Source organism: Cricetulus griseus (assembly GCF_003668045.3).
Source record: "Cricetulus griseus strain 17A/GY chromosome 1 unlocalized genomic scaffold, alternate assembly CriGri-PICRH-1.0 chr1_0, whole genome shotgun sequence".
Classification (NCBI taxonomy): Eukaryota; Metazoa; Chordata; class Mammalia; order Rodentia; family Cricetidae; genus Cricetulus; species Cricetulus griseus.
The window spans coordinates 238,067,037-238,211,215 of record NW_023276806.1 but is presented as its reverse complement, the minus strand read 5'-3'; the positions used below and the strand labels follow the sequence as shown (position 1 = coordinate 238,211,215).

The 144,179-nt window shown below is 38.5% G+C and overlaps 1 long non-coding RNA gene and 1 pseudogene across 4 annotated transcripts; both read left to right on the top strand.

The window, feature by feature from the left end:
• The first annotated feature begins 35,698 nt into the window (after nt 1–35,698).
• On the top strand, nt 35,699–125,630 carry LOC118239553. Of its 4 annotated transcripts, XR_004771997.1 has the most exons (4): nt 35,699–35,760; nt 44,110–44,210; nt 123,710–123,743; nt 125,213–125,630. It is a non-coding gene; the product is annotated as an uncharacterized LOC118239553 (long non-coding RNA). The 4 variants fall into 4 exon arrangements; XR_004771996.1 differs by having other exon boundaries at nt 123,710–125,630; XR_004771995.1 differs by lacking the exons at nt 123,710–123,743; nt 125,213–125,630 and adding an exon at nt 48,309–53,046.
• On the top strand, nt 54,226–59,212 carry LOC100771898 (annotated as a pseudogene).
• Nucleotides 125,631–144,179: the final 18,549 nt, after the last annotated feature.

The following is a 144,179-nucleotide window of genomic DNA, read 5'->3' as shown; positions in this document are numbered from 1 at the left end:
TAACCCTTTGTTCCCCCTTTCTTTTCTCTGGTCCCTTCCAAGCCACTCCCCTCACCTTTCAACCTTTCAAGTTGATGGATGCTTTTTCTTTGATTATTGCTGTTATGTAGATATGTATAAATATTTAAATATAACTTGCTAAGTCTGTTTTGTTATTTACAGGTGCTGTGAAGTGGGAAATGGAAAAACAGGGAGGAAATCTCCAACTGGAGAGAAGGGAGGGAGGTCAATTACACTGGAGAAGGAGAGTCAAGAGACAAATAACACCAATCTTGTTTGATAACACCTCAAGGAATCATATTATTTTATATTTACCCAAAATAATACACAATAAATGTAAGTGTATATACATGTATGTGTATATATACACTTACCACATACATATGCACATATTTCTTATAGGATGTCAAGCCATTTGGGATGACAATGATCTTCACAAGAGCCAGAGACTTAAAAATAAAGGTCTAATACTAGGCACAAGAAACCTCCTTTGGGCCAGTCGGTGGTGGCACAGGCCTTTAATCCCAGCACTCAGGAGGCAGAGGCAGGTGGATCTCTTTGTGTTGTCTACAGGGCAAGTTCCAAGACAGGCTTCAAAACAATACAGAGAAACCCTGTCTCAAAAAAAAAAAAAGAAAGAAAGAAAGAAAGAAGGAAAAAAAGAAACCTCCTTTGGAATGTTTGGTCAGTGTAGTTCAAGTGACTTTGGAAACAAAATTGACCATGGATGTAATGGATGTATTGCTTGGCTGCCCCTCAGGGGTTGAGGGTGTGATCCTCTTGTATACACCATACACAAGATACAGGACTCAGATGGCGTGAGTTAGTTTGACCTGAAAGACTCTTCCTTGGAGTCTTAGTTTCCGTGCTTCTAGAAAATACCATGCAAGCTGCCAAGAGAAGGAAGTAATTAAATAGTCTTACCCAGCTCTAACACTTATGAACCACAACATTGACTACAAATTTCAATAAGTGGCACTCACATGTTAGTAGTACTATTGGACTTAAGGCCCACTCGACAAGGGGAAATCATTTCTGGTGCTGAAAATATAAGCAGTTTCCCAGGGAGACTGAGGCCATGAACATTTGGAAAGTGTCTATTACCACCACTTTGCCAGACAGACATAATTTTTTACTACATTCTAAACCTTGTCCTTCACTTATAGAGAAGTGCAGCTTCTACTGTATCAAAGAAGGCACTCTTTACAGATAAAGGCAACATCACAGAAAACCACAACCAGACACAAACATCAAGATTAATGGATCATGGAGGCCAGCCCCAAGGATGCATCTATATCACAGTTCAGGGAACATCATACAAGAGGGGGCAGAAAGATTATTAAGAGTCAAATATCAGGAAGTCTGCAGTGAAATAGTCTGTCTTAGAACTGGTTGAATAAACACATTTGGAACAATAACAGTATTAATGAACAGATGAATGTGGAATGGGAAAAAATGTGGTCCCACTTACTGCTCATCTGGTGCAGGGTGGTCAGCGATGACACTCTATACCCGCAACAAAAAATCATTTTTTGAGTGTTTAAGGTGATGAAAATGTGTAGGATGGGTTAGATGGGGGAGAGCCTCATCTTAGCAAACCACTGGAAAGTCAGTTATAATTGTTGTGGTATTAGAAAGGAGGAAGTGATCTATTCTGGTAGTGATAAGAGTGATCGGTGGAGGGCAGATCAATGAATTGCGTAGGGAAGCAAAAAAATGATAAGACTTAGAAATTGACAAATGAGACTTTGGCAGTAAAATGGATGAGATAGTTTATATAACCTTTTGCTATCTGTCCTCTGAATTATTATAGCAATAGTGGCATCAATACAGTGAGGAAAATCAGAAGGAGCTTAGCAGGGGAATATATCGAGTGTTAAATCCTGCTGAAACACCCAGTTATAGGTATTCAATATTGAGTTTGAAATATTCATTGGGCATCAGAGGAAGGTTAGTGTGAATAAAAATAGATTCTCACATCAGATGTATAAAAATGGCTTTGAAAGTTATGGAAAAGAAAACGTAGATGAAATTTCCAGAGACAGTATATAGTAGGGAGCAGAAGAAAAGCACTTCCTGACTTAGGGTGCTGGAGGAAGAATGGAAACCAGAAAAGGAACTATAGAAGTTAAGGAAAGATGGATGGAGAAAATTTATATTCTGTATAGTATCAAACATACCATATAATGTAAGAAGAGACAACTTCACCAAGAAGCATTGAGAGTTATTGAGATAACCTTGTCTCATGGTTCCTTTATTTTTTTTATAACTGATACATCTTTTCCGATTATGATTTGCAGTAGTAGTAAGTGGACTTTATCAGGTTGTCATTTCCCAAAATAGAAGCAGAAGCAGTTCCCACTGCAGAAGTTTTCAAATCAAGAGGAGTTTACATTTCCTCCTTTTGAATCTACAGTCTTTCCCATACTATGTTGTATGCTTGCTATGCAGGAACTTCTAAGAAATCCATTCATTTGTTTTTCATGTCTCATAGATGGTGGAGTTACTGTCCTATAAGCAATGTAATTTGTAAACGTTTGAGTTGTGACAGGATTCTTAATGTAGTTATCTAAGTAAACATTGTATCTTTATACCACATTTACTGTAAAATATGTTTTGTTCACTCTTGACATTGATCGTATGACTAATGGGAAATTGTAGCTCATGGCTAATGCAAGTGTCATAAGAGACTGTTGGGAAACAACATATTGTTATTCAAATACAAAAGGCAATTGCAACTAAATGTGTATCACTTTCATAGCATCCTAAAGCCCAGGCCAACCAAAAAGTAGATCATGCCATCACAAGCTTGTGACTATATTTTAAATATTAGCTTCCAAGTCTATAGTATGATTTCCTCTTTCTTAGGGCTAGACATGAATCATAGGAAATGAAGAAGACAGACTGAAAGATAATTATGCTGGCTCCTTGTGATAGCTCATTGTTTTTACCTGTCAAATTTATTTTCTATACCTATAACATTAAGACAATAATATTTGCCTCCATAATTTTTGTGGGAATTAAGTATGATAACATATATTATTGATGCTTATAAAAAGTCTGGCAAATGTAACAACTCAACAGCTACGAGCTGATCTTATTATTGTTGTTGACCCTTAAGTCACAAAATAAACATTTGTAGAAACCTACAGTTTGAAAAAAGATGTGGACTGACCACAGAGATCTTGGCTTTTCTCTGTATTTCTCCCTCTCTCTCTCTCTCTCTCTCTCTCTCTCTCTCTCTCTCTCTGCTTCTCTCTGTCTCTCTCTCTCTCTCTTTCTCTCTCTGTTGCTGGTGCTACTCTTGTTATTTCTTGTCTAGGTCCACAGTGATCTAAAACTCTCCCTCAAATCCCTTCTTCACAGCATTTGTTTATGGCCTCATTTGAAAATAATAAGGAATAGCAATAATTGAACAAAGGCTACCCCTCTATTCCTCAGGGAGGTAGTTGTAATTATACAGCACAGAAGGTAAAAATTAAAATTTGTAGGCTATTTTATTATGTTGCACCAAATATTCATCACAGTATTAGTAAAAGCGTCCTAAGCTTTAGGAGACCTGCAAAATGTAGCAGTGGGGGCAGTGCTAGTGAGGAGACAGAGTTGTTACGATGCAGGAAAATGCCCGTGGTTCAGTAAATCCACAGGGAACCAGTGCTGAGTTAGACTTGTGGGAATCAATAGATCATGTTCTTCATCTTACAAGAACAGTGATACCCAAACAACTCAGATTTATACACATCATAAATAGCAGTATTGGATATTGGCTGCTCCCCCCACCCCCCTCCCTTCCTCTTGTTTCCTTCTGGAGTTAAACTTCTTATGTTGGAATTTATGAGACAGTAAAAAGTTAGTGAAGGGGAATCAACTGAGGCCAACTGCTAGGTGGGGAAAATCAAGTTCTCATGTTGAGACTTCCCATCTTCACATTGTTTAATAAATATTAGAAGGCTGATATTAGGAAGTGTTTACAATGGCAATTCATTTTCATGGCTGTGGCTCATTGACCGAAGCAAAGAAATTAATAGCTTTATTTCATTTTATAGTATAAGCAGCACATTGTGTATCATACCCAGGCTGCTGAGGTGATGGATGTGTTCATGGCGTCTTATGGCTTCTGATAACAAGTACATATATCACACAACAAGAAGTAAAACAGATCTGTCATGTGTTGTGCACATCTCATTCAATTTTCATTATGGTGATTTTTATTCACACACACTGCACAAGATGTACATACTTGACTGCTTGCCTGCAATCTTATATATTTCAAACTCCACATATTGCTGTTTCGAAAGTCTGCTTGGTTTTCTTCTTCTTACCTCTTGAAATTGATCTGATAGGAATGGCACAATATTTCAAACAACCTCATTGCCAGTGAGGCATTAGAAGCATATTCAAAGGCCTCTTTATGTTGATGAGATCTTAGTTATACAGACTAACTCAGTATCAGTAGTAGCCTTGGCATGTTTCAGAGCTCTAGTGACCAATATTGACTTTATTGTTATATGCAGATGGAATGATTTTTATTTATTATTATAGGCAGGGCAGAGCAGTCTGATAGAAGCAATTCCTCAAGTGAGGATCCCTCTTTACCAGGTGTCTTCAACCTGTGTCAAATTGGTAAAACAAGAAACAAACAAACAACCTCCCCCACTATAACAACTAAAAGCCAGCATGGATCTAAATGCTTAGAATATCTACGTGTGTTGGAACATACCCAAAATTCTACCACTTGGAAACTCCGGGAATCTCTATATGGTGAACTCCAGGATGAATCTGTCACAGGTTTCAGCTGTAACTTTCAAAGAACTTCCAGTTCTCATGAAAGTTCTGATAAGGGTACAAAAACATTTTTTGTTTTTAAAGTCAAGATGTATGAATAGGGGTCCTAAGTCTATTTCCATAGGAGGGCAACATAGTATCAAGAAGAAAACACGAGAAGTTGGAGATGGTTTCCTGTGCTCTAACCTTATAATTACACCACTTCCTGCAAAGGGGAGGATGGTATTTGAAACCACACTAATAAATCTAAGGGTTAATAACCTGTAAGTCAGAACAGCGTGCACAATAATCACCACAGTTGATCCATTTGTCTCTCTTTGCACATAATATTGATCCCCCCAAGAATGCAAGTCAGATAGCACTTTATAAAATCCCTTCCTCTTAAACTCCTGTTTCCTAATATATTCCTGTTGCCACTCATCTCTAAGTAATTTCCTGATGGATAACTATTGCTTTTATAATTTAAAATAGTCTTGAAAAGTAGTCGCTACAGTCTGGCAAAACTCGTTATTACTGGTAATTGCCTGCATAATGAATTGCAAGCACTAGATGATTCCAGCTGAGATCAAAAGTGATCATTAACTCACCTATCAGCAAAACAAGGATTTCTGGGGCTGCTGTCTTAGAGCGAGCTCTCCTCTTTCCCACTTTTTAAAAGGCTCTGCTTTCTTCTGTCAGGTTCACAGGTACCAGCTTTCACACATTTAATGCTTATCTTGTCTAAGGGACATTTGAGGGCTTTGAAAACCCATCTTTATTAATTCAGAAAATGAGGAACAGAGGGAATTGTTTGTATATGTGACTTAAAAATTAAAGCAAAAAGGCAGCTGAGTGGCATATGGGACATTTTAGAGAGACAGCTTCTTTTTCAAATTGATGGTAGGATAATTTCACATGCCAACACAGGATCTACTGACTTGCTGTTCTGTTTTTTTGTTTGTTTGTTTGGTTTTCCCCAAACAACTTTCTCTACACTTGGAGAATAAAGATTAGAAGTTAGAACTTTGAACAACTAACAAACCAGTACATTTCCCTTTGTTCATCCTGGTTCACTTTTTTCCTTTACATAAAGAGATATGCAGGGTTAGTAGCTAATGCTTCAGTCCCAGCACTCAGGAGGCAGAGGCAGAAGGACCACTACAAGTTCAAGGCCACTGTGAGCTCTACAGTGAGTGCTAGTCCCTAGTGTGACATCTCATCTGAGAACCCCCAAATATCCAAAACAATCAGGAAGGAGATTGAATATGAAAAGTGAAGGGGTTGAGAAATGCCTTCTTCAAGTGCCTCTTCTAGGGAGGAACTTTTGGAAAATATGACAGTGTGCAAACTGGTTGAGAGAAGAGTGGAAGTGACAGGGTCTCCTCTTGACGAAACTGTAGCCAGGCTTTTCTGAACCTTTTGCTTAACTATATGATGACTTTAGGCTTCTGTATGGATCTCTGCATTACCCATTTTTTTTCAAGAATCCTCATAAGTTCAGTTGGAATTCTACCCACAATATTGATTGGCCTATTCATTTGAGGTGCTGTCTGTTATCTCTGGCCCCATGAAGTGGGGAAGGGTCTCAGGAGACTCCTCTTGCTGAGGATTATTTGCAGTTGATGTCTTGTGGGGTAGGGAGATTAGTTTTCTATGATGATGTGGCCACTGGTAGGTTGATCATATTCTAGTGGCTGGCCCCACATCTGCTAGTTTATAGGAAGCAAAATTGGACTCAATGAGTTATTAAAAAATAGCAAAACACAACAAGACACAAATTTGGGAAGGGTTGGGAGTGGGTATGGGAGGGGTTATGGGAAGAAGCGGGGAGTGAATGTGATAAAATACATTGTATGGATTTATACAATTCTCAAAGAATTAATAAAAAACCTATATAAGAAAAGAATTCTGAGCCGGGCATTGGTGGCTCATGCCTTTAATCATAGCACTCTGGAGACAGAGGCAGGTGGATCTCTGTGAGTTTGAGACCAGCCTGGTCTACAAGAGCTAGTTCCAGGACAGCCTCCAAAGCCACAGAGAAACCCTGTCTCAAAAAACCAAAAAAAAAAAAAAAAAAAAAAAAAAGAGCTGGGTGGTGGTGATGCTCATCTTTAATTCCAGCACTTGGGAAGCAGAGGCAGATGGATCTCTGTGAGTTCAAGGCCAGCCTGGTATACAGAGTAAGCTCCAGGACAGTTAGGATTGCACAAGAGAAACCCTTTCTGGAAAACCAAGGGAAAAAGAGAACTCTGCTAAGTTGGATGAGTCAGAAGCCTTCTTTGATCCTGATGTTTCCTCTTCATAGTTCTAGGACATGCATGCCGCTTTTTGTCTGTAAATTTCTACTGCTTACCTTCACCACAAATCTCCATTATAAACAGCCCTACAACTTGAGGTACTTTCTTGAATAAAGTCTTCCTGACACTCATTAGAAAATAAATGGATATTTTATCCATTGTGGATATTTTTATCTGATGGGGATTTGACATCATACTACCAGATTGCTCACTCACCTTTGAAGACTGTCCTCACTCTTGGCTGGGTAATGGGAGACCAGTAGAGTCAGACTCTTGGGCCATTGCTCTAGACAAATACATGCTGGTTAGGACAGAGTTTGATTCTGAGCCATATTACTGTCATAGACTTCTTTTGAAAGGAATTTCAATGGTCTTGACTGGAATATTTCCAGATGACTTTTAAACATAGAGATATGAATTGTCACTATGAATGTTGAGGTAGTCCATTGCTTGTCACATGGATCTATCAAAATTGCTTCTGGTTGTATAACTTTACACTGAATTATCTTGAATAACAAACCTTATTTAGATTAAATTTACTTATTTTTATCTGATACTCTTTCTAATTAAAAAGTTCTTCCCTTTTTATAGACTCCATTTCTTTATGGAGGCAAGCAGCAGACTTCAGTGTGAGTATTATGAAGTATCTGAACCAGTTTCAAACCTATAATAACATCTCCGTGCTGTCACGTAGAACTGATCTACTTACCTGCCATTTTACAGAAAGCAGTTTCATTTCTGTGTCTTAGCCATAATTTTATAGTTTCTTTACATATTCCCTTTCAATATTTGGTACTTTGTTATGTGTCTTATTATTTGAATGCCTATTTATTGCCTTGGTGATGAAAACCAGAAAATAACAGCACAATTTATCTATGTGAGGAAATATGTTTTGCTCATCTATGCTTTGTATACATAATTTGCCATGTGAATATATTGAATGAGTTCTCTACTATTAACTCAAAATATATTTAATTCAAATCTAGGGGTGATATTAAGTCTAGAAATTTGCAGGTATTAATGACTAAATTATACACCTCAGTCTGGTAATGGAAGCATAAGAAAGATTTAATTTCTGGGGCTGCAGTTAAGAGCTAAGAGTGTGTAACTGCTTTGGCCCCTGACTTGGGCCCAACTTCTGCCTGCCCACTCTGGGAACTCCTGCCCTGGGGTCTGCAGGCAGGTCAACTAGGCCCCTGAGGACCAAACTCAGAGTCTGCTGACATTTCTGCACTAGTCCTGATCTCACCTACCTGTAGAGCAAGTTCCTCAGACCTGCCTGCACCCACCTTGAGACCCATCAGAGTATTGGAGCCAATTGCACCCACTGGAAGAGAACCTTGGACCCATACACACCAGGAAAGGAAGAGACACCACCTGAACCAATTGAAAGAAGAGATGAGAAGATGACAATACAAGAACACATCTAACAACAGGAAAACCAAGTCTAGGGACTCTACACCAGCAAGACCTGAACATCCCAACACAGATGAAGCAGAAGAGAGCAACCTTAAAAACAACTTTATGGAGATGATAGAGACCCTAAGAGAGGGAATGAGAAAATCCTTCAGAGAAATGGAAGAAAAGACAAACCAAAAGATGCAAGAAATCAAGGAAAGCCAAAAAAGCCAAGAAAATACAATTAAATAGCTGAAGGAAACAGTTCAGGACCTGAAAACTGAAATAGAGACAATAAAGAAAACACAAACTGAGGGAATGCTGGAAGTGGAAAAGCTGAGTAAACAATCAGGAACCACAGATGCAAGCATAACCAAAAGAATACAAGAGATGGAAGATAGAATTTCAGATGATGAAGATAAACTAGAGGAAATAAATTCATCAAGAAAGAAAATCTTAAGTCCAACAAATCCTTAACACAAAATATCCAGGAAATGTATGGGACACCATGAAAAGACCAAACCTAAGGATAATCGGTATAGAAGAAGGTGAAGAAACCCAACTCAAAGGTGCAGAAAATATATTAAACAAAATGATAGAAGAAAACTTTCCCAACCTAAAGAAAGACATGCCAATGAAAGTAAAAGAATCCTACAGAAAACCAAATAAAGTGGACCACAAAAGAAAATCTCCTCTTCACATAATAATTAAAACACCAAATGTGCAGAATAAAGAAAGAATATTAAGATCAGCAAAGAAAAAGGCCAAGTAACATATAAAGGCAAACCTATCAGAATTACACAGGACTTCTCCATAGAAATATTGAAAGCCAGAAGGACCTGGATAGATATTCTACCAACTCTAAGAGAACACAGATGCCAGCCCAGACTACTATACCCAGCAAAGCTTTCAATCACTATAAATGGGGGAAACAAGATATTCCATGACAAAACCAGATTTAAACAATTCAGCCCTACAGAAAGTACTGGAAAGAAAATTCCAATCTAAGGAAATTAACTACACTCACAAAAACATAGGCAATAAATAATCCCCCTCTATGAAAACTCAAAAGAAAAAGCAGGGTAAATCCACAAACAATACCACTACCAACAACAAATCAAAAACAAACAAAATTAAGCATTCAATGGTCCTTAAATTCCCTAAATATTGATGGTCTTAACTCACCTATTAAAAAAAACACAGGCTAACAGAGTGGATACAAAGACAGAATCCATTCTTCTGCTGCATACAAGAAACACACCTGGAATTCAAATATAGAAATTACCTCAGAGTAAAGGGCTGGGATAAGATATTCCAATCAAATGAACCCAAGAAATGAGCTGGGGTAGCTATCCTAGTATCTAACAAATTAGACTTTAAACTCAAATCAATCAAAAGAGGTGAAGATGGTCATTTCATATTCATTACAGGAAAAAACTATCAAGAAGAGGTCTCATTTCTAAACCTCTATTCCCCAAATACAAAGGCACCAACATTCATAAAAGAAACACTATTAAAACTCAAATCACAAATAAGACCTCACACAGTTATAGTGGGAGACTTCAACACCCCACTCTTACCACTGGAAAGGACCACCAGTCAGAAACTTAACCAAGAGGCAAATGAGCTAACAGAAGTTATCACCCAATTGGGATTAACGGACATCTATAGAACTTTCATCCAAACACAAAATAATATACCTTCTTTTCAGCATCACATGGAACCTTCTCTAAAATTGACCACATACTCGGCAATATAGCAAACCTTAACAAGTACAAAAAAGTTGAAATAATCCCCTGTGACTTATCAGACAACCATGCCTTAAAGTTAGAAACAAAAAAACAACACAAATTGCAAAAAACCTACCAAGTCATGGAAATTGAACAACAAGCAATTGCACCATTCCTTGGTTAAGGAAGAAATAAAGAAATTAAAGACTTCCTAGTAGTCAATGAAAATGAAGACACAACATACCCAAACTTATGGGACACTTCGAAAGTAGTACTAAGAGGAAAATTCATAGCTCTATGTGCTCACATGAAGAAACTAGAGAATAGCCACACCAGAGAGTTGACATCACAGCTGAAAGCTCTAGAACAAATGGAAGCAAATTCATCACGGAGGGGTAGACACCAGGAAATAATCAAACTGAGGGCAGAAATCAATAAATTCAAAACAAAGAAAACAATTCAAAGAATCAATGTAATAAAGAGTTGGTTCTTCAAGAAAATCAACAAGATAGACAAACCTTTATCCAAACTAACCAAAAGGCAGAGAAATGAACAGGCAAATTAACAAAATCAGAAATGAAAAGGGGGACATAACAGTGGACACTGAGTAAATCCAGAGAATCTTAAGGTCATACTTTGAAAACCTATATTCCACAAAATTCAAAAATCTAAAGGAAATTTGAAAAGAAATGGACAATTTTCTGGACAGATATCACTTACCAAAATTGAATCAAGAACAGATAAGCAACTTAAACAGACCTATAACCTCTAAGGTAAAGAAGCAGTCATCAAAAGTCTCCCAACCAAACAAAGCCCAGGGCCAGATGGCTTCAGTGCAGAATTCTACCAGAAATTCAAAGAAGAGCTCATGCCAATACTCCTCAAATTGTTCCACACAATAGAAACAGAAGGTTCATTGCCAAACTCTTTTTACGAGGCTACAATTACCTTGGTACACAAGCCAGACAAAGACACAACTAAGAAAGAGAACTATAGCCCAATATCCTTCCTGAACATTGATGCAAAAATACTAGCAAACCAAATCCAAGAACATATCATAAAAACCATGATCAAGTAGGCTTCATCTCCGGGATGCAGGGTTGGTTCAACATTCAAAAATCTATCAATGTAATCCAACATATAAACCAACTGAAGCAGAAAAACCACATGATCATCTCACTAGATCCTGAAAAAGCCTTTGACAAAATTCAACACCCCTTCTTGATAAAGGTCCTGGAAAGATCAGGAATAACAGGAACATACCTGAACATAATAACAACAACATACAGTGAGCCAATAGCCAACATCAAACTGAATGGAGAGAAACTCAAAGTTATTCCTCTAAAATCGGGAACAAGACAAGGATGTCCAGTCTCTCCATATCTCTTCAATATTGTACTTGAAGGTCTAGCTAGAGCAATAAGACAACAAAAGGAGATCAGATGGATACAATTTGGAAAAGAAGAAGTCAAACTTTCTCTATTTGCAGATAATATGATAGTCTATAGAAGTGAACCGAAAAACTCCACAAGGGAACTCCTACAGCTGATAAAAACCTTCAGCAAAGTGGCAGGATACAAGATTAACTCAAAAAAATTTGTGGCCCTACTATTTATGGATGATAAATGTGCTAAGAAAGAAATCAGAGAAACATCACCCTTTACAATTGCCACAAACAACATACAATACTGGGCTTTGGTGGTGCATGTCTTGTGAGGAGCCGCACTCACATTCGCCATTACAACATGGCGCTGACATATGCTGCCGGATCAAGTAAACAACGTTGGTATGCATGTGCCCAGTGCTTTTCCACTGCTTAGCCCCGCCTATTCCATGGCGTCATATAGGGTGACGAGTCATCCACCTATTCCAGCTGTACACGCATCGCTCAGAGTTTATGAGCCTTTATTAGGGGACGGGATTCTTGGCTCGGGGTCTCCATTTTGTAAGCTGATGCTCTTCCTCTCAAGAGGCATTAAAGCTTTACTGCAGAAGGATCCGAGTGTCCTGTGTCGTTCTTGCCGGCAAGACAATCTCTCGGGACATCTGGTGCCAAAACCCGGGAACTTGTTAACATCGCCGGCACCGCGGAGACCCCTCGGACGGGGCGGATTCAGAACTGCAGGGTGGTAAGTTCAGAGAGGTATGCTTTATTCTGACACCTTCTTTTTTGACTTTGTTCTTAATTTGTCACCACCATGGGATGGGTCAGTAAAAGCCTTAATTCTAGTCTTCATTCTTCTTTTGTTCACATTGGTCTTATATTGTGCTCACCATGGCTGGTGTTCCAGTTCGCGACCAAGCTTACCCCAGGTAGCCGCCAGCATAATGGGCTCTTCACAATCTATAGTCACAGCCTTACAAATGGTTCTAAAACAGAGAGACCTAAAAATTGCTCCCCGCACACTCCAAAATTTTGTGAAAAAGCACATGGAAGGGGATCTTTGTCTAGGTACTAAGGCCATATGGAAATTAATTAAAAACTGTCTAGAGGATGAGGCTTGCCATCCCTTGGTAGCAGAGAGTCAAAAATCGCTTAAAGAGGTACAGGATAATATATCAGAAACCAAACGAGATGAGAGATTAGGAGCTCAAAAAAGGAAGGACATGTCTAAGAAAAAAGGCCCTCCCCAAGATACAAAAATGGGGGGAGAGAAAATAGGGAATAACCGGTCACACCCCGGTCAAATTTAAGAAAAATAAAGACTCAAAACCTAGTCTCTACCCTACGGTGAAACTAGAGGCCTTGGAGCTGAGCAACTCAGACTCTGAGATTTTAGATCGGCTGCCAAAAGTGAAAGCAAATATGAGGCCACCACCTGTTAATCCAGCGGGTGTACTTCCATCAGCACCCCCATTACAAAAATTTGGTACCGACTCCTTTTTACCATTAGAGGAGCGGAGAAAATTACAGATGGCTTTTCCAGTCTTTGACAGGGGAAAAGGCCGCACATGTTATTCAACACTGCTTGGAGGCCTGGGGTGCCTGGGGAAAGCCTCATATCCTAAAGTTGCTCAAGTAATTTATGTATGCTTGTTTTAAAATGTTCTGTTTCCTGGTAACCATTTTGCTAAAGTTATATCCTAAAGTTGTTAAAGGTCAGAGAAAAGGTTGTTACAAGTCAGAAAATGTTCTGTTTCCAGGTAGCCAGCCACATGCAACCTGGTCACATGACTAACTGGTCGCCATTTTGCTAAAGTTAAAAAAAGGATACTTAAACCGCCATCTTGACTAAAGGTGACCACATGGAAATTAGAGGTACCATCTTAGAAACAAGTTTTTCAGTTAAGATTTAAAATGTTAATGCTTCTATATATTACAGAAAGACCTTAAGGGAATTTAAATTTCTTTTTAAAACCAGTTTTAAAATGTTTGATTTTATTAATGTTTGTACTTAGAGAGCTTCAATTTAGAATTTTTAAGCAAAGCCTAACAATGTAAAGTTCTTGTTTTATAAAAGATGCTATGTTTTTAAAAATTAAGTTTAGGATGTTGATAGCACACACCTTTAAGCTCAGGGTATTGATGGCACACACCTTTAATCCCAACACTCGAGAGTAAGAGACAGATGGATCTTTATGAGTTCAAGGTCTGACAGATCAAATTCCAGGACAGGCTCCAAAGTCACAGAAAAACCCTGCCTCAGAAAGAAGTTAAGCTACTATTTAAGATCTATATAGTTTTAAGTTCAGCTGTATTCTAGCCACCTATGTGCTTCTTAAAAACAGATAATGGGCTGGCTTATACCTCTCAAAAGTTCCGACACTTCTGCAGACAGATGGAGGTTACTCATCTGACTGGCCTACCTTATAACCCTCAAGGACAAGGCATTATGGAACATGCCCATCACACACTTAAGTCTTATTTAATCAAACAAAAGGAGGGGATGGGAGCATCCTTACCCTCGGTGCCAAGAGTTGCAATATCCATGGCACTTTTTACCCTTAATTTTCTAAACATTGATGCTCAGGGCCATACTGCGGCCAAGCGCCACACCTCAGAACCCGAAAGGCCAAAGGAAATGGTAAAATGGAAAGATATCTTAACTGGTCTTTGGAGAGGCCCAGATCCTATTCTCATAAGATCCAGGGGAGCTATATGTGTTTTTCCACAGGATGAAGAGAATCCCCTATGGATCCCGGAAAGACTCACCCGAAGAGCCCCTTCGGACCTTCAAAAGTCGAAACTCCACCCTCTCCCCGGGAGTTGAGAGCCGCTATTATCCAGATTAACTCCATGCACCTTGACCTGTCCTTGACGGAGGGATTGTCATCATGGATCACTTCAGCTGTCTCTTATTTTAAGGAATGGGTGGGGGTGGGACTTTTTGGCACAATTCTCTACAGTGATATGGTGTTTATGCTTGGGACTGTGTGTAGACTCAAAACCCAAACAAAAAAGGTAAGGTAATGGTTGCACAGACACTTGCTGCCCTAGAGAATGGAATCTTCCCCGGCCTTTGGCTAAGCATGTTGAGGCAATAGGTCGCTGACTGCTCAGCTCTTACACCTCCAGAGGCTTGACCTCATTGCACGGAATAAAGTGAGCAAGGTTCGGCAGGTCAAAAGAGTTGTAAGGCTAAGCACTGCACAGAAAGGGCCTGCGGCTTTTCTTGTGGCTCTTCTGGGAGATATGTCATCTTGCATGAAGGTTATATGTCATAATGCCCTTCCCCCAGAAAAAGACATAAGGACGGGTCTGGGCCTGCTCTGGACACAAAGTCTGGAGTCCTGCTCAAGACAAGGTCTGCATCCAGTTTTGGGGAGTTGACCTCTATCTCCACTCTGCATTTGGCTGGCCTATAGCCTCTGTGTTTCTATATAATTATATAGGGGGAGATGTGAGGAGCCGCACTCACATTCGCCATTACAAGATGGTGCTGACATCCTCTGCCGGATCAAGTAAACAACGTTGGTATGCATGTGCCCAGTGCTTTCCCACTGCTTAGCCCCGCCTATTCCATGGCGTCATATAGGGTGACGAGTCATCCACCCATCCCAGCTGTACACGCATCACTCAGAGTTTATGAGCCTTTATTAGGGGACGGGATTCTTGGCTCGGGGTCTCCATTTTGTAAGCTGATGCTCTTCCTCTCAAGAGGCATTAAAGCTTTACTGCAGAAGGATCCAAGTGTCCTGTGTCATTCTTGCCGGCAAGACAATCGCGCGGGAGAATGTCTTTAATCCTAGCACTCAGGAGGCAGAGGCAGATGGATCTCTGTGAGTTCAAGGCCAGCCTGGTCTCCAGAGTGAGTACCAGGATAGGCTCCAAAGCTACACAGAGAAACCCTGTCTCGAAAAACAAACAAAAACAAAACAAAACAAAACAAAACAAAAAAAAGACCTCAACATAAACCCAGCCACATGGAACTTATTAGAAGAGAAAGTAGGAAATACCCTTGAATGAATTGGTACAGAAGACTGCTTCCTGAACATAACACCAGTAGCACAGACTCTGAGATTGACAATTAATAAATGGGACATTCTGAAAGTGAGAAGCTTCTGTAAGGCAAAGGACACACTCAGCAAGACAAAACGATAGCCCACAGATTGGGAAAAGATATTAACCATCCCCACATCTGACAGAGGGCTGATCTCCAAAATTTACCATGAATTCAAGAAGCTAGTCTCCCAAACACCAAATATTCCAATTAAAAAGTGGGGTACAGAACTAAATAGACAATTCTCAATAGAGGAATCTAAAATGGCTTAAAGACACATAAGAAAGTGTTCAACATCCTTAGCCATCAGGGAAATGCAAATCAAAACAACTTTGAGATACCACCTCACACCTGTCAGAATGGCTAAAATCAAAAACACCAATGACAGTTTATGCTGGAGAGGATGTGGAGAAAGGGGAACTTTTCTCCAGTGCTTGTGGGAGTGCCAACTTGGACAGCCACTTTGGAAATCTGTATGGCGATTTCTCAGGAAAATGGTAATCAGTCTACCACAAGATCCATTAATTCCACTCTTAGGCATATACCCAAAAAAGCACATTCATACAACAAGGACATCAGTTCAACGATGTTCATTGTAGCACTATTTGTAATAGACAGAACCTGGAAACAACCTAGGTGCCCCTCAACTGAAGAATGGATAGAGAAAATGTGGTACAGTTACACAATGGAGTACTACTCAGTGGGGAAGAAAACAAAACAATGGAATCTTGAAATTCTCAAATGGATGGAACTGTAAGAAACCATTTTGAGTGAGGAAACCCAGTCACGAAAAGACAACATGGTATGTACTCGCTCAAATGTGGATTTTAGACACAGAGTAAAGGATTACCAGCCTATAATCCAAACTGCTAGAGAAGCTAGTAAACAAGGAGGACCCTAAGAGAGACATACATGGTCCCGTGGAGAGGGGAAAGGGTCAAGATACCCTGAGCAAATTGGGAGCACGGTGGGGGCAAGGAGGGGAAGGGAACTAGGAGAATGAGAAGGGGAGAATAGGAGGGGTGAGGAAGACATGATTCGGTAGGGAGGTTGAGTTGAGGGAAGAACAGTAGAGAGCAAGATAAGAGATAATATAATAGAGCGAGACATTACAGGTTTAAAGAGAAATCAGGTACTAGGGAAATGTCTGGAGAGCTACCAAGATGACACCAACTAACAATCTAACCAACAGAAGATACTTTAAATTCCCTGCCCTGATAATGAGATTGATGACTGACTGTATGCCATCCTATAGCCTTCATCCTGCAGCTGGTGGAAGTAGAAGCAGACACCCACTGCTAATCCTTGAACTGAACTGGAATTGAAAGACCCCTGTCCCTTAGCCCTTTCTTTCTCAAGTTTGTCTCCTCTTCCTCCTGTCGGCGGCTTCCCCGATCCCCACCCCCGGTGGCCTTTCCCCGCCCGGCCCGAGAACAAGCACCGGGTGGGGCCGGCCCGAGAATGAGCACCAGGTGGGCCAGCCCGAGAACGAGCACCGGGTGGGCTGGCACGAGGGCGAGCACCAGGTGGGTCAGCACGAGAACAAACACCGAGTGAGCCGGCCTGGAGCTCTGCCCCTGAGCCCCCGCCCCGCCCGAAGAGAAACACTCCGTCCCAAGGTCTCCGCCCCCAAGGTCAGCCATCAGGAAAGGGGGGGGAATTGAGTCTGCTGTACCAGACACCAGACCTTGAGAATATGCTGATCTGGAATGGCTCTGTGTCTTATTTGAACCATCCAATAGAAATGATTCTGTATTTCGCCTCATTTGAAAGACTCTGTGTTTCACCTCATTTGAATAACTCTGTACTTTGCCTCATTTGAATAACCCTGTATAGCGCCTCATATACATTGACCAATGGGAATAGCTCTGTATAATGCCTCATTAGAATTATCCAATCGAATCCCTGCTCCTAGCTTGCGCCTTTTTCCCTATATAAGGACCCCTTTCCCTTGGCTCGGGGCGCTTAGCCACACAGAAGCTAAGTCGCCCCGGGTACCTGCGTCTCCAATAAAGCCTCTTGTTTTTTGCATCCAGTTCGTGGCCTCGCTGATTCCTGGGTGTGTGGGTCTCCCTCTACGAAAGTATCCCTTCGGGGTCTTTCAGAATCCAGTTGTAGAGAAGGAGGACTGATGAGCAAATAGGTCCAGATCACGCTGGTGAAACCCACAGAAACAGCTGATCTGAACAAGGCAGAGCTCTTGGTGCCCAGACTAATAGCTGGGAAACCAACATGGAACTGATCCAGACCCCCTGAATGTGGGTGTGAGTGAGGAGACCTTGGAAATCTATGAGATCTCTTGTAGTGGATCAGTACTTATCCCTAGTATAGGAATGGACTTTGGGAGCCTATCCCACATGGAGGGATACTCCCTGAGCCTAGACAAAAGGGGGTTGGCCTAGGACCTATCCCAAAGAATAAGACTGACTTTGAAGACCCCTATGGAAGGCCCCACCCTCCTTTGGGAGGAGAAAGTGTATGGGAGAGGTAGGGTGTTAGTTGGGGGGCAGGGGAGGAGGGGAGGGAAAGGGACCTGGGATTGACATTTATAATAATTTTCTTTCTAATTAATATAAAAAGGAGTTAAGAGTAATTGTTCCTGTTGCTGAGCAACTGGGTTCAGTTCCCAGAACCCACATGGTGGCTCACAGCTGTTTGTAATTCCCATTCTAGGGGATCCAACACCCTTTTCTGGCATCTGTTGACACAAGGTATGTATGCGGCAATGGACATATACATAAAAAAATGTTATATTTTAGAAAGAAAAACTCAGTTTCACAATTCAGTGGATTTCCCCAGATCTGGGGTGTTATTTCCCCATTTTTCTACTGTATAAGCATAATCCAGGTGCTTTCTAGTGACCCTTAACTTGCTAGCCATTCTATAAAAATTCTTGTTTTATATTCTTGATGTTACAGAAACTATCAATGAAAACACATGGAGTGCAATTGGAAATAGTCATCCCCTAAACTGAATCCCATAAGGGAATGTGTGAAAGAATTTATGCGAATATCACTATAGAATTTGAACTGGTTTTATTCGAAAATACACAGGAATGGGAAAATGTATATAGATTGCTGAAACTCATAGGCTATACATTATCCAAGAAAAAGCCCCCCCTCCCCTCAGGTGTGTGCTCTTTGTTGCCAAAGTGCTTACATAAAAAAACATGTCAGTTTTATGACTGTAAGTATAAATTAGGGAATCTACATAAGAAGTTCTCATTGATTTATAGATGAGAAACAACTTCCATAAATTATGTAGACATTCGCCCCCCCTTTGTTGAGGATTGTTCTAAACAGATTTAGACAGATAAATTTTATACAAGTCCACAGAGAAAGGAAACTACAGCCTAATTGAGTGATTACTCCCAGTGGCTGGTGCTAGGCAAGTTAATGAGATGTGCTCATTTGGCTGAGACTATGTTGCATCTCCTCATTTGTGTGCTACCCTCCAGAATGCATTCTCCCTGCCCTCCAGTTTCCCGGAGCCTTAACAGAGTCAGAAAACTACCCTGGAGAAGCCTAGCCAGCAGTTGCCAGTCCTGAATAAGGCTGTGAGTCTTTTGTCATGACAGCTGAGAACTCTGCGCCTCCTGCGTCCAACTTTGTCAAGTAATCAGCCATACTGTATCAGGGGCCACCAATAAAGCAATACTGCTGTCTCTGTGCCTTTGATATTTGAGATAATTTCACATAAAGGATTTCAGCCCTTGCATTATTCTTGAGTCCAAAGAATAGGCTAAACTCATATATTTTTTTAAGCCTTTCACACTCCCCTCAAATACTTTTGGAAATTGTAAAACTTACTTAGATACCCACATGAAAATATGACACATCATAATTACTTAGCTTTTACTATATAAAATGAATCGGTATTTAATAACAAATATCTTTCTTCAGGCTGCCGATCTTTTTCCAAACGCTATATTCATAATTTGTATTCTCAATGTTTCCATTGAAGTGTTTATTTGTATACTTGATAATTTCTTCAAATTTGCCAAGTAAAGTTGGATTTATCATCTCCCCTCTACTCTAAAACTGACCTCATGAGCCACCATTTTCTCTCTCATTTTATAGCAACTCTTTCCCCAAAGCATGTAGTACCTCCTTGGCACATTTTTCTCTCTTACTCTACCTGCAACCATTACATAACAATATCATCAGAAATATGTGGAATATTTTTTGCATACTGTGAAAAGTCTCACTGTTTCGTTTAATAAAGAACAGACCAGCCAATAGCTATGCAGGATTTCTAGGCCCAGAGGATTCAGGGAAGAAGGAGAAGGGCAGAGTAGCCACGAGATGTGGAAGAAGCATGTGGGAGATGAGGTAACAAGCCAGGCACCACATAGCAGCACATAAATTAATAAAAGTGGGGTAATTTAAGTTATAAGAGCTAGTTAGAAACTAAGCTATTGGCTGAACTTTCATAATTAATAAGAAGTTTCTATATCATGATTTTGGAACTGGCAAGTGGGTCAGAAAAATCCGTCTACACTGGAGCCTGACCTGGTAATACCATTTCCACCAGCAAACCTCTTGGCAAAGTTTCAGTAATTTTTATATTCCATGGCAATTTCATACAATATATTTAAATCTTGTCCTCCCACTCTCTCTTCAAGATTCTCCAAGAAACTCTCCTCTTCCTCTCACTTCATGTCTTCTGTTTCTTCTTTTTATTTTAAAAAAACACTGTTTGCAATTAGTGATGCCCATATTTGCATGAGTTGCTGTTTATTCATTTGAGTATTGGAAACATGGCTGAAGAAAACCAATTCTCCCTCTTTCAACATCCAGAACCTTCCTAAAACATCTCAGTTAGAAGTGAAGTTTGATAGGCCCCTTCCCTATCCACGTTAGAATGTTGACTGACTTAATCTTGTTCAGGTAACTTCAGTTTTTACAAATTCATGAGGGCAACAATTTTGTCATGTGTGAAGAAACTATTTGTAGCAGTCTGACTCGAGGTCCATTTCTTACAGTATTTCTGACCCCCTTTCTACTATATTCCATGAATCTTGGTGGGCAGTCGTGGTGAATATGAACCAGATGAGCTAAAGTTGAGTCATGTCCACTTACGTATTCTGTGCACTTTGGCCAGTTGTGAGTCTCTATATTTACTATCCACTGCATAGTGGCACTTCTCTGATAAGGAATGAGACATATGTAGTATTTAGAAGGCAGTGCAATACTATGTTTGTTTTTCCCTAGGCCCCATGACCTCCCTAAGCAAGGGTTTTTGTCTAGGTCTATAGTTCCAGACATGTATTCTCCTTTTTTTGTAACAGATCTTAATTTCAATTAGAAAGGTGTTGGCTATCCCCATACATTCATGCTACTAAATAGGCATGCCTTGCCAGGACAGTAGTTATTACAACTTGTAGAATGCACAACTGGGTAAGACTTTTAATGACTTTTCTCTCCCAACAAGTTTTCAAAGTACCTCCTGGTGCTACAAAAACTACCCAGTAGGGAAGACACTTTCCAGTCAGTACTATCTTGGAATCGCTATATCCAATGATCAAGATCAAAATGTCTACAGTAAATAGGGTCTTATACTTAGTCCTCTTTTGCCTGAACCATTTTAACAATTGAAAAACAAGTCCCAATCAGATATTTGCTTTAATTTTCTTTAATATGCAACTGTTCTGAACTCAGAAGTTAGAAAGTCCTGTTTCATGATGCTGTAGATGTACTCATTTCCTAGTGACACAAAGCCCTGAGTTTGATAGTAAGTATGCATAAACCAGGCATGGTGACACTCCCTTGTAATCCTGGCATTGGAGAAGTAGAGCCATGAGGATCGGATGATCAAGAACATCTTTGTCTGTACAGCAACTTTTAAGGCAAGCCTAGGATATATGAGACACTGTGTGGAAAATGTTGTTTAACTCCTCACACTATTCCTGGTACAAGTTAGTACCCTTACTATGCACTACATGACTCTATATTCAGGGTATTTACCCCCTTCTGCCATGTGACCTCATTTTTCTGAGCCTTTCTCCACATTCATACTTTCCAGCAAGATACCCATGTTTTAGTTGTAGATTCCCTCTGTCTCCAAGTTCTCTACTCAGAATGGTTCTCTAGTCTTGAGCTATTGTCCACTGTCCTCTTCTACAATACCCAGTATCCAATTAGTTAATTCTCTCCCTTTTCAAACCTTTGTTCAAATCTCATCTTTCCATGAGACTATCTTGACAAATGTTTACAAATGTGATTTGTCTCACACATTACTTTTTTACTCCAAATCCGTCTCCTTCTGCTTTATGCTTCTTCTGAAAATACCTATCATGTCAAACTTACAGAACTCATTTCCTTATTATTTACTATAGTTTTCTTATTTTCTCTCTGTTGGAAAGCAACACAAAAGTAAGATTTTTTTGGTTAAGATATTCCAAGCACTTAGTGTAATATTTGGCATGTATTCAAAAATATTTATTGACTGGTTGAATAATATTTTATGTCTTATAAAGCTAGTTGTATGTTCAAAAGGCTATATATTCAACCCCAAGAATACATTTTTAATAACAAAATTCCTTGTAGTGTGGGCAGACTCCTAGAAGATATCTTGACGCTTCACCATGCTGAAAAAATTGCATTTCTAAGATTTTAGAATTAAAATCTGGGTCAGTATTGGTATTAACAAAGCTATTAATGCTTTAGACAGAATACTGTATGTATTATGTCATAATACAAATACACATACAATGAAGAATATATGCTTATTAGTAAAATTCTACAAACCCATTTTAACTTACAGTTGAAATCAGCTTTATAGTCTTGGATCAGCCTTGATTGCTTACTCATTCATCTTAAGCAAGTGATGGAGCCTTTATCTGCCTCCGTAAAAACCCTGTAGTTTTCCCACAGTTTCCTACATTACTGCAATCAGCTTATTGTAACTATGAGGAAAAATCACACTGGATCACATACTTATTATGTACAAAATAGTTATGTCCAAATTCATAAGCTGAATTCTATAATTTGGGCATATAAATTCTTGCATGAGAAGGTGAAGTATGTATTAGATGAGCCATTAGTGATGGTGAATGATGGATTACTGATTTAAATGAAACTACATATACTGATATACAATGTACCATTTTGAATTATATGTGCATTTTGGAATGGAATGGATAAATCAAGTAAGAAACATATATTATCTCATATTTAACACAGTAAGAATATTTAAAACTGCTCTCAAGACTTTTAAAGAATGTAACCCATTTTAATTAGCTGATATTCTTATGCTGTAACAAGTATGCATTGTAATGATTATTGATGTGTAACTGAATTTTTGCATCATTTTGTTCACATGTCTATTGTTATTTCAACCCATACTCCTGGTATTTCTACCCTCTGCTATTACCCTTCTCCTCTTTGCTCTTACACTTCTACTTTCTGCTATTATGCAGAATTGTCTTTCTGTGTCTGCTTTTTACAGTTAGCATAATGTGTAAATGTCAGGATTCCTTTTTCTTCTTTTTTGGATTTCTTCTTTCTAAAGACTGAATTTCAATCCATCAGGAATCTATACATTTACTTTATTGATTATTTTGATTGATGCATACCTAGGATAATATTTGATCTTGTCTTCTATAAATGAAGTTTTAAACAATGTGTGTGCCACTAGCTATTTTTGTATGCAGATTTCATTTCCTATGACTGTATACATAGTAATGGAATTTCTGTCTCTTAAAATTGTGATTAATCATGTTTTAGATATGATATCACACAGGGTACTAGGAAATAAAATGATCCTTATAAATTGCTTGGGTCTATGAATGGTGCATAGAAAGTGCTCAGAGTTTGTTGACTCAAACAGAACAGAACAAATGAGAGTCACATGAAGATGAATTTCTTTAATCAAACATACCAGTGTATTGAAAAAATACCAATGTAGGGTGTTTTTCTACTAACCTATATTGCAATCTATGTACCACTTAATCTTTAATTATTTAAAGCTGTAATTATTTGCCCAACAAAGAAAGAAGAAAATACAGTAATGTTGATTCCTCCTACAGCTGTACTATAGTTATTATTTTCTTTACAACACAAACATTTGTTGTACAAAAGTTACAACAAAATGCATGGTGAAGGAAGAAAGAAAATATGAAGGAACCAAATTATATCCTTTTTAGAGTAAAGTAGCTCCAATGAACTACAGCACCCCAACACCACAGGATAGCCAATTAACCTGCTCAATCAAAAATTTCCATTGTTAAAGGATATGGACTATATTCCGCAGTTAAAAGTATTTTTCGTCTTCTTTTCTTCAATTTCACATTTCTTTTTATGTTGCCTTGGGTTTTCAATTTCTCTATGTTTCCTCCTCGAAAAGAGTAAAATTAAATATGAAAAAAATGAAGAAAGAAACCCAGAACAACATTTGAGGTTAAAAAGTAATTTGTACAAAGGAACTAAAGGACTCAGAGAGGCTCATGTATCATTCCATCAAAGTGTTGAAGGTTCTGTTTGAAATCAACCTTTGCATTAAAGTTTCCCTGGGCTTTAGTGTGTATGCACTGGGGGATAGGTGGAGATGAAGGAAGGGAGGACACTATATGACAAATACCTTTGTTGTTGTTTGTTGCTTATGACTGAGAAGATGTTCCCGCTGGCTTCTTAGTTGCTGATCAGATCTATGTGGTTGTTATTTTGCTTCCTGCGACTATTTCATATACTTTATTAAGTTCCATATATATATTTTAGACCCTTTACTTACAACATATATTTTGCCTAGATGCTTACATAAAGATGATACCTGTAAAAAAAAAAGAAAAAAAATACAGGGATGAATGGATGAAAGGCTAAATTTTACTGTAGCTAGCTCATGACAGCAATGAGAAAAGGAAACATGGTATTTCACTTTATGAGGCAACATAAAATCCTAGTCACATTGTGGGTGGAGATTTACTGTTCAGGAATAGATATATTCTTGTGTGAGCACAGTGTTGCACAGTAGAGTAGGCTCATCAATGCTCAAGTTTTAAAGACCCATTGTTCAGATGTACATTTCCTTTATTCAGTCCTTCATAAATGTAACTGCTTTGCGTTAAGTCTCAAACTCCTATGATAGCACACCACAGGAAGATATTGCAGTCTAGGTGTATTTATTTCTGTGGAATTATCAAGAAAAGTGATTTCTGGGATGAGAAGTAGTGAACACATTCAATATTATCTAGTTTTAAAAGGTCAGGTATCTTAGAAGTGATTTGCCCAAGTACTGAATGTTGTGGCTGTTTTCCCTCATTAATGTAAAGAGGAGCCCATGTGTGGAAGCTTCCTGATGAACAGTAGGTGAGGGTTTTCACCATTGAAATCCAGCAACCACACGTAAGGGGAACATGTAACTTATCATAAGTCTGGTTACAGCCTCCGTGATACAGGAGACAAATACAGGAGTTTTTCTGGCTTGGCACACTCCTTTCTTTCCTTTTCTATTTTGTTGGAGGTAAAAAGTTTATTATAGACATACACACAAACACACAAACATTCATACACATACATGCATAAGTACATACCTAGACATGCACACAGGTATGCATGCATGCACACACACACACACACACACACACACACACACACACACACACACACACACACACACACACACACCACAGCAGGGTCGGGGTTCTGCAACATAATCAAATATCCGTAGAATAAGCTTTATGGGTTCTCATCCCCAGGAAACCTTCTAGACTACCAGGTTAATTCTGAGATTCCCTACACATTTTTTCATTCATAACATCTGTTCTTATCACAATTTCAAACTTGTACAATATATATCCCGTTCATCTGCCCTCACACCCTTCCCCATTCCGCTCACATCTCTAGCAGCCCCTTTCTTTTGTAAAAGTCTCTTACTTACTAGTTTGGGTTTTATTTAGTGTTCCACAGAATTTAATTAAGGCTTCCCATGTGATGCTGAGTTCACAGTAACCATGAGAGCCTGGTGAACTCACTAATGGGTACTTGTGCTACTCCAAGGAAGTCAGTGGTCAGTGGTAAAAGGGGAGGGAAATGGAGCAGAGAGCTGCATGCCCAGGAAACTCAGTTGCTCAGCTAGAAAGCAAGTGAATAAAACAGGAGTTGAAAATGGTTGATTGGATTTAATCCTTCGTGCATGAGTGAGACTCAGAATAAATCTCTCCAGCATTATCTTAATGTACCTTTCTCTGATGTATGCTAGGTGGCTTTATGGATCATGGTGTCTTTGGAACAGGAGCAGCTACTCTAGTAGCAGCCTCCAGTGGCAATTCCTATGTCCTGCTGAAATGCCAGATGTTAGCTTGTTGTTTTTGGTATGAGTTCTATGAAGTTTCAGGGATTGCTAGGGAAATGGAAATTTGATTAGTCTTTTTTTCCCTGCCTGGGGAGAATGCCATTTTAGAAGGAAGGAGAGAAATAATATACTCTTTTATATCTTGCCATTTTACTTCTTATACTATTATGCATGTATATAATAATAATAATAATAATAATAATAATAATAATAATTTCCTATTTTGATCAGAAGTTATTTTAACTGTGATTGATTAGATGGCTCATTTGTAGTTAGATGAATAAGAGTTGATGGAGCCATCTGTTCTTGGTTATCTTATGGGCTGATTGTTCATTATTCCCTGATTTTGGAATTTACTTTTGAGTAGATCAGCTTTGTACATCTGATTGTGAGAAGAATGCTCTTTTCTTAGGTGTCAAATACTTCCCAGTTTTGCAAGAAAATTAAACTCCTCCACTTATTCAACAACGTCTATATATTTTTAAGATAATTTTGGTCAATAATGTTGACATAAAAGTGTTTTAACTTCACTATTATATGCTAATTATTCAAATATTTTCTCACTTCCAAGTAGAAATAATAAAACAGCTCAAATTAATCTTATGAGGACTTTAATCAAGTAACAGCACATTTTATTCTCTTGCATCATCTAGTTTAGAAAATGTATAGCTATAAACTTTATTTTCCACCAATTTTTTAAAAAAATCTCTTCCTAGTTTTCCTATCAAGGAATGCCTTTCTCAGAGACTTGGGAGGCATCTCTTTGAAATGAAGACAGATGGCATCCTATTTTCCAGGTTATGTGGGGGATGAGTCTTAACTTCTAGTCACAAAACCAGATGTCTAATCACACTGGCCAGCTCCTCTCACCTGTCCTTCCCTTCTAACTCATTCTGTCATTTAACAGATCCCCCTACCATTGATATTGGCAGAGCTGAAGCCAGTCTTTGTGCCTTATCACTATAAAACCCAACACTAAGGTTTAGTATTGGAGAAAAATCTCCCTTACTTGTTTCTTGGTTGCAATCATTCTTTGACATATGATGGGTTTGGAATCACGCTAAAAGAAGCCATAGAGAATTGCAGCCATCAGCAGATTCAATGTAAATAATGAAGTAGGCCACAGTGCCATGTTTTCAGATAGAACTTGAAAATTTAGATGATGGTCATATTCTCTCTCTGAATTTGCAGCCTGGGCCTTTAGGAGATGTTCCACTGGACTAATCTAGGCCAAATGATCTTTTAAGAAACTTAAAAAATGAGAATTGTTGGGGTAAAATTATTTGGTCTACAAAGTGATAGCAAATATGAGATTGTGGATAATGGATATAATCATACCACTGCACATTCAATAAACTGCTGGTTTATTTATTTCTAGGGGTAAAATGAAAAATAAAGTTATGCATGCACCAAATCTCTTTGTTATGATATTGAGCTTTCTTTGGACTTCTTTTCTGCCTTCCAAACAGCAAAGATAATTTGACAAGTTATTCCAATGATTCTTGTGCATCACCTTAGCTTAGAAAATAAAGTTGGCCGAAAGTGCAAATATAGCATTCTGCTTTAATGCAAAGACGGGAAATAACACAAGCAATTATCTGACAAATGGCAGCTGTTTAAACGGCAGGGTACTAAACTAGTATCTTAGCAGGGGTGTGATTATCTATAGGCCATTAAAAGTTTGTTTCTTTATTATTTCATTTTTATTGTCTTAGGTTTGAGAAAGGGAAAGATAAACTCTCCAGCTGAAGACTTTATTACTTTTACTACAGGAGAGTCACTCTGTTCCTAAAAGGCATTTTGGAACTTGATTAAATTTTTAAAAGATTCATGTTCGTATTTAGAGACCAATATTTGAATGAGTAACAAATAGTAGTGAAATTTGCAAAAGAAAAAACATTTGTGGCAACATTATACTTATTAAAATTAGTCTCACAATTTATACAAGTTAATGAGTTATTGGAAATTTTAATATTCATTTGAAATTTGGATGTATTTAGTACTTAAGACCAGAGCATTTGTCATGCATATTATATTGCTTTTATTGTTGCAATGACAGAGTATATAACAGAAACAACTCAGTGAAAGAAGGTTTACTTTGGTTTATGTTTTGAAAGTGTGTCGTTGACAGGAGGTATGAGGACAGGAAATGGGCAGGGCAAGTATGAGGTGGATGTTTATGGTGTGTCAGCAGTCAGGATGCAGGTAGGTTGGACTGGAATGAGTTGTGAACTATAAACATTGGACCCTCACTGAAGTTACCCATTTCCTAGCTATGTCCCACGTCTGCAACATTTCACTCCTTCTCAGTCAGCCTGGCAGCAAGTTTTTAAACACAAGAGTTTGTGGGACAGTTTCCACTCACAAAACAACACATAAGATCCCGTGTCTTCATCTAAAGTGGTTAGGCAGATGGGGCTAATTGTTATGGAATCAAATAGTAGATGGAGTTACTTTTATTGCTTCTATTTACTCCTTTATTTCATTTCAAGTACTGCCTCTCTATTTCTTTTCAGGTATTCAGAATCTTGCTAATTGTAATCCAATCTCCCCTGGAGAGAAAATGGCAATTATCTTCAGATTCATGAATATCAATTGATGCAATTGCCTCATTATTTTTTGACACAACACCTACACTAATAGATCAGAAAAAAAACAGGTACACTTAGCATCTACACTTCATCAAGGCACTATTACAGAGTACCACTTGTGCATCTGTGGGTTGGACATAAATATAAACCAGATAGCAATGTCCTTAGGTTGACTTATAATCAGATGTCTGTGTTCATAAAATCTCTATAAAGGAACCATTGACAACAGAAGGAAAAAAAGTCTTCCATTTACACAAGGACAACTATGCTATTGCTCATTTAATATGCCTTAAGTGAACACATATTTATACATCCACTAATCTTTAAAAATGTGATGGTAATTTTAGGAGAGAGAGCCTACTGTACACAGTAACAGCAAGATGCATTGAAAATGTTGTCTGTCTGGAAAGTTCTGCCTAATCCTACTACTTTTATCCTGGATGGAAGTAGGCACTTATATTTGTGGTCTCAAATCTATGAGGGTGGGAGCAGGCAGGGCATAGAGCCTTTGAGGAGGACCTAAGAGTTTATTTGAAAACAGATTTCAGATAAATTGCCTGCCTGATGTAGTTGTCATAGAGACTAGGACAACTTTAGATAATTTAAGAAAACTGTGGCTTAGAGAAAAAAAGAACCGTTGTCTCTTCTGGGTGCCAGGTAATACTTTGCTGACTATTTTTAATCCTAAGTGTTGCAGTTTTAGAACAATGTGGATCAACCGAAGAGACATAAATGGGGAGAGCAAGAATAAGATGACATGCCAGAGAAGACCATTAGGAAGGACTAAATTTGATGAAGTGTGTGTGTGTGTGTGTGTGTGTGTGTGTGTGTGTGTGTGTGTGTGTGTGTGCGCGCGCGTGCGTGCGTGCGTGCGTGCGTGCGTGTGGTGCATGGCAGTGCTTAGAGGAGTCATATGGAAGAATTTTGTTGGAAGAACTGTATTTCCAAGAAGAGCTGTCTGCATTTAATTTCCATTCAAGAAGCAGAATTAGAACCAGAGTGTTCTCTAAGTGGAAGTTTGACCAGTAAACTTGAAGAAGCACCTGACCACCTGCTTTAGGGTGGAATGCATTTTCTTGTTCTGGAGTTCTCTGCACATGTCGCATTTCCAAGTGCAGCTGAGATTATGTGATGCCTGTTCTCACCCTCTTCTGTGCTGTGTCCTTCTGCACCGTCTACATGAAGTCAAGGGCAACAGCTTCTTTTAAAGAGTTAGTATTCTATTAACAGTGGCATTGAAAGCATGTTTTATATTAAACTAGCTTAATTATCAAGGTTTTTATTTGTAGCGATATGGTTACAATTTCTTTTGTCTTTGTTTAGGTTTCTCTTTAACCTATATGACTGTGGTTGTTATTGTCAACAAATGTCTAGTAAGATAATTCCAACTATATAAAGAATTTCCAATAAGTCAAGGAATTTAACAAGCCTCTTCCCCACTCAGGTGATGGTGCTTTGCTGTTTTCATCTTAACATGTTTTTACAGTAGTATTTTTTCACGATTTTGCTGGAATCGGGCAACTTTTCATGTAGATAACAGCACTGACATGCAGAGAAAACCCATATGTCCTTTCAGATTTTTCCATGAAAAAATAATTCTTCATTGAAATAACGATGAAGTAGGTGGTACCTCACTTAAGTGGAGTCACACAGCATTACTTCTTTTGTGATTGGCTTATTGTACTAAGCATAGCATCCTCCAGGTTCGTACTTTACACTGATAAGAGCCATTGAAATCATTCAAATGTACAGAAATAGAGACTAGAGGGAAGGAGGGAAGCGAGATCTTGCTCAGCAGGTATGATGCTTGTTTTTAACCTTCAGTATTATTGAATTGAAAAATGGTAGGGGATTAGTGAAGCAGTCTTTTTCTTCGGGGCCACCAACCAGCTCCCAAATCATGATATGGAAACTTAGTATTAGTTATGAATACTCAGCTTTAGCTTATGCTTGTCCCACTAGTTCTTGTATCTTAACCTGTTTCTCTTTATCTACATTTTGCCTTGGGGCTTTTTTCCCACTCCTTTGTATGTCTGGTTGCCTGGTGGCTGCCTGGCTTCTTGTCCTAGGCATGACTTCTCTTCCTCCCTCCTTCTCTCCTCCTTCTCCCTTGTGCCTAGATTTTTTTCCTCCTACTTATTCTTTCTGCCCACTGGCCCTGTATATCCCTTTTCTGCCTAGCTATTGGCCTTTTGACATTTTATTAGACCGATAAGGTGTCTTAGGCAGGCAAGGTGAAACCAGTGCAACATATCTTTACATAATTAAACAAAGGCAGCAGAAACTAATGTAACACACCTCCTTATAATTGAAGTCATATTCCACAGAATCAACAAGTGTAACACATCTCTGTCTAGCTAAAATAATATTCCTCAACAGATTAGCAACATACTTTTCTGTGTGTTTATCAGGACATTTTCAGAGATATCTAAACAGGTGGGCAAAGCTTGCCTTGAGTGTGGAAGCCATGCAATAGGTTGGGATCTGGGTAGACTAAACAAATAAGACCCACTCTGCTTACCACATAGTTTTATGTTCTTTCTTTTCATTTCTTTTAAATTCTTCTTCTTCTTTTAGACAGGGTATCATGTATCCCTGGCTGGTTTGGATTTTGCTATGTATAGCCAAGAATTACCTTGACTTTCTGATCTTCCAATATTCTCGAGCCCCTTAACTCTGGGGCTACAGGTATTCACCACCATGTCCTGTTTGTGTGGGACTGGGCATCAAACCCAGGGCTTCATACATACGAGGTGAGAATGTTTTTTACTGAGCTACATGCTTAATCCCTGCCACACGCTCTTTTAAGACTTGGTGATCTGCCTTACCACAGGCCTCAGCAATGGAGCTAGGTAATCACAGACTAAAATCTGTGAAAGCCCGAGACTTAATAATTGTTTAAGTTGTTTTCTATTTGTTAGAGAGTGATGAATAGCTGATTCATACAATGTGTGTAAAGTGTTAGTTCTTGGAGATGAAACAGGGGTGATAATCTGTTCTACAGCAGAGCATGCACAGTTAACAATACAGTTCTGTGCACACATTTTTTTATTTAGATAATACTTTATTAGTTTTTGTAATCAAACCCACGTAGATAAGACCTTACATATTTAATACAGTGTGTTACTCCTGTACAAATGGAAAAAATTAAGTTCAACATTTCTAGACCAATATGGCTGTTAATTTTTGTGCAATGCCAACTCAACATGGTAAACTGGGATACTTTTTTCCAAAGTTGACAGCACAGCTAAAGTTTCCAAAAATTCAAATTATATATATATATATATATATATATATATATATATATATAATAGCAGTATGTTATGCATCAATAGCAGCAACAGCTTTTCCAGGTTCTGCAGTCATTTGAACAAAATTGTAGAGACATCCAGCACACTCCATTTAAAAACAACAACAAAAAAACAACAAAGTAAAAAAACAAAATCCCAGTTTCCAGCTCACCTGTGCACACATTTTGAATGTTTTTTTTAAACTCAAAATCACCACCAGAACAAAACAAAAAGCCCAATGACATATAAAAGGATATAAGGAAAGTTTTGGAAGCAATAGATGCATTTAAAGGCTTGGTTGTGATGATGGTGTTATATTTGGACAGATTGTGTGTCTGAACTATCCAAATTGCATATATTAAACATGTACTGCTTTCCTGTATGTTACCATGCTTCAATAAAGCTATTAAAATGAGTCAAAAACATTAACAAAACAATGGAAAGGCAATGAAATGTAAGATTTAAAAAATTGTGAACACTGTTTGAAAATTAGTAGGAAAACATCTAATTCTGCCTATCATTTCTTTCAAATGTATTTCATGATGCTGTCATCTAGACTTGAGTGAATAAAATTTATTCTGAAGCTGTCTTTGGCTTTTAGCTCCTTTGCTTTTGCATCCCAAAGACAGCAACTGCTTCCCGTGTAAAGCCAATCTCTGTTTGCTCGATTTTTTCAGCTGTCATCTCACAGAAGTACAATGTTGTCAGGTTCTAGCATTGCCCATTAGAAAGCCCCCCATTGTTGTGTGTTTTAGCACTTGCCTACATTCACCTACTCAGGAAGCTCAGAAATCAGGGCTGGGAATTGGCTAGCTCGTGTTCTGCAATAAGTGGTCTCAATGCAACAAATACATTTCTGCTGTGTTCCTGAGAAGGGAGAAGACCATTGCATAGATTGTTGTGTGAGATTTCTCTTACAGCTTTTATCACCACAGTTCCCAGCTTACCTGCTGCTTTGTGCCAATGTTCGTTTCCTTTAGTATGTTATCACTAACTTGAAAATAAAGATATGGCTTCCTCATTAAACTGCTCTGCTGGGCCTCACTGCTATGGTCCTAAAAGGTTTCCAGATCATTTACAAACATGCATCCAATTCCTTTTAGTTACAGCCCAAGCATATTATTGCATACATCTTAAAGCATATTTAAGCATAACATCACTTATAGTTGAAAAACAGAGATGCAAAATAATTTTGAACCAGGGACTTACAGTTTTGCAGTTATTTAGATTCACCACTTTACTGCTTTCCTGATGATGTACTTTAAAAGTGCAGTTTATTAAAAAGTAGCCTAGTGTGTTTGTTTGTGAAGGGGGCATAGAGCACTAATTTCTCAGGGAGTTCCACACCTACGTAGTTTGTAATCCAACTAGAAAGGCAGGATCATTTCAAAGATGCTGAAATCGTAACCAGATAGAATTACTCACGGTTCTGCCAATGTACCCCATGCAGATTGACTCACTGAGATCTGAACTCTCCACTTGCTAGGAAACATCTATGACCAAAGCATATGATGTTCACAACCAGTGGATCATCTGTGATTAAGTCTCCATGCTTCTTTCTGCTCTAGCAGTACCATTTGCCTTCCAGAGGTGATGTGTTTATCTCCAAACTTATTTGTGGCATCTTTATATATTTTATGAAATTTAGTATTTTATGTAACTTAATATGATAGACATAGTGACATTGAATGGTAAGAACACTGCTTTATTTTTTACCCTTTTTAATATGTTTATATGCATACATCTGTATAATTATCATTAAGCATCATATGCATACATGGTGCCTAAAAGGAGGAGTTCTATTTCCTCAAATTGAAGTTAGGAAGGTATTACAATATACATCTCAAGTTAGACTGGATCCTGAGAAGAGAATGAGACAATAGTGACATTGAAGCCATCATATCCAGCTTGTCTGTGTGTTCTGAATCTGTCAATTAATATTTACCCATGTACCAAGCAGAAAGTGGTATCCATCCAACTTGTTAGTGTCAGAGATCTGAAATTGCTGGTGCATGACTCTGAGACCATCAAAAATGAGAAGGGGACTATGTTGGAGCATGTGAAGGGGATTACCCTACAGATCCAAAACAGCAGGATCTCCATGACACAAGACAACAACAGGATATCCAATAGGAACCCCAGTGAGAGCTGTGTAGCAGAAACCAGAGGCCTTGACCCAGACCAATGACTCATGGCAATGAACATTTGCAAGTAAAGATGTAAGGACTAAAGAGTAACTGTGTGTCACACTGGACTGCACTACAGCTTCCATGAGAACTTTCTTTCTTTCTTTCTTTCTTTCTTTCTTTCTTTCTTTCTTCCTTCCTTCCTTCCTTCCTTCCTTCCTTCTTTCTTTCTTTTTTTTTTTTTTTTGCTTTGGGGTGGGGAGTTGCAATGGGACAGAGTAGATACAAGAGAACAGGGAGATGAGTGATGAGTAGAATAGGAATGTATGATGTGAAATCCACAGAGAATCGTTAAAAGAAAAAAAATTAAGTATCCCACATGGAAAAAATATGTGCCATTGAACACTGCTATTATGGAGACCAAGTTGAAGAGTTCTAGAAGGAACAAAGACAAGGGAGAAATCCTGTTGCATTATATATGTGGGCAAGCTACCACAGATGATAGGAATGACCTTAAACTTAAGTTAGGGTTTGTATTTATTTACAGCTGAAGGAGTCAGTGTTTTCACTGTATTTCAATATACAGAGTATGTATTTCAATGCACAGTGACCTCACTCATTACTGAAAGAAAGGTATTTTCAGACTTCAGCAGACATACACAAATAAAAGCCTTTGCTTTACATAGATGTACTGGAAAAAGCATATTGTTTGGAAAATTAGAGAAACTAAAAATATTTTTTGGTGGCTGAAGAGTTGACTCAGCATTTAAAAGCATACACTGTTTTCTTCGAGATCCCAGGTTCAGTTCCCAGCACCCATGCTGAGCAGCTCAATACTCCATATATATAAATTTCTCTTTGTATATATAATTTTACATTTATTATATACTTTTGTTTAATATTACATATATTATCTCTCTCTGACTAGATATAATTTATTCTTTAAAATGAAAGGAATTTGGGCATTTGCAACAATGAAAATGAATGTAGAGGATATTATCCTAACCAAGATAAGCTGTGTACATAAAGGCAAGAACTGCAGGCTCTCACCTATACGTGAAGAATCGGCAGAAGTCAAATGTATGGATGCAAAGAACAGAAGGGTCATCAGACCCTATGCTTGGATGGGCACTGTGGAGATGTTCAAAGAGTACATTTCAGTAAGGTAGAAGACTAACATTTGGAGACTCAGTACAGGGTGTGATGACTCTAGTTAGTGATAGTTATTGTTTATTTTAAACTTATATAATAATTGTCAATTAAAACTAGCTTCAGAAAAGGAACAGGGAATTGTGCTTGCAATAAGTTACTGACAAGACTTCTTAGTTTTCATAGTATTTTCATAACAGTGGTCTTGTGTGAAATAGAGGGACTTTAACAGCTTATCAAACACAAATGTCTTGGGTCCTTTCAAATTTAAAGTGATGTCTCTTTGGTGGTAGGCAGTTCACCCTAAATGTAGTGTAGAATTATTTGGAGACCGGAAATTTTAACTTTCCTCTCATGCTCTCTCTCATGCTCTCTCTCTCTACCTCTTTCTCTGTCTCTGTCTTTCTCTGTTTTGATGGGGAAAGTACTTCTGTGTATGTTTATCTTATTGATTGTTGAATAAAATAGTGTTTGGCCAATGGCAGCAACTTAGACAGGACTAGGAGTCAAAGAGGATTCTGGGAAATGTAGTAGAGAAGTTGTGATCCAGGCTGGAAGTGTCATAACAAGGAGACTCATATTTGAGTGAAGAGAAACAGGAAGTGTCCCTCTTTTCCCATTCCTCCTCCAGCAGCGCAATGTGATCCACCAGCAAGGAGGGATGCCAATAAGGCTTCCGATAAGGTAAGTCTTATAAAGTATATAGCTGAAAGATGATTAAGACTGAGCTAACAGATGAGAATCCTAGTCATTGGCCAAGCAGCATTGTACCTAATATGTCTCTGTATTATTTTGTCCATCCACGAGGCAGGCAGAACTTGGGTGGCTGGCAGAGACTGCCCACGTGGCAATGATGCTCCGGCGGCTTTTGGTGGAAAGGTTTATTGTAACACTGTTTCTCTGTCTGTCTCTCTCTCTCTTTCCCTCCCTCCCTCCTTTATCCTCTTTCATTTTTTTCACCACTTGGTCACCATAGGTGCTTAGGTGGTTATACCTCCTTTGCTTCAGGATCCCTCAATAAAACACTGTGCCACAGGGCACAATGGCTATTAACTGAATTCCCTGAAAATTAAAATGAAAAGTTTTGTTTCATTAAATAGAAATATTTCAAATATTTTTTGTTAAAATTCATTGTTCTAGGTAAATTTATTAAGCAGAGATTCTACTAAATCAGAGGCTAATTATGAGACTAACATTTCTTCTGGAGAAGGCTAGTTAAAAATGGTCCACACAGAGGAAGCCATTGTCCATTGCTTTAGCTTGGGAAAAATACTGCATACTGGGCTTGACTGAAAGCAGCAGCATTGTAGCTGTTCTTGATTGCTGAAGGAAATAAAGATGCATGTTTTAGTAAAAGGTTGTAATTCAAACAGCTCTAGTGCTCAGCATATTCATTTAACTCACAAAACTTTCTGAACAACCAATGTTCTAGTTTGTCTTGTTGACCTCTGAATTAACTTACTTTACATTTGTTTTATGGTTTACCTTATGGTATTTTAAAATACTGAACCTGTTTGATCTCTATAAATATGGGCTTTTACAACATGAAATTCTATCATTTTTATTTTATTTTAATTAGAAAGAAGATTATTTTACATGTTAATCCCAGTTACCTCTCCTCCTCCCATGCCCCCCAACTAATACCCTACCTACCCTATACCGTTTCTGCTCCCCAGGGAGGATGAGGCCTTTCGTAAGGGGTCTTCAAAGTCTGTCATATCCTTTGGGATAGGGCCTAGGCTAACCCCCTTGTGTCTAGGCTCAGGGAGTATCCCTCCATGAGGGATGGGCTCACAGAGTCCATTCCTATGCTAGGGATAAATACTGATCCACTACAAGGGGCCCCATAGATTTCCAAAGTCTCACATTCAGGGTGTCTGGATCAGTCCCATGCTAATTTCCCAGCTATCAATCTGAGGACCAAGAGCTCTCCCTTGGTCAGGTCAGCTGTTTCTGTGGGTTTCTTCATCTTTGTATGGACCCCTTTGCTCATCAGTCCTCCTTCTGTGCAACTAGATTTCAGTTCAGTTCAAGGTTTAGCTGTGGGTGTCTGCTTTTACTTCCACCAGCTGCTGGATGAAGGCTATACGATGGCATATGAATAAGTCATCAATCTCATTATCAGAAGAGGGCATTTAAGGTAGCCTCTTCTCTGTTGCTTAGATTTTATTTGGTGTCATCTTTGTAGTTCTCCAGACATTTCCCTAGTGCCTGATTAGGGGAGAAGAGGAGGTGTGAGGAAGACATGATGGGGCAGGGAGGTTGAGTTTGAGGAAGAACAGAAGAGAGCAAGATAAGAGCTAATATAATAGAGGAAGACATTATAGGTTTAAATTATATCCTTTAGTGGGTCATGGATGCTGTAGTGTAGCTATTTCCTCTGACTTGAAATATTCCCTTCTAGAGGCAATGGGATGGCTCAAGAAATTCAAAAGAAACTTAGGACAGCAAGCTACAGTTTTTTGGAAGGCTGTCTTTGAGGTGATGCAAGCAGTAAACAGTGGGATCTTTGCTTTCACAAACCCTCACCTATGCTAGGGTGGAGCTTTTGGTAATGTAGTAGCTGCTAAAGTCACTCATGCTCCCTCAGTGACCCAAACAAACTCACAGACTCACCAGGGTAAACATTGGTACAGTCATTTATATGTGGTCTTGGTGCCCTATCTTGCTAAATAGATAGTTGGTCCTTGTCTCTCAATAAAAAGTTAGGTAACAAATACTTTATCACCAAAAGCCATTAAGAGATAGGGACTTACAGAATTTTCTTCCATTAGCTGCTTCCATCTACTGAAGGTTTAGACTTTTCAGTTAGTACTATACATTTGGTCTGCTCAGAGCTCTGCTCTCATGCTGGCTTGGGGGATGGGCAATAAAAAAGGCCTTTTCTTAGAGCACATGTTATGTTTTCAATTAGCCCATTTTTTATAAGATGCCAAGATGTTTTTACCTGGGATCTGAAACCTGTTCTCCAATAGCTTTTATGTTCTGGGGGATTCCAGAACCACAAGAACCAATTGAACAGTGCTACTTTTGACAAACCCTTACCAAAAGTAACCTTCTTGGGTTACTTTTACAAACTTGGCATATCTGTCAGGTGTCTCTTTTTTGCCTATATCCATTTGGGATTAGTAGATTCATAGTGATGATGTTGTCTGGATTGCACTGCCCCAAGGGAATTCTGTAATTCATGTCTGTCACTACAGTGTATAACAACTTTTGCCAGTGTTCACTAGGATGAAGATCTTCCCTCCCCATGCAAAACCATTCTACTGACGCATTCTTAGTTTCTTGGACATCTTAGCCCAGCTCAATAAAAATTTGGTCATTTTTCCTTGTCAAGTTTTCAGTGTGGAGGTTGTAATGTTTACACGATTCTCATAGTAAACGCTGGCCTCTGCCTGCATGATACAGAGAAAACATTCAGATTGCCTAGATCAATAATGTAACTGGATTTTATATTAAAAATTCTTGATTATATTTTGATCACTGTTTTGTTTAGTGTAATTTACTTTTTTATTACTCTTCTCAGTTGAAATAACGAAAGATGAAAGTTAAAAGGAAAAAGAATATTAAAGAGGAAATGATATTGCACTGAAAGAAATAGTAAAATGTAATCAAAACATGTTAATTAAAAGTGATTTAATAAAGCAAATTTTAGTTATTTGACTTATATTGGACAGATTCACCATGTGGCCAATATTTTTGAGGCCAAGTAATAGGTCAAGTATGATAAAAAAATTCATGTTTATTTAATACTTCACCTATAACTGTATGAATAGCTAACCCAAAGTTCAAGCTGTTCTCTGTGCTTTCTTACCTCTTAGAAAATAAAACAAATGTCTCCAGCATCTATTCTTTCTGTGTTGTTCCTTGGCTTAGCATGGAAAAATGAGTTGCATTTAAAACACAAACAAACAAACAAACAAACAAACAAAAAACCACAGTGTGGAAAGCCAAGGACATACACAGAAAGTTTGTGCTGCTTAAATTTTCCTTAGCAATCAATTCCCCCTTCTACCCCATCTAAGTTAAAATGAACTGTCATTGGTGTTTTTGATTTTGGCCATTCTGATAGAGTAAGAGAAAGGGGAACACTTCTCCACTGCTGGTGGGAGTGCCAACTTGTGTAGCCACTTTGGAAATCAGTTTGGTGACTCCTCAAAAAAATGGGAATCAGTCTACCACAAGATCCAGCAATTCCACTCTTAGGCATATACCCAAAAGAAGCACATTCATACAACAAGGATATCTGTTCAACGATGTTCATAGCAGCATTATTTGTAATAGCCAGAAACTGGAAGCAACCTTGATGCCCCTCAACAGAAGAATAGAGAAAATGTGGTACATTTACACAATAGAGTACTACACAGTGGAAAAAAACAATGGAATCTTGCAATTTGCAGGAAAATGGATGGGACTAGAAGAAACCATTCTGAGCGAAGTGACTAAATCACAAAAAGACAAACATGTACTCACTCACATGCAGATTTTAGACATAGAGTAAGGATTACCAGCCTACAATCCACACTGCCAAAGAATCTAATAAACAAGGAGGACCCTAAGAGTGATAAACATGGTCCCCTGGAGAAGGGGGGAGGGTCAAGATTTGCTGAGCAAATTGGGAGCACGGGAAGAGGGAGGAGGGAGCTAGGAGAATGAGAAGGGGAGAAGAAGAGGGATGCAGAGGACATAAGGGAGCAGAAAGTTTGAGTCAGGGGAAGAATAGATGATAACATGAATGGAGATATCATAATAGAGGGAGACATTTTTGGTTTACAGAGAAATCAGGCACTAGGGAAATGTCTGGACATCTACAAAGATGACACCAGCTAACAATCTAAGCAAAGGAGGAGAGGCTACCTTAAATGCCCTCTCCTGATTACGAGATTGATGACTGACTTATATGCTATCCTATAGCCTTCATCCAGCAGCTGGTGGAAGTAGAAGGAGATACCCACAACTAATCACCGAACTGAACTGGAACCAAGATGCAGAGAAGGACGAGTGAAGAGCACAGGGGTCCAGACCAGGCTGGTGAAAACCACAGAAACAGCTGAACTGAACATCGGAGAACTCTTGCTCCCCAGACTGATACCTGGGATACTAGCATGGGACTGATCCAGACCCCAGGAACATGGGTTTCCATGAGGAAACCTCAGAAACCTACGGGACCTCCTGTAGTAGTTCAGTAATTATCCCTAGCATAGGTGTGGACTTTGGGAGCCCATTCCACATAGAGGAATACTCCCTGAGCCAAGACACACAGGGGTGGGCCTAGGCCCTATCCCAAAGGATACAATAGACACTGATGACACCCTATGGAAGGCCTCACCATCAAGGGGGAGCAGAAAGGATATGTGATACATAGGATTTTAGTTGGGAGGGGTGGTAGAGGAAGCCGGGTGGGAGAAGGGAACTGGGATTGTCATGTAAAACAATCCTGTTTCTAATACAAATAAAAAAAGTTAAAATGATTTATTGTTTTTATGTGTGAGGCTATTTTGTCTGTGTGCCACCATGTGCATGCAGTGCATATGATTGCCATTAGAGGGCGACAGATCTTCTGAGACTAGAGTTAATAGATGGTTGTGAGCCACCATTTGGGTATTGAGAATTGGAATTTTTTTTTTTTTAGATTTTTTAAATTTAAATTAGAAAAAAGCTTGTTTTACAGGTTAATCCCAATTTCTTCTTCCTCTCCTCCTCCTCTGCCCCCTACTAATCTCCATCCCATCTCCGTTCTGCTCCCCCAGGAGGATGAGGCCTTCTAATGGGGGCTCTAGAAAGTCTGTCATATCATTTGGAGCAGGGCCTACACCCTCCCCAGTGTGTCTAGGCTGGGAGAATGTCCCTCTATGTGGAATGAGCTCCCAAAGTCCATTTGTGTACTAGGGATAAATACTGATCTACTAGCAGAGGCTCAAGATTGCCAAGGCCTCCAAATTGACATCCCATGTTCAGGGTGTCTGGAACAGTTCTATGCTGGTTTCTGAGCTGTCAATCTGAGGCCCATGAGCAACCCCTTGTTCAGGTCAGCTGTTTCGATGGGTTTCTCCAACCTGGTCTTGACCCATTTGCTCATCACTTCTCCCTCTCTGCAACTGGATTCCAGGAGTTCAGTTCGGTGTTTAGCTGTGGGTGTCTGCTTCTGCTTCCTTCAGCTACTGGATGAATGCTCTAGAATATAAGGTAGTCATCAATCTCAGAGTCCTCTGGAAGATCCACTAGTGCTCTCAGCTGTGAGCCATTTGTCAAGACACTTGTCACACATATTTTGAGGTATTCAGATAATTTTTGGTATCTTTATTAATTTTAAATGAATAATAAAAGTTATTTAGTTTTATGGTTATCTTGAAATATGTGGCTAAATTTGACTAATGAACATTTCTATTGTTTCATATCCTTACTGTTGCTTTGGAGAAGAGAAGCCTTGAAATTTCTACTTGTGGGTCAGTGAAACAGCTCAGAGGGTGAAGGTGCTTGTTGCCAAGACTGACAAACTGACTTTGACTCCTAGATCCCACAGATAGAAAGAATCGAATCTCCTCCCCCAATTTTTCTTTGATGTTCATACATTTGCCAAAGCACATATGCACCTGCCCTTCTCAACATACATACACATAAGTAAAATAAATAAATAAAATGTAAGATGTTTTTTAAACTTGAACTTGCTTGTCCTTTGGCAAATGACAATTAGACATAGTCAAGATGATTGAGCTGGGTGGGGATTTGCCTTATTGACATAGTTCTTATGTAGGAATCCAAGGCTCTGGGCTTGATCCCTAGTAGTACAAAGAAAACTGACAATGTCTGCTTCCTTAAATCAATCGATTCCCTTTCTCTTACTGTATCTCCTAGAAATGTTTCCTCCATTGTATTCATTATTGTGGGTTATTCTATTTTTTCTTTACTGTAATGATAACTTTTTCTAAAGAAGGCAATTACATGTGCTCTCCACTGCCTTGCTCAGCTTTCTACTAGGTAATGAGAGCAAAGTCAGATGGCAATTACTTTAATAGAGATGTCTCTGCTCAGTAATAGAGTGGGGAGGCAGTTCTCTAGAGCTTGGATAGAATACCACAGTATGTTCTGAAAAGGTGTCCAGATAAAACATTTAGAATCCAAGTCTCATTGAAGATAATAACTCAGGAAAAGAAATGTAGCAGTGGGGGTGCTTTTCCTGTAAGGACACTTATCTAGAAGAGAATGGGACCAAAACACCAGAATCTCCGTAGAGGACCAAGATCAGAGTTTTTACATGTTGTCCCTGAAAGAAAGCATCTCCGGGCCCATGTTTTTATTCCCAGAGGCAGATAGGAATTAGCTTTGACAGGAGATCTTTTGAATTGTTGGTAAAAATTAAAACTATAAATTGTTTCATTGATTCTATCATATACTTCCTGTTTGCATTTAACATTTTCATATCATACCAGTACCAATCCAGCCCATGATGTCACACATTGGAATACTAGAGTTTAAAATGTCTGAGCGGAAGCTAAAACATCTCTTTTGGAATACATATTTATCCTCATCTCAGAGAATTCATACAAGTAAATTTGCCGGAAAATGAGCAGCTCTCCAGCAGCAGCTGATGGCCCTTAGAAGAATCAGGGCCTGCCACGTGTGACAGTCACTAGTAATAGATCCTTGCAGCCCTTCATGAGAAATGGAATGGGTGCTACAGAAAAGACATTTGTGACAGTGAACATTTTTGGAAATGTCTTTGGGGAACAGGAAATGAAAATCTACACAAAAAACAAAAGGCTTAACAGATCTGAATATGAACCAGACAGGCAAGCCTTATGTGGTCCAAGTTTCTCAATTTGTATGAGGGAATGGATTTTTATTTTCGCCTTAATGATGGAATTATGAGATTGTTATGTTTCTTACTGTGCATTTTTACCTTTTTAAAGTCACATTGCAAGACAAGGGATATGCACTTTAGGAAGCCAGCTCTTCTCTATATATCATTTATTTATACATTTTCTTACATTCTTATTAAATACTAGAAATATGGAGAACAGTCTTGTGATATGTTGTTCAGGATTTCTGAGAAGTGTCTTTTTTTTCCCAGTCAGTAAAACATTCCAGACTAAGCATCGACTATCTTAGACCCATGTTGGATACTGGGCCCCCATCCCATAACTCACACTTGTCTCCTTTCTGTTAGAAGCACACACACTTTAGAAGTCTTTTGAGTAATACCGGTCAACACCATCAGTTAAAGCATAAAACTAAAGAGGCAATTTAATGTGTCTCTTCCTGTGGGTGTCAATTTCCTTTATTTGAAATGCCAGTCCTAGAGGGATCAGGCTTTTGCCCAAAAATGTGATTTGGTAACATATTAGCTAATGGGCAGGCACAGCAGAGAGAATGATGGAGGCCACCTATCATACCCCTGGTGTTTTAGTGGCAGCATTTTGTGTAAGAACCATAAAGTTAAAGAGACATTGTTATGATTTACTTTCATTCCTGACTCCTTTATACTTGTAAGTAGTACAAAGAATGAGAAAACCCTAAGAATTTCTTGTTGTCAAGGGCATTTTTACAAGCTATAGTCTACAGAAAAAATTCTTTCTTGTTTCTATGAAGGCAAAATCCTCTTTGTAACTTTTTTTAAGTTGATGGACATGGTTTGTGTTCATACTTACCCTTGTGATAAATATTCCAAAATCACAGTGTGAAGCAAATGTATTCTTGCAATTTAAAAAAAAATTGTCTTAGACATTGACAGCTGAAAGTGACAATCTTTGATGGTTGCCAGATCTCCATGTCTTTTCATGAATGACGGAAAATAAATGCAAATTTTCTTCATCTTAATTTGACAATGTCACCTTGTCAAAGAATTCTTTCTTAGATATTTGAAAAACTACATTACAAATGTAGCAGAATTTAAAAAAAAATATCTCAGGGACTTTTCAAAGATTTAGGCTTCAAAGCTACACCACCCACATGAAGGTATGTTAAATGGCTGGGTAAATGAGCAACAGTGAAGCTATTCTCCTCTAACATTGTGCACTCTGCATACTTCAGTGAAGCAACAGCCAATCAAGACCTTGGTGCAGACACTTTGTGAAGATGAACACGGCAAGCCAGAGTTCTTCAACACTGATGCTGTTGATGTTTTAGACCAGGTATCTTATTTGTGTGTGTGTGTGTGTGTGGGGTATCTCATACAATGCAGGGCATTGAATCTCCACATGGTTGATTCAGCCTCTTGTAGTAATCAGAATATTTCTCAGTATCCAAATGTTCCTAGCAGGGGAGAGGACGAGACAAAGCGATATCTTAAAACATCAAGCTTGTCCTGGGATATCTTTTGTGGTAATGCATTTTTTCCTCTTTTGTTTTTCTGTATTTTGTGAAAGAAAGAGGAGGGTTTTGCTGTTGTTTGTTTTGCTTGTTTTGTTTTCAGAAGGTAAGGTGAGAAAGCCTGCTTTCTTCTGAGACTCATGCTTTATGGGAAGATCAGAGAAGACATGAGAGGCCTGTGCTAAGGACTTGGATTCTGGAGCTAGACTGGAGATCTGAGGCTCAGTTATCTAAGAAGTTGAGTGACCTTTTCAAAGCTTTTACCCTTCTCATGTCTGCGTTTTCTCCGAATAACACGGGACTAGAGGAGGTAATATGTATGGGTGCTTAGGACTACACTCATTGACTAGAAATGATAAATCAATATTAAAAGATGAAAAGAAAACATTTATAAGAAAAATGGAGACCTAAGTTGATTAGAAATTCTGTAACCTCCTTAGTGTAATTAAGCCACATATATTTAACAACTCCTGCCATGTCCGAGACACACCACACATAAAGTTTGATATACTGTAGGTGAAACTGTGACCTTTTAAGTGGAGAAATTTGCTACAGTTTCTTGATACAAAATATTTGGCCCATGAATAGACATCAGCTCTATCTTCATTGTTAGAGACAAATTTGTTGAAATTGTGTCTTTACTCAACATGGCTGCCATCACCTGGATATTTATCTTCATCTCACCTCAGAGCTCATAAATTTTCATTGAATTTCTTGTTCATTAGAATGATGTGGTCAGGATTTCCAAACTGTTAGAGCACAAGCAAGACTGACTGGAATACCACAAGAACCATTTTTATGATTCTTGGTGGGGCAAAAAGCAAGAAGAAACACAAAGAAATAACTGCCTGAAGCTCAAATCCTCTGAGCCTATTTAAGTTTTTTTTTTTTTTAATTCAGAACTAGAAACACATAGGGAAATTTAGCTATAACCCAAAGCACTGTCTAACTGAAGCAATATATTTTTATAGTTTAAATTAAAAAAGAAATGGGCAGGAGGCATGCTTTTGTTATTTCCTATTATTGTGAGTCCAGGTACTTGGGGTTCACAGAAACTACTGCTAGGCCTTCTTATACACATAAGTTCATGCTGAGTTCTTGTCGGTAGAAAGAAGTTAGTGTTGGGCTGGGAGATGGCTCAGTAGTTAGAGCACTGGGTGCTCCCCAAGAGGACCTGGGCTTGATTCCCAGCATCCACATGGTGGCTAACAACTTTCTATAACTTCCATTCCAGAGCATTGGATAACACCTTCTAGTCTCATGTCACCATGTATGGAGATAGATGCAGGCAAAACACCCATACAAATAAAATACAATAATGTTAAAGTGAAAAAGAAGTTAGTTATTAAATATTCCATCTTATACAAGATATATAGCAAATCTCACTTGGACGTTATCATTTTTATAGTAACAGTCTGTATCTTCTGCTTTAAGACCCTAGTGCTTAATATAAGATTTAATTGCATAGAGCAAATACAAACTGTCTGAAATAGCTCATGAGTTTCAGTATGACTTGAGTGAAGTTGTGTGTAGTATGACCTGGGCCAAATTCATCAAGATCTTTACAATGACCCATTTTGGGACTCTCTTCTAGGAACATGGATTCTATCCAGGATTGGACACACTGAAATGCATTTCTTTTTTCTTGTCATTTACATGCCAATCCCAGTTCCCTCTCCCTCTCCTCCACCCCTGTACCCCACCAACCCCCATCCCATCCCCTTTCTGCTCCCTAGGGAGGGTGAGACCTTCCATGGGTGATCTTCAAAGTCTGTCATATCATTTGGAGCAGGGCCTACACCTTCCCCAGTGTGTCTAGGCTGGGAGAATATCCCTCTATGTGGAATGAGCTCCCAAAGTCCATTTGTGTACTAGGGATAAATACTGATCTACTACCAGAGGCCCCATAGATTGCCAAGGCCTCCAAATTGACATCCCATGTTCAGGGTGTCTGGAACAGTTCTATGCTGGTTTCTGAGCTGTCAGTCTGAGGTCCATGAGCAACCCCTTGTTCAGGTCAGCTGTTTCGGTGGGTTTCTCCAACCCGGTCTTGACCCATTTGCTCATCACTCTTCCCTCTCTGCAACTGGATTCCAGGAGTTCAGTTCAGTGTTTAGCTGTGGGTGTCTGCTTCTGCTTCTGTCAGCTACTGGATGAAGGCACTAGGATGGCATATAAGGTAGTCATCATTCTCATTACAGGAGAAGGGCTTTTAAGGTAGCCTCTCCACTATTGCTTATATTGTTAGTTGGGGTTAACCTTGTAGATCTTTGAACATTTCTCTAGTGCCAGATTTCTCTTTAAACCATGCAATTTGTCTATTCTACAGGTATCTATGGAGGGATGGCCTCTAGTTTCAATTATTCTAAAACTTATTCTTTGTGGTTTTGGAATTTATATAGAGAACTTGGAAGCAGTGGTGCAGGACTGTTAGTCTTGTACCAGCAGAGCGATGTTATGCAGAGTTCAGTGTATCAATCAGTCACACACACATTCGCTACAAACTGTACTTCAGAAAATGGGCCCCTTCTTCCACCTGCATTTATAATTTGGTTTCTCTAACCTAAAGTAAATATCCAAGTTACCATTTCTTATTATCTTTGAGTTACTAGGAAATGGGCTGAGTCATTTTTAGCACAGTTTTCTTCCGCAAATGCATAAGAATACGTACACTTCCTCAGAGGTTGTGCATTTACTGAGAAAACTGGTGAATTCTTCTCATTGTGAGCCCATTCTGGTTATGCTGATAGATTCTTAAAAGATGGATAATTTCACTGCAGCTGTGTCAGGCAAATATAGGTTTTGCTTAGCTTGGGACCCTGGTGTGTGGGTCTGGCCCCAGATCTGATGTTGCTTACTTTTCTGTGTCCTATATTTCTCTATTAGAACATTTAGCACAACAGAGAGGGTTTGATTCTGCTGTTAATTATTATAAAATTTTTCTCAACTACACTTTATAGCTTTAATTCCCCAGGTTCCTAATTTATTGCCAAAGGCTTATTCTCCTTCAGTGCAGGCTCAGAAAATGCCATCCCTATTGCCAGTGACCGGATAGGGCTTTGGCTTTCTCTTTGAAATTTCTCCTGGCTTTGTGTCCCCTTGTCTTTGCCTGGTGGTAAGAAGTTGTTAGAGATAGCCCTGGCTTTTTGGCAGGGAAAGAACAGCTTCCAGGCTAAGTGATACCTGAAAAAAATCTACCCACTGCGCTGAAGTAATTTCTTTCTGATGCTCCGAGAGTGCCAGATCATTCTAAACCTTTGTGGCTATAGCAGCCCTGGGTTTAATTGCTTTGTGTGTTCTCCAAATGACATTAAAGGAAACAGGATGAAGCCAAATGGAGAAAGCCAGGGTTTGATCTCCTATTTAGCAAGGAGACTTGAATGACAGTCTAGGTTTTCCCATTCTTTTTCTTTTTACAGCAATTTTATTCTTGTCCCTATGTTCAATTTTTCTTTTCATTTTTTTTTCAAGTTTAAAATCTCTCATATGTTTCCTGAAGGAGGCAACCCAGTCTATTTCTTTTACATAAAAGAAAACGTAGACATGTGTGTGTTTGATCTCGAGTAACTGCATTGCAGTGGATGCTGAAACAGACTGGTGTTTTGATCTTAATTCACACCTCTTGCAAAGGACAGGGAGGTATTTTACTGAAATAAATGTATGAAATGAGAGTAAATTAACAAGCATCACATCAGCTCGAGATGCAGCAAAATGGGCACTTAGTTTGCAATGTGCTCATCTTTATAATTGAGAAACACTATTCAAACACAAAGGAGTGTGCTGATTGGGAAACCATCAGAAATTAAAGAGATCAATTTGATTTCCACTCTATTATTATGCCCATCATTTTACATTACACTGGGAATAACTTGATTTCATACTTCAATTGAGGAACATGTATTTGGGACTTCTATTTTTAGTGGTAAAGACTAGGAAGACCCTGGTGATGCATGCCTATGATCTCAGTTCTTGGGAAACTGAAGTAGGAGGCTCAGGAGCACAAAGCCAGCCCTGGGGAACAGAGAAAGACCCTGTCTCTAAAGACAACCAACTAACTGACCAACCAACCAATCAACCAACTAATCAAACAAATAAGTAACTGAAAAATTAAAGGTGAGACAAGTTTTAACTAGTCATGGTCTTCAGAATTATATATTTGGGAGACAATTTGTTGAACTTAACTTTTCTCTAATGAAGTTTCACTATCTTATTTATGCTTATTGAATTGATGTCTTCAGAGAATAAGAGAAAGAAATTTAATTATTCACTTTCCATTTACCTTTGGTTTTACCACTTTGTCAGGAGGGGAATGAAATACCACTGTCTGAATATGATTCAAAAACAAAACATATATTCTCAAAGCATGATGTAGTTTTCACTTGAAACACTGAGAGAGAATCAAGCTGTTTTCTAGAGAGAACAATTGAATGCTTTAAAATGTTTCAGGGGCATAGGATTTAAGCTCAGTTGGCAAAGGGATGATTTTCAACATAGAAGACAATGGAATGGGGGTGTGCACTGTAGTCCCAGCACTCCAGAGGTGGAGACAAGAGGATCAGAAGCCCAAGGTCATTCTTGAGCTGCACTGTGAGGGTGAGTCTAGCCTGGCATAAAGAGATTCTGTGTTTTAATAAACATCCAGACTTGGTGGTTTGAAGTGAATTTTTTTAATAGAAATGATTATTTTGGACTCATTTAGCACAATATTCTTTTAATGACAAATTGTGAACCTGCTCATCTGGACCCATTTGACAGCTGTCTATAAAAATCATCTTAAGTGAAGTTCAGACTTGTTTAAAAGGAGAACTGGATGACATTAGACTGCAAACCTACTCTCAATAACATCTGGTAAGCAAATGTCTTTGAGTGGCACTTTGAAGACCATTCAGTGAAGCCGGATGATAATTAAGCTAATATCTTGAATTCACAGCACAAATTTCAATATATCTTAAAGTTCCCAAGATGTGTTATTTCTAGACTGCTCATAGGCACCTGATATTTGTCATGATGATCTTGATGCCTTTGAAGATATTATAAAGTTGTTTTTGCTGCGTGATCCGAAGTTTTAAATGTATCCATGGAGTATTGGGACCACCACCAGAATAAATTTGGGACCACCACCAGAATAAATTTTGTAATATATACATAAATCTGGAAAGCAATCTCAAATCAATTAGCAGTTACCTCTTCATCAGATTTCAGCAGTAACTAATCAATTTTCTGTGTCCATAAACACCATAAACACAGCTGTACATTTTGTCTAAATATGAATATATATATATATATATATATATATTATATATAAAATTTCTTGTGACTTCTTTCTTACACTCATTGTAAGATACTTTCAAGGCTTATCCACATTGTAAAATGTGTTAGAGCTTTCTTCATGTGTGGCTGTATAACAAGCCCCTAAATGGCTAAGCTAGATTCACTTTTTTTTTGTTCATTCTATGATCAGTATGGATTTGACTATTTCCATCCATTCTTGGCTATTTGGATTATGCTGTTATTATGTGCCAGTTTTTGACTGGACATTTTTATTTCTCTTGAATATATGCTTGAGAATGGGGTTCAGATTATAAGAGCCTGGTTCTTATTTTGAGGGGTTACCAAACTATTTTCTAAAGTGGATAGATTTAACTTGTTTCAAATTTTATTGTACCTCTACTTTCAAAAGTGATTTAGGTCAATTTCTTCTAAGTGCTGGAGTTGGCAATGTGATTCCTATGTGTCTTTAAAATGATCACACTGCTTTGGCTCACAGAATGGTGCAAACAATTACCATAATTGCAAGTTTTCCTTATCATAGAGTTACAAAACAGTTGAGTAGTGCATGCACATGTGTGCGTGTGCGTGTGTGTGTGTGTGTGTGTGTGTGTGTGTGTGTGTGTGTGTGTGTAATGTATGGTGTGTTACATAAGCACATGTTTATACACTTTATGTCAAGACCAGAGTAAAATATCTGTCTATCTTATTGCCTTGAATCAGAGTCTCTCATTTAACCAGATGTCCACTTTTTAAGATAGTCAGGCTGGGGGTATCTACCTGTTTCCTTCCATCAATACTGGGGTTATAGGCACAGCCAGCCTTTTTACATGGATGTTGGAGATTTGAACCCAGGGATTGATCCTTGCATAGCTATTGCCTACTGATCCATCTCTTTATACTCCTTCCCTATTATATGGCTTTTAATGCAAGGTGATGCTATAAGTACTTGGAATCTTGTTAGACCTTTTGCTCTATGTGCTCAACTACCCTGAAGTGCTGGAGGTTAATCTTGTCCCAGCAAGGACTTAGGGCTGCAAACAGATCTTGAACATTCCCTATAAAAGAAACAGTTGAATGAGATGATGGGACAGACTTAATTGAGTTTCTAGGGGAGGCTTTAACCTCTCCAAAGAGCAGATGGAAGGTGGGGGGAATTGGGGGAGTAATAGAAGAGGAGGGAGGGGGAACTGGGATTGGAATGTAAAACAGACATTAACAAAAATAAAAGTAAAGAAGAATTAAAAAAGAAGCAGTTGAAGATGCTATCCAGGGATATTTTTATAGTTTGCTTTGTCTATATGCCTTATGAGAAGATAAAATAAAGCTTGAGAATTATTAAAAGTGTGTAAAATACTTAGAAAGTTAGAGCTGAAGCTGGAGTAACATGGAAAGAAACTTCCTCTGGGCTGAATAACATCTGTAGAGATGAAGGGCGCTCACAGAAACAATGAACTGTGTTACACTCTGAGGTATTGCAGTGACTGCTGGCTTTGAACAGTCTAAACAACTCTGAAATACTTATTCTGGATAGACCACTGTGGTGGTCCCTATGGTTTCCTGCAGAGGGCTGTAGGTACTGACTGTTAATGAGGGCATGAGAGACTTCCTACTTTCCAGTCATGGAGGAGCAGTTTTCTGAACAGCATGAGGCTCCAGAGACTCAGGACCAGCTGTCTTAAGCAGCTTGTAAGAAAGAGTCACCTGGGGCTATTGCTGACATGAGAAGCCACTGATGAGAAGAGCCAGTGTCTATGGAGGACTTTCTCCAAGAATAGTCTGCAAAGCCATTGCCCTCAGCATCTTCTCCTGGGACAAGAATTTTAAGTAACAATTTGGAGAGCACTTAGTCTCTTGATGGTATTGTCCAGCCTCTGCCAGTTGAGCAAATCACTTCAAGAAGAAAGTTGCTATCTGTTCCTTGTAATTCCCATAGTAACAACACTGGGCTTTTATTTTTAAATAATTTTTCTGTATCAAAACCAAGCAGTTAGTGACTTATTTAGAGAACATGCATGGAATCTGTCTGTTCCTCCTCAAGAATAGAATAGATAAAAGTTGTGCCTGTCTAAATTGGTGCACAAGTGCTTATGAGCTAAAGTAGTAGACAGTAAGGATACCACTAAATCCTGAGTTGCTCAAGATTGTCCCTCCCTCCTCAGTAGACTCAGCCAGCCTCAATGTCGGCAATATGAGAAGAATATAAGAAGGACTGAGATAAAAAGCTTCCACAAAAGTTTAGTTATGACAATGTATTTGTCTACTTTGGAAAGTAAACTGTTGATACTGCTATAGGATGGATAAAACTAAACAAAATGAAACTAGATGCATCATGCAGGATCTTAGAGTTTTGATCTCATCTCCAATACTTTTGGTCTACACAACTTTAAGAAGGTGACTCATTCTTTCTGATCCTTTCATTATGGAATGTAAGTACTAGCTACTTTTAAAGACTGAAAACTCAGGCTTTCTGTTAGGATTAGTGAAGTGGTAAAAAGAAACACCACACAGGATCAAATGACATTAGCATTTTTCTTTGCTATAATGAAGTCTGAGAGTTATGATTCTACCTGAGATTGCAGAAAAGGATTGTTTTCTCAGCCTATTAAAGCAGTAAAAGGTAGAAAAGACGTGTTATTGTAAAGGGAATCCTGGCATAATCACCTTATGATACCAGGGGACTCAGGATCCCTCTTGGAGTATTTAGTCTCATTAATGAAAAGTAGAATGGACTCAAATGGAAGCTCAAGCAGAATTTGATAGTAAAACCTCAGAACAGGCAAGCTCTATTTCACACAGCTGCCAAGAGTAGAGGAAGAAAAGGAGAAGCAAACAAGGGGAAAAAAACAACCCATGCCATTTAGATAAACAGATATAAAGGTTAGCCACATGCTGGAGAGAGGAGCTGTAGGAAGACAGTGAGAAGCCCAAAGTACTAGGGAATTTAAAAGCATATGTAGGCCCTGGCAAACAACAACAGAAAACAAAGAAACATAAAGAAATAGGAGTAGAACTCAGGGGAGTCTCATGGTAGTTCCTGGGGACTGGACTAGGGGTTCTGGGAACGAAAAGCATATTTTTTAAAAGTCACTCACCTTTTCTAGGGGTGTTCCTGTATCTGGGTCCATGAAATGCCCACAATAAATTAATTCTTAAGAAGGAGATATAGTTATTTACTGTAACAATTACCATACTCCAGGAATCCAGTTGTAGAGAGGGAGGAAGGATGAGCAAAGGAGCCAAGACCGTGCTGGAAAAACCTACAGAACCTACAGTTGACCTGATCTAGTGAGAGCACGGAGACCCTAGTCATGAAGCTGGGGAACCAGCATTGGACCCAAAGAAAGCCCTCTGAATGTGGGTGCCAGTTAGGAGGCAGTCTGGAAAGTCTACGGGAACTCTAACAGTGGAGCCAGTGTTTATCCCTAGTGCACAAATGGACTTTGGGAGCCCATTCCCTATGGAGGGATACTATTGTAGGCCAGACACACGGAGGAGGGCCTAAGCCCTCCCCCAAATGATGAGACAGATTTTGATGATTCCCTGTGCTGGGCCTCACTATCCTTGGGGAGTGGGTGGGTTGGGGATGTGGGTGGGGGGCATTGGAGGATGGGAGGGTGAGGGAATGGGTGGATTGGTATGTTAAATGAGATTGTTTCTAAAATAAAAAGAAAACAACAACAACAAAACACAGTTACACTTGGAATCTCTGAGACACTTTCACATATGAAACTTCTTAGTCTGTGAAGAAAATGAGTTGGTAGCAGAGCCAGCTGTGAAGATTCTGGATAGGTTCTTTCTTGTTTGTTTGTTTGTGCACACAATACAAAAAACAAGGAGTAAATACACTCAGAAAAGAGTCTTCCTGCCTCTTCTCATTTTACTTACATCTCAGTTCCCTTACTGGAGCTATTTCCTCTCTCATCCAATCTATGTATTCTTTGTGGGGAAGAGGGTCAAGCGCAGAGAGGCCATAGGTTGGTGTTGGGTGTTCTCTTGTGTCATTGTCCACCTTTTCTTTTGAGGTAAGGTCTTCAATTGAAACAGTGGTCACTGATGGACTACACAGGCTGGCTAGCAAGCCCTGGGGACCTGTCTATCCCTTATCCCCTGCCCCAACCTGCATTAGGGTTATAGACCTGAATGACCATGCCTGACTTTTAAAAATGGGTATTAGCGCCCTGAACGCAGGACCTCACACTTGCATAGCCAGCACTGTATGAACTGAGCCTCGGGGCCTCTGACATATTAGTTTAGATTTAAAAAATTTTGCTACTCTGACCGAAAATATTGATGTTAAGAACACAGTTTTCATGAGGCCCTATGACCAAGGGCAAGCAAAAGTAAATGATGGGAAGCACATTTTTACAGGGTGACAGAATCAGGATGAAGACAGGACAAAACAGTAGAGAACATGGCTAGAACATGGCTAGAGAATAGATGCATTTGGATTCAAGACTCTCTCTCTCTCTCTCTCTCTCTCTCTCTCTCTCTCTCTCTTTCTGTGTGTGTGTGTGTGTGTGTGTGTGTGTGTGTGTGTGTGTGTGTGTGTGTGTGTTACACTACAAACAAACTCTCTCAGAAATCAGGAGAGGATTTTCTGTGGTCCAGAATAGAGGATAATGTAATAATTTAACTGAAGATAGTTTAGCTGAACATACTAGATCAATAAGGAAAAGGTGCTTTCAGGGTCTGGGCTTCAATTAAAATGAGATGATAACATGAATGAGCAATGTCTTAGCTCCTCCCATTACTGCTGTGACAAAATACTTGGCCAGAGCCACTTAAGAAAGAGCCTACCTTTGCATTACAGTTTGAGGGTGCAGGAGCTTGGGACTGCTGTTCATTCACACAGCGTGTATAACCAGGAGGCAGTAAATCATGAAGGGTCTTGCTCAGCTAGCTTTCTTCTCTTTAGGCAGTTGGGGACTCCTGACTGTGGCATGGTGCAGCCTTGTTTTAAAGATGGGTATTCCCACCTAAATCTTATTTAGGGTATCCCTTATAGACATGCATAGAGGTGTGTCTGCAAGGAGATTGTATACACTATTACATCTGCAATCAATAGTAGACAATTCAAGGGTTAAATAAAACAAACAAACAAAACCTCAAGATCTATATATATTCCTGAACTACCTGAGGGGTATTAGAACATAGCTGATGTTTTCCTCAACTGCACAATAATGTACTCCAGGATCCCTTTGGATTACATAGATACTGAACCTACTAAAACCAGGCAGTCACTGTCAGAGTGGGGAAAATGACAGAAATGGAGAAATTTGCGTCAAGAAAGGGATAAAAATACTTCCCCCTTCTATACCCATAGTTGACAAACTAGAGGATTCTAGATCTGATAGCATAGGAAAACTCATGGGGACACAGGGGAATGGTTTGTTACTGTATTCCTAAATGGGTGTTGGCACTTGAATGTGAAATGGTGCAGAGGCTCATGTTATGGTACACTTGGATCTCCAGGTAAGGTAGGACTGCTTCGGCAGGGTGTAGAACATTTAAGAGAAAATCTATTGGAGGACATGGTTCACTGGGGGAGGGTCTTGAGTCTTACAGCCTTGATCCATTTCCAATCTTCTCTCTGCTTCCTGCTCTTAGTGTTTGTGGTAGTAACCTTACTCTTCTACTGCTTTGCCTTTTCGTGCATGATGGACTGTATGCATCCCCTCAAACTGAAGCCTGAACAATCGCTTCCTCTCTGAGGTGTTCTTTGTTGGGTATTTCGTTACAGCAAAAAAGAACGCAAATTAATACAAAGGGTAGGCAAAGGTTAGATTAGTTCCCACCTTCAGACCTTGGGTTTCATCCACATAATGTTGCCAGCCAGAATATAATGAAACAGCTTGGCACCTTTTATTTTCAAGTCATTTATGCTTAGTCATACACATAAAGTACATTTCAAAAGCCGGGCTGAATTGCTGCCTGAACCGCTGTTGGGACAGGAAGTGTGCCGCAGGGTGCCTAGTTTGATTGAACCCAAAAGCAGATCTCTCAGCCGCCCACACCCAGGCAGAGGCAAGACAGAAGCCAAGATGGCAGATCTAGCTGAGCTCAGAACAGTACTTTTGACGTATGCAAGCATTGAAAAGAAGGTGATTTTTTTTTTTTTTTTTTTTTTTTTTTTTGTCTCCAGATGACTTTGTCACTGGAGTTTGAATGTTCTGGAGAAAGACAGTACAACCCAAAGACTGGGACTTTTAAGTGATATGGTGGATCAGACCAAAGATGGGTTAATATCCTTCTTAGAATTTGTAGCGTTTGAATCGGAAAGCACTCCAGCCAGCCCTATCACAGCAAACCTGGCTCTGGCAAGCATTGCCCTTTTCTTCCATTCCCTCTGATGTGCTAATAATCTTTAAATTACATTTATAAAATTAGCTCTCAAATTAAAGTTAAACACCGCATACTAACACAGGGTTTTCCCTTTTCCCATTTTCCTATGGACCAACTCTGTCTTCCTTCTATCCAGAGGCAGCCCTTTCCCCTCCCCTCCCCACTTTCTTGTTTCCTTCCCTGTCTCCCCTTTCCTCTATCTCCTGTCTTTGTCCTTTATCCTTGCCCTCTGTCCCTCTGGGGCAAATAAATCACCTTTGTGCTGAGAACTTGGTCTTGGGGTTTCTTGGGCTGACTCTGAGGTTCTCCACAGAATTGATGCTGTGTTCCCTGGATGCCTTGTTTATGGTGGCCTTCCAGCTGGTTGACAAAGCTGGCCAAGGAGAGGTTACTTTTGAGGATGCTAAGCAAGATTTTGTATAGACTGCAGTTCATGAACATAGTCTATTTCACTGGGATTCAGAATTTGTATAACTACATTTTAGGAAAGAAAGAAAAAGACACCTTGCATTTGCAGAGGTCACTCAGTCTTTGCTGGGAATACAGTCAGAACCTGTGAAACAGCAATGCCCAGACTGGAAGAGTCACAGCCGTGGACTTTGGAGACATTATAGTCACCGTCTACCCGCATATCCTGACTTCTTTTGTTGAAGAATGTCTCAAGCCTCTGAGTCCCATGTAGTTAGTTTTTCCCAATTTAATGCATTTAATTTGCTACTTAAAATACAGAAATAATTAGAAACATCTAAAGCACCCTCCTTGGCTGGCAAGCAGGAGAGATGTGGAGATGACTAAGGAGTAGGTGGTTCTACCCTTGGAAGTCGACATCTTGTTTCAGTTAGCAGATTTATATAAGCCAGGGGAACATAGGACTGTAGCAGAAATCGAGCACATTGTTTCTGTTGAAGAAGGAGTTCTGCCCTTCAACTTGTCTGAGGCCCAGAGGCAGTAGACAGCCTCGGGTGATGCAGATTGGTCATTTCTACAGCTTTCAGACTCAGCCCACAGGTTTGGTCTGAGTTCTGTTGCAAGAGCTGTTGGAGCCCTTGCTATATAGGGCTTGGAAAGACTGGAATCTTGTAAAGATTTGATCTTGTAAAGAATCGAACACAGAATCAACAATCAATTGGCTCCTTTGTGGGAAAGCACTTGAATAAAAACAGCTTTGACCTTCTTCAGAAAATGCTCCACTAAGAAGACTTCTTTGTACTATGCAGAGGTTTGCTGCCACAGTTACTGGGAGTCACCCCGGAGAAGGCAGTAAAACATACAGTGGATGGTATTGTGAGTGACAACTGTGTGCATGAAAGATGGCTTAGTCCACTTGCAGCAGGGATTTTTGCAAGAGGTTCTCAGGAGATTTTTGCAAATCCTTTAGAGATTGCCATGACTTCCTTGCAAGTGGCTGGAGACATCACCAAGTGGGCCCAGGCCAGTGCTCTGTGGTGTGAGTTCTGGGTTTCTTTGGCATCCACAAAGGGTACCAAAGCCTGCTTTCTGTAGGACACTCATTTCTTGGCCATCTCCTTCCTGTGCTATGACTATGTGAAGGCTTCCTTTGCAAATGAAGATGGACAGATCAGCCCAGGAAGCCTGATCACAGCTGGTGCTACCGCTGGTATGTCTGCAACATCTTTAGTGATCCCTGCTGATGTTATCAAGTCTAGATTATAGGTGCCTGCCCAGGCTGGCCAAACCACTTAAAGTGGTGTTATGGACTGTTTCATAGGAAGATACTCTGAGAAGAAGGCCCAAAAGTTGTGGAAAGGAGCTGGTGCTCATTGGTTCTGATCCTTGCCCAAGTCTGGTGTCACCTTGCTGACTTATGAATTGCTGCAGTGATGTTGTACATCAGTTTTGGAGGCATAAAGCCTGTGGGATCCAAGCCCTTTCCTAAAAAATCCTGGATTAGTCTACTGGCTCCCAATCCTGATCACCCTGGGGGCTATTAATTGGCAGTTGCAGCATTCGAAATTATTGAAAGCAAATTTGGGATAATCAACTTCTCTTCAAGCCCTCAGCATCTACCTCAAAAGTAACTGATGGGGGCTTGTAGGAAGACTGACCTGGGATGTGGTTGTAAAATGGTTGGTACTGCAATAAAGCCCATGTCTGATTGTGGCTTCACCCTTTCTGCATCTGGCAAAGGTCAAGGTTTTCTTTTCTTTTCTATTTTGAAATGGGGTTTCTCTGTGTAACATCTTTGGCTTTCCTGGAACTCACTTTGTAGACCAGGCTAGTCTTGAACTAACAGAGATCCACCTCCCTCTGTTTCTTGATTACTGGCATTAAAGGCTATCCCCACCACAACCTAGTCTGTCAAGGCTTTTTTTAAACTATGAAATGCAGTCACTCATTTTCTGGATATTTTTGTACACTTTAGCACTCTGCCCACAAACCTATGTTTGTATCATTTATATACTGAGTTTGGTTAACACTAACATGACGTAGGGTGAGTCAAGGAAATGAGGGAGGCCTCATTGAGGCCATTGAAAAGCAAAGAGTTCTGAGGATGTCTAAAGCAGTAGAAATTTGGGCCTGTATTCACAAAAATGAAAAACACTGGAAGAAATAACAACAACAACAACAACAATAATAATAACCCCAATTACCCACCTGCATTCAAATTTTAAATATGCGCAAATTTGGCCCCAATATTCAGGTTTTATGAGAAACATGTTTTTTTGTTTTTGTTTTGTTTTTTTCATAATGAAACCACATTGAGGATATTTCGAAACCCTGTCCTCTTACTTGTACCAAGTCTACTAGGGAAAGGTTTCAAATTTTAAGGATGTGATTTTGGTATTTTTATTATGGAGGCAAAAGAAACTGAGACACAGTCCTACTCCTGAGCATGCTAATTTGGGATAAATACTTATATAATGAACACATGCTGATTACTAAAAATGTTAATAAACACTGTAAGAATAGCATGCACCCTTCTTGCTGGCGCCTATCTGCTCTGATCCCATAGCTAGTGCCCATTTGGCTTTAAAATCCACTTAATCTTGAATCTTGTCAGACAAACACACTAAGTTTTTATTTGGGGTGAATTGTATCATTGTCAGAGACGTGTGTTTGTGAAGGGGATATAAACTATTTTTTTCTTTTTTTTTCGACTTTATATTTTTATTTGAATTAGAACAAAATTGTTTTACATGTCAATCCCAGTTCCCACTCCTTCCCCTCCTACCCTACCGCCCCCCCCAATAAAACCCTACCTATCACATATCCTTTCTGCTCCCCAGGGAGGGTAAGGCCTTTCATAGGGGTCATCGGATTCTGTCATATCCTTTGGGATAGGGCCTAGGCCCACCCCTGTGTGTCTTGGCTCAGGGAGTATTCCTTTATGTAGAATGGGCTCCCAAAGTCCACACCTATGCTAGGGATAAGTACTGAACTACTACAGGAGGTCCCGTAGATTTCTGAGGTCTTTGGTCTTCTCACTGAAACCCACGTTTTTTTAAAGTTAAACCTCTGGCTCACAGAGACTGAAATGACAACCAGGGAGCCTGCATGGGGCTGACCTAGGCACTCTGCATATATATATTTTTTCCATTTTTAAATTTGAATTAGAAACAAGATTGCTTTCCATGTCTATCCCTGGTCCCACTCCCTCCCCTCCTCCCCTACCACCCCTCCCATCTAAAACCATGCCTATCACATACCCTTTCTGCTCCCCAGGAGGTCTTCAGAGTCTGTCATATTCTTTGGGATGCGGCCTAGGCCCATTCCTATGTGTCTTGACTCAGGGAGTATCCCTTCATGTGGGATGGGCTCCCAAAATTCATTCCTATGCTCGGGATAAGTACTGATGTACTACAGGAGGTTCCATGAATTTTCCTCACTGACACCCACATTCCTGCGGTTTGGATCAGTCTCGTGCTGGATTCCCAGCTATCAGTCTGGGGACCAAGAACTCCCCATTGTTCAGATCAGCTGTTTCTGTGGGTTTCACCAGTGTGGTCTGGACCACTTTGCTCATCACTTGTCCTTCTCTGCAACTGGATTCCAGTTCAGTTCAGTGATTAGCTGTGGGTGTCTGCTTCTACTTCCACCAGCTGCAGGATGAAGGCTATAGGATGGCATATAAGACAGTCATCAATCTCATTATCAGGGGAGGGCATTTAAGGTAGCCTCTCCTCTGTTGCTTAGATTGTTAGTTGGTGTCGTCTTTGTAGATCTATAGACATTCCCCTAATGCCTGATTTCTCTTTAAATCTAAAATGTCTCCCTCTATTATGGTATCTCTTATCTTGTTTTCTTCTATTCTTCCCCCGACTCAACCTTTCTGCTCCCTCATGTCCTCCTCACCCCTCCTCTTCTCCCTTTCTCATTTTTCTAGCTTCCTCTCCCCTCCCCATACGCTCCCACTTTGCTCAGGAGATCTTGTCCCTTTCCCCTTCTCTGGGGGACCATGAATATCTATCTCTCTTAGAGTCCTCCTTGTTACCTAGCTTCTCTGGCATTGTGGATTGTGGGCTGGTAATCTTTTGCTCTGTGTCTAAGATCCATATGTGAGTGAGTACATACCCTATTTTATGCTTGTGTAGCTGACTCTAAACAGTGAAACAGGGGCTGTCTCAGAGTCTTTTCCAGGCTTTTGGGACCCTACTCCTCAGCCTGGTTTGCCTTGCCCAGCCTTAATACAAGAGGAGGTGCTCAGTTTTTCTGAAACTTGATAAGCCATCTTTTGTTAATAATCTTGGAAGACTTGTCCTTTCCTAAACAGAAATGGAGGAGGAGTGGATTGAGGGGTGTAAGCAGAAGGGGTGGTGTTGAATGGAGGAACTGGGAAGAGACAAGAGGGGAAACTATAGCTGGGATGTAAAATAAATAAATAAATAAATAAATAAATAAATAAATAAATAAATATATTAAAAAGTTATTCCCCCTGAAATATAATTCAAAATTAATTTGCCTAGAAAGCTCTAATTCTCTAGACAAGGTAGATTCCTATCTCATCACACAGGCCTATTGATTTTCTCTTGTTTCTTTGATTTACCATTGCTGATTAAAATTTCTTGCTTTTCTTTTTGTCACCATGTGTTTCTCTGCCAGCCCACTGTCTCCAACAGTCCCTTTCTTACTCAGAGAAGATATTCTTTTTCCATGACGTAAGTCTCCATGTCCTTCCCTCATCGGTAGCAACATTTCCATTTTTTCCAGTCTCCACTTCTCTGGGTGTCCTGTCTGGTCAGTCCAGGCACAGTCACAGAGTCTAGGAGTGTTCTGTACATGATAGTATTTGTCGGTGTAAATGGAGTTCTTAATTGGTCTAAATAATAAAAAACCCAGAGTCAGATATATAGAGAGACATTAAAAGATAATTTGATAATACAAGTTAGAATAGAAAGTAAATTATGTATAAGACTTTGGACTCATCAAGAAAGAATAGACGATGGACTATTTTCTCTGAATTTGTCAAATGCTTATGGACTATACATTGTTATGTACCTATTGCCTGTATATATTGGTTTTTTTCCAGACAGAGTTTCTCTGTGTAGCTTTGGAACCTATCCTGGCACTCGCTCTGGAGACCAGGCTGGTCTCAAACTTACAGAGATCCGTCTGCCTCTGCCTCCCTAGTGGAGGGATTAAAGGCATGCGCCACCAACGCCTGGTGCCTGTATATATTGTATATACTTATTGTACTTACTGTATATAGTTTTACTTGTATTATTCATAACATTTTAAAAAATTTTAGACAAAAAATGGGAATATGTGGTGATATCTTGCTTGTACAAATGAAGCCTGTGTGAAGGTCAGAGAATGGAGCTTGCCACTAGCTAACCATAGAGGTCTGGAGGTCTGTACAGACAGACAGGAAGTGAGATGGCTGGATGGAGAGAGGCAGGCAGAAACAGGAACTCACTTTCTTGTTGGCTGAGATGCTAAGGAGGTAAGGTATGGCTGTGGCTTGCTCCTTCTCTCTGACCTTCAGACAGGGTTTATTTGTTCAAGCAAGATATCACCACATATCGGGTTTCTGGTGATATTGTGGTAGGATTTGCTCACATATATTGTGTTATTTGGATATGTGGATAAGGCTACTAAAGTTTCTAAACAAAGTTTTTAATATTTTTTATTAATTCTTTTATAATTTGATAATCACATACAATGTAGTTTTACCATATTTACTCTGCACTCCTTCTACACAATACTCACCTGGGTTCCTTGTGCAGGGTGACAGACGTGGAGCTATATTTATTCTTCTATGTGCAGCTATTCATTTTGAGCAGTACCATTCATGGAATGGATTTAGGTCCATATTTTCAACTCTCTTCCATTGATCAAAGTGTTTTTATACCAGTATCATACTTTTTATTTCTATGGGTCTTCAGTATAAGATTTTTTGTTATCCTTTCTTTGTGTGAAGTTCAGGATGATTTTTTTCAGTTTCTTTGAAGAAAGGCTTTGGAATTGTGATGTGGATTATATTGGACCTGTAAATTACTTTTGGTAGGATGGGAATTTTAACAATGTTTATTCTACCAATTCATAAGCATGGGAAACCTTGCCATCTTCTGGTATCATTTTCAACTTACTTCTTTAATGTCTTAAAGGTTTTATTATACAAGTCTTTTACTTCTTTAGTTATATTTATTCCTAGATATTTATGAGTCTATTGTGAAACTGTTTCTTTGATTTCTTTCTCAATATGTTTGGCATTGCTTTATAGGAAAGTTACAGATTTTTTGTGTGCTAATTTTGTATCTTGCTACTTTGCTGAAAGTGTTTATCAGCTGTAGGAGTTTTGTGGTGGAGTCCTTGGGGTCTCTTATGTATAATATCATATCATCTGCAAATAAGTGTACTTTCCTATTTATATTCCCTTGATCTCCTTCAGCTGTCTTATTGCTCTAGGGAAGATTTCAAGTACTGTGCTGAACAGGCATGGAGAGAGTCACCATCCTTGTCTTGTTTTTAATTTTAGTAGAAATGTTGAGGTTTTTCTCCATTTATCATGGTATTGGCTGTGGGCTTGTTATATGGCCTTTATTATATTAAAGGTGTCCTCCATGTCTCTAAATTCCCCAGGACCTTTATCATGAATGGATGTTGGAGTTTGTAAAAGGCCTTGTCTGCATTTAATGTGATGATCACATGGTTTCAGCCCTTGAGTGTGTTTATATGGTACATTACATTTGTGTATGCTGACATTATTCCTTTATGACTGCACAATTCAACAACATGAATTAAACACATTTTATTTATCTATTCCTCTGGTGTTAGATACATAGGTTAGTTCCATAATTTAACTGTTGTGAGTAGTGCTTCAATAAATATTGATGTGCAAGTATCTCTGTGGTTTGTTGACTTGGAGTCTTCTGGATGAATAACTAAGAGTATGAGCAAGTGTGTGTAGGCAGGAATGAGAAAGTAGGTCAAAGTGGTATAGGGAATTCACTCAGAATTCTTTATGTACTTGGATGAAAATGGTTTCATGTAACCCTGCAAATTAAAAATAAAGGACAAATTTCTAACACTGGGCTGTAAACTCCTTGTTGGTTAGAAGTTTAATTACTATTCTGAAATTCTGTAACATCAGAAATGTAAAACTTTCATAGAGTTTTTGTGCTCTGTTGTTTATGAGTCCTTACTCCTTATGCAGACTATTAGGGCCACAGAACAAAAATTGTTATCCTTGTACTTCTGTGTCCTTTCCAGACCACAAGGCACTTCAAAGTTTCAGTTTCTTTGCATGTTTTCTTTTTTTTTTTTTTTCATTTTTTTTATTAGTTCACGTTAGGGAACAAGCTTGTTTCACATGTAAGTCCCTTCTCCCTCTCCCTCCCTTCACCCCCATCCATCCTCCCCGCACCCCCAACCTACCCCCCTCCCCATCCACTCACCACTTCCCAGGCAGGGTAGGGCCCTCAACGGGGGCTCTGCAAAGTCCACCAAATCTTCCTGTGCTGGGTCTGGGCCCTTCCCCATGTGTCCAGGGCCAGAGTATTTCCATTCACATGGAATGGGCTCTCAAAGTCTCTTCTTACACCAGGGGAAAATACTAACCCATTACCAGAGGCTGCCTGGAGTGCAGAGGCCTCCTTGTTGACATCCATGTTCAGGGGGCTGGATCAGGCTGGTACTGGCCTCCCAGACAGCATCTGGGGTTGATGTGCTCTCGCTTGTTTAGGCCAACTGTTTCTGTGGGTTTCTCCAACCTGGTACAGACTCCTTTGGTCTTCATTCCTCCCTCTCTTCAACTAAATTCCAGATTTCAGCTCAGTGTATATTTGTGCATGTCTGTCTCTGCTTCCATCAGCCACTGGATGAAGCCTCTAGGATGGCCTCTCTGATGGCATAAAGAGTAGTCATCAATCTTATTTTAGGGGAAGGGCTTTTAGGTTATCCTTTCCACCATTGCCTGGATTGTCAGATCGTGTCATTCTTATAGGTCTCTGGAGAACACCCTAGTTCCAGATCTCTTCTTGAACCCATAGTGGCTCCCTCTAATATGGTATCTCTCATCCTGCTCTCTCTCCTCCATTCTTCCCCCAACTCAATATTTCTGCTCCTCCATTTCTTCTCCTCTACTCCTCTTCTCCTGCTCTTATTGTGGCAGCTTCCTCTCCCCTACCCTCATGCTCCCAATTAGCTCAGGAGTTCATGCCACTTCCCATTCCTGGGGTCCATTTATCCCTTAGAGTCCTTCATGTTTCCTAGTTTCTTTGGGGAAGAGGATTGAAGGGTGGTAAGCCTTTGCTCTAGATCTAAAGTTCATATATGAGTGAGTAATACCATGTTTGTCTTTTTGTGACTGGGTTACCTCACTCAGGATGGTTTCTTCTAGTTCCATACATTTGCCTGAGAATTTCAAGATTCCATTGCTTTTTTTCTGCGGAGTAGTACTCCATTGTATAAATGTACCACATTTTCTCTATCCATTTTTCAGTTGAGGGGCATCTAGGTTGCTTCCAGGTTCTGGCTATTACAAACAATGCTGCTATGAACATGGTTGAACATATGTCCTTGTTGTATGAACATGCACTCTTTGGGTATATACCCAAGAGAGGAATGGCTGGATCTTGAGGTAGACTGATTCCCATTTTTCTGAGGAACCGCCATACTGATTTCCAGAGTAGTCTTACAAGTTCACACTCCCACCAGCAATGGAGGAGTGTTCCTTTTGCTCAACATCCTCTCCAGCATAGATTGTCATTGGTATTCTTTATTTTAGCCATTCTGACAGGTGTGAGGTGGTATCTTAGAGTTGTTTTGAGTTGCATTTCTCTGATGGCCAAGGATTTTGAGCACTTTCTTAAGTGTCTTTCAGCCATTTCAGATTCCTCTGTTGAGAATTCTCTATTTAGTTCTGCACCCCACTTTTTAATTTCATTGTTTGGTGTTTTGGTGGCTAGCTTCTTGAGCTCCTTATATATTTTGGAAATCAGTCCTCTGTCAGATGTGGGATCAGTGAAGATCTTTTCCCATTCTGTGGGTGGTCGTTTTGTCCTACTGACTGTTTCCTTTGCCTTGCAGAAGCTTCTCAGTTTCAGGAGGTCCCATTTATTGATTGCAGACCTCAGTGTCTGTGCTATTGGCGTAATGTTCAGGAAGCAGTCTCCTGTGCCAATTTGTTCCAGGGTAATTCCCACTTTCTCTTCTAGAAGATTCAGTGTGGCTGGATTTATGGAGAGATCTTTGATCCATTTGCACTTAAGTTTTGTGCATGGTGACAGGTATGGATCTATCTGCAATTTTCTGCATGTCCAAATCCAATTGTACCAGCACCATTTGTTGAAGATGCTATCTTTTTTCCATTGTATAGATTTAGCACCTTTGTCAAAAATAAGGTGTTCCTAGGTGCGTGGGTAAATATTAGGGTTTTCAATTTGATTCCATTGGTCTATCTGTCTATTTTTGTGCCAATACCAAGCTGTTTTCAGAACTATGGCTCTATAGTAGAGCTTGAAGTCTGGGATGGTGATGCCTCCAGATGATCCTTTATTGTAGAGAGTTGTTTTGGCTATCCTGGGTTTTTTATTTTTCCATATAAAGTTGAGTATTGTTCTTTCAATGTCTGTGAAAAACTGTGTTGGGATTTTGATGGGGATTGCATTGAATCTGTAGATTGCTTTTGGCAGGATTGCCATTTTTACTATGTTAATTCTACCTATCCAAGAGCATGGGAGATCTTTCCATTTTCTGGTATCTTCTTTAATTTCTTTCTTTAAAGTCTCAAAGTTCTTATTGTACAGGTCTTTCACTTTTTTGGTTAGTGTTACCCCAAGATATTTTATGTTGCTTGTGGATATTGTAAAAGGTGATGTTTCCCTGATTTCTTTCTCATTGGATTTATCATCTGTATATAGCATTGCTACTGATTTTTTTGAGTTAATTTTTTCTCTCTTTTTATTATTATTAATTCAAGTTAGGGAACAGGCTTGTTTCACATGTAATTCCCCTCTCCTTCTCCCTCTCCCTCCCCTTACCCCCATTCCTTCTCCCCCACCTCCAACCTACCCCCCACCCCATCCACCCACCACTCCCCAGGCAGGGTAGGGCCCCCAACCGGGGCTCCACCAAGTCCACCAAATCTTCCTGTGCTGGGTCTGGGTCCCTCCCCATGTGTTCAGAGACAGAGTGCCTCCCTTCAAGTGGGATGGGCTCTCGAAGTCCCCCACATACACCAGGGCAAAAAGCCAGTCCACCTCCAGAGGCTCCCAGGAGTGCAGGGGCCTCCCCGATGGCATCCATGATCAGGGGGCTGGATTAGTCCCGTACTGGCCTCCCAAAGAGCGTCTGGGGTCGATATGCTTTCCCTTTTTCAGGCCAACTGTTTATGTGGGTTTCTCCAACCTGGTACAGACCCCTTCGTTCTTCATTCCTCCCTCTCTTCAACTAGGTTCCAGAATTCAGCTTAGTGTATTTCTGTGGATGTCTGTCTCTGCTTCCATCAGCCACTGGATGAGGACTCTAGGATAGCATAGAGAGTAGTCATCACTCTCATTCTAGGGGAGAGGCTTCTAGGCCATCCTCTCCTCCACTGCCCGGACTGTCAGATCGTGTCATCCTTGTAGGTCTCTGGAGATCTTTCTAGTTCCAGATCTCTTCTCGGACCTATAGTGGCTCCCTCTGATATGGTATCTCTCATCCTGCTCTCCTCTATTCTTCCCCCAACTCAATATATCTGCTCCTCCATTTCTTCTCCTCTCCTCTTCTTCTTGTGCTCTTATTGTGGCAGCACCCACTACCCCCCCTACCCTCATGTTCTCAATTAGCTCGGGAGTTCATGCCACTTCCCATTCCTGGGGTCCATTTATCCCTTAGAGTCATTCATGATTTCTAGTTTCTTTGGGGAAGAGGATTATAGGCTGGTAAACCTTTGCTCTATGTCTAAAAATCATATATGAGTGAGTACATACCATGTTTGTCTTTTTGTGATTGGGTTACCTCACTCAGGATGGTTTCTTCTAGTTCCATCCATTTGCCTGCGAATTTCAAGATTCCATTGCATTTTTCTGCTGAGTAGTACTCCATTGTATAAATGTACCACATTTTCTCTTTCCATTCTTCAGTTGAGGGGCATCTAGGTTGCTTCCAGGTTCTGGCTATTACAAACAATGCTGCCATGAACATGGTTGAACATATTTCCTTGTTGTATGGACATGCACTCTTTGGGTATATACCTAAGAGAGGAATGGCTGGATCTTGAGGTAGATTGATTCCCATTTTTCTGAGCAACCGCCATACTGATTTCCAAAGTGGTCTTACAAGTTCACACTCCCACCAGCAATGGAGGAGTGTTCCTTCTTCTCCGCAACCTCTCCAGCATAGGTTGTCATTGGTATTTTTGATTTTAGCCATTCTGACAGGTGTGAGGTGGTATCTCAGAGTTGTTTTGAGTTGCATTTCTCTGATGGCCAAGGATTTTGAGCACTTTCTTAAGTGTCTTTCAGCCATTTCAGATTCCTCTGTTGAAAAATCTCTGTTTAGTTCTGCACCCCACTTTTTAATTTCATTGTATGGTGTTTTGGTGGCTAGCTTCTTGAGCTCCTTGTATATTTTGGAAATCAGTCCTCTGTCAGATGTGGGGCTGGTGAAGATCTTTTCCCATTCTGTGGGTGGTCATTTTGTCTTACTGACTGTGTCCTTTGCCTTACAGAAGCTTCTCAGTTTCAGGAGGTCCCATTTATTGATTGCAGACCTCAGTGTCTGTGCTTCTGGCGTGATGTTCAGGAATCGTTCTCCTGTGCCAATTTGTTCAAGGGTTGTTCCCACTTTCTCTTCTAGAAGATTCAGTGTGGCTGGATTTATGGAGAGATCTTTGATCCATTTGCACTTAAGTTTCGTGCATGGTGACAGGTATGGATCAATCTGCAATTTTCTGCATGTCCGAATCCAATTGTGCCAGCACCATTTGTTGAAGATGCTATCTTTTTTCCATTGTATGGATTTAGCACCTTTGTCAAAAATAAGGTGTTCGTAGGTGAGTGGATTAATATCTGGGTCTTCAATGGATTCCATTGGTCTATCTGTCTATTCTTGTGCCAATACCAAGCTGTTTTCAGAACTATGGCTCTATAGTAGAGCTTGAAGTCAGGGATGGTGATGCCTCCAGAAGATCTTTTATTGTAAAGAGTTGTTTTGGCTATCCTGGGTTTTTTATTTTTCCATATAAAGTTGAGTATTGTTCTTTCAATGTCTGTGAAAAACTATGTTGGGATTTTGATAGGGATTTCGTTGAATCTGAAGATTGCTTTTGGTAGGATTGCCATTTTTACTATGTTAATTCTGCCTATCCAAGAGCATGGGAGATCTTTCCACTTTCTGGTATCTTCTTTAATTTCTTTCTTTAAAGTCTCAAAGTTCTTATTGTACAGGTCTTTCACTTTTTTGGTTAGTGTTACCCCAAGATATTTTATGTTGCTTGTGGATATTGTGAAAAGTGATGTTAATTTTGTATCCTCCTACCTTGCTGAAGGTGTTTTTTTGGTCACTAATGTAGACTATCATGTCATCTGCAAATAGTGAAAATTTGACTTCTTCCTTTCCAATTTGTATCCCTTGATCCCCTTTTCTTGTCTTATTGCTCTAGCTAGAACTTCAAGTACAATATTGAAGAGATATTGAAAGAGTGGACAGCCTTGTCTTGTTTCTGATTTTAGAGGAAATGTTTGAGTTTCTCTCCATTTAGTTTGATGTTGGCTATTGGTTTGGTGTATATTCCATTTATCATGTTTAGATGTATTCCTGTTATTACTGTTCTCTCCAAGATCTTATCATGAAGGGATGTTGGATTTTGTCAAAGGCTTTTTTCAGCATCTAGTGAGATGATCATGTGGTTTTACATTTTCAGTTTGTTCTTTGCATGTTTTCTGACTTCCTATTTTTCCTTGTCATAAGAATGTTGAAGTGAACAAGGGAGAGCTCTTGGTCCCCAGACTGACAGCCAGGAAACTAGCATGGGACCGGTCCAGACTCCCTGAATGTGGGTGTCAGCGAGAAGACCTTGGAAATCTATGGGGCCTCTTGCTGTTGATCAGTACTTATCTGTAACATAGGAATGGACTTTGGGAACCCATATCACATTGAGGGATACTCCCTGAGCCTAGGCACAAGGGGGTTGGCCTAGGTCCTATCCCAAAGAATATGGAAGACTCTGAAGACCCCCTATGTAAGGCCTCACCCTCCCTGGGAGCAGAAAGGGTATGGGAAAGGTAGGGTGTTATTTGGGGGGGTTAGGGGAGGAGGGGAGGGAGAGGGACCTGGGATTAACATGTAAAATAATTTTCTTTCTATGAAAAAAAAAAGAAAAAAATAGAATGTTGAAGCCGTGGTAGTCAACGCCTTGAATTCCAGCACTCGGGAGGTAGAGGCAGGTGGATCTCTGTGAGTCTGAGACCAATCTGGTCTACAAGAGCTAGTTCCAGGATAGCCTCCAAAGCCACAGAGAAACCCTGTATTGAAAAACCAAGTAAATAAATAAATAAATACATAATTAATAAATAAGAATGTTGATACCATTTATGTTTACTTCTGCGTGATTACATTAAAACTAACTTGGAAGACAATTCTAATTTTTTTGTACATGAGTGAGGTGAAACTTTTACAAAGTGGTTGTATATATGTGGTACCTTCATTCACATTTTGCTAATTTTTAATTTCCTTTTAATCTGCAGGTGTTTATTGTTTTCTCACATTCTGAAGTAGCCTAATGTGCCATAAAATATTATTAACTGCCATAAAAATTAAAGTGCTACCCAGAATAATTCATTTTACAATCTTTTATTGTTCAGAGAAGAAGTTCATAGAAGTCCATTTCACTGTAGTGGCTCCCCATCCATGAAATAAACCATACAGATAAGAATATGTAATGGCAAAACCAGTCATATGTGTGGCAGGAAGGACTCATCCCCAGGTAGTTTTTTGATCAATACCACATGACACAGAGGACTGAACTGTATTCAGTACCAGAAACAATATCATTGTGATGTTTAGATGTATGTCTTTCATTAGGAGGCATGTGCTGGCACTCTGAATCTCTGACAATTCTTTGAGAAAAGGCTGCTAAAGGACAAAAAAAAAAAAAAAAAAAAAAAAAAAAAAAAAAAAAAAAAAAAAAAAAAAAAAACCAACCAAAAACCAAAATAAACAAAACCAAAAACATAAACATAAGGGATGTATAAACATTCCTTAAAGCTTGAGTTTTTTTATTAATGAATCCTTAGATTAGCATTATTGGGCAAGACATGGGTGATGATAAGGTAAGTTGTTGGCACCAAGAAGAAAGGCTTACCCAAACAGTTTGTGAAGCTGTCAAATGCTGACGAAATTACAGAAACAAGTTAGAAGAGAAGATGGAAAAAATAAAAAGAAATAAATCTTGACCAAGTCTTGCAGACATGTCCAACCTTTTGACATTAAACATGACATTGTCATTTATAAAACTCATATTTGAGAACTGCACAGTTGAGTTAAAAAGAAAAAGCAAACAAAAAAGTTCTCACAATGTTTTAAGGATGTTTACAATTTTGTATTGCTCAATTTTGATTGTAGCTATTCTTGGCCAAATGTCACCCATGAGCCATGGGATAGACAAAGCTAACACAAAATACAATCTATTTATTCTGTTATTCCAACTTTCATTTAGAGCATAATAAAAGTGATTTATAGTCAAAAGAAACATTGTGATTTATATTAAATAAAAACATATCTTCATGATTAAGTTGAAGTGTCATCATATTTGTGAGAATTAAATATGTTTAATTGCCAGCCTTCTTAAAGTTACATGCAAACTAAAAATGAATGGAAGAATTAAAACAGCCAAAACAAAAAGTTGCTGAATGATCAATGATGATCAAATAATAGAAGCCAATGATGATCAAATAATAGAAGACACATTTTTATAGACCTTTGTTTTTCTTAAAAAGTGTACCATATTAAAATTATCTGTGTGCATGGCAACCTTATTGATATTATCTTAAATATTTCCACAATGATGTAGTACAATGTTACAGCAATTTATTTCATATCACACAATAGAGGACCCTGCTGTAGCTAGGCAATGGTCTTCATAACTTTAATATGCAAGAAACTCTTTTGTAAATTGTATTACATAATTCAACAATTACCCCTAAATAAAAGAGTTAGAAGGCTTCAAATAGTTTAGGTTTTGGGTACTTGAAAGACTGGCATTAAAACTGATGTTGGAAGATATTTTTGTTGTTACTAAACTGAAAAGTAGAACACAAGTTTGCAAAAATGTACACTTATAGCTTTATCTATGTTTAAAACTTTAAATGGTTTGAAGATTAAGAAAATGATAAAAGTGCTATTAGTTTAAAGGTTTCAACTTTGAATAGTTTTTAGTTTTAGAAATTCACCTTTGTATGATTTTCCTGTCTTTTGGAGATTAAAATAATTTCCCTTGAAATTTTGATTATGCCTATAATTCTCTTATATTGTTGTTTATTCTGAGAAAAGGAAGAATATTTTTGACTTAATGTATCCTGCCATGACAGGACAGTGATATGTTTGACAGAAACTTGCCAACACAGTTCAAGGGGTTCCTTTGATAGTCAAGAATACAGACACTTAGGAAGGTATGTAAACATTTGGGCCACAAAAATATGGCTCCACACAGCACAACCAAATTCTTTCACCTCTTCAGAGCTGTTGGAAATTCAGCAACTTTTTGTTTGTTTGTTTGTTTTGTTTTGTTTTATTTTTTGTTTTTCAAGACAGGGTTTCTCTGTTTAGCTTTGGAGCCTATCCTGGCAATCACTCTGGAGACCAGGCTGGCCTCCAACTCACGAAGATCTGCTTGCCTCTACCTCCCGAGTGCTGGGATTACAGGTGTGCGCCACCAACGCCCAGCTGAAATTCAGCTACTTTTAAACACACTTGCACACATTAAAGATTTCTTTTAGGAACAGAAGTTTCACATTTTTCCTCCTATGAGTTTTGTTTATCACACATAGGCCTCTTGGAGAAGTTAGTCTGAATGACAATCTCTGGCAATGATCCTCATACTGGGATTATGCCTGAAATCTTTAAGACGTTTAGAATTGTTTTCTATGGCTGCTATAATAAAGTATCCTACATAGAGTGACTTAAAAACCAAATTCCATTGTGTCACAATGCTGGAGTGCAGCAGTCCAAGGTCAAATTGTGGGCAGCGTTGATTCTTCCTGAGGCTTTCAGGAGTAACTTGTTCTCTGAATATTTCCTGACCCCTGGTGGTTGGCAAGCAATTTGTGGCATTTCTTGGCAAGCACACTTGAACTCATTGATCTCTGCCTCCATACTGTATATCATTCTTCATGTTGCCTGTCTGTGTCCAATATTCTTTCTACAGGAACATCACTCATACAGTGATCAGGCTCCATACCAACTCCTAGTATAATCTCATTTTAACCAAGTCTGTCTTCAATATGAATATTTTTAAATAAGGTCATATTATGATATCCAGAAGAATAGGATTTCAATATTTGAATGAGTGGAGGGATAGAATTCAGTCTGTAACAGGAAATCTAGGAGAACAGTATTTCTGGAACATGACAGAGGAGTTGGGTGAAGTGCTGAGAAGAGTTCAGGATGAGGTTCCTGTGATTATAACTATTTCACCTATTTGTCTTATAGATGGTGATGGTGGTGATGCTGGTGTGTGTGTGTGTGTGTGTGTGTGTGTGTGTGTGTGTGTGTGTGTGTGTGTGCATGTATGTCTGTGTATTCCATGTCCCATTCTTTTTTTTTTTTTCCAGACAGGGTTTCTCTGTGTAGCTTTGGAGCCTATCCTGGCACTTGCTCTGGAGACCAGGCTGGCCTCGAACTCACAGAGATCCACCTGCCTCTGCCTCCCATGTGCTGGGATTAAAGGCATGCACCACCAACGCCCAGCCTCCATGTCCCATTCTTGGACTTCTGCTGGATTCTTGAAAATGTGGGAAATACTGAATTTTATATAGACTGATTTTTATAGATACCAATGACCAAGTTTAATTTGAAAATTAGGCTCATGGCCCTGGAGATATGATTCAGTGGTTAAGAGCACTGTTTATTCTTACAGAAGACCTGGGTTCAGTTCCTAGCACCTACAAATTACAAAAATCTGTAATTCCAGTTCCAGGGCATTTGACACCCTCCTCTGACTTTTGCAGGGACCAGACGTCCACATAGTATTCATACCTACTTGCAGGCAAAGCATTCATATACACAAGAAATTCAGCTCAACGAGAAATTAACAAAGATAAGTAATAATAAAATAGAGCAATTGTAGCAGTGCGTGAGCATATAAGTACTCCTTACATATATTTGAAGCAGGATTTATTTACTATATTTAACACCTAGCTTATCTGGCATTAACTAATTTCTTAGTGTACTCTTTATTCCTTTGAAATTGCTTATTGAGTTTCTATATGGGAATATGAAGCACAAAACTTACTTCTTGATGACTTACTCTTGAAGCCCCCAAAACTTCTTAGAGACATCTAAGACAGAACACACTTTTTTATCATCTGAAGGTTGTATGTGGCATTGTCTCCATTTTTAATGCAAAAGTCACTCTTGACTGCATCATCACAGATATTAATCAGCTTCTACGGTCTTTGTCTATACCATCAGCAGTTGGTGTTTGTGGTTCAGAGCTACCAGCTTCATTTGGGACAGTAGTAGATGTTTCCAAGTAGGAAATCCTGTAACTGAATCAAATGTATGGAGGAAGAAATGGGGTGATATGATAGCTCATGTGATTGATGGATACATTTCTAGAGAACAGGGGCATAGCCAGCAACTAATACACAATTTGTTACAAATTTGGGTGACACAATATGATTAATAGAGTAAAAGGCAGTAGGTACTCAAGTGAACCACAGAAGAAACTAGCTAATATGCATCATGAGTTAGTTATTAATAACTCCAAATCTCAGTAGTTTATCCCCTGAGATCACAACTCAGCAATGCACTTTAAGAAGCTTCAATTCTGGTGAACTTTTATGAATATAGCTTCCAATAATACAAGGAGATGCAATCTCATAGCAAAGTCTCCTATCTTCTGACTCTTAAAATCTTTCCACCATCTCTTCTACAATGTTTCCTGAACCTTAGGTGTGGGAACATTTTGTAGTGTATCCACTGGGACTGGGCTCCACAATTCCACATTTTGATTAACATTATATTTGATTAACATTATATATACATTATATATATATATATATATATATATATATATAGAGAGAGAGAGAGAGAGAGAGAGAGAGAAAGAAAGAAAGAAAGAAAGAAAGAAAGAAAGAAAGAAAGAGAGAGAGATGAATTTGAAGGAGAGCAGGGATGGACATATGGAAGGGTTGAGCAGGGAAAGAGAAAGGAGAACCATAATTAAATTATAATCTCAAATATAAAGGACACACAGGTAGTTAGTACTCCAATATACCTTTATTGTTGATATAAGTCACTGCATGATATGTCTTTAATTGAATCTAACTAAGATCAAATTTGGGTAAAGGTACCGGCTACTTTAATTCTTGTTGCAGTCTCCACCAATCAAGAGAGCAATGCCTGCTGCTTAGCTTAGGGCAAGGCTCTAGAGCCTTCCTCTGATGCACTTTAGCCTATGACTTATTTTAGTTGGCAAACTTCTCTTTTACCTTGCCTCTTGATCTTACACTGATTCTTATTTATGAGGCCTTCTGCCTCAATCCAGACATTTATCACCCTGTTCTGAAGCCCTCAGTGAATCAGCCCCACATTCTGACCATGTCGTATGGGACTTAGTCTTCTATTCGAGTCTGACAAATCCACTCCATTTTATCTACTCGGGGCATGCTTTGTCATAGTTGATAGATGGAAGTGTCTTGACTATAAAGCTATTAAGAATTGTCTATATCTGAGGTGAGCACATCCTTATTTCCTTTCTGGGTCACAGTTCAAAGTCTGACTAGTATGAGGATTTTACCTTTCTTTGCCAATAGTAGAATTAATAGGAAGCATCAACTAAAGATCGACTCTTCTCTCCACGTTATATTCCACATTGTTTCCTAAGTTATCACATGAGTTTTTACAAACTAATAGATTTCATATTCTAACTTTTCCTAATGTGGCAGGGGGGAGGGATATGACACAAATGGAATGTTTTCTTTGCGTTTTAATTATTTTTTAATTTTCTTAATGCTACATGGAGCTCATGACAGCAAGTGTTGAGGTATTCTTTGTATACAATTTTATATAGGCAGACATAAAAGTTAGGATTTCAGAACAAGCAAAAGAAAAGAAAATGGGAAACCCCACAAAATTAAAATTATTAATGCAAGAAGCAAAGATATAAAGAAACTAAGCATTATTCAAAACTACAGATGGGTAGCTGGGAAGATGACTCAAGATGTGAGCATTTTCTATGTAATCATGAAGTTGTGAGTTTGAATCTACGGAATCTATGTGAAAGTGGGCTGATGGGGGATGTCCTTCTGTATTCTGTGAATATGTTTATCTTATTGGTTGTTGAATAAATGCTGATTGGCCAGTAGCCGGGCAGGAAGTATAGGCAGGGCCAGCAGACTAGGAGAATTCTGGGAAGAGGGAAAGCAGGGAACATTTGCCAGAGGGGATGCCATATAGCCACCAGGAAGGTAGGATGCCTGGCATTCTCTGGTAAGCTAAGACCACATGGAGATACATAGTTTAATAGAAATGGGTTAATAATTAAGAGAGAGCTAGCCAAATAGAAGCTTTAGCCATCAGTCAAACAGTTTATAATTAACATAAGCCTCAATGTGTTTATTTGGGACTAAAAGGCTGTGGTACACAGCAGGACAGAAACTCCGTCTTCAGTGGGGCATGATTGTATGTGTCTGTTATGGCCGTGTTTATCTGGGGACTTCCCTGGATAGCCACCAAAATGTGGGAGCCTCAGAATCAATAAGAGAACTTGTCTTTAGAATAAGGTGGAGGATGTAGAAGAGGATGCCTGAGGTTAATGAGAAAAGGGTTCATAGGAATATATTATCTTCATGGCATTTGGAAGAAAGAAGGACTTTGGGTAGAGAAGATTGTTATATGTGAATGTGAAAGAGCATATCAGTATTGGACCTCTTCTGCCATCCACATGCTGTCCATAATGGCAGTTGTCTTTATTTGCTCTTCACAGGATCTATTGTAAAATACTTTCATGTACTGGCAAGTCAGTTTATAAATTACCTTGATATTTAAAAATTAAATACAGAAGAAATATAATTATGAAATACAGAATAAAAGGTTTTGCTTGACCATGTGATTTTATAAGTAAATAATAAGTATGTTAAAATATCACAATTATTATTAATTCATAATGTAAGTGTAATGCTGTTGTTATGGTGTTTTTTTCCTTGTGGAGGGAACAATCTCATTTATTTTGAAATTCAATTTTGAACTCTGAGACAGTGCTGGGCAACAGGCTATCACTTGCACAGTGTGAGTGTTCCTGTAGTCAAATGAGATTTTAATGACCTCTCCAGATTTTGGAGAGGTTTACATGTAGCTTAGCTTCAACAAAAGATGAAGCTATAAGTATTTTTACCTTATAAATATATTTTATGTGTAGTAGACTGATATTTTGTCTCCTTTCTAGTAATGTTCTAAGACTATGCATTGTACCCTTGAAGACTGCTATAGTGAGGTTGTGTGGCTCAGGTGGTATCAAGAAAGATTTGAGAGAGCTTAGTGAAGGATTTAAGGAATTTAGAAATGCTCAAAAACCCTATGAAACTTATTTCACAGATATTGATATTTGGGGATGACTGTATTGTCAGTAGAGGTTGTGTCAAAGGCTAGAATTGTGGTAGGTGGAATTTAGCTTGATCCTCTTGCTACCAGAGATTTTCTGCATGGAAGGACAGAGGGCCTCACATTTAACCAGATCATAATGGGTATTGACCTTCTCCTGCTGGGGTTGGGCTGAAATTGTCCCTTACTCTTCCACTTTGCCTTTCTTAGGAACCAAAATCTCTTGTTTTCTTTTTCCCACTTGTTTCCATTTTTTTTTCATATTAGCACTTATCCCTCTAGTACTCCTCTAGGATATACACTGACTTTACTTCTTATTGGAAAAGAAAATGCTGCTTAATACCTTTCCTACATGGACAATGTAAATCTCTGCACTTTGGATGCCTGCAGGGGTAGGATGCCTCTTTATGAGGAGCAAAGACAGGAGTGTAAATGCACTGTTGTAGTTTGCTTAACTATATGCATCATAGCCACAGAGCAGAGCTCCTGTGACATGCAGAAATTTCCATGTATTCACTGAGGCCAAGGAAAGGGCATGGGTTCTATTGTTGACTTGTACAGTGGTACCACACTCCCTCCTATGCATGCGCTTCACAGTTTATGAGGCAATTGATGACATGGCATATGAATACAGCACTGAAGCTGGAAAAGTGACCTTTGAAATTACCTAGCCAAGAGGAGATGGGATTTTAAGAAAATACACTGTGGAGTGTGCCAGAATGTTTTGACTCCTAATATAATACCTTTATAAGTATTTGCATGAAATGCTGTATGGTTTTATCTCGATCCATATTTGGGTTTCTGTAGGGTTTATAGATCCAGTAATGACAGCAGAGGTAGCTCCTGGAGGTCACAAATTCCTTCCTTCCTTCCTTCTTTCCTTCCTTCTTTCTTTCCTTCCTTCCTTCCTCTCTTCTTCCCTCCTTCCCACTTTCCTTTGCTCCTTCTCTTTTCTCTCCCTCCACTCACTTCTCACCTACTAATTTCTTCCCCCCAGTTTCCTTTTTACTGCTGTAGTAAAATACTGTGACCAAAAGCAACCAAAAGATGAAAAGATTTATTTCTTTTATAGCTTAAAGTTGTAATGAAATGAAGTTTGGGGCAGCAACTCAAGGCAGGAATCTGGAAACAGAGACCATGGATGACCTACCAGCTTGCTCCCCATGGCTTGTACAGCCTCCACCTAGGGACACCTGTTTAGGAGTAGTAGTGCCCCTGCCACCAAGGCCAGGCCCTCCTACATCAATTATCAGTTACCAATCACCAACCAAGAAAATGCCTTACAGACTTTCCTACAGTCCAATATAATGGAGGAATTTTCTCAATTAAGGTTCCCTCCTCCCAGAGAGGGAAGCTTGTGTCAAGGTGACAAAATCTAGCACACCTCTCTCAGTCTCTTCTTTTCCCCCTTCAGTCATCCATTCACTCCTAAAAAAATCTCCCTTTTTCTATACCCTCTCTCCCTATTTTTCTAGAGCATTACATTGAAGTCGTATAGTTTCAAATTTTATAGACATGTCATTTTCATCTAAAAAAAATCTCTGGAGCAGTTTTTAAAGTTTTATATTTATTTTTTACAAAAAAATCTATTTCAGTGACTGCAGGCTCTGCTTTTGGCACAAAAATTTTGCTGTGCTTTTCAGTCCAAATCAAGCCATATTCTTTCTCCTGCTGTCTGTAGCTTCAGTGCTTAAGAGACTGCCACTGGGGTTTGCTCCCTTACCAACCACATAAGTGCTTGTCCCTCAGGGATGGCCCTGGAGGGGAGCCTGCATATTTAACAATCAGAAGTATTCTCTCAGAAAGACAAAGACTAAAAATTCCAGTCACCTTTTGAACTAGTGAAGGTACCTGTGCTGTATCCCAAGCTTCCATGGCTTGGAGAAGAAATAAAGGTCACAAAAAGAATGTAGATGGTAAATGGATTTGTATTAAACTCTGAGGAAGGCAATGGGTATTTCAAGGTGAAACTTTTTCTTTTATTTCCAACTTAGAACAGATGAAAAAGAAGTCTACAGTGTTTATTGTTCCAGGAAAATGAGTTTTGTTCCCAATATAAGAAAATACAATCTATGGGTTCATTCTTTTTTTGGGAGATGAACTTAACATTGTGATTGGATTTTTCTGGTGAGAGATTCTATATAAGAGATTAAAAACTCTCCCTCCCACTGGTGGTTGTATTCTGAAAACACCGATTGTCCTGTCTATAGTAGAGGTTAACCCACAGAACCTCTTTGGGTGTTCTGGCTCAAGGTTGTCTTGTCTCCACAACACATTTGCTATGGAATGCAAGGTTTCTGGGCTTGGCAAAGGTTGAGTGAATGCTTGGGAATGCCTGTGGGAGGTTCTAGGAAGCAAAAATGCCCTGATGCTAATGACCTTTCATTCAAGTGAATACAATTTTTTCCCAGCCTGATATTCCCACTTCACTGGTTCATCATCAGTCTGAAGAAGGCTTGCTTCTCCGGGTAGCATTCACTGTGAGGCACAGGGAGGCACCCTCAGTTAATAGTGGAGTAGACAGTTACACTTGAAGATTCTTTTTATCATGACTACATGCACATTCTTGACTAATAAAAACTACACAATTTTCCTTGTATCTCCCCAAAGGTTTGAGGACATGCCACCAAATCCCCAAGTCTTGACTAACTGCTGAGTGCCTTGTAGGTTCATGGGATAGTAAGCAGCCTAATGCAACAAGCAAATACATATTTTATTAGTAGTTTAAGTTAATAGGTAGCCTTTTACCACAACAAATTTATTGGCCTGTGTGCCAACCCTGGTTAGTCTTCTTGCTAAATTCAAGCAAGAAACATGGAATTTCATGCTCTATGCTTCTCACTCACCTGGCTCACATGGGAGGTTTGATCTCCAAGGCATATTCGATTCTTCACAGGAAACATGAAAAAGAAATATTAATGAGATTATACAGCATGATGTATTTGCACTTACCATCACTTGTTCAAGTCATTTCATAAGTAAAGACAGATGCTGTGCACATAGCTCTATGCCTTCAAAGTCCCTACTTACAGGCCACCTCTAGTCTTCACAATAGGGCTGATGGTGTTGCTAGTAGTTTGGAATACTGATCTTTTAAGTAAGATTATGTGGATGTGAATCCCTGCTCTACTGATTCTTAGCTGTATGACCTTATATAGTTCACTTATCCTATTGTCTCTCCTTTGACAAGTGGATACAACAATGGTGAGGAGTACCAGGGCCTCCAGAGGATTATGTGAGTTCATTGATATACAGCTGCCGAAATGATGCAAGGTATGAAAAAAAAAATCCCTCTTCATATATTGTGTAAAGCCCTATTTGTCTTAAGGTCTAAAAGACATGTGAATGAATTAGGTTTCACTTCAGGCCTGATATTTAAAGTTTTTAAAGAGAATTTTCTTTTCTTCTAAATGTTGGAAAGGGAATATCATTAATTATATGAAATAATTTTCTATTTATTTAATTCTGTGTTAAATTAGAAACAATAATTTTACATATCAATCCCCACCCTGTTCCCTCTCCCTCCCTTCCTTCCATGCCACCTACTAACCCCCCAACCCCTCCACCCACTCCCCAAGGACAGTGAGGCCTTCCATGGGGGATCAGAAAAGTATGTCACATCATTTGGGGGGAGGGCCTAGGCCCTCCTCCATGTATCTGGGGTGAAAAAATATCACTCCATAGGGAATGGGCTCCCACAGTTTATTTGTGTACTAAGGATAAACACTGGTTCCACTGTTAGAGGACTCAGACTGTCCAGGCCTCCAAATTAGCACTTACATTCAGAGGGCTTGGTCCAGTCCAATGCTGGTTCCCCAGCATTACAACTGGGTTCCCTGCTCTCACTAGGTAAGGTCAGCTGGTTCTTTGGGTTTCTCCAGAATAGTCTTGACTCCTTTGCTCATCCCTCCTCCCTCTGTACAACTGGATTCCAGGAGTATGGCTCAGTGCTTAGCTGAGGGTGCCTGATTCTGCTTCCATCAGCTACAAATTACAATTTATGTTTAAATCTAAATAAATTATAAAACAGATCACATACACTGTGAAAAATAATTTATAAATTAAATAATCTATATTAACAATGATGACAATTACATTTTGTAACTATTTTTGACTGTTAATGGTAATATGTCATGATAAATTGCTAGTGTTTTGGATTCCATCATTCTCTCTCTGTCTGTTTCTTTTACATGAATTCTTTCTAAAACACACACACACACACACACACACACACACACACACACACACACACACACACACAGAGAGAGAGAGAGAGAGAGAGAGAGAGAGAGAGAGAGAGAGAGAGAGTGAATTACTAGAACTTGGCTGTCTTTGCCACTGGGGTCACAGTAAGCCTAACAGCAGTGGAAGAAGAAACAGTGACCTTTCTGCTTTCAAAGTTCAAACTTCTGGCTTTAAAAATATACTGGATAAAGTACTATTGAGATAAGAAGGAAGCAAGAGAGAATGCCAGGGTGTATGTTGCCAACAGAAGGTTTTAAAGTACACTCTGTACTTGGGGATTGGATTGAGGCTCTGTCAACAGATGTGTGAGGCAGGAGGTGTCTCTGTGGCATTTATTTTGGATGTGGCTCTGCTTCCTTGTATGCTAGCAGTGAACATGAGAGGGCTAAGGGGACTTTGGGGAAAGAGAAATATTGAAATTCCTTCACTGTAATCATGTTTCTGAGAAGTTTAGCCTTGTCCTAGTTTGGTTTCTTTAGCTATGATAAGTACCATGACCAAGTGTATCTTGGAGAGGAAAGGGTTTATTTCATGTTATAGTTTACAGTCCTTTATGAAGAAAAGGACTCTAGGCAGGACCTGGAGATAAGAACTCAAGTAGAGGCCATAGAAGAAAGCTGGTTATTGACCTGCTCTCCACAAGCTTTCCTTCAACTCCTTTCCTTGTACACACTCCAGGACCACCTGCTCAGGGGTAGGACTACCCATAGTGGGCTGTGCCCTCCTACATTCATCATAATCAAGGAAATGCTCTTCCCAGACTTGTCTGCAGGCCAATCCTATGGAGACATTTTCTCAGTCAAAGTTTCCTCTTCCAAGAAGATCTTAGATTGTGTCAAAAACTAACTGGCAAAATCCTCTACGTGTCCTTCCTTAGAAAAAGAGATGGAAATTGGTTGACAAAAAGTGAGAAGGGGAGAGGAAGAGTGAACACAGATTTGAAGGATGTGGATACTTGAATGAGTTGGGGCAGTTGCCTATGAGGTATAGATTATTTGTCTAAATCTCTGAGCCTTCATCAATAGATGACAGTTGGTCTATAGGCTTACCCATTCCAGATGTCTCTCCTGATGGAAGGATTCTGATACACAAGAAAAAAGAGAAAGATTACTCAGTCAAAACAGCTAAGGAATGAATTGTGCACAGATTAATGTGGAATTAGCTAAAACATTCTTAAATTGATCAAATTATTAGCCCTTGGTTAACAAAATTTTCTACAACTGACTATAAGGGCAGGTTGAGTTAGAAACTGCATGTGGTTATGAAACTATCAAGTTATAGAGACATGCATGTGAACTTTTCATGTTGAGAACATCCCAACTCTCTTACTACACTGTAGCAAACAAAGTGAGAGATGCAGTCATCTGCCAAGTAGGGTCTTTCTCTTAAAGGAGAAGGACCACTGCATTGAGAGAAACTTGAGGGAGATGGGATCAGATTACAAGGAAAGCATGGCCCAAATGTTGAACTACTATTGATTAAAAAATTGTATTGCAGGTTTCACAACTTCAATGTATTCGGGAAACATGGAAGGTTTCCCTCAGTAGGTAATTTTGTTGACACAGAGTATGCCATTTCTTCAGTTTCTTACCAGTGGTCTAGATAACAACACCATTGACATTTTCATTTGGGCAACTACTTGCTGTTGGGGACTACACTGTACATTGTAGGATATTAAATAGCATCTCTGGCTTCTATCCAATAGCATACGTGACTTTATTTGTGAAAACTACAATTACCCCCCAGACATTGACAAATGTCCCTTGTGGGGCACAATCTCCTCCAATTGAACCACTGTTCCACAGTATAAATTCTGACTGTATAAACACATCCTTGACTGTAATATATACCACTAAATCATCAGTGTTCTGCATATAGCATTGGTAGTCTGTGAAAGGTAAGATACAAGAGATGTACTAAAGTGTGAGAGAAACTTTCAAAAATGGTAAGTGTATCAATTTTGTAGGGTTGGCTCCTAGAAATATTACATACATTTTTCTTTAGGATCACACCTAAGTAAATGTCATTGAAATTTAAGACCTTGATCCTGAGAATAGCTATTGAATACATTCTGAGAGCAGCTTTCTATTTTATCTAAAGTATTGCCTTTCATCCCCTCTTCTACATTCTATTTCCCAGAGCTTAATCACATGTGTCTGTCACCTTCAGACTGTCTCCAAAGTCTGGGTGTGCTCTTAAAGGAAAGAAAAGGCTGATATCAGAGAAATTCCTGAGAGGGGGAGGGGACAGAACAGACAGACAGAGACAGAGATAGATAGATAGATAGATAGATAGATAGATGATAGATAGATAGATAGATAGATAGATAGATAGATAGATAGATATCTTCTAATAAGTGCTACCACAAAGTATGGAGTTGTAAGGAGGAAGAATAAAACATTTGCTGTCTGAGGGCACACCCTGTGTTTCCCATGGAATTTAATGAGATGTTGTGGTACAACAGTGTGCCTTTAAAGTTTGTAGATTAAGTAACAACCTAAAAATGTTATATTAATATGAACAAATAGAAAAAGGAAAAAAACCTATTTTACTGTCACACTTATTTACTGGCCCAGTTTTCCTCATAAGCAGAGTTTTACTTAGGTTTCAGAGGGAAGATATTGTATAAATATTTCATTCTCAGGGAAAGCGAGACTCACAAAAGATATATTTTCTCTAGTTCCTGAAACTGGATTCAGTGATTCTAAGACTTATTGACAGTTTACTGTGAAGCGATTTATATTGTCACACCCACAGATTCTCTGGTGTTTTAATAATTTGTATGATTTATAGGTTTGGATATGAATAGCTCAATGTCTTCATCATGTTATCTGATTCCCAAGCTTATCTTTTCCATTTGAGTGAGGATTTGTATGTATGATTAATTCAGCAATTTTAACTGCAAAATATTTGTCCCATAATGAGTTCCCAGGTGGCTTGCAAACCCTGTCTTTCAGATAAGATGAAAATTGTTCTGTCTCCTTTCAGCAGGGAGCTAGTGGAAAAACAGGAGTCAGTCCATAGTTACACTGGGATAACTAATGTGGTCCCCAAAGTGCATGCTAAGAAGAGACTGAATTTCTGCTGCTGCTTCTTTCATCTCACAAATGGGAAAGTGATTTGGACCATTTTATTAGCCACCATGTGCTGTCACCCATCTCACCCCAGAGCAGGTTTTTGGTCTGGAGACCAAAAACTCCACTTGTTTAGCATTTCATGTAGCATGGCTTAACTACAAATCCAGTTCCTAAAACTTCTGCCACACTGGCCAAACAAGTATGAGATGGGAATACTTGAGTACTTCTTTTTTTTAATCATTTTTTTATTTGAATTAAAAACAAGATTGATTTACATAACAATCCCAGTTCCCTTCTCCCTCCCATCCTCCCCTATCACTCCCCCCAACTAAAACCCTACCTATCACATACCCTTTCTTCTATTCTTCCCCTGACTCAACCTTTCTGCTTCCTCATGGCCTCTGCATCTTCATCTTCTTCCTTTTTCATTCGCGTAGCTCCCTCCCCGCCTCTTCCTGTCCTCTCAATTTGACTTGGGCACTTCTTAAATATTTAATTGTAGCATAGATGGAGCATCTGGGGTCCTCTTCTTCCTTTATTTCTGTTGCACAGATTAGCAGAGGCCATGGCCCTACCAGATGTACCTCTAACCACCCATTTGAAGGCATTTCTAAGATTTTTCAGACATTATTATTGATGTTTGCTGAGGAGGTGTAGAAGTGATGCCGAGACAGCATCTGGCTAAGTTATCCATTCTGTTTCAAGAGGTGATTCTAAGGCTCATTAGCTCAACATCCCCATCAGCCAATAATGAGCACCCTAGTGCAACCACTCAAGGACTGAACACCATACTTCCTGTCTGTTGCCTTTATGGAGAAATCTTTAAAAAAAATCAATCGATGCAAGATAGTTTAATAGTATCACCATTGACTGGCTATTTCCATCACCTGGGTTTTGGTATTAAAAACTTTTAGTTCCAAGAAAAGAAAGTAGTTATGTATCCCATATACATTACCCAAAATATCTGTTAAGGAAAGGCATCTCCATAAATCAGAGTGAGTCATTTCATTGAGAGGTAGGCTGGCATTTTAGTGGCTGGTCATAAATAGTGCCCTGGGACTAAGTAAACTGAGTTTAATGATGAGTTTTACAAGGTAGTTTGTTCCTTCTTCTGGGCTCAATGACCTTTTCCCGAGAGAGGAATTTATGTGAAATCTACATCTCTCTTTTATATTCTTCCAAACCTTTAGCTCACTAATGAGGAACAGAAAAGATAAGAGGGAATAAAACACAAAACTGAAAGGGAGAAGGCGTTTATCCAGAGAAACAACCCAATGGCATGCAAGAGACAGCTTTGTCCTCTAACAGAGAAATATAGAATTTAAGGTGGCTGAGGAATAATTAGGGAAAAAAGCATAATACAGTGCAGTGGGCAATCTAGATTCTCCTGGCATACCCATGGCTCTTCAGTAAATGGTACCAGTGTTCACACTTTACCTTGGCCAAAATGCCCTTATGCTTTCCTTGGTTATCTCCCACACTGGTCATGTCCTTTCTGTGGATTTCTAAAGTATATCCATGTCTCCATCTTAGTGGAATGCTCTGGTTCTATCATCTTTAGGACTGTCTGTGACTGTCTAAACTTGCTTCCTTGCCAGTCTCACTGATTCCACCCTTGCTCTTGACAGTGCGTCTACAACAGTGTAGCTACAAGATCTTTGCAAATCAAATTCTTACCATGTTATTCCCCAGTGTTGACAAATGTACTGATTTATACATCTAGAATGAATACCTTGAAACCTTTAAACATTAGGAATCATTATGTCACTTTATCAGGGCATGTGATAATATATATATATATATATATACATATATATATATATATATATATATGCTGTATATATCAGATTTTATAATAGGTTTTCAGTGTAACATTGAATAATCCAAGTTTCCTTACTTTCTAGAAGTGGGATTTTATCAAAATGTCTTGCTATGCTAATGAGTGGAAATCCCAACACATTTTCTGTAGTGTAAGATGCATGTTTCTTAAGTATTTTAGATTTTTGTGTTTAGTGGTTGATTAATTTAATCTTTTGGTTATTCATTTGAATTTGGAGAGGCCAGGATGTATGCCAGGCATAGTTCTAGAAGTGATGACAAAAATGGGTAATTCTGGCACAATGGAGGCTTAGTATCCAGTGTTATCTTAGCTGAAACAGCCAATCCTTAGCTTTATATTTAGTTTTTACCTCCAATGCTTGTAATGACATGTCAATAGTGGTGGTAAAAATATGACTAAGTATAACTGGAAAAGTTAATAATTACTTAGAGGTTTTCATTACTGGAGTTTTATTAAGACCTTCACATGTATTATTTTATTGTATGTTTACAGTCACCTGCAAGACAGGTGCTAATATTATTAACATACGAGAAAGCTGATTTTGATAAGTAACTTGGGCAATGGAGCAAAGCTAGAAGATCCCAGAGAAGATTTTCCCAGCTTTATTTTCTTTCCCTTTCTCTTTATTTCTCCTGCTCCACTTTCTTTTTCCCCTTTCTTTATTTCATTCTTTTTTCAACATGGGCAATTTTATTAAAATGTGAGTGGAAAACAACAGGACAAGTGTAAAAAGGAATTCTTTATTGGTCTAGATAATAAAAGGCCAGAGTCAGATATAGAGGGAAATGCCGAGAGAACAGAGAGAAGGAGCAAGCCACAGAGCGTATTAGACAAGCTAAATAACTATATCTTGGCAGATGCCAGGGGCAGGGAAATGGGGAAGAGGACTATCGAAAACCATACCTCAAAGAGTTAGAGCCCAAGACAGTGGGCAGAGTCAGCTATGGAGATTGGCAAGCCGCTTCATGGCTGACCATGAAGTAGGTTTGGGATAGGAGCAGTTTTATAAAATGAGTGGGAAAACCCACTGTCAGGGAATGCAAGAATAGGCTTCTGGCTGGAATTCAACACAAAAGAGACAGAAAGAAGGAAAAGGGAAAGCCACACTGACTCTAGACTATTGTGAGAGGAATAGGAAGACAGGGGAAACATTCCAAGGTTTTGCTTCTGTATTTCTCATAAAAACTGGCGTAAATTTGCTTGTTAAGATTAACATTCAAGGATGTTGGGAGCCCATTCCACGTGGGGGGATGCTCTCTCAGCCTGGACTCATGGGGGAAGGCCTAGGCCTTGCCCTAGATGATATGACAGACCTTGGGGATCCCCCATGGAGGGACTCACCCTTCCTGGGTAGCAGAGGGTGGATGGGGTGGGTGGGGAAGGAGGGGGAGAGGTAGCTGGGATTGACATGTGAAGCAGGCTTGTTTCCAATTTAAATAAAAATAAATGTAAAACAAGAATGGCATTCAAGACAGCTCATTTCTTCTAAAAATAACAGGCACTGATGATATTAGTTCAAGGGAAATTTCCCCGAGAAAGGTTGATCACTTTCTTCATGAACACAGAAAGATTTACACTTGACATCATAGGCAAGACTTACTGAGTGCAGAATATGTCCTTTTGCCACCAAGGTGGGAAAGAAATGCTATGGTGTGAATGGGTGGGTCTTTTCAGAATTCATGCTGAAGCTGAATGATATTAAGAGGCGGCCTCTGCAAGTGGAGAGCTTAGGCAAAGTCTTCCAAAACGGCTTAGGTGGCAAGTCCAACCTTCCCTCTTTCTTATTCCTTTATCTCTTCTGCCTGGTAAGGACACAGTACTCATAGCAAGAGGCTAGCATCTCAGAACTCTCATCACACATTGAATCAGATGCTGAAAAGTCAAAATCCTAGGAAAACCCTCCCCATGTGCTGAGTCAGATAGTCCATGATCTTGGACTTCCCAGCTTCCATGACTGTGGAAAATTAATTTTTACTATTTATAAAATACCAAGTCAGTGGTATTTTATAAGAGAAGCAGGAATTGTTCAAGAAGGAAATCTATGAGTTTTTGTAAACATATGCTTTCATGGATATCTCTTCAGTGAGCCACCATGAACTTAACCAAATGAGAAATTACTTTAAACTTTTCATAAAGGGGAATGCATATTTACTTTAAGGCAAATCAATTTTATGCAAAACTGTACCAGAAAAAAATCCTCACTCTGGGTGCATCTCTTTTTATTAGTACACTGATGAATAAATACCCTTCCAGGTGATGGAAGTGTCCACTCTGCTGCTGACCTCCACTCCATGGAAAAAGTCCATGAGGATCTTTGAAAACATTGACCTTTTGGGTTAGATAGTCTGCTTCAGTGTGTTCATCAGTATCACTAACCTGGACCAGTTGAATGTCCCTTCATCCTTATCCCAGACTGGGTTTGACAATGGTGAATATCTTCAGACATTGAGATTTTTCTGTAAATCCTGATTTGCGGACTCAAAGGGTTCCCCAGGGCTTTTCATTGTTCTCTTACTTGGAGATTGCTCAGGAGCAAAGTGCTCACTTCATTGCAAAGCAACTTCATTGCAAAAGTGAGGAAATGTAATGGTACTGCATTGAGATTTTTCTTATGGAATAAAAAATAAACATTATAAATGGACACTGATGTGTGATGAACTAGTTCTTTTGCCAGAAATTTACCCTTAGATGTTGTGAATTTAAACAGGAATTTCCTTCAATGACATACATGTATCTAAAGGAAATAATACGGATATATATTTTAAAGGAATTTGCATGTCAGTTTTCTACAACTGTATTAAGCCAAAGCAATCATTGTTTTCCAGATAACCAGATGCCAACTTGTGATCTTGTAAAATGAGTGAAAAGGGACCATAGAGATAACTACTGTGGCAAAGTGCTTGCCATAATGTCATAAGGACCTAAGTTAAATTCCCACCACCCTCTTGAAAAAGTCCAGTCCGAAGCATAGACCTGAAATCCTAATGCTGGAAACACAGAGATGGGAGGATTTCTGCCACCCCTTGCCCAGACAGACTAGCAGAATTGGTGAGTTCCAGGTTCAGCCAGAAACCCTATCTGATAAGATAAAGGAATAATTGAGGAAGGTACCTGATGTCAATCTCTAGGCTCTACACTCATGCATACACAAGCATGCATGCACCTGGGCTCACACACATATAAACAATATGAAAAGATAGTAAATAGAAAAATCTGTTTTCTCTGGTATAAGTTTTATAGGCCTTAACATATTTGTCACAATTTCATATTTGTTTATTTTGGACTGTTAATGTGGTAGTCACTTCGGATCCCACAGAGATCTAGCTTTTGATGAGTGTTTGAAATGTCTCGTTTGCTAATTTGCCTCCCCAGAAGCCATTTTATTTTCTGATGGCCTTGGAGAGGGGGTGGGAGTATGGAGTGTGCTCCCAAGCAGTACTAGAAAGCCTATTCACAGTAGGGAAAGAAGGTAAGATTGGTTATTTATAACACAGCTCTTTATCTCTCCCAAAGAGTTGCTGTGGGGAGAAAATGAATTTTAGTTCTTTCATAATAGACAGCAGAGGCAGGAGTTTGAATAGCTTACATAGCTCATCCTGGCTTCTTATCACTAAAATCTCAAAAACTCTGCCTTGGATAATCTGCTCTTATGCTATCTCTGCCATAGGTGAGGAAGGAATGACAGTCTATACCTAAGGGCTTACAATAAATACTAGCTCATAGACCTATCATGATCAGGTAATGCAGACTTTGCTAGTAAAGTGATACTCAATGAAATAATTTACATGTGGTACATATTTTGGCACTGTAGCCTTACACTGCACAATTAAATTCATCCTTTAAAATGTCTAGATTAGGGTTCTAGGTAGATTAATCAGTAGATAAAAACATTGGCTGCTCTTCTAGAAGAACCAGGTTCAATCCCCAGCTCTCACACGACAACTCACAACTGTCTATAACTTCAGTTCCTGGGGATCCAACCCCATTCTGGCCTCCACAGGCACTCATGTGGTGCACAGACATACATGCAGGCAAAACACCCACATACATAAATAAATAAAAAGACAAATATTTTAAAAATGTCTAAATTAAATGCATATGTTAGTAACAAATTCCTTTTTGTTTGTTTCTTGACATGATTTTCTATTTTAAAACAATCTTTTCTCATTTTATGTAACAATCCCAGTTCCCATTCCCTCCTGCTATCCCCACCTTCCCCTACCTCACCCCACCCCCTCCTCAGAGATGGTAAGGTTTCTTATGGGGAGTCAATGAAGTATATCTTTTTGAGGCAGGATCAAGGCTCTCCCCACTATATCTAGGCTGAGAAACATATCCCTCCAAGGAGACTAGATTCCAAAGAACCAGTTCAAGAAATAGGTATAAATCCTGATCCCAAGGCCAGTGGTCTCACAGACTGCCCAAGCCACACAACTGTCATCCACATTCAGAGGGTCCAATTTGGTCCCATAAAGGTTCCTCAACCGTCAGTCCAGAGTGAAAGTCAGGGAGCTCCCACTAGCTCAGGTTAGCTCTTTCTGTGGGTATCCCCCAAACGGCTTGACCCCTTTGCTCATATTGTTGCTCCTTCCTCTCTTTGAGTGGACTCTTCGAACTCAGCCCAGTGCTTAGCTGTGGATTTCCACATCTGCCTCCATCAGTTGCTGAATGAAGTATCTGTGATGACAATTAAGGTAGTCATCAATCTGACTACAGGCAAAGTCAGTTCAGGCACCCTTTCCACTAATCTTTAGGTTCTTAGTTGTTGTCATCCTTGTGGATTCCCAGGAACTTCTTAGTGTCAGGTTTCTCACTAGGCCCAATAATGACTCCCTCAGTCAAAATTTCTCTTTTCTTGCTCTCCCTCTCTGCCTTTTCCCTATCTCCACATCCAGTTTCCTCATGTTCTCCTTCCTCTTTCCCTTCTGCCCCCCTCCCACTACTCTCCCAATTTTCTCAGGAGATTTTGTTATTTTCCTTTTCCCAGGGGTATCCATGTATGTTTCTCTTAGGGTTCTCCTTGTTACCTAGTTTCTCTGGGTTCATGGACTAAAGGCTGGTTATCCTTTGCTTTATGTCTATTATCCATTTATGAGTGAATACACACTGTATTTGGTTTCATGGGTCTGGGTTACCTCACTCAGGATTTTTCTTCTAGCTCCATGCATTTGCCTCTTTATTTCATGATGCTATTGTTTTTTTTTTTCTACTGAGTAGTACTCCATTGTATAAATTACCACATTTTCTTTATCCATTCTTCAGTTGAGGGTCATCTAGGTTATTTCCAGGTTCTGGCTATTATGAATAATGCAGCTATGAACACAGATGAGCTATTGTCCTTGTGGTATGAGAGTATATCTTTTTGGGTATATGCGCAAGAGTGGAATTGCTGGGTCTTGAGGTAGAATGATTCCCAATTTTCTAAGAAACTGCCATACTGATTTCCAAAGTGGTTGTACAGTAACTTGAATTCTTATATGAATATTTTCGATACAATTTTTAAATTTTAATGCAAGTAAAACGTAAATTTCAGATTACCCAGAAGTTTACTATTTTGCATAAAAATAATACCTGATAGACTTAGTAATTAGCTATAACTTACATTTATAGGCATAAATTAGTGGTAATTGGTACTGTTATGACTTATTAATTTTTTTCTAGCCTTGAAAAGTAACTGATACCATTTCACAAACTTTCTGAAAAATTTCATTGAAAAAATTATACTTGGCAATAATTTAAAACTAAAATTTTTGTCATTTTAAGTGCTCCGATTTTTAAATATATGCAATTTTTAAAATATTCTTAAATTTATTGCGAAAATTTTAGGCATTTCATTTATTGATGTTTGTAGTATTTAATGAAATTGTGATTTGTTATGTATTATAGGTACTTTTTTACTGGTAATATTTTCAGAATATTTTTTCAATTGAGACTTCAGTCTTCAAAATCTGGTTCATTATTTCCTTTCCTTCCAAAGGCTCTTTTTTTTCCTGGCTCCTTTTGTCTATAGCAGAACTACTTAGAGACCTCTAAAAGCTTATCTCTACTAAACATATTTGAAATTTTCATCCTTCTTTACTTGTATCCAATCTTGTTGAGTCCTGCCAATATGAACATTCAAGCCATTCTTAAATAATTACAAAACATCTTATTTTTTCAACAAGCATTGCTCTCATTCAAGTGCTATTTCTGCCATAGCAGACGCTTAACTTATATCTTGTAGTCTTTCTCAAATGATGCCATTGCTATGTTTCTCTGAATAGCCATTTTCATATAAACACTATGGCCCTAAAATCTTTTGTCACTGCTCATTGCATTCATTATCAAACCTAACCCTTGCCATCTAACACTTAAATCTTGTTTCTAACTGCCATTCAGTATCTTTTCATGAGCATTTCTCAAATTACTGAAGGGAATAACATTCCTATTTCTGCTAAGGTTTGTGTGTATCTTCTAAAATACATGGTATAATTTAATTGGTATTACAGTAGTAGAATTGGGGCCATTTAAGAGGTGGTTGGGTCATCTCATGAATGTATCCGTGTTGGTATTAAGGGAGTAGGTTTGTTGTAGACAAAGTTGCTAATTCAACGGATGCCATCAATTCAGGCTTCCTCTCTTTCTCATGCCATCTCTCTTCTAGCTTGTTATGACACAGCATGAAGGCCTTTGTTAGATCTGGCACCATGCTTTAGAACTTGTTTGTAAATATTTATTCTGTTGCATTCTATTCTAAGTGGGAGGCGGACTGGGGTTGGAACCCGAGCAAAGTAAGGCAATTTTCCGAGCAAAAAAATGTCTATTAAGAAAGATCACGATATTTACTTTAAATACAAATTAGCCTCCCCTCCTTGATGTAACACATTACTTATACATTCTTTGAAATAACTATCAAATATTGCACATTAATCTCATAAATGTTTCAAGCTGCTGTAAAACCAGGCCCCTCCCCCTGTATTCAGCCTAGGCAAGGCAATGAAGCATCTTAACTATGTTAACATTTTTACCATTATGACAAATTACCCCAGATGAACAACTTGAAAGGACAAAGTTCATTTGGGCTTTAGTTTTAGAGGTTTGGGTCTGTACTCACTTGGTTTCATTGTTTTGGGTCTACGTATCATAATACATCGTGAGATAAAATATGACAGAAGTGGATGCATTTTATGACAAGTCTGGAAGCAAATGGGGAGAGAAACAAAGGGGGGATGAGAAGAGAAACATGCATGGGTTTGGGTGTGGGTAGAGTCCAGGATGCTCTCCCTCTGTAACTCAGTTTGTTTCCCTTAGGCTCCTGAGGGTTCCATCATCCCCTGCTTGCACCATAGTCCTATGGCTAGGACTTTTAACATGTATGTTTGGGCAGTGAGTGGGCAGTAGAGTTTGGCTTTAAGTTATAGTGGTCTTTTATCATAATTATGGTTTTGCAAGTGAATATAGAATCAAGTACAAAATAATTTCAGTCCGTTAAGGTTTGCAGTAGTTGAAAATACAAGTATAAGTATACAATTTACATTTCTGTATCACATACATACTTTTAAAGACAGAGTTTTGTGGGGTTTTTGTTAGTTTGCATGATTGTTTTTTGCACCTGGGAGACAAGCACTTTCTTCTCTGTGTGTGAATATGTTTGTATCTTACAGATGATGTTAAAAACTTGGGGGAAACTTTATTGAATGAATTTGTAGTATTTGGGAAAGGGGATGTTTTCTTACCAAATAGCACAGGTCAATTAGAAGTCACTACCTCTCACAAACAAGAAGTCAGAGCAGCATTTACATCTATGGGGAGTGGGCAGGTACAGTATATGGGAGGGCTGGGCAGGCTGAAGGAGCAGCATGGCTGAGATGAGACCTTCTGCCCTTTCTGCCTTGGTTGGCTCCACAGGTCTGGCTGCTATAACACCTGGGTTTTCTTTTTAATCATTTTTTTAATTTGAATTAGAAACAAGATTGTTTTACATGACAATCCCAGTTCCCTTCTCCCTCCCTTCCTCCCCTATCACCCCCCCCAACTAAAACCCTTCCTATCACATACCCTTTCTTCTATTCTTCACCTGATTCAACGTTTCTGCTCCCTCATGATCTCTATATCCTTCCTCTTAGCTTCTCATTCTCGTAGCTCCATCCTCCCTCTTCCCATGCGCTCAATTTTCTCAGGGGATCGTGACCCTTTCCCCTTCTCCAGGGGACAATGTTTGTCTATTTTAGGTCCTCCTTGTTTACTAGTTTCTCTGGCAGTGTGGCTTGTAGGCTGGTAATCCTTTACTCTATGTCTAAAATCCACATATGAGTGAGTACATATCATGTTTGTCTTTTTGTGATTGGATTACCTCACTCAGAATGGTTTCTTCAAGTTCCTTCCATTTTCCTGCAAATTTCAAGATTCCATTGTTTTTTTCTGCTGAGTAGAACTCCATTGTATAAATGTACCACATTTTCTCTATCCATTCTTTGGTTGAGGGGCATCTAGGCTGCTTCCAATTTCTAACTATTACAAATAGTGCTGCTATGAACATCGTTGAACAGATGTCCTTGTTGTATGAATGTGCTTCTTTTGGGTATATGCCTAGGAGTGGAATTGCTGGATCTTGTGGTAGACTGATTCCCATTTTCTTGAGGAGTCTCCATACTGATTTCCAAAGTGGCTGTAAAAGTTGGCACTCCCACCAGGAGTGGAGAAGAGTTCTCCCTTCTCCACACCCTCTCCAGCATAAACTGTCATTGGTGTTTTTGGTTTTAGCCATTCTGACAGGGGTAAGATGGTATCTCAGAGTTGTTTTGGTTTGCATTTCCCTGATGGCTAAGGATGTTGAACACTTTCTTATGTGTCTTTCAGCCATTTTAGATTCCTCTATTGAGAATTGTCTATTTAGTTCTATACCCCACTTTTTAATTGGATTGTTTGGTGTTTTGGAGACTAGCTTCTTGAATTCTTTGTATATTTTGGAGATCAGCCCTCTGTCAGATGTGGGGTTGGTGAATATCTTTTCCCAGCCTGTGGACTGCCTTTTTGTCTTGCTGACTGTGTCCTTTGCCTTACAGAAGCCTTTCAGTTTCAGGAGGTCCCATTTATCAATTGTTGATCTCAGTGTCTGTGCTACTGGTGTTATGTTCAGGAAGTGGTCTCCTCGGCACGCGCCTTTAATCCTAGCACTTAGGAGGCTGAGGCAGGTGGATCTCTGTGAGTTCAAGGCCAGCCTGTTCTCCAGAGTGAGTGCCAGGATAGATTCCAAAGCTACACATAGAAACCCTGTCTCTAAAAACAAACAAAAAAAAAGTCAGTTGTAATTTCTCCCCTAATTTCAGGGAAAAAAACAGCAATGCAAATAAAAATAAAAATGAACACCTGGGTTTTCGAGTCTACTGTTGCCTGACCAAATTTTCAGGAGATGGAGACTTGAATTTTTATTGGAAATGTCCAGTATATTTTAGAGCTTCACAAACCATCTGAGTTGAATTCATCCTGCAGGCTGCTGGTTTATTTCCTGGAACCTAGAGAGGTTTCGTTGCTGATGGTGTAATTGTAACAGCATTCACTCAGTTAATGAAATAAATTGTAGCAGTTGGTCAGTAAGTTTTAAAGTCAGAAATTTCAAAATATAAATAAAGATGGGCCGGCCTGTGAGTATCTTAAAGTAATACATTGTGCTGTATATGTCAACAATTTTATGTTAACTTAGACATATAAATTAAGTTGTTTTACTTGTCTTTATTGCTGTGGTAAGGACTTTGGCCTGATCTATGCTCACTGGTTGTATTTTATGATTATTTCTTTGTATATAAGTGCTAGCTACTGTTCTCAATTCTAATCTATCTTTACTCAAAGTACAGGGAGAAGACTTGCCATATAAGCAGAGTGAAAAAACATCCTAAATGTCTAAGACTTTCTTCCTACTTATAAATTGCCTTATCATCCCCAAATGAGATGACATTATTTTTAGTTACTTGTCTTTAATCAAAGCATTTAACAAAAGACATTTAAATTAGTTTTCTTGGAAACAATTCTCTTCATGCTATTTCATCAGCTTATGTAATATTTAATTAATCTAGATAATTACAGTGTAAAATAAAACTAGCAAAACAAGTTTGGGAAAAATTAAGACCAACCCTTGGCAACCATTCAATCTAGCAGATGGAGAAGAAGAATATAGAAATATAAAGATTAGTGCCTCAGTCACAGAAGCCAGTGGGATGTGGTCAGTGATCACTGGCTTTCCAGGGAGGACTCTAGCTCATGGATTAACACATTCAAATGTCTAAGGGTAGGGCAGTTAGTGGCATGGTATTGGTGTTGTGTCTCCCAGTGCTGATCTAGAATATTGGCTTCATTATATGACAGCCTTAGACATCAGCTGTTTTAGTTGACTCCCAGAGTTACTCTGGAGCTGGATCAGTTTACTCTGGGATGTAGAGACATTGTTGATATGCAGTTTTTTTGCATATAGGTTGTTACTCTGAGTAGAGCATCACTACACAAGGAGGGCTACAAAATTTTAGTAAAATTTTTGCTTTGTGTAAGTCTACAGAGCCACACATTAAAAGGAGATGTTTTTATGTATGACAGTGATGAGAACATTCCAAACAATCTTTATTTTTTATCCACAATTTTCATTCTATTTTTATGTAGCTCTTCCATAGAACAATTATTTATCTTCACAAATAATGCTTTGTACCTAGATTAAAATTCAGGTTTGTCTTTGTAAACAGCTTGTTTTTTTTTAAAGGAATCTAAAAATATTCCATGCAGCTTTATTCCACCAGGATCATTATTTTTAATCTATTGTTGGTAATTGTTATGTTTCATTCATTGAGCTGACTAAATTAAATCTTAGGATTATTACCTAAACTCACAGGTATCTGCATTTACTTTTTAAATGGCAGATATATTTCAACTGCAGAATACAAAAAAGTGTGATATTAGTTATCCAGTCAATTGCTTTTAAAATCCTCAGAAAAAAAATGTCTTTATATCACTTAATAATTGACAGTGGCAATAAAAAGCAGTTAAAACAGGTATCTTAATACTCATCAGGAAATGCTGTGAAATGACCACTTATTGGTTTAAGGATAATTTTCAAAGTGATCTTTACATCTGTGGAGGTTTCTCTTAAAGTTTCTTGGACTCTGCCCTCACAAATATGGAGCTGAATCTCTAAATGGGGTGCCTGGGTCTACAGTATTGTTAAGCCCTGATAATGATTTTTATAGAGAGTGACACTTGCATTCCATGGAGAAACCAGAAAGTATCTCTCCTTATAGTGGACCAAACATTGTTAAATCCTAGTGCAAGACCAGGAATCCTTTCCCAGAGCAATAATTCACGCTGAAGTTTTGTGGGTCTTGACCATTTTCCTGTGTATTTTGCTTTGAAAAGAGACATGTTCTCTTTTTCACGAACTAGTGCTGTTCTGAAAGTGGTTAAAATCTACCAAAACATCTCAGGCTCCTGGTATTTAAGCAGACAAACAATTCATTTATTTATTTTCTGGATTCATACATGTAGACATATGGATTAAATTATTATTTTATGTAATTAACATTTTTTATTTATTTTACATGATCACTACAGTTCCCTCCTCCACCTACCCCCTTTCCATCCCCTCCCCCTCTGTCTCCATTTAGAAAGGGGCAGGCCTCCCATGGGTTTGAATAAGCCTGACACATCAAGTTGAGGCAGGACTGATCTCCTCCCCCTGCATCAAGACTGGGATTGGTAATCCAGAGTGGGGATTCCCAAAAGCCAACTAAGCACCAGGGACAGGTCCTGATCCCACTGCTAAGAACACTACAAACAGACCAAGCTTCAGAACTATCACATACATATGGTGGCCTAGATTTGTCCCATGTAGGTTCCCCAACTGTTATTATTTGTTTTGCATGTAGTAGAGTGAAAGAATACATAATATCGTGATTTATATCTATTTTTACTTTGAAACATACATATAACTGACTTGTTATTAAATCACATTTTCCTCCTTCTGAAATCACATTTCCTCCTTCTGAAAATACCTTGTGCAATATTCTAAAATTAAAGACCACAGGGCTGAGAGGCAACCCCACACAGTATCTTAGAGATGGATGTTTGGAGTATGTGCTGGCTACTGAGAAATGTTATGTAGTGTCACACATGGGAGAACACAAGGGTATGGTGGATATGTTTTTTCCTGAAATTATTTTGTAGCAATTCTCATGGAAAGAAGAATAAACAAAAGACTAGTTTCTTATGACTGTCTAAGTGTGGTTGACTTCACATTTGAATAGCTGTGTCCTCACTGGAAAATTACTGCTCAGCTCTTTGCCCAAATTGTGTGGGGCTCCAGAACATAGCTCCATCTCTTTTGTGCTTCCTCATATAAATACATAGCCGTATTGAATACTGTACTTCCTAATTTTGAGACGTGACATCTCAGCTTCTTAATACTAGATAAAGAGTTTTTATCATTGTTTCATATGTTCCAAGTATTTTTTTTTAAATCTCCAGGATCAGTAACCTTTTCAGTAATGGCAAAGCTTTTTGAAATTTGTTCTGGAAACAACTTAAATATTTTCTAAAAGTACTATTCTTTATTGCCACATATGCTACATACTATATATGTAAAAGAGCCCAAGAGATATCATTTAAGATATACTCTCACAATAATGTTTATTTAAAACTTAGACATGGCATAAATTATTCAGTCTGTCAAGGAACATCTACAAAAATATCTACAACTCATATAGAATTGATATTTCTGAATAGTGAGAGGTAGAGGTCTAGTCTCATTCTTGTTTCTATGCATGTTCAGTACGGCTTGCCACAGTGTTGAAGATTGTTCTTTGGATTTGTTGGAGTGTTAGTCTGTGTGTTTTCTCCACCCCACGGGACTCTGTTCATTGTTTACTTTGCTTCCAGAAGCTTCTGAATATGAAATCATTCTGCTTGTCTAGTTTTTCTTTGGTTGCTTGTGAAACATTTGGACAATGGAAATTCATCAGAGAAAGAAGTTAAATCTTTGGTCTTTGGAGGATAATTATCCTTGAATTCTTCTTCTTGACCTCTTTGCTTCCTGGTCACTGAGATGTAAGCTGCTGTTTACCATAGCAAATTTTTGTTTTATAAGTATATGTGGCCCAGTGACCAAGCAGTGAGTCCCCTGGAGCCATCATCTAAAATAAAATCCTTCCTTCTCTCATTGTCTACATCATTCATATGTTTGGCTACAGAAACAAGAAAGGTAACTAACTATATGATACAAAGAACTCATTCTAATGTAAATGAAGGACTACAGTGGATCATATCAGGGTTGGCCTTTGGCTATAACAGATATATCATACTGATGCAAGAACGTCATAATAGAATCCTGGGGAACAGAGATGAGATCGAGGGAGCTTTGGCTGCAAAACTTTTTGTAAACTTAAAACTACTAAATAGTTAAGTTAATAAAAAAAGTACATCAAATACCATTCCTTAAGCTTCAATATTTTCAACAATGTTTAAGTGTTTTCTCCCTTCCAACTGTGTTAAAGAATAGGCAGGAGGACCCTTTCAGGGCTAGGATAAGTTAGTGAAAAACTACTGGAAGTCAGAGGAACATTTGATCAATGAATGGGATGAGGTTAACAAATTGTTATTTCTGACACCGAAAATGTCTTGCTTTGTGATTAGACCATCTGTGTTTGTTAATTGGTGCTCACGGAAGGCAGACTCCACTCCCACAGTGCTTGGAAGACTGGGGAGCTATGTTTCTTGATGATTCAGTTTTACAGGAATAGCCCCCAGCTTCTGAGAAAGACACTGCTCAGTTATACATCTGGCGAGAGGCTTTAAAAAAGATTTATACCTCAAAGAGATAAAGAATTAGCAATTACAGTTTTCCTTCCAGTAGATAGTGACAGTGACAGGGTGGGGGTTTGAGTCTAGAGTAATGAAGAAGCCTATTTAAAGTTTTGTTAAGCTGATGGACATGTGAGCATCCTCATCATCTCCAATACTTTCATTTCTTGATCCTGTTGGTCTAGAAATGTTAGTTGTAGAAGAGTGAAGTCTATTTGGGAATCTCATTCTTCTGTTTGCTAAGGCTCTGACCCTAATTCACAGATGTTCCTCTGGGTAGAGGATGCTTCAACTTGAAGACAAGAACTACTGAATAGAGAAAAAGCTTGGGACTCTATTAAATCCTAAAGATTTCTTTTTGTTAATATTCTTATCTGTTTTCTGATAATTTCATACATCTATACAAATTTATTTGGTCATATTTACCTCAAAATTCAATTACCTTGGAGCCCCCTACTCAAACAAATCTCCCTTTAAACTTCATATCTTCCTTTTTACTTAAAAAGAAACTGATTTAATTTAGTGCTGCTCATATACACTTAGTTGTAGGCCAACCTATCAATGGTCATAACCCAAAGAAAGACGACTATCCCTACTCTGCCCTAACTCCTTAGCTAGGGGTATGATTTTCTAAGCTCCTATCTCAAAAATACTGGAACTTTGTAAGTCCTGTAAACTTTTTATTGACCACTAAAAATATTGTGATTTCTGAAAGCCCCTACTATGTTACTAAAAATAAAATTAATATATAAAAATTGTAAGGAATGTGAGCTATGTTATGCATTTTATATAACTTGCTTAAATATTTTATTTTAAAAACTCATTTTCAGGCTATGCGTTTAAATTATGCAACATATATCAAAGTGAAATATTAACTATAGTTAAATATCATATTCTATCTTTTACAGTTATCTTTGCTTTAGTCGTAATTGTAACTTAGGTATGTCCTCATAAGAAATCTTCAGTATAACATACAGTAGAACCAGCAATTGTCCTTATGTGCATTAGGTTTCCAGATTCACCAGTTCTAAGCAACTGGAAAGCTCCTGCTTTAAAGTGTTTCTTCTTACCCCACACCCCTAGCCCCTGCCTTTTCCTCCCTGGGATCCTTACTATATGTTTCTATATATTCATCTTTTAAAAAAATTAGATTCCACATATGGCTATTTTCTTTGTTTAAAGCTTCTTTCACTTGAAATGGTATGTTCTGGATTCAAACATACTCTTGCAAATGGCAGTATTTCCCTCTGTTTTTAAGGCTGGGTTTACCTTTTTATGCATTTGTCTTATCACTGGGTACTCAGGTTTTTTCTAGATTTTGGGTTGGTGAATAAAGCTATAGTGAACACGGAGTACAGATAATTCTATAAAGCACTAATTTGATTTACTTTGGTTATGTACTACCCAAGGGAATTCTGCATCACATGGTCATTCTAGCTTTAATTTTTTTGGTGAGCACTTACCATCTGTACTAGTTTACATATCAGCCAATAATATTCAAAAATTCCTAGTTTCCCCCACTGTGGCTAACACTTATTTTTGCTTGTCTTTCTAGTAATGGCCATTATAACAGGATTGAGGTGATAGCTCAGCACAGTTTAGATTTTCATTTCCCTACCAATCTAATAGGAATATATATACATTATATATAAATATATATAATGTATATATATATGTGTGTGTTGTGTGTGTATATATAATAGGAATATATATATATATATATATATATATATATATAGTTACACACACACACACACACACACATATATTCTCATCTGTTAGCTCAGTCTTAATTATCAAAAACCAATATATTTTATAAGACTTATCTTATCGGATGCCTTATTGGAGTCCCTCCTTGCTGGTGGGTCACATTATGCCGCTGGAACAGGAGCGGAGGGGAAAAAAAGACACACTTCCTGTTTCCTCGCTTAGATATGAGTCTCCTTGTCATGTCACTTCCTGCCTGGATCATCACTTCTCTACTACATTTCCCAGAATCCTCTTTGACTCCTAGTCCTTGCTTGCCATTGGCCAAACAGTATTTTATTTAACAATCAATAAGATAAACAGACACAGAACATTCCCCATCATCTCCTCTTTTCTGTCTAAAATAAAAGGATAACTTATTTTTTATAATAACTGAAGAAAACTATAACCATAATTATCTGTCTTCAATTCTATCAAAGACCACAGAAGGATAATATATAAACTCTAGAATTGACAGAGACATCCATTACCTGGACAGTCACCCAAAGTTCCTCTGTAACTTTGGGGCATCCATCTTCATCCCATAGGCCACAGTGTGTCTGGCACACTTCTCTATTTCAACAGGAACCCTTTAGTACTGTCTTGTTTTGTAAGTTCAGTAGTCACTTTCTTGTGTGTCCTGTATGTCCAGTTTATACAGCAGCAAACAGTCCAGGCAAGAGCAGTTTCTTGCCCACATGGCTAATCTTGCCTTGTTGAAAGCAAACTCCATAACGAGTTTCTTCGATGCCCATCCTCCTTTCTGACGTAATTGGTGTGCCAGGAGCAGTTGTGTCTTACTGCCAAGAAAAACCCTAACCCATTTAAATGCCATATTTCTGTAGGTCTTTGAAAGGTTTGAAGAATACCTATCCATCTCAAATACATCTCTGTATATCTAGAAAACCTAACTAACCTAATTATAAGTTCTACTATATGTAAAATATCTGTATAAACACATTACCTAAACAAGAGGAGACATATACATATCACAAAATTGACCTTAAAGTTGTATCAATAAGTGAAAATCTATACCAATGCAAAGTATTCATTCCTATATGCTATTCTCCTTGTTTTTGTTTTTAAAAAATTGACTATGTTCATTAGCATTTATAACCAAATCCATTTAAATGAAAACAAATATTTATAAACTGGTTCCTGCTGATTGGGGGCGATGTTCTTATACCATGGGGATATGATAAAACCTGACCAAGTCCTTGTTTTTGTAGTCTGTAAGGCTATATCATCTCAGCTTCAGGGGATCTTGCTTGATCAAACCATATTAGTCTGGAAGGAATCCACAGCTTTTCATTTTCTGTGGAAATACAAGCAAAACCTTTATTTCTAAGTAGCCTGTCCTTAGACTTACATTCTGAAGTCAAAGCATTTTTAAAATGTCTAAGTTGGTTTAATTTAGCAACATTTATAATCAAATGTATTTTAGTAGCAGTAAGTCTTTCCTCACCAATCAAAGAATTTAAAGACAACAATATGGCATAAAGTATCCAGATTCTCTGTGTATTTTCCATCTTTAGATGGCTTTTTTACTATTCTATTTTTACTTCCTTTTGTTTCTTTTTTTTTTTTCTGAGACAGGGTTTCTCTGTGGAAATCCGCCTGCCTCTGCTTCCTTCAGTAAATCCAACCGGCGTTGGCCATCACAACCGGCTACTCTATTTCCTCCTGTTACTTTTTCTCTCACAAGCCTACATCTGTTTTTAAATGTAGTAAACCTTTAGAGGTTTTTCTTTATCTGGATCTGTCTTTATCATCTCGGGAGTTCGGAGTCCAACGCCCAAGAGCGCTGGGACGTCTGATGCCTCTCAGTGGCCCGACAGGGCAGGCTGTGGCAGCAGGTTTCCCTCTTTCTCTGGAAACCTTGGGGCATGGAGTCATCCCGCTTCTGACACCATTCATGTGTGTGCTCACACACACACACATCTTTCAAATTCAACATTAACTCACTAATGTTGATTGCTTCATGAGCTGGCTTTGCTTCCTATTTGTGTAATATTTGCTGAAGAACATTATTGTTCTCATTTCTATAACAGGGTCATTCCTATTATATTTGCATTCCACCTCATGATCAGAAATACTATGCTGACTTTTCTTCTTGATGCAAAATTCAGCAAATGAAGGATGAATGTGTTTCTGTCCTACTTTCTTGACTCTTATTGGGTGTGCACAGAAATGCATTATCATTCAAATGTTCTTTTAATCATGAGGCTCATAGCATTACCAGTAATCAGAACAGATTTGTAATTTGTGAGCCATGTGTAAGGAAAAGATATCTTGCTTCACTGAGAAAATAGACAATTTTGTGAAGTATTGGGCATTTATCTGTCAAAGTGGGCTATTATACATTGAACCGCAGCAAGAAGCCATCATCTACTTCCAGTTCTTTTCATTTATGCTTTAATGGAGGATATTTTTCGCATCTTGTATAAAACTGATCCAAATTCTATATTTGAATTCACTTTGGACAAAAATAGATAAGTGAAAATATTAATCAGGAGAACACAATTTGAATGATAAAAGCAGAATTAATATGTTGACTGCAATAATAAAATTTAAAAATATCCATCATTGAGGAAACAATGGGGAAGAAGGGCACAGAGAATAGCATGGATCGTTTTTTCCCCCTCTACTGCCTCTTCTCAGCACTGCAGGTTGTCTTCTAATGTACCAAATATAAACACTGTTCCATTGTGTGCAGGCAGAAGCCACTATTCTTTGTAGAATGTCAAAATACTGAGGAGTTTTTAATTTATATAGGAGTAAGTACTGGTCCTCATAAGTCTAGGCTTTTAATTCTTGTTCTGTAATTCACAGCGTATAAATGATATAACCATAGTTGTTTCCTTAAGTTTTTGTGAGTCTAGACTGCTTCATCTTAAAAAATATAAATAGTAAAAGGTGGTCTTGTTTTGTCTGTTACAAAGTTGCAATAAACAGCAAATAATTTGGTGTATGTCTGTACATTTTGCAACCATGAAGAACTATAAAGGTTATTATTTATGCTTCAATGCATGCATTGGACATATTCTGTATAATCTCTATTTTCAGAAACTAATCCTCCATCATGTTGACATTTGCTAATTTTAAATCATGCTGCAAATGAATAGCTCATATTGGAACACCTGCTATCATAATTTTTAAGAAAATGAATATCATTTGATTTACTAGAACATTTTATCTTAATAAGATCAGTTCAGCATTTATTAGCATGTATTAGCCTGTGATTCCCTTAACAGGCTATCGTACTTGATTTTTTTCTCAGATATTAGAGAAGTAGTTACATTATTTTCCAACAAAACACTCAGTAGGCACCACTGAGCTTAATAGTCTTACTGGTTTTTCAGGAATATTTTCACAATGTGTAGAATTTGAAAATACAAAAAAGATGATAGTTTGTCCCACAAGAATTCAAACCCCACATTATATTTTTATATGACATAATTTTTGTATTGTTAAAATAGACTAACTACATTAAGCTACATTTAATACATCTTATATTAAACTACATTTCCCACTGTGTTTTTAAAATAACTTCAAAGACAAATATCACAGGAGGCCTTCTTAAAATAAATGTGGATACTACAACATGAACACAAAATAATTTTCATTTGTAAGAAAGTTGTAGCTCTCTCTTCCCCCAGACCCAATCCCCAGTCTCACCAGTAGCAGTGTAAATAGATCACCAGCTTCAGCCTTCCTTTCCCTGTATCTCCATTTTTGTGGATCCCCCAAACCATTCCATCCTAATTCCTTCCCTCAAGTTGTTGCTCTGTTCCAGACCCCAACTCCAGCAGGTACCCCTTGTTAATCTAAGAGCAGCTCCTCCAAGGGCAGCTCCTCCAAGGGCAACAAGTAGGCTGAAGGCAGACCTATGCCTCTCCCAGTGCTCCTGAGATACAATTCCCACAGTCTCAATAAGACAACTGAAGGAGATCAAGGGGATTCAAATTGGAATGGAAGAACTCAACATGTAACTATTTGCAGATGATATGATAATATACATAAGTGATCACCAATTTTCCACCAGAGAATTCTTACAGCTGATAAACATGCTCAGCAAAATGGCTGGATACAAGATTAATTCAAAAAATTCAATATCCCTTCTATATACAAATGCCAAATGACTAAGAAAGAAATCAGGGAAAGAACACATTTCACAATGGCCTCAAATAATGTAAAGCATGTTGCTGTAACTCTATCCAAGAAAATAAAAGTCTTGTATGATAAAAATATCCAGTCTTTGAAAAAAGAAATTGAAGAAGATATAAAAAGATGACAAGGTCTCCCATGCTCATGTATCAACAGGATTAACATAGTAAAAATGGCCACCCTACAAAAAGCAATCTACAAATTGAGTGCAATCCCCATCAAAAGTTCAACACTGTTCTTCACAGATATTTAAAGGAAAATTCTCAACTTTGCATTAAACAACAGAAAACTCAGAATCCTGAAAATTAGAACTGAAGGATGTCTCATTATTCCTGATTCCAAGTTTTACTGCAGAGTTAAAGTAATTAAAATCCAATGGTATTGACATAAAAACAGAATCACTGATGAGTAGAATTAAATTGAACACCCAGACATAATTTCACATACCCATGGGCACTTTATTTTTGATAAAGCCAGAAATATCCACTGGGAGAGGGGCATCTTCAACAAATGGTGTCAGTGAAACTGTATGTATGTATATAGAAAAATGCAAATAGATCCAAATTCTTCCCCCTGCTCAATACTCAAGTCCCAGTGGATCCAATACCTCAACATAAAACCATATACACTGAACCTGATAAAAGAGAAAGTGGGGAATTGCTTTGAGTGCATTGGCATAAGAGACAAATTTCTGAACAGAACACTGGTACTGTAGACCCTAAAATCAATAATTAACAAATAGGACCTCATGAAAATGAAAAGTTCCTGAAAGACAAATGAAACTTTCCATCAGACAAAGAGGCAGCCTAAAGGATGGGAAAAGATTTTTATCAACTCCACATATGATAATAGACTAATATCCAAAATATATAATGAACACAAGAAACTGATATTAAAAAACAAAAAAACCTAATTAAAAACTGGGGAACAGATTTAAGCAAAATTCTCAGAAGAAGCATCTCAAATGGCTGGGAAACAAAAGAATGTTCCACATTCTTAGCCATCAGGAAAAGGCAAATCAAAACTACTGAGACTCCATCTTATACCTGTTAGAATGGCTAAGCTCAATAACACAAATGAAAGCCCATACTGGCAAGGATGTGGCACAAGGAGAACACTCCCCCATTATTGGTGGGAGTGCAAGCTTGTACAGCTGCTATGGAAGTCAATATAGAGTTTCCTCAGAAAGTTAGGAATCAATCTACTTCAAGACCCAGCAATTTCACTCTCGGGCATTTACCCAAAGGATGTTCCATCCTACCACAAGGACACTTGCTCAACCTTGTTCATTATGCTTTTATTCATAATAGTCAGAAACTGGAAACACCTAGATATCCCTCAACTGAAGAATGATTAAGGAAAATGTGGCATATTTATACAACTGAATATTAGTCAGCTGTTAAAAAATGACATAGTGAAATTTTCAGCAAGTGGATGAAACTAGAAAAAAATCATCCTGAGGGATGCAACCCAGACTCAGAAAAATAAATATGGCATGTATTCACTCATAAGGAGATATTAGCTCTTAAGTAAATTATAACCCAGCTACAGTCCATAGATTACACATAGAGGGAATCTAAATTGAACATCTCCATCAGATTCCTCTCCTCTGAACACAGGAAATTCCAGAGAAGAGGATGCAGAAACATTCTAAAAGCACGTGGTCTATATATGTCTATACCAGCTTCTCTGTGTATAATATAGCTATTAGGTTAGTGTTTTTATGGGACTCCTGATTATGAGGCTGAGTGGGTCTCAGACTCTTGTGCCTGCTCTTTTCCTCCTGTTGGATTGCCATGCCCAACTTTTATATGAGAGTTTTTGTTTCATCTTATTATATTTTATTTTGTCATCTTTGGTTGTTATCTCTCAGAAGCCTGATGTTCTCTGATGAGAGGCAGAAAGGGGTTGGGAGTTGGGAACCAACTGGGAGGAGTAGAGGGAGGCAAAACTACAATCAGGATATACTGTATGAAAAAAAAAGAATCTATATTCAATGAGAGACATAAAAGAGGGGGTGAAAGAAAAAAAAGATTAATGTACCAACACAGCTATTTAACTATACTCAGATAATCAGTCAAATGTTATTGTGGATATTTCTCTGTATGCATGTTTTGATTTACATGTACACTGGTGAACTTTGAATAAAGAATTATTAACCTTAAAAGGGGGAAACCAAAAAAACCTAGTTAAACTTTTTCTTATATAAGTTGCTTCTGGGTCATTATGTTTTATCTCAGCAAGAGAAATGTAGCTAATCAAAATAACATTGTTACTCTGCCTGTTACAGTAATTTCTCATGTGTATGGGAAACCTACTGTCATGGATTCTTTCATTGTCAAGTCATTGCAGTTTCTAGTGATGTAAGATAAGACAGATTATAAAAACATCTACTGTCTGTATTCCTTTTATTAACACATCTTTGTCTATATAACAGAAGGTCATTTATCATTAAAATTGAAAGGAAAAAAAGAAAGCTGTGAAAGTTGAATGAAGCATTGGGATAAAAGGTTCTGATGACATCGCAGAGCCTGTGTTCATTTCCTGCAATGATCAGTTATGACATACCTGTCATGATTATGATATATTTTAAGATAGAGAAAACAACAACAACAAAACAACGCTTGATTATTACCCTATAGTGTCATTGCATGGCAAAATATAGACATGGAAGCACATATATGAGACCATGATTCTCAGCTAAACTAAGTTTTAAATTCTTTATTGCTCCAGGAAAGAAAGTATCATTATGTTAGAAAAGACACATGGAAAGCATGGAGGTGTAACTGAAGATATTAGTGATTTGATGGAAAATGTCTCTGAGTTGATGAAGAAACAAATATGACAACAGAAACTAAAAAAAAAAAAAACAAAACAAAACTCTGAATTCCTCCAGTTCTTTGACAATTTTATTGCAGAGGCTGGAAAGATAGATTGCTAAGTGAATAAAATGCTTGTCATGTAAGTATGATGACCTGAGTTTGGATGTGCAGAGGCCACATAGAGCCGGAAATTGCAGCATACATCTACAATCCCAGAGAATCTTTGCTGAGGTGGGAAACAGAGATGGGAAAATCCTCAAAAACTCACATGTCAACTAGCCTGCCACATGTAACAGTAATCAGGAGGCTCTGCCACGAATGAGGTGAGGACCAACACCCAAGACTGCTCTCTGACCTCCACATGAATATTGTGGTGCACACATGAACATACAAACATACACATACACATCACATAACAAACGTGCACACATTTTAAAAATTATTATGATCTCTGGAAACTTTCTAATTAATGTCTTTGAAATTATGGCTGGCTGCACTACATAGAGAAATCTTGAGGAGCACCTGGAAAAATTCACCATCACTATAGCCCTTAAGGGAACCAGTGTAGCCAACTCATTTATCTCTTTTTGCAATCCTCCTTGAAAAACACTCCTGATGACTCCATTCATAGCAATCATACTTTTAAATGTGTAACTTATTTTCATGTAAGCATTTGTTTGGATATGGCTTAAAAGTTTCAAGCTATGTCTTGAAGTTGTATATTTTCTGAGATGAAAAGCTTAGAAATCATAAAAAGCCTCTAAAATGTAATATTGCAATGGTAATTTAGTTCTTTTTTTTGGTTTTTGAGACAGGGTTTCTCTGTGTAGCTTTGGAGCATATCCTGGTACTCTCTCTGGAACCAGGTTGGCCCCGAACTCACAGAGATCCGCCTGCCTCTGCCTCCTGAGTGCTGGGATTAAAGGTGTGTGCCACCAACTCCCGGCTCTGAAGTTCTTTTTTATTTCTAAGTATGTTCTTCAAAATGGTCCTAGGAAGTTTAGCCACTCAAGACAATTTAACAAAAAAATCCAATTATCTGCACTTTCTTTTTCTTACTTTAAAAGTATTTATTTATTTTATGTCTGTGAGTACTTTGTCTATCTGCATGTATGTGTATCATGTCCATACAGTGCCAGCAGAGGTCAGAAGAGGAGATTGAGTATCTTGGAACCAAAGTTACAAATGACTGTGAGCCATCATGTAGGTGCTGAAAACAAAACCCTGGTCTCTGCAAAGTTATTAATTGCTGAACGTCTTTCCAAGCCTTGAACTGTCATTTAAAAAAAATTGAGATCACAACATAATTACAGCATTTGTCTCTTCCCTTTCCTCCTTCCAATGCCCCTCCACCATGTTTTCCTCCTTGCTTTCTTTCAAATTCTTGGTTTCCTTTTTTATTAAGTATTATTCTCTGTATATACACATACTACATACATACATTACATACATACATACATACATACATACATACATACATAAACACACTGTCTTTTAAAACCTCCATGTTTCCCTCCTTGCTTTCTTTCAAATTCTTGGTTTCTTTTTTCATTATTATTCTCTGGAGATACACATGATACATACATACATTGTATTTTAAAACCTCTCCTTTATTGTAGCTCACATGGCTCACAGCTGGGTACTTTTATATGCCCCCAGCACCCTGCATCCTGCATAGTACTTTCTGGTCCTATGAAAGCAAACCAATAGGAAGGAAGCTTCCTGGTCAGTGCCAACTTGATTCCTACATGTACTGTGACCAAAGTGTGTGGTGTATTCGATAGCAGTATCTTGCCAACAGTGCTGATGGGATAACAAGACAATAACCTGTATTGTTTGGGGGGGGTGGTTGTATACCACAACTAGCATTGGCCTTTTTGCGAGCTATGGCTTCCAGTGTAGGGTAACTTAAATTTAATTGTGTGTGTGTGTGTGTGTGTGTGTGTGTGTGTGTGTGTGTGTGTGTGTGTGTGTATGTGTGTGTGTGTGTGTAGCTAATAGGGTAGTAGGATTCCATATAGCTTTTTCAAATATCTTTATTGTTAGTCACTGACCTCCCCCACCTCCACCCCATCACTCATCCCTCTCCCCACATAAACTTCACTTCATATCACCTGTGATCTATGATTTTTCCCTTCTATAAGATTTTTCTTCCCCCTACAAAATTTTCTAGCTTACTAGATAGTGTATCTATTCTAAGCTAAACAAACTAATCTAAATATTTGACGCTAGGATATCCATGTAAATGAAGACATAGGGCATGTGTCTTTCTGGGTCTGGGTTCACACACTCAATATATTGGTTTTCAGTTTTATCCTTTTACGGTCCAATTTCATTATTCTATACAGTTAATAAAAATCCCATTTTATAAATGTTTAACCTTTTCGTTCTCCAAAATCAGTTGTTGAATGTCTAGTCTGTTCCTATGTCATGGTTACTGTGACTAGAGCAGCTATGAGCATGGATTAGCACTTGTCTCTTCAGCCTTTGGGTAATTGCTGAGTAGTGGAAAAACTGGGTCACATGGCAGATATACTTTTCTAATGAACTACTATACTGATTTCCATAATGACTACACTAATTTGTCTTCATAAGCTTCCTACATTCTCTTTATCCTCACCAGCATTTCTCTTTTATTTTCCCTTTTAATTTATTTTTTGAAAAATTTATGAATCACTATTATCGTCTTATCATTTCCACCCTTCCTTTCCACTTCCAATGTGTGTGTGTGTGTGTGTGTGTGTGTGTGTGTGTGTGTGTGTGTGTGTTTAGCCCTTTAGATTGGATAAATAATCACAAGTAAAGTCAGATTGGTGGACAATCAGGGAGCCTGTCTCTCTGGAGAAGACTGCCACTCTGTTTCTTAGCAGTATTAATTGCCTGTAGCTCTTCATCTGTGAGTGGGTCCTTAGGAGGTTTCCTCCATTCATGTTGGATTGTCAATTTATGCTCTCATTGCGTGGGTCTTATTTAGGTAACCATATTGTTGAGAATACATGGCTCAGCTTTTCTGTCATATTAGAGAAGACACTATAGCAACAGAATTCTACTCTTCCATCCTTTACAATCTTTATGTTTCCTTTTCTGCAGTGTTTCCAGTCTTAGATGTATTCTTTAGGTTTGGGCACCATTCTCTGAACTTCCACCAGTTGTGAATTTTTTTTTAATAGTCCCCATGTGCTGCAAATGATGCCTCTTTGATGAGCTACACTTATCTGGAAACTCATAACTGGTCAAATTGCAGTGAATAAGTGTTTGTGTAGGACATTTGTGATACATGCCCATCTCCCAAATGCTCAAGGGCCACAATAGAAGGAGATGGCAGAAAGATTATGAGCCATCAGAGTCAAGAGAGGACCTTAGTGATAGAGTGTCTTTTGGACTTGATAGAATTGCTACACTTAAGCTCATAGCTCTCATGGTCATCTACATAAGACTTGCACAACATCAAGCCAATCAACATTCCTGCATAGATAAGGAAGGAACATATGAGTCCCTACCCCTAGCTGAAGAGATACAGGCAGTTCTGGAAAAGGACAATTAGTTGTGTTTAAATGTTGGCTCCTGGCAAGTTGGCTATACTCCAGTAGCTGACCCCACAACCAAAGTATGTGAATAGCACAAATTTGATTCTTCAAGTTATATATTTAAAAAGGATAAGAAATTGATAGGAAGTACAGGTGTGTCAGGGTTGGAGTTAAGGGAAGGAGAGTTAAGCATGGTAAAAACACATTGTATACCTGAGTGATACTGATAAACACATGGTCCAGTTTGTTGCACTTTGTAAAGCAAGAATCTTCATGTGGTTACTATGCATCCATCCACAGAGTTAGCCATACATTCTACAAACAACACCAGGGTAGCAAGTAGAGTAGTTATGTGTGCTACTTATGTCAGACCTTCAACATACATTAAAATTTGATGATGAGTGGTCTAGACACTGAGAAATGATCATTAAGAACCATGTATCTCCTTTAAACTTTTAAGATCATACTGAAATATACTACTTGGTGGCTACATGTAGTTCAAGGATAAGTAGAGGTGTAATTTGCCATTTGTACCAAATTAAATCAGACTTTCAGTTCAATCAAAACAGCTTGCAGCTGGATGCAATAATCTGATTTCCTGACACTCAGAGAAAAATTGAAGCCCTCCAAAAGGCCCCTGCTGATCCTCAACATGAAATACAGTTTGCTGGCAATTTCACTCAACTTATGAATGCCCTCATACTTAATAAGCTAAAAATGCAAATAAAGCACAAGGTTAGCAGAGATGCCTCTCAGGTAACATTTTGTTGCACCTAAATGAAACACAGAGCACAATGCTTCTAAAGGATCATGCTCTTGTTCCTTCTCAAAGCAGCTATTTTGTTAAATATGCCATCAGATAAATCTCAGTATTAGTGTCCTGGGAGTACTGTTTTGACATTGGATGTGTATTACAAACATAATAAAAGGCTTCAGAGAACAAGTTGTGAAATTTCAAATGAATAACTTGCTATTTTCTTGGGAAGGTGATGAGACAGCCTAATGTGAATCCTCAAGCGTCCATTAACTGCCTATTTTTCAAGAGTGGGGATCTAAACTTACAGCAATATTAGATTCCAGAAAATTAGCTCAATTTGTAACAATTGGTATTTTTCAGTAATCTTATGTATAAATGAATAAATGAAGGGTGTTCTGTATGTTAGATGTACTTCCCAGAATGGAAGGAGATTTCTTGTACTTGAAATTTCAGTCTTCTTTTGTGACTTATTATGAGGTTTCAAACTGATTCTGATCTTTGGTTACAAATCCCATCCCCTCTTTGAGAATTATACAATTTAGGGAAGAAGCAGAGTGTCTAGCAGAGGTTCTCTGGATTATGAGTTCTCAGTATAGGGTGTATTTGCTCCTGCCCTTCCCAGAGGAGATCCTAACAGAAAATAGGTGTCATTCATCATGGATAACTGAGGCAAGAATAATAAAATGAAAAACTTGTGGATAAAACCAAGACTGATCCAGACCCCTGAACATGGATGTCAATAGGAGGCCTCTGCACTCCAGGGAGCCTCTGGTGGTGGATTAGTGTTTTTCTCTGGTGCAAGAAGGGACTTTGAGAGCCCATCCCATGTGAAGGGTTACACTCTGGCCCTGGACACATGGGGAAGGGCCCAGGACCAGCACAGGAAGATTTGGTGGACTTTGCAGAGCCCCCGTTGAGGGCCCTACCCTGCCTGGGGAGTGGTGGGTGGATGGGGTGGGGGGGCTGGGGGTGGGGGAGGAGGGATGGGGGTGAGGGGAGGGAGAGGGAGAAGGGACTTGAAACAAGCTTGTTCCCTAACAAGAACTAATAAATAAATTAAAAAAAAAACAAGGGAAGCTATCTTAGTATTTCTGTGAAGAGACAATATAACCAAAGATATTCTTATAAAATTATTTAATTGGGGTTTGTTTACAGGTTCAGCAGTTTAGTCCATTGTCATCATGGTGGGAAGCATGTAGGCACATGATGATGAAGTAACTGAGAGTTCTACATCTGGATCATCAGGCAGCAGGAAGAGAGACAATGGGCCTGGCTTGAGCATTTGAAACACTAAAGCCCATCCCAGTGACATAATTCTTCCAACAAAACAATACCTACTCCAACAAAGCCATACCTTCTAATCCCTAATATCTATCAAGTGGTATCACTACCTAATGACCAAACATTCAGCTATTTGAGCCAATAGGAGCCATTATTCAAACCACCACAGATGATGCCAACCAGGAATGTTGAAGCATCCAAGCTACCATAATAGTACAGCCATAACCATCACTTAACCTATGGGGTAAAGGGAAGAAATGGATGTTTAGAATTCCATGAATGATGCAACTGGCAAGTGTCAGCTTGGGAGGTCCTGGGGTTTCTAGTAGGGTGGAAAGGAGAACCCCAGAAAGGAGAAGCTCAAGGCAGTTTAGTATCCCTGGCTCTCATACCTCTGTTCTCCAAACGATACCCCTATTTGAGATAATTCAATGAATACCCAGAAAGTTAAGGCCATCTTGTCAGCCTACTCCATCATTTTTGAAGTCACTTGAGCACTTCAACCTTATTTATAGTCTTGTCTACAGTACAAGGATATATGATACTGTCATTTTCAAAGGAAAAAATAACACTAGCATGGATTTATTTATTAATCTACCTTGGTATCGAAAAACTACAACACACAAAAGTATCTTTTGATAAAATAGTATAGTCTTCTATACTATGCCCTATATCTTAGGTAGTAGGTATGAACAACCAGTTGATCCAGTTCTTCTTGTAATAGACTCTACTTAGTTGTTTTGACTTTTATATTTTTACCAATTTCTTGAAAGCAAAGAGGAGGCTGTTTGCTGTCAGGATTATTTCTAGAAGGTTTCAGTATCTGTGCCTCTGCCTCACTCTTCCAAGTCCACAGTAGCATATACATCAGGGTAGAAAGTTGAGAGACCATTGGGGGAAAGCACTTGTTCACTGAAGACACTAAAAGACCTCACTAAACAATTATTTATTCTAAGATAGCTGAGAGAAGCTTTATTTAATTTTCACCTATGTTGAAATAATTTGATTGCATCTTTTAAAGGGACTTTAATCATTACTTTTAATTCTTACCAAATATATGCATATATATGCCCCTCTAAAAGGTGGGTTAATATTATGCTAACATTCTTTTTTGCCACCATCACAAGTTTTATTTCTCTTTTCCTCTTTTTAGAGGTAAAACAATAAGCCCCCACCCAACCTTCTGTCTGTGTGTGTCTGGGGGATGTGTATCTGTTTGTGTGGGTGTGCTTGCCTGTATATGCACATGAAGGCCCAGAGGAAGACCTTGCCTCACATAGTCTTTCACTATCCACCTTATTGACTTGAGAGGCCATCTGTGATTGAAATTGGAGTTAGGTCAATGACAACAAGCCTTGGAATCCTCCTGTCTCTGCCCTTCTCTAGCCCCTAAGCTCTAGTGTTACAGGTGCACATATGGCCATATACTCTGCTTTTCATGTGGGTGCTAGATATTTAAACTCCAGTCCTCATGTTTGTGTGCAAGTATTTTAATGTGTTAAGACTCACCCCAACTCTCTTAATCTTTTAAGCATAAAAACCAAAGCTTGACATAATTCTTTTCACATTAACTGTGTTGGGAACTTTTCCTGTTATTTAACATTCCTAGATTTTCTGTTCATTTGTTCAGTTGTGAGAACACTTTCACCACTGAAAATCTTGTTTTCTTCCTGGAGTATGTCATAGAGTCTGACTCTCTCTAGCCAACTGTTGACCTTAATCATCTTTCTCTTTGGGCTAATTGCCTCTCAATCTTTGAAACCCTTACTTCACTCTGACTTTCATAGTCTCAGGTTTGCACCTTAGTCATTATTGGTCTTAATGGAGCCCCATTCAAATCTGCCTTTCCACAGGGGAGATGGAACATGAAACTCATTCTCCTTAGTTAAAAGGCACTGAACCATTTTGTTATGTGACAGCTTGCCAGGAGTAGTTGACCCATTCTCGCATCAGTAGTGCCAGTGCTATGATAAATGAAGACAGATAGCGCCCTATGCTTCTAAGGAAAATGAAATGCATGTAGATTCCCTGAGTAGACCTTTGACCACATTATAAGGACAATGCAAGTGGAAATATGGTGGGCCAGGGAAGAAAATGCAAGAACTTTAATCAGACCTTCCCATCTGGCTCTGTATCAGCTGTCTATCAGACAAGAAATGTCATCAAAGCCGAGTAACTGCCATCTAACCTTCCCAAATATTACTGTTTCTAGTGGCAAGGGTTATCGGCCACTCTGATGCCAGTTCAGTTTGCTTTTGGTTACCCGAGTTAAAGTCAATGATACACCATCCCTCCCTGGCCCTGTTTCAGTTATTGTACTGGTGATGTGGGTCAGAACCTATAAATAGTGCCTTAGGATTCCAGATAATGGGACAGAATTCTACACCAGGGAAGATGATCTCCAATCATTTATTATATAATGGCTCTGTAGAAATCCAGACATATGAAAAGCAAATAATGCTTGTTCTTCTAGAGAACAAAAGGCAAAATAGAATAGAAGCCAGAATGGTTTCATCCATTTCTAGTTAGGCTCTTAGTTTCTTGGATTTCTCTACTTTATGTACCTGGGCATCCATGGAAGACTGCCTAATTGGGATGGGACATAAAAAGATGCTTGAGAGAGGAAGGGGATACAATCATTGTTGGCATAATTCTTGTACCATTTTACTTGCTGATACCAATGTCTTATGCCTTTACCATTTCTTTGGCCCTCCTTATGTATTTTTCAATCCTTTTGAGTCTGAACTTCTAATTTTTCCTTTTCATCAGTTTCTGTCTCTGATTTTATTTGCACTCTCTCTTTTCAGTTGGCCATTATTGTTCCCAGCTTTACAGATACTTAGGAACCAATTTGTGATTATTTACCTGTACACTGCCAAATTAAACCTAAACTCTTCTCTGGGTTGCTTTTGTTTACCTATAGAACTGTTTTTGTTTGTGTAAAATTATAATGTTTGAAGTTCCTGACTAAAGATTGTTTCTTCACTTTGACCACAGTATTCATGATTGTGATTCTTTATAAAATTAGCTTTCTAAGTGGGGGCTCTGCAAAACCACCATTTGACTCTTATGTGTCATGTGCTCAGTTCAGTGCCCTTTTGACCCATATAATACTGCATCAGTAGCTATTATTGTAGAAGCAGAATATGGATCCATAAAAAGGAAGGACCAGTCTCAGTTTCCTGTAGCACTTTATAAATAATTCAAATACTTTTTCCTCAAAGAAAAGGAAAAGAATTGAAAGAAACAGAGCACTGGTATTGTCAACCCTTCTGAGATACTTTTCCAACTTCTAAGTTCATACTTTCAGTGTAAAACATGTTCAATTCGCCAGTGCAAGGAAATCATTAAAATATCTCCATATAAATTTTATATTAGTCATTCTGTAAGGAAAACCAGAATGTCTGCATTAAACAACCCATATCTTTAACATGGATTTAAAGATATGTTAAAGAGGATATGTGTCCTTTTTGTTGTTGTTGTTGTTTTGTTTGTTTTTTGGAGATAGGCTTTCTCTGTGTAGCTCTGATTTCCCTGGAACTCAGTCATTCACTCTGTAGACAGGCTGGTCTCGAACTCACAGAGAACCACCTGCCTCTGCCTCCCTAGTGCTGGGATTAAAGGCGTGTGCCACCACTTCCCAACTCTCTTCCTCAGCTGCAGGTAACACATATTAAACTCTCTGATGGATCTCTTCAAGGCCATCTATTGGTTAAATCTTTGATTCCTACTTGTTTGGTTTTTGTTTTTTAAAATTCTTTAATTACTACTCATATTTACATATCAATCCCCCCATTCCCTTGCCCTACCATCCTCCCACTTTCCCCACAAATCCCCCCCCCAACTAACCCTCAACATCTCCCCAGGGATAGTGAGGCCCTCCAGGGGGGACTTTCAAAGTCTGTCATATCATTTGGGAGAAGGCCTAGGCCCTCCTTGCTGTATCTGGGCTGCAATAGTATCCTTCCATAGGGAATGGCCTCCCAAAGTCCATTTGTGCTCTACGGATAAACACTGGCTCCACTGTTAGTGGTCTCATAGACTGTCTTGGCCTCCTAGCTGGCACCCACATTCAGAGGGCTTGGTTTTGTCCAATGCTGTTTCTGCAGCTTTATGACTAGGGTCTCCATGCTATCAGGTCCACTGTTTCTGCAGGTTTCTCCAGCCCCATCTTGACTCCTTTGCTTATCCTTCCTTCCTCTCCACAACTGGATTCCAGTAGTATGGTTCAGTGCTTAGCTGTGGGTGCCTGTTTCTGCTTCGAACAGCTACTGGATGAAGGCTCTAGGAATGGGAACCAAGGTAGACATCTATCTAATTATAAGGGAAGGGCATCAATGGCATCCTCTCCACCACTGTCTGGCTTCTTAGTTGGGGTCATCCCTGTGAATCCCCTAACATTTTCCCTGTGCCAGACCTCATGATTCCTATTTGTAAGGAAGCAGATTTCCCTGCAACTAACTTGAAACCACAGGCTAAGTGAGTAAAAATGGTAGATTTTTTTTCTTTTATTTAAAGACACCAAGTTTGATTTGCATTCAAAATGGATTAGAAGATTTGGGTCTGGCTAACTGTATATGGACTGGCCCCTGTCACTTTTTAATAGATTCAGAAACTGTATAAAATTTACTGTTCTCAGGTCTCTGAAATATTAATGGTTGTCAGCTTGACAGCATCAGATAGTCAGATCCACAAGACTATAGTAGCTTGGTAGATGATTAAAAAAAATAGTGACTACCTACTCTTCAGTCACAAGCTCAAGGATTTTAGGTTTATTTTGGTTGTCATCTAAGTAACTTAAAGGGCTTTTCATCAGGCCAAATGCACCTCTGTCCAAACCATACCTGGCTCTCTGGACAGAAGACACATATATGTACATGTTTCTAGCCCAAATTTATAGTTTTTGCTAGGACTCAAAGTTTTCACTTCTGTTCCCAGTTTAAACATTTCTTAAACAGGTTTCTGCTCTGGCAGTCACACCTGAGTATCAGTTGCTGACTACAGGCCTCTCCTAAGGACTGTCATCCCTGGACATGCTGTGGATGTGAACCAGTACAGATGATGTGGACACCCCCTGTCTCTGCAACAGAATCTACCAACCAGCTGCTCCTGATGGATACCCCATTGTATATATTCTCTTTTTGCTTTTTCAAAGACTTTACATTATTATCTACATACATTTCCTTTAACATTTTGGTCAAAATGGTTTTTCTACCTCACACCCCCCAGAGAGGGATAGCATGTTGATCACCGGAACTACAGATTTAGATAATTTATCTCATGGAACATACTTACTCTACAATCTTTACCCATCAACTCTGACTTACTTTCTGTTGACACAAGCCTGCCTTTACTTTTCATTTCAAATAATTTTAACAAATAGTACTTCCTGAAATTTAAAAGCTTCTGTATAGCAACAAAGAGATGAACAACAGCAAAACAACTTAACTATACATTTGAGACATGATTAGTATATAGAATATACAAAGAATTAAAGTAAATACACAAGAAATCAAACAACCCAAATAATAAGTTTGCTATCAAAATGAACAATATGCAAAAGATGAAATATAAAAACCCAAAAGAGAGGAAACCATTTCAACTTCAGAATTACATTGAGATTGTATCTTAGTGCAATTATGATGCCATTTATTATAAAAAAAACAGCAAGTACTGGTAAGAATGTAGACAAAAGGAAACACATTGTTGTGGGACTATAAACCAGTCTAGTCATCATGGAACCCAGAGTAGTGATTTCTCAAATTACTAGAATCAGAGTTGTCATATGACCTATTTGCTTTACTCGAAGGTGTGTAGCCAGAGGACCCATGTCAACCTATCACACAGATACTTAAAAATCATTGCTTACTATGGACACAGCTAACATAAATGAGTTATAGATACAAACAAGCCCATGTGTTTAACAACAGAACAATGGCTAAAAGAAATCTGTTATAGATACACATTGGAACATTTTCAGTCATAGTGAATGAAGTATGCCATAGGTAGGAAAATGTGTTTAACTGGAGGTAATCCTACCAATCAAATTAAACCAATATCAAAAAGATCTGTCAAAAATAAATTTAAAGACTCACAAAATAACAAATGCTTTGAATAAATAAGTTTCATTTTTCATTTAGTCATCTTTTTTGAGTTTTTGTCCATGAACCTGCGGTCTCTTCACTTCACTATTTCTGACCCTGGCATGCTTGCGTCTTCTCTCATGCAGCATGAAGCATGCAGTATGCAGCATGCACTGCTCCACTAGAAGCTCCATGTTGAGGTAAAACTTTTAACTGAAAGCAACTATCACATACACTGCTCCTTAATACCTCTAAATTAAAAATATCATTGCATGAATAAAAATGCCAAGTTTTTCAGACTTACCTCTATCCTTAACACACAGACCATACCATACCACATCAAACACACATACATTCACCATACACACACCACAGACACACATCCACACACCACACATCCACACATCCACATGCACACTCACACAATACCACACACATATTCATTACACACACACACACACACACACACACACACACACACACACACACACACACAACGTGTGTAAACATATATTAGGCTTTGTTTTTATCTATTTTCTCTTATACCTCTGAATTTTCTAACAATTAAAAAATGAAAACACATTGCAATTATTCTGGTGAATTCGGACAGTATACAGTGTGAGTTTCAATAATGCAAATTGTATAGCAAAATTAGAAAAATAAACAGGGTTATACACCTTCATAGTTAGCATTGTTCCGAAGAAAGAATTCTCAATAGAAAGAATTCAATACTTGGTTTTAAAATCTTGGGTCTCTAACTGTGGTGCCAGAACTCTTTAGTTAGAAAAGTTAAATGTAAATTTTGACTTATACTGAGGTTACATGACATTTGTCAAAGGTTGTTTGTATAAGTGAATTTCTGATTAAAATAACTCACTTGTGTGTTTGTGAATATTTATGATTGGCATATTTCAGTAATACTTGTCAGGTAATGAGTAAGTACATGGAAATTTAAAGAACATTGGGGATGAAAACATTAGCTTATAAACAATTTCTAGAAAACAGAGTTCTTTTAACATAATGGACTTGAAAACTAGCATCTCACAGCAAAATTATGGATATTCTGGGCCAAACATGAGGATTAGAGCTACTTCAGTGACTTAGCACCATTTATGTCATATATTTTTAGTTGTAACTTAGTTAAAACAGAAAAGGGAATAGCCTATGGGAGAAAAGAAATAAAACAAAATGGTAAGAAAATGCACATATTTCAGGTACAGGGTTACATATTTTCCAAATATAACCTCAATTATTTCCCACATAAATACTAGGAAGGATTTAGTAAAACCTTACAAATGAAAACACTAAGACTTCAGAAAGTTTCAGGACAGTGTTTCAGCTTTTAAGGCAAATAATAAAAAAGAAAGAAAAGAAAAGAAATGGCTTAAAAATCAATAAGATATTTCATGATGCCATTGTCTTTTATAACTGAGTAATATTCTATTGTGTGGACTCTTTTGCCATTTGCTACTACGCTTTCTTTATCCATTGATCTGTTGAGGGACATGTAGATTGTTTCAGGGTTCTGAATATTATGAAAAACCCTGTTGTGAGCATAGTTGAGCAAGCATCCTTGTGGTATGATTGAGCATCCTTGGGGTATATTACCAAGATTTGTATAGCTGGATTTGAGGTAGGTTGGTTTCCAATTTTCTGAGAAATTACTGTATCAATTTCCAAAGTGGCTATACAACTTGCACTCCTACCATCAGTGAAGGAGTATTCCCCTTACCTTACTCCACATCCTTTCCAATATAAGCTGTCATTAATGTTTTTGATCTTAGCCACTCTGGCAGGTATAAGATAGTATCTCAGAGTTATTTTGATTTACATTTCCCTGATGGAACAACTCTTTAGGTGTATCTCAGCCTTTCAGATTCTCCTGTTGATAATTTGTTTAGATCTGTACCCCATTCTTAAATTGGATTATTTGTTATTTAGACGTCTAGCTTATTGAGTTCTTTATATACTTTGGAGATCAGCCCTCTGTCAGATGTGGGGTTGGTAAAAATCTTTTTCCCATCTGTGGGCTGCCATTTTGTCTTATTGACAGTGCCTTTTGCCTTACAGAAGCTTTTCAGTTTCAGGAGATCCCTTTTATTAATTGTCAGTCTCAGTGTCTGTATTATGGGTGTTATATTCAGGAAGTAGTCTCCTGTGTCAAAGTGTTCAAGGTTACTATGTAAAATATTTATATGCATGTAGTGTAAACTATGCTAGTCTAAATACCAAAACTATAAAAGAAATGCAAATATGTCTGCTTCTGTTCCTTTTAAAATAAATCAAACAGATAAAAATTAATGGAAGCAGACTTTAAATCCAGGTGGCTCTTGACTCTTGCCAGTGAGTTGACAAATTATGGTGTATTTAACTGTGAATGCTCACCTGATTTGGGCTGAAGATCATAGATAAAGGAAGAATGAAGCTTATCTGACATAGGGGTATGCACTTAAACAGGTAGTCAAGGATGTGGAATGAACCAAAAGATCTCAAACGTAATTGTTTATACTCTGTGGGATAGAAATAGTTGGTGAATACACAAGCCAAGCAGAAAATAATTTTAAAAAAGGAAAAAAGAAAAAAGTTGTTTCTAACCAGAAAATATTCAAATCAGCAGGAGATGACACTGAAAATGTATACAGAAGTCTTAGAAATGATAAAATTCCTAATCAGACTTTAGTAAACTCAGTAGGCAAGGCCATCCAAAGAACAGCTAATGAATTATTAAAGTGAGACATGGCCTTGGATTAAGATAAAAAGGAGCTGGAAGATGATATCTTCTAGAGGACATAAAACAAATGTGACAATCAGCAACTTTAAAAATACTGTGAGGATGTTAAGGGGGTGTTATCTGCTTCATGCATTTCTCTATCAATTATGCATCTTAAAGTAAACTTAAAGAGATTCCTAATTAAGCTCCCTGTGCAGCTGTCAGAGGACTTTTTTTTCTTTATTTAGTACCAAGCATAAAGTCTGTGATAAAACATCCATGATTGCAAATACCAAGTGAAAGAGCAAATGAATTAAAGATGTGACCATCATTCTAAACACAATTCAGGTAGTTTCGGAGTTGGTTTTCTCCATGATTTCAAACTTCTTAATTTGAAATTTTACACTGTCTTCTCCCTCCTTTTTTTCTAGAGAGGACATCTCTGCAGATATGATTTAATTGAAGGTGAGTAAAAAGTGTGGAATTATATAACCACAGGAAGGCTGACCTCATGGAGGGAGAGGACTGGGGCCTAGAATTGAGAGTCTAAGTGGTTATCTATAACTCTAATTTTCCATGCTTCACCAAGAAGGTATGCCTTGAGAGCTTAAGTGTAAAGAAAGGATAAGCTATCTCAACTGCAGTTTCTCATGAATAGGTCAAGAACTGGAGTCAGACTATAGAGGATTACTTTACAATATAGTCCTGTAAGAGCAAAGACTGGGGATCGAAATGGACCTTTCTCCAAGAGGGTACATGAGGAGAGGCAAGGACAGGCTGCAAGGGACCAGCATGGGCAAGAAATATTTTGGGAATAGTCTGCTAAATTTTGATTGTGTGTTGTAGAGGAATCTGAGCACACTTAGATGGTTCTCTGCCCAACCATTCATGCTTGAATATGCATCACCAGGCACAATTATTGGAAGGGGAAGTGGGTTGGAGTTAGAAGAATGTTGCTGTTTTACTGTCATTTGGGGGAGAATATTGGACAGAGCCCTGGTGGACCAGTAGAATCCTAGAGTCAGGAGCAAGGGAAGCAGGTATGATGACAATGTTAGATCTTCCTATGTCATTGTGGCAGATGAAAGCTCAATGTTTGTAGGAGACTACCAGAGTAATTTGCCAGTAGCAGTTTGCCAGAGTTCAATGGGATAGATTGTGTATAGTGAGGATAAAAAAGGCCCTGAAGTTAGTCCTTAAAATGGATATCCCTTTATCACTGCTGTGAAGCAAGTTGCCTTCCTTCAAAGCAAGAAATACTTATATTGGGGAAATAAGACTAAGGAATGCCTTAAGGAGACCCACTAAGTCTCAAAAAGTCCTAGTGTATGTCATTGGCAAGATCTAATGGCCACTTGATAATGCTCTACTAGAACCCAACTGTCAGGCAGAAGAGTTAAGAAGCACAGAGCACAAGACAGAAGGATGCATGTTTTGTTTTTGTTCCACTAAGAATGAAACACTTTGTCACAGAGAAGTCCAAAGGTATATTATATAAACACGAAGTATCTTGCTTCTAGCTCAATTTCCTATCATTTTTTAAAAAAAGTATTTAAAATTTTCCTCATGGGCCAAATTGGTGGCATTTGTTTTTAAAGAGAGGTTTGAAGAAAAGAAAAAGAAGAAAGGAAAGGATATTTGCTGGATTTTTTTAAGGAAAGCTCTTTGAAGCCTCCTGGGGCTGATCCACTTAAGCTCCACTAGCTAGACATTAACTTCACAGCTACACGAGCTTCAAACACTGAGATGTGTGGATTTTATTGTAGCTCACTGTGACAAACTGAACCTTTTACTTCAAAATAAAGAATAAAGAAAAAAATAACTCTTCCATCATGTCCTGGACATAAGACAACATAAAGCAAGGGTGATGACAGACTTTTGGGCTTCTCTGTGATCCTTAGTATTTTCAATTTTAATGGCTTTTGTTGTTACAGGCATTTCAAAGAAAAATTAGGAGGAATGTTGTCTACTTCTAGGCATACATAAGACTTTGAAAGTCTACCTAGAGGTTTTTAATTCTTAATGAATTACACCGAGAAAGTAAGTTGTTTAGTGTGAAAGATTGCATCATTTAAGTATTTGTATATTGACATTATTATATTATTATATTGTTTTTGGACAGGTTCTCACTATGTAGCACTGGCTGCCTGGGACTCTGAGAAAGCAGCCTGCTTCTGCCTCCTAAGTAGTGGGATTAAAGGCCTGCATCACTGCATCCAGCCTTTGAAGTAAAGGCCACTACTCAGACTTCCTCTAACAAACCAACAAATATATTTTCCCCACTATGCTCTTGACTACACTACTAATTTTGCTCCTATTTAATTTTCTTTTGTGTGTGTGTGTGTGTGTGTGTGTGTGTGTGTGTGTGTGTGTGTATGAATGAACATGTCTGTGTCTGTGGATTGGTGTATGTATGTATGTATGTGTGCATGTGGAGGCCAAAAGTTAGCATTGAGTATTTTTTCAGTCACTCACAGGAGTGGTCTTTATATTTATTCACTTAAATTAATTTTTGTCTTCATTCCTGAGACTATGCTATCTTAAAAAATTATTGAGCCATGACTTCATAACATTTAAATACTTTTATTGAGATAAAATAATTAATAAATTTTTGGTGACAAAGAAAAGACATGACCTATTTAAAGTATAGCCAATGATCTTTTAAGTAAACTGATCAAGCTGTGCAACCATTACCATCAATCAATTATAGAATATTCCATTTATGCCTGTAATATCTCAGTACCATTTATTGTTAATTTATTAATTTATACTTGCCTTTCCTCTTCACCACAGCCAGGTTTTGATTCTGTAGATTTTTCAAAATATATTTTTTAAATTAAAATACATCACTTTCCCCTTTCCTTTTCCTCCATCCAATCCCTCCATGTGCCCAGTCCCTGACCTGAATATCTATCAAAAGGATGATTTCTTTTACTTTTTACTTAAATACACATCAACACACACACACACACACACACACACACACACACACACACACACACACACACACACACCTACAACATACTGAGACCCATTTTTATTGTTGTGTGCATATGATTTGATTTCAGGCCTGACTATTTGTGTCAGATAACTAACTGGGGGCCCATCCTTTGGACAGGTTAATTTTAAACAACTAAATTATAAAATAAAATTGTAAAACTAAAATATATTACTATGAAATAATAATTTATCTTGTAGAAGGCCATGTCTCTAAATTCAGTTACTACCTAATTTAGGGTGGATAGGGTCACAACACATGAATTTCTTTTTCTTCTTCAAAAAGTTGTTTATTCATTCTTCTCTCATATATACACCCCTCTCTCCACTTTCTCCATTTCTCAAATCCTTTACCCCGGATCCACACCCCCTGACTCTTCTCCCAGAAAATAGGGAACCTCCCAAGGTCATTAGCTGAACATGGCATAACAAGATACAATACCAGGCACAAGAACCCACATCAAGGCTGGGAGAGGCAATCCAGTGGAAGATGAGTCCCAAGAGCTGGTGAAAGGATCAGACACACCCCACTCTTACTGTCAGGAATTGCATAAGAACACCATTACATATATGCAGATGACCTTGCACAGACCCATGTAGATTTCAGGTGTGCCCCTTCATTCTCTGTGACCTCCATGAGTCCTGTTTAATTGATTCCACATTCATGCTCTCCTGGTGTCCTCAACACTTCTAGATTCCACAATTCCTCTCTCTTTAATGGGGGTGGGTGAGGGGGTGGGCATGTGTATGTGTATGTCCAAGGGAAGGAACATGATAGAAACTTGCAACCTCTCTGCCTTAATAGTTGGTTGTGGGTCTCTGCATCTGCTTCCATCAGCTGCTAGAGGTAGCCTCTCTGATAATGATACTGGACTAGACACATATCTATGAGCATAGCAGACCATCATCAGTAATCATTTCATTGATATTTATTTATTTGTTTATTTTTTGCCAGTAGTGTTTGGTTCTGCCCTAGGTTTCTGGGTAATTTAGCCCCAGGTTCCTTGTCATTCAGGCAATATTAGACATGGACTCCTTTTGTGGCTTGTGGAGTGGGCCTCAAATTATACCAGTCATTGATTGGCTACTCCAACAAGTTCTATGCCACCCTTACCCTAGCACATCTTGTGGCTGGGTTGGTATCCTAGTCATACCACTGGAAGGCTTCCCTGGTTACAGAAGATGGTCAGTTTAGGCTCCATACCCTCCATTACTAAGAGTCCTTGATAGGGTTACCCCCTTAGATTTCAGGGAGTTTCTATTGGACTATGTTTCCACATCAACCCCACCCCCATGCCCTCCAATTACACTTGTCTCTACCCTTACTTTCTCCTTTCCTCTCCCCACCTGATACATCCTATTTCCATTCCCACCAACCCCTAGTCTACCTACAAAGTTTATTTTATTTCTACTTCCCAGGAAGATCCATGAGTCCCCCCTTGAGCCCTCCTTGTCACTTAACCTCTCTGGGTCTGTGGATTATTTATAGCATGATTATCATTTATTTAACAGCTAATATCTATAGTGGGAAATTACCAATATGGAGCCAAGTGGAAATATAAGGGTATTTAATAGGGAAAAGCCTTACTTACAGACTGACCTAGCCAGCTGGCTTGGCAGCGGTCTGTATACAAGCCCAAAAGTGAAACTGAAAGAGAAACGCAGTCCCCTGAAAGTCTCACTCTATGTCACCCTGACCACGCCCTTGCAAGTGTGGTCAGGCACACCTGTAGCCAGCCCCTAAGTCTTTGTGCAAATGTTCTAAGCCTCTTTTAAAATCCTGTTCTATCTGCACCCACCTCCTTTTCTGCTGCTCCTCCAAAGAGGCAGACCAGCATTTGAGCCTCTCCCTTCCAGCCCCACTCTCTTTTCCTCAATAAACCAACAACCTGAGAGTTTGTTGTATGGTGTGATTCCTCCTTGCCACAGCTACTCCAACAATAATTATTTCACATGAGTTACCATTCTTTTAGAAAAGTAGTGATATGTGCTTCCAACACCTAATTTGTGCACCTTTTGAAAGGTGGGGTTGAAGATTGATTGAGATTCTTTTCTAAAATCTCTTGTATTCAGTTGGTGAAGCTTGACTTTATAGTTTCTGTTTGAATTCCTAAAATTTTCATTTCCATTCCCTCAGTTTGTGTTTTATTTATTGATTCTATTTCCATTTTCAGACATTGAAAAGTTTTACTCATTTTCTCCAACTTTGTGTGTGTGTGTGTGTGTGTGTGTGTGTGTTTATTGGTTTTCTTCAAGGGATTTATTCATTTCCTCACACTGTTTTTTCCCGGATTTCTATGAAGGATTATTTCCTGTTTAAGAATCTCTATCACCTTCATATTGTTGGTCTTAAGGTATTTTTCTTGTGCTGCAAATATGTTGGAATTTTCAGGGCCTGCTGAGGTAGGATAGCTGGGCTCTAGTGTGGAAACATTGCCCTGGATGTCCTTGTGTTTTTATGCTGGTGTCTAGGCATCTGTGTTTGAGATGATTTGAGGTTTGATGCTGATTGACTCCTGGAGATGCCTTTGTTTGTGGGTGTATTGTTCTTTGCTTCTTTTTATTTTCTCTCTGGATTTTCAGGAAGTATGATGGTTGTTGGTTGCCTGTTTTCCTTGACTGCTCAGGTAGTGTTCATAGGAAATTCCCAGTGATGTTGGAGGCTGGAATACTGGCATGAGTTGGGGGAAGGAAGGTGCAGGAGAAGATCTTTGTGATCCATTGGGAAAAAAGAAGAACACAGCAGATTTCTTCCTACAGGGCTGGGTATGAAACTGGGGGTGGGACTGGGGGTTGTGTCTCAGGAGCATCAGGAGAGAGGTGTGGGTCTGTCTTCAACATATTTGTTGCCCTGGCAGGAGCAGCCCTTGTGTTAGTAGGGGGTACATGCTGGATTTGGGGTCTGGACCACAGCAACAAGTGGGTCAAGGAAGGGTTAAAGGGGAATCTGTGGGATCAACAGGAGATAGGAGTGGGAAAGTAGGGGTGGTTGTCACATGTGCTTGGGACAAGAGGGGCATTGGAACTGGGGGGGGGGAACAGAGAAAGAAGGGGAGGTCTTTGGGAAGCCTACCTGTATTTCTGGCAGGTGTGGCCTGTGGGTAACCAGGGAGCACCTGCTGGTGGTAGGGGCTGGGATAGAATGACTGGTGGGAGGAGGGAGGTTAGAAGGGTGAGATCTATGGGATCCATAGGAGATGGGAGTGGAAGTGGGCAGGTAAGGTTGCCAAGGAGGTTCTGCTACAGAGCTGGGGAGGAGATTGGGGGATTGGATCTGGGAAACAGCAAGAGAAGGAAGGTCTATGGCCAGCCTACCCGGTTTTCTGGCCCAATGATGAACTTGTTAGTGCTTATTTGTCCCCAGCATCCTACCAAGAAACATGATGTAGCTAGTACCAGTTTGTTACATGATTACATCAACAACTTTATTTACACTCACCATTAGTAATTTTGTTTCTGTGTACACATATATAATGCGTATGGGTGTAGGCTTGTGTGCCCTGGATTTTAAGGATATAGTTCTAGGTTTTTAAACATATGCCAAATGATTTGTTGGAATTTTTCCATTTATTTTTATACTATGTAAATGGACATTTTTGATTTATATGTATCTGTGCACCAATTGTATACAGTGCCCATGGAGGCCAGAAAGTGGGCACTGTATTAAGAAAGAAGTTACAGACTGTTGTGAACCACCATATGGGTGCTAGGAATCAAACTCAGGTCCTTTCAAAGAGCAAACTGTACTCCAAACAGTTGAGCCATCTATCTAGACCCATTTGTGGGGATTTTGATCACATAAGAAGTTAATATAAAGATTGTTTTTGTCCTTCAATAATTATAAATAGCACACGTTTTCTACTTCTTTTTAAAAACAATTTTACATTTGCCATTTGCTTTAGTCTGACGTTTAAGAAACCTGAATTTCCAAACCTGTTTGGAAAACAGCGTCTTTTTAGAAAATATCAATTAATCATATGTATAAAAATAATAAAAGTTTAGTTATCTATGAAATTAGTTTACTTCCTATAAATCACACTGCCTACTCTCTACTATGGGGTTTTTAAGTCCACTGGCTTGCTTAAAGATTAATGATAACTATATCATTGAAACTATCATTGTCATAGGGGATCGCATGATTTTGTTATTTCCCCTTGAATGTGAAAAATGATGCACGAGCTTGTAAAGCCTCATTTTTGCTTTATTCGCTTGGTTCAGCTTTCTTAGACAACAAGTTCAGTTCAAAATTAATCCTTTCTTTTAACAGCATCAGCTATAGCAAAGGGAAAATGCAAGCTGGGGATTGTTCTATTGACTTATATAAGTGTGCAAGATCTTGTCAAAAGGGTATGGCTGATTGCTTCATATGCATTTATAAAACAGACCATCCTTTTGGTTCTGGGATATATTGTTAAATGCCATGTGCTTTAGTAGTTCACTATCTAGCAAAAGAATGTACCCACTCACTTTAGAATTTAGTATGGCCAGGAACACAATGACTTTAGCCAGACATGTACTTGAGACACAAAAATAGTATTCCATTAAGCTTCAGAACTTTAATCTAAGAGGAACCCTGGAACTGTCAGTGTTTTTTTCTTCCATTCATAATATTTATGTAACCAGATACATAAACAATGTAAAACTCAGCATAAAGGAAAGATCATAGTCACTTGTTCTTAGCTAGTTGGTATCTCCAAATGACTAGGAGGAACTCTAAAAGTATGTGAAGTAACTGGGCATCTCTTTGTCTGTCTACACATGTGACTGTGTATATGTATCCATCCATCTACACAGCCTTCAATCCGTCTATCCACATATCTTTCCAGTACAGAAGGTGCAAAGTCTGGCAATGAGTGGACTGTAATAGAGAAATTTATGTCATCATAGTAGAGATCTCTTATGATATCTGAGATAAAGCAAAAATATACCCAGGACTCATAAAATTATATAGTTTCTACATGGTTCTGCTTTGAAAACTAAAATAAAATGAAAGCATAGCCACTTATCCTTAAAGAAATGTTTATATTTCACTCCTTATATTGTTTCTTAAAAATGTATTTTTAAAAATAAATTTTAATGAGTTGTGATTAATTGTAATTAACTTTGTGTGCTTTTATGTGTCTAAATGGATTTATATGTATCTGTGTGGGTAACTGCCTTATTAAAAAATAGGCATTTGCTGCCCAAACTGATGACCTGAGTTCAATCTAAGGGATTCATGTGTTGTAGTCCTTCAGGCAGTCCTCTTCTCTCCACACACAGGTTGTGGTACATATGCATGCATGTGCACTCACATGTAAACACAAACAGTTAAAATATAATTAGATATGTTGTATATACACATAACATAAAATTTTCTCGTGAAGCCTGGCAGCATAGTTCGTTGCTAACTGTTTCATTAGCAAGTACAAAAAATAACTTCCCAACAAAGCAAAATATATCACCCTTTCTCTCATCATTGCTACTTCATCTTCAGAGTGAGCAACCGCTGATCTATTTCCTTTATTGTAAATAGAATTCTTATGGTGTAGAGTTTTCACAGTACAAAATTTTTATAACACTTTTGAGATGACTTAATTGTTTTTCTTACCTTATCTCATAGACTAGAATCTTCAGTGTTGCCAAAGTGGGAAAAATTCCCTTTGCCATGTTTGAAGTATTAGTGGTAAATAATCGCTTCCTTAACCATTAAGTGTGATATGTCATTTAAGCTGCTACTAGCTGCCTATTTTCTAGTAAAGAAGTTCCACTCATTTTCTGTTTACTCAGAAAAAAATTAATTTGAATTTGAATTCTGAGACTGTTAAAACACCTTTGTACCACCTATTGGGGTAATAATTTTCTGTTCAGTTTGTTAATATGAGGTTAGATTGACTCAGATTATTGAATTATTCACATCAGTGACAGAGTGTTCTATCAACATTTGCATGATAGGATGGTTGCACTCATGTTTACACACACATACACACACACAACACGTGTGCAAACATTCATTATCAATGTGCATAATGTGTTTATATAGCAAAATCACACTGTAGTTTTAATTTGTTTAAAATATTCACAATATTTTAAAAGGCTGCACTATTTTTTCATCTCCCTTTATGAGTTGTCTGTTGATTCTAACATTTTCAAAAACTGGATTGTCCTTATTGAATGTGTAGGAGCTAATTGCATATTCTGGACAGTTGTCTTCTTTGATGCACGGGTTGTAATTTTGTTAATGAAGTTTTTGAATTAACGAATTCCTTTAAACTTCATAACGTATAATCTATCAATTGTTTTGCCAATTACCAAGAGTGATTCAATATGTTTATTAAGAAGATTTTGGTTTGTAAAAATTATAGATTTCCTTCTTTCTAAATGTTTTGAAATAGTAGTATTTTTGTTTTGGTAAGCTAGCTGTTTCAAATAAATTTCTTGTGTATCATAGTTGTTGTGTATCATATAGTTGAGGCCCATTTACTTCAATTTGGATATCCAGTTATTATGATACAATTTACTGAAAAGATTTTTTCCTTAATTACTTTGATCTGTTTGTCATAATTTTGACTAAACAATTGTAATAGCATGTGGTAATCTATGTTATTGCTATATATGTTTAGTCTTTCACCAGCAACACATTTTCATGACTTTTGTAGTATTGTGGCATGTCTTAAGGCAATAACAGCAGTTCTCAGAATCTGTACTTGTTCAGGTTTTCTCCATCTTAGGTCCTTTAGTATCCATACTTCTTTTAAATAATCTGCAAGCCTTCTTCAGATTTCTACTGGGGTTATGTTCAGTTTCAGATTTAGAGGATTCATGTATTTATACCATGGAATTTTCTATCTCTGTATATTCTTATTTTTTGATGTTTTGTTTATATTTAACTAATTATTTACTTTATTATCTTAGTATACAAATCACATATTCTTCTATAATTATCACCACCACCATCATCATAATCTCCAAAACTAACCATATACTCAGACACAAGCAAGTCTGACTAGATACAAGAAAATTGAAATAACACTCTGCATAATATTGACCAGTACAGATTAAAGCTGGATATCAACCACAACAGAAACAACAAAAAGATTACAAACTCACTACTGAATGAAAAAATGGGTCAAGACAGAAATTAAGAACAAAATCAAACCTTTCTAGAATTGGAAGAAAATGAAAGCACAACATAATCAAACTTATGGAACAATGTGAATGCTATTATGAATGGCAAGTTAATAGCACTAAGTGCCTACATAAAAATTTGGGGAGATTCCCATATAGTAACAACAGAACATCTGAAAACTCTAGAATAAAAAGAAGAAATCATATCCAAAACAAGTAGATGGCAAGAAATAATCAAACTCAGAGCTGAAATCAACGAAATAGAAACAAAATGACAATGCAAAGAACCAATGGAACAAAAAGTTGGCTCTTAGAGAAAATCAATGAGATTGATAAGTCCTTATCCAATTAACTAAAAGTCAAACAAATTAACAAAATTAAAGACGAAAAGGGGATATAACAACACACACCAGGCTTCCTTACATATTAATATTGGGATTTGTTTTTCAGAACCTGAAAAGCTTAAATTCTATAATCTCAGCTTCCTGGTTCATGGTATTTTATTATGGAAGCCCTAGCAAATGTATTCTGGCTTAAAATTCTTAAGAATTTCTTTGCCTTAACAAATTAACACATTTTAATTAATTGTCCCTCAACAAAAGGACTCTGGCTTTAGACAAGGCCTGTAGCAATCTAGAAATGAAAAAACATAATAAATGTAATAGTTTTTAAGCTTCTAATTTTTTTAGACAAGTTTTTACTATGTAGCCCAGATAGGCTGAAAATGGAGATATCTCAGTACCTTAGTGTTGTGCTATTGACATGTGTCACATTCCTGGCTAAAGCTGCATATTTGTGTATTTAAAGAAAACATTCAGAATAAATAACAACTGAATTTTGCCAAGTCAAAGAGAAAAAATAGTAAATTAAGCCTTACTCTCCATAATCTCTTACTTTTTGGGGGTCTTAACATTTTTGTGGGATATTATTCATTCTCTGTATTCTCTCACCAGAAGAGAATGTTGCAAAATTAGGAAGGTGTTAAAAAGAAAACCTTTTTCAGATAAGAGGTGATCTTTACTGACTTAACTCTTGCATGAGTATTAGTATATAGACTGTTTCAAGTAATGAACCTTAATGTGCTTTTATTTTCCCATATATTAAAAGAATACCTTTACTAGTTGTAGAATTCTAGGCTGACAACTATTTCCTTTCAGCACCATAATAAAATTATTTTTCACCTTGAAAGGTCATAAGCTGTCATTTCTGGTACTGTAACAAATACTTTGGCTTCATTTCAATTGTAGGTATTACATAGACATGTTTCCATTATACTGATATGGATTTGTGATTAAGTAAATATTTCTGGGTAAAACTAGCTCTTCAGATTTAGGAATGTTTAATAGTTGAGATGCAGGAACTTTAGAGATGTTGAATTGGTAAAAACTGGTAATTGGTTTGGGTCAATAGAAGTTAAACAGTTCCTCACACTGATTTTCCATGAAGATAAAAAATTTCTACAAACACAGGCAAACATCTAAGAAAGGCTGATAAATGTGGGCTAGAAAGAAGGGAGTGTTCCTGTGGTCTTTGCTCTAGTTCTTGCCTTCAGATTCCTCCCTTGAGTTCTTGCCTTGGTTTTCCTTGATGTTAAACTGTAACCAGTAAGCTCTGTAAACACTTTCCTTCTCCAGGTCACTTTTGGTCAGGGTTTTATCCTAGCAACAGAAATCCAACTAGAAAAATTTGAATTGTGGTAGCATCAGAGTGATAAGAAAGTTTTCTTTTTGAGATGTAAGAAAGAACTTTACTAAGGTGTAGGATTAAAGTTTGAGGTTAGCACTAGGTAACTTAAATGTAGAAAGATAAAGAAGATCTCTATAGCTTTGAATAATCGATTGCGAATTTGAAAGCAGGGTTTCCCCCTAACCACCATTAAGTTTCTTTTCTATTTTTAAAAGCTACAATAAAGCTGCTTGAAATTATATCCAAATCTGGATGTTGATTTTTTTAAATCAAAAGCCAACAGAGTTTCCTTCTGTTGCAAATTTGGAAGGGTATTAATTAATTTATCTGCTATCATGTCCTTATCCATGAGTGTAGAAAGATGGCTTGATTAAATCGAGTTTCTTAAATTCTTAGAAATGCAGACAAGTTTTATTTTCTGTGTAAGCTTGTTAGGATTAGCTAATTCACAATTCAGAAAGCAGTCATAACTTAAAAAGGAAAGTTAAGTTGGATTATTTATCATAGAGCTATTGGGAGGTAATCTTTTAAGACTACGAAATAGGAATAGCTTATCATTTTACTACGGGGTGCTTCAAATATATTCTGTCTTTGTTATGGAGATAGGGTATGAGAAAAAAAAAAGCTTTGGGGAAAGAGAGCATTGAACTTTCCGAATAAAACATCAATTTTTCCTTCTGTTCCATCATGAATACCGTGCACTTACCCCCAAACTGTCACTCATCACTCTTCAATTTGTGTTACTAATCCACAGTCAGGTGAAACTGAGAAGCTAGTATAAAACTTCCCTCACACATGAAGGAAGCTGAAAGGAACATGCAAGTAATATAGGCAATGATCAGGAGAAGAGATAGGGGTCTTGATTGTGCTCTGTCAAGTAAAACATTCAACTCAAACCTGTGCTCTTAAATTTATCTCATACAAGCCTTAGAAGCCTTTTTTTTTTTTTTTTGCCTGTGCCTGATAAATGCAGGGAGGCAGATCCTAGTGTGAAAACTGCCTCTTAGGACTGAATAGGTGCAGCAGAGATGCATGTTCAGTACAGTATGACACAGTTTATGTTGTACATGAGATACACTATTATTTATGTTAGATCAGGATCTGGTTGTGTCTTTCTCCTATGGAAATAACCTAAACACAGGCTGGTTCCTAAGTCTCCTGTGGATAAATCTCTAATGGTTTGTCATATGAAGAGGAGAGTTGTTGAGTGGAGATTATCTTTTAGGGGCATTATGTACATGTACATGTATATGAACATATATGTGCATTTACTCTGTGTGTGTGTGTGTGTGTGTGTGTGTGTGTGTAGGTCAGAGAATAAACCTGGCTGTTCTACCTTGATTTTAAGGCAGGGACTCTCCTTGGCCTGGAGTTAACTCAGTAGCCAAGGGTAGTTGGCCAGTCTGACTTTGCCTTCTCAACACTAAGACTGAAGCCCCCAATTTTTTTTTAAGGTTCATTCAGGGGCACTGAACTATCCTTCTGGCTTGATCTATTTTCTTCTTTTTTTAAGTATAAATGCTAGGAGACCAGGCCCCATCCACTTTATTTTTTCCCCATTTTTTAAATTTAAATTAGAAACAAGATTGTTTTACATGTCAATCCCAGTTCCCTCTCCCTCCCCTCCTCACCTGCTCCCCACTAATACCCTACCTATCTAAATTTCTGGTCACCATGCCTACTCCCTTGGGCAGAATTAATCTCAGTATTGAATATATTTTTAAATTACAAGTCAGATATTGCATGTATCATGTGAAGATTTCCTTCTTTGCAGAGTTTCCTTGGGTGACTATGTTCTCCTCACAGGTCTCTTCCTTCAAGCTCTGAATGGAGGAAAGGTGTCATCCTTATTTCCATGGTGACACTTGTTTCTTTTTTCCTCCAATCTCCCAGCACTGAGTTCCCTGTCACCTGTGCTTAGTTATAATATCTATCTTCCAATCTCTGTTCATTCATCCCCGGTTTTTCACATGTGGGGTGTCTGCATTATTGTCAATTTCTTAGTCCTCATTCTGGATGATTTGAAAGACACATGGAAGATTTTCCCAGCCACCTCCCCTCCAGATTCTATCAATGCTGCTTCTCTAGCTATTTATTTTGTCCTGTTCTTTTTCAACCATGCAGCCCTATGGTCATACCATGGGTTTTCTCATTACCAATAAGCACAATCGTGTATATCTTGCAGTTTTTCAGCATTAACCTAGCTTCTGCTTCTTAAAATTTTAGTAACTTTCTTTGTTATTCTGTATTTACAATTTCTGTTCATTTTTATGTGTGTGTGCATGTGTGTGTGTGTGTGTGTGTGTGTGTGTGAGAGAGAGAGAGAGAGAGAGAGAGAGAGAGAGAGAGAGAGAGAGAGAGAGAGAGAGAGAGTACAATATGTGTAAGTGGGTTCCTGTAGAGGATGGTAGAGGGTATCAGAATCCTTGGAGCTGGAATTGCATGTAGTTTTAAGTTTCCTGGTGGTGCCTGACAATCTCAATGTCTAGATGAATATTTCATTTTCTTTTTTCTCCTCACAAACCCTTTAACTTCTTTCTTTATATTCCTCTCATCTGATTACTTTGCTTACCATTTTCACTGAAAGATTTGAAAAGTAGAAAAGTAATTTCCATAGACGTGATATAGTTAACACCAAAGTGCATCTTTACTGCTGGGCTGCATCCTCGTGCTGCATCTTAGCACAGCATGCATGCCATTGATTGAAAGGAAAGCTCGTGTTGTATGTTTTCTCTTTTGCTCACTTCTGTTGTGCAAATACTAAATTTGAAACACACCTGTAATAATATCTTATTTTAGCATTTATTTCTATTAGCATACACAGAATTAAGCTTCATTATGTTATTTCCAGACAAAATTTATTGTTGTTGTTTCTCGTTACTCTGTTATCCCCATGGTTTCCTCTCCTCTTTCCTATTAAATCTATCTTTCCCCTCTCTTTTCTCCATAACTTTTCATCCTCTATCATGATCTTCTATCTAGTTTCACGGCATTATACACCTTCTGATTTCTGATGTCCATCAACAGAAGAATGGATTAGGATAATGTAGCCTATGAAATTTTCAAGCAAAGTACAAATTTACTCAGCTAAACACCATAGTCCTCTTTTAAAGTAATAACCTGCTCCCACAAGCTGACAGCTGGTCTTGATATGTTTACTGTATAGTTCTTTTCATATCCTAAAACACTCTATTCCTCACTTTTTTGGTTGTAATTAGCTATAATTCAATGACAATTTCCTAGATAATATGCCAATTGAGGGCTCTGGTCTTTATATCTTCTTGATTGTTGTATCACAAATGTGTCAAATGATGCCTATATCAAGTAGGTAGTAATGCTTCCATTAAGTCAATGAATAGTTCTTCAATTAATGTAGATCACACAAAGATACTTATTTTTGGTATCTAGAAACAAACTCCTACTATCACTGAACTTCTGAAAAAGAAAATCCCTCATCTAGTTTGGAAAGCCTTAAAAATTACATTTCTCAATATACAGTTTATGTATAAAGATTCCTCATTGTGAACATAAAATCTATTTAATTGAAGAGCTTTCCCTATGATATATCTTTAGGATCCCTCAGTAATTATGTAGACTTTGTGGCACTTACATCTTTGCTCCTATACTCTTGCTTGTTGTATGCTTCCTACTACAAGAAAATAGTTGATATAGAAGAGGCGATATGTACTCTTACAGAAAAAGGCATAGTACCTAAAACACATTAATTTTTAATATTTAGAATTAATAAATGAATACTATATATTCCTACTGCTACTTCTTCCTTCTCTAACTTTTTCTATGCATCACACTCCTCCTCAAGTTACTGGCTTCTTCTATAGTTATAATTGTTATGAACACATTCCTTGTCTACTAAGCACGTTCAGTGTTGCTTTCATATATGTGTTGTGACTAATTTTACAGTGATAAAGGTTTTTCCATGAATGATGACATAGACATCATGATGGGAGGTGGCAGAATAGGAATAAAGGACATCCATGTATCACTGTATCACAAAAAAGCCTTCTGACTAGGGAAGTGACCTTTCTATGAATGGTAAAACTTAAGTGCTACACACACACACACACACACACAAACACACAAACAGACACTCTCATGGCACATGTGTATACATACACACATGGCATATATATGTGTATACATACATACATACATACATACATATGTTTACATATTATTTTTGCATATTTTATGTATTGTGTATGCAACTGCACCACATACATGCAGTGCCCATAGAGGCCTCAAGAGGACATCATATCTCCTAGTATTGGAGTTACAGATTTTTACAGGTTTTTACTTGTCATATGGGTGCTAGGAGTCAAACCCAGGGACTCTGGAAAAAGATGTGGTATTCTTAACTGCTAGTTAGGAAACTCATAACTGTTAAACTTATAAAAATTCTTAAGTCCAGTTTGGAATATGTGTATTTTCTTCATATAAAATTTTAGTTTCTTTCAAGATTTTATTAGACTTATAAAATTTTATTCAGTTACTGTAATTGTATCTGTATCCATACACTTTCTCCCACCTAATTAAAAAAGATCTAATCAATATGCCTATGGTGGTTCTTTGCTGTCTTAGCTTGGTTATTTCACACAGCTCATTAATTCATTTGCAGAAAACCCATAAAAACCCATAGCTAAACTCTTAGAAATAATAAATGATTAACAGTTAAAAACATCCTTCAGATTGGCAATGTCTTACAGAATGTATTCTTTAAAGATTATTTTATTATATATATATGAGTGTTTTGCCTACACATGAGTTTGTGCATCATGTGTGTGCCTAGTGCCTGTACGCCAGATGAGTGCACTGAAACCCTGGAACTGGAATTACTTCATGGTTGTAAGCCAACATATGAGGGCTGGAACTCAACTTTGGTTCTCTATAAGAGCAACAAGTAGCCTCTCCTCTGTTGCTTAGATTGTTAGTTGTAGCTCTCCAGACATTACCCTAGTGCCTGATTTGTCTTTAAAATTATAATGTCTCCCTCTATTATATTACCTCTTATCTTGCTCCCTTCTGTTCTTCCCCCAACTCAACCTTCCTGTCCCATTGTGTCTTCCTCACCCCTCCTCTTCTCCCATTCTCATTCTGCTGGTTCCCTCCCCCTTTGCCCATGCTCCCAATTTGCTCAGGAGAACTTGTCCCTTTCCCCTTCTCCAGGGTCCACCTTGTTTACCAGCCTCTTTGGCAGCCTGGGCTGCCAGATGGCAATCCTTTATGTCTAAAATCCACATATGATTCGGTACATACAATGCCTGTCTTTTTGTGACAGGGTTACCTCAATCAGAATGGTTTCTTCTAGTTCCATCCATTTGATGAGCAAAGGGGTCCATACCAGGCTGGTGAAGCCCACAGAAACAGCTGACCTGAAAAAGGGAAAACTCTTGGTCCCCAGACTGATAGCTGGGAAATCAGCCTGGGACTGATATAGACCCCCTGAATGAGGGTGTCAGTCAGGAAACCTTGGAAATTTTTTGGGCCTCTTATTGATACCATAGGAATGGAATTTAGGAGCACATTCTACATGGAGGGATACTCCCTGCGCCTAGACACAAGGAGGTTTTTAGGGGATGCTGTAGCCAAGCCTGCTTAGGGGCTGGCTACAGGTGTGCCTGACCATGCCTGCAAGTGTGTGGTCAGGGTGACATAGGGAAAGTTTAAGAGTGAGGGACACTTACATGGTGGGCCCTGCTTTCACTTTCATCTTCAGCTTGCTGTACTTACTGCTGCCCACCAGCTGGCTAGGTTGCTCTGTAAGTAAGGCTTTTCCCTATCAAATTCCCTTGTATTTTTACTTGACACCTTATTGGTATTTCCAACTTGATCTGGTGTCAGAAGTGGAATCTTGTAAAACTAGGCCCCTTTGGGAGAGCCTGAGGGTCCCACCGGGACAGCAGACTAGGCTGGGAAAGTTCTTCCTCTGTCCACACGTGCTCCTGCCTCGAAGCCGACCCACTGTATTACAAGCGTGTCCTATTGCCGCTGAGCCACTCAGAAATGTCCGCCCATCTGGGAGAGTTCTGCAGACCTTCCATGGTTTTACTGTCAAGTTTCTAGCTGCACACTCGGGACTGGCTTGTAATGCAGCCTACTGGCGCCCTGAGGCCTCCTGCCCTTGAGCCGAGTAGGCCTCAGGTGTAGGCCTCAGCTTTCAGCAGGGTCTGCTGCTTCCCCTGGCCTCAGCAGCCGTGAAGCCATGTCTGTTTAGTGGTTGTGGCCACAAGGCCATACACTCTCTAAGCTAAGCGCAGCCACCTGTGTGACCTCAGCCCACTGCCAAAGGGTGCGTGGACTAATTGCACACCTCTGCCGCCTGCTGGTAAAAGATAGTTACTGCATCTGGAGTAGAAATCAGGTAAAATCATGGCGGAATATTTATCATTTGCTAAAATTGGTAATATTTTTGCTTATTACGTGAATTCAATGTTTGAGGAGGACACTAATCTGCCAATTACCTGCCTATATTCAGTAATAGCAATTAGCTTACTGGTACAAATAACATTAATAGCCAGATTCCTCAGGAAAAGGGACAAAGATAACCTCACCACCTGCTTACAGGAAATAACATTTTTATGCAATGAGGTTTTGGAGGAGTTTAGGTCAGGCCACAATTGTGGAGCAAGTGGGACAGAAATTGGATGATAAGCTAGGCTCTGTGTCCAATACGCTAAAGAAAGAGCTATCTATTACCCAAGATGAAATGCAGTGTATTTATGATGAGATAAACACAGAGAGAACCTCCATGTCTGAGGCATTAGAGGCTAGGCTGTCAGAAGACAGTGACAAACTAAAGAACTGAAGCCAGCTAGAAACTCAGATAGGCTCTGTGACCCAGAAAATAGATGCAAAGGTACAAAATACCCAGGATAGGGTTGAAGAATTGGACAATGCCATTCGATCAATTATTAAAGCATCTAAGGTAGCAGATCACAAATTTAAATCTAGGTTTAAATATTTGGAAGATAATTTACAGAACAGGGCTGACATATTAGATGGGCCCATACAGTCGATTGCTGAGGGCTCAAAATCAGTAAATCATGATTTTGAATCTAGACTCCAATAACTAGAAGGCAGTTTCCATACCATCCAGATGCTGTCTAAGGACAAGCTTTTTAAAGACCTAGAAAAACATGTAGAGGATCAGTTAGAGCAATTTACAGATTCTCTAACATGCTTGGAATCTTTTATGATGCAGGAAATTTAAACTTTTCATGAGGATATCAATACTAGGCTTAAAGATCATTGGGATGCCTCAGAGGCAGAATCACTCCAATCTGAGGCACCTACTCCACCCAGGTATCATGACTATTCTTCTAAGGTTGTTACTCATATACCATTAGTCTACCCATCTACCATGATAGAAAAACCAGCATCTAAGAAACACCCTCAGGGACAGATGGCTTATGTATGGAAACCTATACAGTTGAAGAATCTTAAGAATATTAAAGAATCAGTTGTCTCATATGGTCTCCATATGTAAAAGAGCTATTACATTCATGGGCAATCTTTAATAGGGTGACACCCACAGATTGGGAATGATTGATAGCAGCTGTACTTGAGAATTCATGCCAAATCCAATGGAGGGCATTGGTCAGGGAGGAAACAAAGCTCCTTGAGCATCAAGGCATAAAGAAAGTTTATGAAGCCCCCTAGATAAGATTCTCGGTGAGGGTATTTATGCTAACCCACAGGCTCAGGCTAAATATGATGACCATATACTGTCTCTATGCAGGAAAGCAGCATTAAATGCCTGGGATAAGGTTCATGAGCCAGGAGAATGCCTAGAGGCTTATACCAGAATAGAACAGGGACCACAGAACAGTTCCAGGACTTCTTACAAAGATTAGCTAGGGCAGTATAATTACAGGTAACAGATCCAGAAAAAGACAATAAATTATATATACAATAGCTTATGAAAATACAAACCCGATATGCAAAAGAATACTTTTGCCTTAAAGATCAGATAAGCTCCCCTAGAAGAATGGGATTTGCATGCAGCCAACATTGACTATAATGTAAAATATACTGGAGCTTAGGTAGGAGAAGCCATCTCGAAAGGTTTAAAAAGGCAACAGGAGAGTAAAAGTTCTAGAGGTGAGGATGCAGGGCTTGGGAAGGAGAAGCACCTTACATAGGTCAACATAGGTACCAAGAGGCCAGAGTTTATTACTACTATAAACCAGAACCACAGGTAGGAAGAGCATTCCCCAGGAGACCACAAAGGCACCAGGAACCTAGATGTTTCAGTTGTGGTAGAATGGACATATCACGAGAAATTGTAGACAAAGGAATTTTAACAATGCCTCATATGGAAGGCCACTGCCTTCTGGATTGTGTAGAAAATGTGGTAAGGGCAGACAGACACTGGAACAATGAATGTAGGTCGTCCAGGGACAAGGAAGCAAACCTGTTAGGCAAGGAAACCCCGAGGGGGTCCTCAAGAAGGACCCCATATCGAGAAATGTCAGGTTGTTTCCAGTAGCAGTGGAAGACAATCTCTCACAGGACCAATAGATCGTTTTTTGCCTATTGTGAAAAATGATACTGCTCTAGATGGTAGTTTGGCCAGCGATGAAGAATCAAATGTTACTGGACAAAATGAGAAACACATAGTTTGGCAAACTTCTATTAATTATAAAAATGCCTCAATTAGAAGGAGAAAATTAATAATAAAGTTCTTTCTGGCCTTCTAGACACTGGGTCAGATGTAACTATTATTACCCAAAAGTATTGGCCTCAGAAATGACCTCTTAGAGGGGCAAATGTACAATTTTTAGGAATTGGAACTCTATCTAGAGTTTGACAGAGCGTTTTACTCGGTGGTCTGCATTGGACTGGAAGGAGAGAAAGGGAGACTGAAACCATAGGTGGCAGATATAGCTATAAATCTATGGGGTCATGATCTTTTACAACAATGGAATATTCAGATAACATTCCTCCAGTGTCACATACAAGATTATGTACAATCTTTAGATAGTAGAAAATATCTGGTAAGACGCTTTGGAAAATAGTTACCAACCAACCAGGCTGTACAGAAACTAGGTACAAATGATGGACCTTCAGAGGAGCCAAAGGCCCTGCCACTGA